The 144,179-nt window shown below is 36.2% G+C and overlaps 1 pseudogene; it reads right to left on the bottom strand.

Moving 5' to 3' along the window:
* Window positions 1–64,304: 64,304 nt before the first annotated feature.
* On the bottom strand, window positions 64,305–64,680 carry LOC114024352 (annotated as a pseudogene).
* Window positions 64,681–144,179: the final 79,499 nt, after the last annotated feature.

Below are 144,179 nucleotides of genomic sequence, written 5' to 3'. Positions count from 1 at the left end.
CTCAAGGTAACCAGGTGACTTATCAAGGCCACATCGGTAGTAACCATGAGATATGGGATTTGAACTTTGACTTTTGGCACCAAGACCGATATTCTTTCTCCTGTAGGAACCATTAGAACTTGAGTGCGTTTGACCAGTTTTTAACTCCAGTGTGGGAAAGGGAAAGGAAAGGAATAAGCATTTTTAAAGCACCTACTCTATGTCAGGTACTGTGCTAAGTACTTTACAAATATTATCTTATTTGAACTGTCATCAGAGAACTGATTACAAGACATACATCTGTCCCCTTGGTAAAGCCAAGGACCAGAGATGTGGAATGAGGTGCCTATTGTTGGATGTGTACAATTTTTCAGTTTATTTTGCTTTAATGTACTTTGCTATAAAACTAGTTGGAGTAGAGGGTGGAGGAGAAATTAGAAATGACAGCGATAGAAAAATTAATTAACTTTATAAAGAGATAAAATTTGAACTGACTTTTGTACTGTTAGGTGGATTAGCAGCCTTTAAGAAATCTGCATCTGATACCTCTTGATGAAAGGTTTTGTGTCAATGTAAGAGGTCTTCAGCGATGTGCCATTGAACTCTCTCTTTGCAAGTTACCAATGTCTTGACTGATAGTTAGAAGACATTTGAAGAATTCCTGATCAGATTTGTAGATGACATGAAATTTAGAGGGATCATTAATATGAGAGATTAGTAGATCAAAAGTTAAAACTACCCTGAAAGATAGGAACAGTAGAGCAAAAAGGCTAGGATTAGTAAATGTAGCTGTAATAAATGAAAAGTCTTCATTGGTTCAAAATATTTTTGGCACAGATACAGGATGGTAGAGACCTGGCTTGGCAGCAAGTCGTGGAAAAAGGAGCTGATGGTTTTCATGTGAAAAGGAGCCGAGGGTTTTAATTGACCACAATTTTAATATCAGACATCAGTGTGTTATGACTGCTAAAAATGACAATGTAGTTTTATAGTACATTAGTAGAAATTAAATGTCTAGATTTCTGAGACTAAAGGTATCTGTGCTCTGCACTAATCAGGCCACATCTGATGGACTAGGTTTTATTCCTTGTGACATATTTAAACCCAGACACTGATGAAATTAAGTATACCCAGAGCAGAGCAATCAGTATGGTGGAAACCATGTTATAGGAACAATAATTGAATGAAGTGGTCTGTTTAGCCTGTTTAAAAAAAAAAAAGGCCAAGGAAGAATCAAGATAGCTGTTTTCAGATTTCTGAAAGGCTGTCATACAGAAGAGGGAGTAGAGTTGCCCTGTGTTGTTCTAGGGGCAAAACCAGAACCAGTAAGTGGAATTGACAGTGTCAGATTTTTGCTTAATGTAAGAAATGACATGGGCACCTAGTGCTTTCTAACAATAGAATGAACTGCCTTGTAAGGTTTGTGAAGTAGTGGATTCTCTGTCCCTGGAGGTATGTGTGTATATATATATATATATATATATATATATATATATATATATTAATCAGAAGTTAAATAACCGTGTGTCAGGGAATGTGGTAAACCTCCCTGGAGGAATCCCCTTCTTTGGGGTGGGAGGTTACAGTTGATACCTTCTGTGATCCCGTCCAACTCTATGCATTTTTGAATAGGGGACTTGAAAGTTATGCTTATGTTATAGAGGAAGTGATATCACTGATCTCATTCTATTTTAAGTGACTCTTTGAAGAAAAGGCTTCAGAAATTCAAAACTGGGTGCTTATGTTGTGTAATTGTATGAGAGTGGTCCCAAGGTTCCACCTATCCTATTCCACCATTACAATCATAGTAGCATAGACTTAGTGCTGGAAGATAATTTAGGAGCCCTTTAAATAAGTTTAGTCTCTTCATTTTATAGTGGAGGAAACTGAGGAATGGAGAGGTTTATAGGAACTTGCCCATTGTCTTAAAACTACAGTTATCCTTCCCACGTTGTGACTTTCCCCATTGTGATTATGATATGTCGTGGGACAACATAAGAAATTAAATGGGTATTTTTCGGGAGTTTTGCAGAAGTCGCACATGACGTGAGATGACCAGCAGACAACACAGAAAAAGTTTAGAAACGCAGAAATGCATAAAATATATGTAGAATATTGTGTAATATAAACACTTTATCTTTTAATACCATAATAATTCAGACTTCTTCTCTGATACAAAGGGAGAGCCAAACAATTTTATGTGGATTTTCTAGATCACAGTGGTGCTGCTCCCCTAACGCCTGTGTTGTGGAAGGGGTAATTGTAGTAATTATCTGAGACTGGATTTCAATCCAGATCTTCCTGACTACAAATAAACTACTCTAAAATTCCTTTCAACATGTTTGGGTTAAACACGTGTATGTGTGTGTGTGTCTGTCTGTGTGTGTGTATGTGTGTGTGTGTGTGTGTATTTTCTCCTGTTTTTTCATCAAACACCTCTGTGAAGTAGATGCTGTCAGTCTCACCTTTTAGTTAGATGACTTGCCCAGGGCCACCTAGCTGGTAAGCATCCTCTTGATTTCTAGTCCATTGTCCTCTCCGCTACAGAGTGCTACCTAATTTGTCCATGTTTACATAGCCTTAGAACAAAAGACAAGTGATCTCAGCACTTCCTGACTCAGCCCTCTATGCACTCTACTGCACTCACTGCTTCTCATATTGTCATATAGATATATGTCTTTTATTATTAATTTGGCAGGAAGGTGATGGAGTGGATAGAACAATGAACTAGGAATTAGGACCACCAGAGTTCATGTCTCACCTCTGACCCCTACTGGCTATATGACCTTGGCCATAACTTTTCAGAGGCTCTGGTAACTTTCTAAGACTTTTACATTACAGAAAAGGTGCCAATCTGCATTGGTAGAGGTCCTTTCCTCATCATGGAGTTCTCTAAAGCAATGAAATCGTATGTCAAGAACAAAATGATAGATATATGTGGTTCTATTAATTTGCATATTTTCATCATTTGAAATAACACTGTTTCCTACATGCACTCTTATTTACTCTTTAGACTGAGAATTTACTTTTTTAAAAAAGTAATATTCTATTTGTGAGAATAAAGACATATTAAAATATTATTTCTTTCTTGGTGATTATAAAAACATGCTTCCTAAAGTTAGGTCAGCTAGGCGCTAAAAAGCCTTACATATGGGGTAATAAATAAGATTAATGAATAATTGAAATTTTGTATTATATAGGCACCAATAGATTAATTTTTATGAGGGAACTTATTTCCAGTAATGATCTTAGGAAGTGATCTCTCATTAGTAAACTGTCATGACACTAGAGAGAAAGTTAGCTTTTGCTATACAAAGTGCTACTAACAGTGTTAAGTTCTCACATATATTTTGTAAAGAATATTTAAGAGTTGTCATAAACACTCTAATAAGCCAACTTGATCCGAACATATAGATAAATTTCTGGCAACACATTAAACAAATGCTTTTTACTTTGCTATCACCTCTAGAATTTCTTAATTCAAGCAAAAGTTAATGAGTTTTAAGGTTATACTCAATTTGTAAAATAAAAAATAATGTATCTTTTCAATTCTATAAAAATGCAATTTGCAATATAACCATAACTATAAAAAAAGTGATCTTTAATGAATTTTGATTCAACAAGGCAGATATTTCCTATTCTAACAATGTTCTTTGCAAGAGTTGATTTTCTTTTTTTTTTTTTCCCTGCAAACAAAAGCTGGACTGGGAAATTATAGTCACATTTTTTCCTTTCAAGAGCTCCAGAATCCTTATTTCAACTGTCTTTCATATATTAGAAGATAGCCTTAGCTATTCTTTTCTTGTCCTACCACATATTCATATCTTTCCTGGATTCACCTCCCAATGACTTTCAGCATATTCCTTGCCTTTTGAAAAAAAAACTGTAATTAATAACTATTTGAATACCTTTTATTAAAATTGTCACTGTTTTCCTCTCTCAAAAAATGTTAAAATGCCATGTAATCAACTATTTTAAGTCTACTTTCTGCTCTGCAAATTAGATAATAATCGGGAAAAATGTGAATCATGAAGAGTGTACATGGCCTACATGATTATAATACTCTAACATTTTAAAACAACATGGGAGGATGTGGGGGATGTGCTGAAAGGCAGAAAGGAGGTTCCAGTGCAGGAGGAAGGATGTCAAAAGACAAACTTTAGCTTCTTAACAGTTCTGCCTAGGGCTGACCTGTAAGCAAATTGCTTGGGTAGGAAATAAATCAAGTTCCCAGTTGACACTGACTCCCTCCCTCCTGGGTAGCCCTTTATTGTCTGTCTTGCTTCCCTCTATTCCCCCAGACTCTGAGTCAATCAATTAATCACCAAGTATTTATTAAGCTCTTACTATGTGCCAGGCACTATAGGGATACCTTCAGCATATTTGGCCTTTGGAAATACTTTGCTTCCTGTTTATACTGAACAATGTTTAAAAACCCTTATTCTTTCCACTGGAATAAAACCGACAATCAGATTGTTTTTAACAGCATTTTAAAATAGAAACTGAAGTAAATAGAACATTATTTTTAAAAGATGACATGTGGGGTGGATGGAGGGAGAAAAAAGAAAGAACTTTGTTAAGTACAGGTTGGTTGGTTCATTTGCGTGCTAAACTGAAACACTCAAGCTTCCTTTCTGAGTTAGTTTAATGCAGATATCATGGTAAGATCCCAAAAGATCATAACCTCCTTATAAAACCAGCTTCCTAAATTTCTTACTGCCTGTGTAGCCCATTCTTTGACTCTGATGTCTGTGGACTTTCTCCCACCTTGTCTCCGCTTTTTCATTTCCCCGGCCTCTCTCAAGTTGCAGCTAAAATGTTACTTTCAGCAAGAAGCCCTCCCCGATCCTCCTTAATTCTAATGCCTTCTTTCTGTACTTATTTCTAATTTATCCTTCATAGATCTTGTGTGTACAGAGTTTTTTGAATATTGTCTTCCCTATCCTGGAGAGCAAAGACTGTTTTTGCTTTTCTGTGTATACCCAGTGCTTAGCACTGTGCCTGGCCCAAACTAGGCATTTAATAAATGCTGGATGACTATGTGTCTCTAACATGGTCTAGATGACGAAGAATTACAAGTGAATATTCCTCCCTTGGACTTCTGACCTCTTGCCCTGACATTGCACTGGTCTCCTTTATCCTGTCTGGAGATCTTTTTGAGTCTGGTTTCTTAGACTTTCTGATTTCCCTCTGTCCTATCCAGGTCAGTGGAAATATATTCAGTAGGCAGTAATTAAGTCTGTTTCTTCACATTGGTGAATTTAGGCTTCTTTACCTAGGGTAACATCTCAGTATTGTCTCTTGTGGCCCTGTAGTATTGAGGGCAGAGGTCATCTTTCTTCTAACATGTCTGCATTGTGTGAGTTCCTTCCAAAAGCCAGCCAGGTGTGGAGCATTGCAGCTTCCTGGTTCAAAGCTTATGCTCTCTCTTGGGTTACTCACTAAGTTCCTGTTTCCTATCTGAAAGATGCCTCTAGATCATTTCATTTACAGATCAGAGATATCCGACATAGCCTGAACCTAGACAAACCTTTTCCAACTCTAGTTGCCAGGTCTGCCCCCATCCCCAGGTTCTCTTTAATGATTTATCCCTCTGCTGCCTGCGGGGTGCTTGTTTTCCTCTCCTCACCCCTGTCATTATGTTTTTCAGTATTACAAATACTTAAAAGATACACTAAAAGTGACAGATATTATTCCTATCTGAGGAAGAATGGCGTTTTGTCACATGGCTATCATTCTGAGTTGGAGCCAGATCTGTTGAGGTATCGTGAAGCTTGAAACAGACAAAATCAGTTTCCTCCAGTGAGAATGTAGTAAATTGTTTAATTCTGTGCATTTCCTAAATTGTCTTGAGTCTTTGGGTTTTGTAACAAATTTATTCTTCAGGGACGCTGCATGACCTCAAAGGGGTTAATATTGCTCCCAAATTGGTCACTGATTGTATTCTTTTACAGAATTTTCAGGTGTACAGTTACTAAATTAAAATGTAGCTCTATGTAGAAGATACATGAACATGTGGTTGGATTTTTTTTTTTTTAAGTGGAAGTGTTGTCTAAAATTACTGCATCAATCTGCAGTAAGAAATATGCAATGTGGAAATAGCAGAGGACCCTGGTGAACTCTGTTCTGTATTACAGATTGCTTCATAAAAGTTTAATCAGCCCTTCATTGGCTTGATCACTCCAGATAGGCCAACTAGTTCTGACAAAGCAAGTCTTACCAGACACTTACCCTTTCTCCAAAGAAAATCAAACTTTTCAGAAAACAGACAGGATCATTGTTAAGAGACAATCCTTTCTATATTTATGACCTATCAATGTTAAACAAGCTTTAAATGCTTGTAAATTCCAGATTTGAGTTAAATGAAAGTTTAATACTAAATGGGTCTGAATATAGGTTGTCTCAAAATACAAACCACCCCCTTTAAGTAAAATTTCTTTGAAAATAAAAAAATAGAGTTATATGCTAAAAATGTACAAAATTGCTTCATACAGTACATTTATGGCAAACATTTTTAAAATTCATTTGAATTTAAATAAAAATGTATTTGTTATTTTTGCTCATTTTATTAAGACAGAATACTGTCTTCATAAATTTCATTATCTTCTGAATAGGAGAATTATTACAGAGTTCCCTTGTACAATAAATTTTTTTTGGTGGGGTGATTATAGTTTATATTTGGACTAACAATATTATCCATAGTTTGCAAAATGGCAGCACATTAAGAGGTTACAGCTTAATTGAAGACTACAGAAGCGATAATAGATTTATTAATAAAATCTAGAATTTCTGAATCCTACTCCAGGGATTAATTTTCAATATTCTGTTGTCATTAAGTGTTAAAACTTTGCCTTGTAGGCATCCGCAAATTTCCATTAAAAGAGTTCTTTCTTGAAATACTCAGTGGCTTATTAGCACAATGCTACTAATTTTGCTCAGTGTTAGAATGACATACGACTGAGACCAGGCGGACCTTCTTCAACAGAAATCACAGTAAAATTCCACTAATTCAAATTGATTAGTAATGAGGCCAATTCAATTTAATGAAAAAGTAATCATATGACATTTTAAGAGATTTTTAGTTTGACTACTTTTAAGTATGTACATGGCAAACTATAGTTATCAAAGCAAGGCTAGGTAACAATATATCCACATCTCCAAGCCCTTGGGATAGTACTATTAGGTTGGTGACTTTTACTCTTGCCAGACCTGAAAGTATGATTTAAGGAAATATTGGGGGATTGACTCTCAATCCCACTTCATCTTCCTTGGATTCCAAGAAGTCCAAGTCACAGGATAACACAGTGTTGTAAGCTGTAAAGGACACTAGAAGAAGGATGGGGGTGGCAGGAGGAATTATGTCTTTTTATGAGGTTACTGTGAGTCCTTATGTGATTTTCATGTTTTCTGAGGGGTGAAATAAAGACTCTCCTATTAATATACTTTGTTATCTTGTATTTTTACGTGGGAGCTGGGGAATGTTTTACTCAGATCTGTGGAGACTGAGATACAATAAATATTGGAGCCATATTCTGAGATTTTCCTAAGGGACCCATTGGTGGAGGCAAAATGAACCAAAGGTTAATGATTCAAAGGGTTGCCCCAAATGTTAGACTTCTAAGAGGTTCAGAGCCATGGGTTAGAGAGCATTTATAATTAGTGTATTTTACATGTGAAAGAAAGTTGATTGGAAATAGTTTGTCCATTCAGATGGTTTAAACATTTTTACTGAAATTTGTTTATGGAACATCATAGACTAGGATTTTAGAGTAGAAGAAGCCTATTATTTTGCTTAGAATCTCTTTTGTTATGGAAGCAGCAAGAGAGCAGTGAAGGGACAACCAGGAAAGCTTGGTTCTGCTCCAGGCCTTGCCACTAAGTAGCTCTTGCTAAACTGGTTGAAATCCATGCACTTACCATTCCTTTGAAATCAAGACACACGTCATTCCTTTATATCATTGTCTTACATCCCACACCCAGCTCTCTAAACTGTTAGATTAGTGCTCTAAACGACTTTTTAAAAACCATTTTCATGCCTAAGAAATATTTAAATAATTTGTTTTTTTTTTCAAAATTGAGTTTTTTTCTTTTCAAAATTGGGTTGATGAATTCGTGGAAAGAGTGAATGAGAATGAACTTACAATCAGAAAGAGTGATAAGCATATTTATTGCAAAACTTTAAAAAATCTAAATCACTAAAATTTGTTATAGATTTTATTCCATCCTACTGTTCTTGATATGTTTCTGTCCAATAAAAAACATTTTTCTAGGTACTGGGGAAATAATGACAAAAATGAAACAATCCCAGCCATCAGGGAATTTAAATTCTCTCAGAACAAAAAAAATATATACATAGAAAATTAAATAGATGACACATGCACATTTATATGCACACATACATGCATGTACATATTTATGTATACATATATAAAGATATATAGGTAGATGCATACATGCATTTGTGTGAAGAAATACCTGGGTGTGTATTTATATATAAGTTTTCATGAGAAAGACTCTTCTATCTTGGGGACTCAAGATAGCCTCTCTAAAGGAGGTGATATTTGAGCCATGCTTTGAAGAAAATGAGAGATTTTCAGATGAATAGTTGAGGAGGAAGGATATTCTGGGGTTTTTTTTGTTGTTGTTTTGGTTTTTTGGTTTTTTTGTTTTTTGGTGAGGCACTGGGGTTAAGTGACTTGCCCAGGGTCACACAACTAGTGAGTATCATGTGTCTGAGTCCAGATTTGAACTCAGGTCCTCCTGACTCCAGGGCCTGTGCTCAATCCACTGTGCCACCTAGCTGCCCCAAGGAAGGATATTCTGGAAGGGGGATATATAATCTGTGAAAAGGCAGGAGTTAGGAGAGAAAATATCATGCTATCTGTCTGTAACATATTGTGTGAGGAAATTAGGGTATTATAAACTCAGAAGTTAGACTAAAACCAGAATGTGACAAGCTTTAAAAGTCAAACAAAGCACTAAAGATGCATATATTTCTCAGCATCATATGGCACTTTTAAAAAATGCATAAAAAATAACAAAATGAAAGTAAAAAAACCATAATATATCCTTTACTTATCATAATACAATAAAATAGTAAACAAATCTGGAAGCATAATCAAAAAGGCAAGCAGTAGACTAGTGAATTATTAATGAAGTTCTAAATAATGGCTTTGTCAAAGAACAAATTATAGGAAAAAATTGATAAATACTTGTTAAAAAAAAGTGGTAATGGCAAGTTAACATATAAAAGTTTCTGGGGTACAGATAAGGTAGTTCTCAGAAGAAAAATTATATCCCTTAAACAAATTAACAAAATAAGATTAATAATAAGATTAATTAATAAATATGTATTTAAAATTAAAAAAAAAACAAGAACCAAATATACCTGAAATAAAAGTAGACATTTGGAAAATTGGAAGGGAAATAGAAAAATTGGCAACCAAAATGACCATAAAAATTACAAAGAAAACTAAAATCAATTTCTTTGAGAAAACTAACAAAATTGATCAACTTTTAGCCTGATTCAAAATAAGAAGTCAAAAGGTCAAATTAACAAAATAAAAAAATGGAAAATCACAATTGTCAAAAATTATGACAATCAGAACCCATTATATACAATTATGTGGCAACAAAACTAAGACTAAAATAGAAATAGAAGATTACCTTCAAAAATATAAAGTATCCAAGCTCACAGAACACCAAATAATAATATTAAGTAATTCAGTCATAGAAAAGGAAACAGAATCTATAAAAGAACTACTGAGGCCAGGGTGAAGAATTCTATCAAAATTTTATAGAGCAATAAATATCTATATCAGACAAATTCTTCTTAAAAATTGAAAATGAAGCACTCTGTAAAGTAAAAGAAAAGCTAGTTTATCACCTAGCAGCTAAATCACTCAATATCCCACTGGTTCTGGAAAGATAAGGAATGGAAATTTCTTTGGAAAGGATCTGGAGAAAGCTCTGATGTAGTGGAATAGATCTTCAGTAGAATCAGTGGGGTAAGACAATGTTAAGCTGAAGCTCATGGCAGGTGGTTAGTCTTCAGAAGATGCCTTCAACCTGAAGGGTATCACCAATACAGAAATAACCGATCTCTCTAGCATTTCGGAGCAAGAAGATATTCAAAAAATACTTGAAGAGCAAATCAATGCCGACTTACCATATGGAAATTTGAGGAACTAGTTTTGCCCTTAAAGAATAAGTCAGATGTGATTCAATACTTTCTTTTTCTTTTCTTTCTTTCTTTAACTGATTTGTTTCCAATCCCTTAAATGCTTAACCAAGTAAAGGAATGAGTTCAGTAGGGTAGCACCATAATGAATACCGTAATGGACTTATAATAACTCTGAAAAGCACAATTTAATTTTTCAGATAGTGTATTAATTTACAAGATTGGGAAAGAAAATCTTAGCTATATCTCCATTATTATACCTAGTGCAGATGTAATTTAACTTTATGAACACTTAGGTATTAGCTTTTATTTATCTTAGCAATATCACAGAGAACTACAAAAGTCATAAAGAAAAGTAATTGATTTATCTGCGTCTATGTACATGTGTGTAAATGCAGCCATATAAACTAAATTTGATGTTTTTAGAAAGTACCTGAGAAAGTTAAGTTAGTTTTACTTGAATGAAATGCCAATCTTTTACTTATGCATCTTTTAAAGTGATTTAATAAAATTATTAAAAATTATTTCCATGTATTTCTTCTATTATAATTTCTTTTTATTGCTATGACCTATACTTTAAAGGTATTCAGTAAACTTTTGTAGAAATTTTTAAAAAATAAATCAAAGTAGTCAAGATTTTGACACTTGTCTATTCTAACTCCAAAATATATAAATATATATGTGTAAATGTATATATATGTGTATATTTCAATGAATTATGATAGTAGAAGATAAGTTTTACAGTTTTTCACTTTCATTTTATTTTTTGTGCATTAATATGTGTTCCATTTTTTTATAAAAGTGCCATATGATGCTGATAAATATATATATATATATATATATTTTGCTCATTGGATATGAAGGGTGAGGAAAAAAAAAAGATTGGAGGATCTAAATTGTGTACCTGAGGGGCTAGAATGATGGAACTGCTTATGGTTTTGAGGAAAAGATAAATTTTTTTAGACATATTGAGCTTGAGATGCATGTGGGACCTTCAGTTGGAGATGCGCAATGGGAACTGATGATATAAAATTGTAGATTGTAGAGAGACTGAGGGAAAATAGATAAATGGATTTTCTACATAGAGTTGATAGTTGAACTCATGGGAGCAGATGAAATAATGGTTAGTATTTATATAGTGCTTTATTATTTGCAAAACATTTTATGTATTATTTCATCTGTTTTTCATAACAACCCTACTATGTAGTTTCTATTAATCCCATTTTACATATGAGGAGGTAACCAGACTCAACAACACTATAAGTTGTTCAGGATTACCCAGCTAGTAAAAATTTGAGATAAGATTTGAAATTATCTTCCTGACTCCTAATCCATCATTCTGTCCAGAGAGAATGGGGCCCAGAATAGTTCATGCAGCTCATTGGGGAAATAGAGTAAGTAAAAAGGTCAATAAACACATGATTGTTTGAGGGGAGGGAAGTGCTCATAATTTCTGGATCTAGAGATAAGAAAGACTTCCTAAGACTTCCTTGAGGAACTCATAAGCTTTGATGGAAGGAAGAATCCAAGAAAAAGGAAAAAAAAAGAGGAGAGATGCATTTTAAACATAAATTAAGGGCATTTGATTTTTAGGTAGGCAATTTATTTAAATTGAAAGAACAAAAACTAACAAATTGAATCTGAATATTCTGAAAATACAGTGACTGAAATTGGCCCCTAAGAAAAAGTATGAAAAAACATCTCCCAGCTTTCTTTGCAGAGTTAGGGGACCATGGGTATAGATTAGTGGTGTCACATTCAAGTAGAAATGGAGGCCACTAAACCATATGTAATGATCCATGTGGACTGTATATTAACTTAGAAAAATATATACTGACACTATCTATGTTCTATTATATTTTTATGTATTTTGTTAAATATTTCCCAATTACAATTTAATTTGTTTTGGTCCACACTAGCTAGTGTTGTGCCCATAGGCATGTTTTTGATACCTCTGATGTAGATCACTGATAATAACATGAGATTTGTTTAATATGTTGGTTTATTTTTCTGAATATTTCCTCCCATCTATTCACTCATTCATTTAGCTATTTATACATTCATTCATTCATTCATTTATACAGGATGTTTCTTTGCATTTGAGTGAGGGAAGGGATATAACGGGAAATATGTAATATAAAAACAAAGTTTATTGGGAAAAAATTAAAGAAGTAACGTGTTGACAAGATAATTCTACTGTCCTCTTTAAAGCCGAGTTAATATACAATAGAAAGGCACTCACTCCTCTGACCCAAATGAAATCCCCACTCCCCATGTTATTCCTGCCATGGATTACATCCATACTGTTTCCCTTACCCCTTTAATCTCATGTTCACACCTGCAGCAAATGAGTATCTGAACATGGTATGAGCTACCCAAGATGATCTCCACATCCTTCTATACCAGGGAAAAGCTACAAAGAGTGAAATGCCCCCAGATAATGCTAAGAAAGCCTCTAGAAGTAGAGGTTGCCTTATGAAATGGAGCCTTTGCATAGACCCAGTTTCAAAGAAAGATAAATGAGTATATTATTAGGATTTTATTTATTGTTAAAATACTCATCGCCATGTTCTTCAATTTTACATTGCCTTATACTTTGAAAGTACACTCAATCTTCCTTTTCTACCTTGTCAATCTAAATTGTGACCCACAATAATATTCTCCTTCCCCACTCCAATGTAGTATCAGTGGAAATTCTATGAATATTTTAGCTGCTTGAAAAGTAACTGTAGTATCTGATACATTAAAGAGATTATGACACCCCCTAAAAAAAAAAACATTGGGAGGCAATGTTCCAAAAGTTCATGCTACTGCATGCCGAGGTATCTCCCCATGGTACTTGATAAAGCCAAACTTTTTGGATGAGGCTTGGAAGGCAGGGCATAATGAAAATTATTAGATGAGTCCAGGGGTAGATGATAAATTATTTCATAATAATAGCTAATTTTGTGTATTTGCACAGTGCTTAGCAAGTATTATCTAATTTTTATCCACACAATAACATTGCAAGGCAGGTGATATTTTTATCGCCATTTTACAAGTGGGGAAACTGAAACAGAGAGTGAGATTACCCAGGGTTACCCAGGTAGCAAGACTTAGGTCTTCCCTAACTTGAGGTCCAGTACTCAATGTATGTGGCACTAGCTGCTTCCTGATATTTTATTTAATAAAAGAAAGATAGGCCTGCATCTCCACCCCCCACCCTCAATGGTCTTTAGCTTCTCAGACCTATTATCTGACACAATCCAGACATTCTCTCTCACGAGAGTTATGCTGACTCTCTCTCAGGAGACAGCAGTGTGTGGGAGCTGTTTAGAGTTAAGGGAAGAACCAAGTCTAGCCTTATACACACATAACTTTACAAGTGTGCAAAGATACACGGCTCACTGAACTAGATAAATTGTTTAAACTGATCGTGCTCAGTCCTTTGATCTACCTGATCGCTAGTTATTGTTAACCTTTGTGTTGTACTCTAAATCTTAATACTTTCAGTTGCTGACAATGCTCTCCCAGTCTCTAGACATACTTCTTGCCTCTGATCCTTTTCTTAGAGCTTCTGTATTCTCGCTCAGTAGCTAATTCTGCTGCTGATATGGACTGCCCCTTGCTTCTGCCCTGGCACTCAGTTTGTATCACAAATGATCTTTCTAGCACAGCCAGAAACATATCATATGTGAATTCACTCGGTGGCAAGCAAGACTCCTGACAGTACTATGTCACTGTTCCCTTGCCCAGTTGGAGTCAGGGGAACAGGACACCTATGGGAGAAATACAAACTCACTGAAGTCCTAAGAAAACCCTATAGTCGTAAGCTTTCCCATCCACTGAAGAAGTTTTTAGGATATGAGGATTTATACTTGTCTCTAGTTGCTAGGCTCTTTTAAAGGTGAGACTTTTAATATCCACAGAATTTCACCAAATGTGAAAAAATCATCCAGGTAGACTTGCAGCTCTACGAAGAAAATTTCTTCATAGCACTCCCCTCCCATCCCCACCCCACAAGAATTTATTTCCTAAGGGAGCTAATCCAGGCCTGTCTGCAATTAAAATTTGTCCTGCTCCTGTACACTTGAATGTTGTCTTTGATAAGACTTGCTATTTCTGCTTTCCTTGACTCTAACCCTTGGACGTACCATTACCTCCTAACAATTATTTCCCTTATTCTGTCACCACTCAAACTCATACCCAGTTCAGCCTCAATGATTCTCGGCCAGCCACACCTCTGCCCAGAATTAGCAGCCTTGTTCAGAGCTGTATCTTCAATATTATTAGGGAAATCATTTCCTGTATATTCACTTTCAGGCTATATAACATTACCCTTGCTAAGAGGAAATACAAATCTCAATTTTAACAGCAGTTATTTTAGTTGGTGGCAGTATCAATTCCTTCCACACTTGAGTGGAAAGTCATCTAACCAAGTTTCATGGCCAATAAAAACCAATTATATTGACAACTGATAGCCGTCATTTTATTGTTTCTTTCTAACAAATAACATATAGCAAATGTCTCCCTCTCTTCCGGAAAGTCTGTGCGTCCCACGGTCACCACAAAAGTGAACAGTCCCTTTGCTGAACTGAGCATTAAAAGTGATTAAAAGAAAGTAAGATGGAATAAGAGAACATAGGAAAAATGAAAGTACAAAATGTTTTAAGTTTTTTCTTTTTTTAAAGTGGACAAAACTGTCTTCATTTCCTGCCTTTTTGCCTGACTCTGCCCTATAGAGCAGCAGTATATTGCTAAAAAATGCTGAGTATTTATAAATGTTCATGGTGATAAATAATTTCTATGTAATATAAAGGTGGAACTAACACTGAGGTGATACCTACCCAGGAATAATGGACTTGTAAATATAAAGGGTTAGGCCTTATATAATAACTTTGAAAATCAGAGCTTTTTTCTACTTCTGTGGTAGGATTCTTGCTATGGTAACATTAAGGTAAATTATTCCATATGTTTTGAAAAGTCTTCATTATTCTTTGTTCACTAGTTAAATTCTAATGAAATGTCATCAGGTCTCCACTCTGTTATTTTCTCACATTGATAGAACCTTGTATAGTCATATTGCAGCCCTTTTCATTCACAACATATTGATCAGAAGTGTATTTTTTGTGAAGTAAAAAAAAAATGAAAACATTTTTATTTGATTTTATACTTTAAAATCCGGTTCTTCAAGCATAAGCAATTCAAACTTGATCTTGAAAGACCCAGTGTTATACAGATGATAGATCTAGAGTTTGAATACATGTCAAAGGTTAAGCCAATCCTCTCACTCTGCAGATGAGGAAACTGAGCCTCAGGAAGGTTGTGCCTTGCACAGAGTGTCATAGTCAGTATCAGAGGCTGGGTTTGAATCCAAGCGTTCTTGATTCCTTGTAAAGAATTTCATCAGCTCCCCCAGTCTGTGTATCTGTTTTCAACATCTTGGCTGAGTCACATCTCAGATAGCAAATATACACCTCTGGATGAACTCATATTATGTATTTTCCTGTGGAAACATTTAATTGCTACCTGATTTATTCTTTCTCTCCACTTTGTGCTTTTCTTCTGCTGCTTTCAGTTGGTTTACACCAAAACTCATTTTCATGGTAGCCTTAATAAACAGTTATCCAGATAACAAATCTCATAGGTATAGAAAAAGACATGAAATGGTTTTCAAGCCACTTGTTATCATATGAGGATTACCAGCACCTCTGTTTGACATCGCCAATAGATATTACAGATAACTGAAACTTGACTTGGCCACTGTGCTCTCAGATATCAAAGATAATAAGAATATTCCAAAGACACAAGTGAAAATAAGGAAGCTGGACAGAAAGAGGAAGATCTCCCTAAGGAGGGAACTACAGCTGACAAGCACCTTTCACTTTTCTGTAAGAATATGAACTTTTAAATTGTGTGCAGGTAGAAATAGATGGAATTATACCTCTCACCCACTTTATAATTCCGAAACAGATAAGTGATTTGTTCTTTCCGTTCCTATTTTGCCCTCTGGTTCTAAAATATCAGGGCAGTTTTCCTTGATAATTTCTTGAAAGATATGGTGTCTAGGCTCTTTTTTTTGATCATGGCTTTCAGATAGTCCAATAATTTTTAAGTTCTCTCTCCTGGATCTATTTTCCAGGCCAGTTGTTTTTCCAATGAGATATTTCATATCGTTTTCTAATTTTTCATTCTTTTGGATTTGTTTTGCAGTGTCTTGATTTCTCATAACGTCACTAGCTTCCAATTGCTCTATTCTGATTTTTAAGGAAGTATTTTCTTCAGTAAGCTTTTGGACTTCCTTTTCCATTTGGCCAATTTTGCTTTTTAGGGCATTCTTCTCCTCATTGGCTTTTTGGACCTCTTTTGCCGTTTGGGTTAGGCTATTTTTTAAGGTGTTATTTTCTTCAGTATTTTTTTGGGTCTCCTTTAGCAAACTGTTGACTTGTTTTTCACGATTTTCTTGCATCACTCTCAGTTTTTCCTCTACTTCTCTTACTTGCTTCTCAAAATCCCCTCTGAGCTCTTCCAAGGCCTGGGACTGATTCATATTTTTCTTGGAGGCTTTGGATGTAGGAGCTTTGGCTTTGTTGACTTCTTCTGGTTGTATGTTTTGATCTTCTTTGTCACCAAAGTAAGGTAATATGGTCTGACTCTTTTTGCGCTGCTTACTCATGATCCCGGCCAATTACTTGAGTTTTAAACTCTTTGTTAAGGTAAAAGTCTGCTTCCAATGTGAAGAGTGTACTGACCCAAGTTTCAGGGGTTTGTACAGCTGTTTTCAGAGGTACTTCTAGGGACCTGTAAATTTTCAGTTCTTCCAAGGTGGTATGATAAGGGGCGAGGTGTTTCCTCTCCACAGCCACAACAAGCTCCACCACACCAGCGTTCCTCTTCTCCCCAGGACCGCCCCTCAGAACTGTGATCCAGATTCTAGCACTGGTAAAGCAAGAGATTCCTGCCTCAGCCCTGGCAAAGAGATCCCTGCAATCCCCCTGTAATCAGCCACTGGATTCCCCCTCAGTCTGTGGGCTGGAAGCTCAGGAAAAAGCCACAACCCCGAGCCGTGCTCCAGACTTGTGGCTGAGACCTAGCTCCTCTCTTACCACAGTCACAGACTTTTCCCACTGACCTTCTAAGCTGTCTTTGGCATTCAGGGGTTGAGAAGTCTGGAAACCACCACAGCTGCCCGCGATTCAGTCCTCTGAGGCCTGCTCCTCGTTGCGGCCTATGTGCCCAAGCCGAACTGCACTCCTCTCCCCACCCGGCGCGATATACCTTTCTGATCAACCATCCAGGCTGTCTTTGACTGGAAATTTGTTTCACTCTGTCTTTTTGTGGGTTCTGCTGCTTTAGAATTTGTTTAGAGCCATTTTTTTAGGTATTTGGAGGGCTTTGGGAGAGAGCTGAAGACATTCACTGCTTTACCTCCACCATCTTGGCTCCGCCTCATGAATAGAGAAATGTGATGTATTGCATGGTGCCTTGATTGCTGATAGTTTTTGTTGGTACATTTGACGATACGGTTTCATAGGTAAACTTTGAGTGCATCAGTAATACACACTAGGTTTCAGACACATTAAATGATTTCAAAGCTAATAATCGATGAGCACTTTTGGAGGAAGTTATTATATGTTAAAGTGAAGAGAATTTTGTTTTTTTTTAATCCTCAGATCTTTGCCATGTGACCTGTTTATCCCATAGTTTGGCTAGTGAGCAAATATATAGAACATTAATATAGATATATCTTCTTTATAATAGTGCATCAGATTAATCAGGATTTTTTTTATTATAAACATTTGTACTAGCCAATGATTTTGCTGCCCTTCTGGATCTCTAGAAATTAAATAGGGCAAATGAGATCTAGTGAGTTGGATTCTGTCAAAAAGCAACTGAAAAGGAAAATAATATTTGATTTTAACTTATTAGAATGATGGAAATAATTTATTCAGAATATGTTAAGTTCTTTGAATTTATATTATAAATTTGAAAATAATGGCAATTATTGCAAAAGGCAAGATGATTAGAAATCTATAGTTGAAGAGACAAGGAGAAAGACCAGTATACAAAACTAGAATTTTGCAGTCAAATACTATGATTAAAATCTCAGAACCTCCCAATCTCTTTTGAACTATTCTGTGTTAGGAAACATAATTAATAGAAAGTGCACAATTCTTTATAGACTTATGGGACTTATAGGTCCATTATTAAGATATATATATCTATATATAGATATATAGATATATATATATACGTGAGGCAGTTGGGGTTAAGTGACTTGCTCAAGGTCACACAGCTAGTAAGTGTCAAGTGTCTGGTCTGAGACTGGATTTGAACTCAGGTCATCCTGATTCCAGGGCCAGTGCTCTGTCCACTGCACCACCTAGCTGCCTGTAGGCTAGATTTAAAAAAATACTGAGTACTTCATATGCTAACAAATGAAATTAAAGAAATATGAAGTTATTGAAAATTATAGTAAGTTCTTCATGAAAGGAAACAAGCTGACTTTAAAGGATTTTTTTTTATTTATTATGTTCTCATTTTGAATTCTATTTTTATATGTTATGAGTAGCTTCCATAGGAAGGAAACAAGCATTTATTAAGAGCCTCTTATGCATCAGGCTCAGTGCTAAGTGCTTTACAAACACCATCTTATTTTATCCTTTAAACTCTATTAGGTAAATGCTATTATTATCTGTATTTTACAGTTGAAGAAGCTGAGGCAGACAGAGGTTAAAGGACATGCCCAGGATCACATAGGTAGTCAATTTCATATTTGACCCCAAGTTTTCCAGGCTCCATGTCCACAGCTCCATCCCCTGCACCACCTAGCTGCCTTTCATAGTTATAGTAAGAGATTATTATTAATGTCATATTAAATTGTAAAGATTTTGAGGAAAAATGGACATGTCTGTTTAGGCTTCTGTGGCATTTTTCATGTTTTGTTAGACCTGAAATAGTGAAATTATAACATCTTAAGAGATATTGGAGATCATTTAACCCCAAATCCCTGTTGAACATATGTGTGAAACAAAGATACTAATGTCAAATTGAAAAAAAAATTCTAAAAGTCCCACACACACACACACAAAAAATCACAGAAATAAGATGTACAAAAACAAATCAGTCAGCAAGCTTTTATTAAGCACCAATTAATTACCAGGAGATGTGCTCAATACAAAAGTATACAAAGAAAAAGAACAAAAAAAAATCTTTCCTCTTAAGGGACTTTCTAATGGAAGAGACATGAACACATATAAGTATATGCAGACTAAATATAAAGAGAATAAAAACAAATAAATCAAGAGTAGCTAAATAAAATGTAGTTTTGGAGGGAAGGCAATAGCAATTATCAGGAAGTCTTCCTGTGGAAGTTGATCCTTGAGCTGTGCCTTAAAACAAGAGAGGGGTTCTTTGAGGTGGTAAAGAAAGTATGCGTTTCATCTTGTAGCACAACTGGTACAAAGATGAAGTGCCATTTGTGAAGAACAGTGGGAAAGCATAGAGTGCTGGATTAAAGAGTGTGTGAAGGGTACTAATGCAAAAGGAAACTAGAATGATAGGTTAGGGTCAGGTTGTGAAGGACCTTAAAAACTAAACAGAAAGGTTTGTATTTTATCTTAATGGAACTTAAAGAGCTGTGGAGTTCTTTGAGCAACATGGTTAGATAAGCATTTAAGGAAACTCACTTTGGCATCTGTCTGGAGGATGGACTAGGGAGGGAGAGTTAATAGAAAGCTATTACAATAATCTACATGATGAGACCTGAACTAAAATGATGATTATGTAGATAGACAGAAGGGGTCTGATGCATACAATGCTGTGGAGGTGGAAATGCCAAGATGTGGCAAGCAATCGAGTATAATGCTGAGATTATGAACCTGGGAGATTGACAGTATGGTGATAATATGGAAGTTTGGAAATGGGATGAGTTTGGAGAAAAGAATAATAAGTACAGCTTTAGACTTGTTGAGTTTGAGATATCCAACAAGGAGTTGGTGATGTAGGACTTACATTGCAGGGGAGAAATTGATGCTCTATTTATGGATCTGTGAGTCATCTTCATAGATATGGGGATGAAGTCTGGAAGCTGATGACTTTATAGAGAGGGAGGAAGAGAGAGACAGAGACATAGAGAATAGTACCTAAGAAATAATCTTGGGGAATACCTTCAGAGGTATAATGTGGATGACAAGTGATCAGAGGACATGAAGATGGAGCAGACACACAAGTAGGAGAAAAACCAGAAAAGAGTAGTGTCATGAAAACAAAGGAGAGAGAATCCAGAAGGAGATGGTGGCCTATAAGGTCAAATGCAGCAAATAGGTCAAGGGGGAGGAAAACAGAGAAAAAATCCGATTTGGCAATTAAAAGATCATTGATAAGTTTCGATAGAGCAGCTTCAGTTGAGTGATAAGGTTAGAAGACAGAATGCAAAGAGTTAAGAAGTGAGAAAAAAATGTGACATTATTATTACATAATTCCTTTTTCTATAGTAGTTCCAACATTTAACAAGTCATCTTTCTAGTCCTGATTTGAACATTATAAGATTTGATTATCTTGTACATGATAGGAACCTCCACAAGCCAACAAACAAGATTAATTTGCCTCTCAAGTAATTCCATGGGTAAAGACTACTTCAGTAAGATGTCACACTTTGAACATGATGAAAGGGTTGATAACTATGTGGAGGACAGCTATACAGTCAAATCTTTTATACTAGCTTTCTACCAAGTATTTTCTGATTCCATAAAGCTACTTGCATAGCCTTTCTGCTTCTATAATATTGATATTACCTTATCTAACTCTAATAATGATCTTATCATCTAGTTTAAACATGTTGGGGTAATATTTCACTCTTAAAACTCCCCACATTCAACTAATCAGTAAATCTTGTTGGTTAATCCTTCATTAGCATCCATTCTTTCTTTTCCATTCCCACTGCCATCATCCTCTGTCAATTTTCTATCAGTTAAGGTCTAGATTATTCTATTAACCTTCTAACCCTACCTACAGTCCCCAGTTTAATCTTCCTAAAGTACCATTTGATTATTTAACTTCCCTGCTCGAAGGCCTAAAATGTTTTCACATTGCTCCCTGAATAAAAATTGATTTAGTAGGTTAAAATAGTTTAGGCAAGAGTTGACAAAAGCCTGATATTAGGGTGATGATTGTGTGGTTGAACACAATACATTAGATGCCAGATATATTGGGACAGTGGAATTGACAGAATGTGTATAAAATCCAGATGGATTTTGTTATGGACCTAGTGCCTGACTGTTATTTAGTGATTAAGGCATCTTCTACCTAGAATTTAAATACTAAATGCCAAAGGTCATTCTGAGGGTAGGGCCAAGCTCTCTGTGATACTTGGAGAGCTAGTTACCTCTATCTCCAATCTCTTTTCCTTTTGTGGATAGCAGCATTCCTTTCATTAGAATAAGGGCGTATTAAAAGTGTGTGTTTGTGTTTGTGAATTTCACCAAGTAAACCCTGAGAATATTCCATCTTCTTTTTATTGCTACAAATAGGTAAAATATTTAGCCACTCTCAGTGTTCACTTCAGGTCTAGGAACTCTCACTCACTCTCAGTGCTGTTTCTCTTCCACTTTGCCTCAGCATCGGTCCCAACCATCTCTATGTGATCTCTCTCTTCCCATCCTGTCACACGTCACACACACCCAACCTTAAACTTCTCTGTTCTCCGTATAGCACCACACTCCTGAACCATACTTTCACCCATCTGTGTTGTTTCTACTCAAGGAGCCTCACTATTCTAGCACTGTCATGGGAAAGCAGGGATAAGGGTAAAAGAAAGTTTTTTCTATGCCAGTGGCCACTTTTTCTCCTCCATTTCTTTCTGTTCTTCAAAACCCTACATCAGCATATTTGGTGCACCTTCCCGCACCATCCCTCAAGCTAGTATTCTCCTCCTGCCTGAGGAATTCAAAGAAATGTAAAATAGACTTGTGTGAAGTGATGCAGTATAGAAAAAGAAAAAACCATCAAGAGAACATTGTGCCCAATGACTAATATAATATTAATGACAGTAACAAAAAGGTTATCCAACTATGATTACCTATAAAAAACATTCCAGATCCTAGAGAAATGATAACAAGGTAAATCTTCCTCCTTTCAATGCAGAGGTAGAATCACAACTATGGAATTTCTTACCCATACTCAAACTTGGGTTATTGTCAGGTGGTTTGAAATAACATTTCTTCCACTTTGTCATAAGTAAGTGTTCTATGGTGATAGTGTGAAGTGGGTGGCAGTGATTAAGTAGAAATAATGATCATACAAAAACAAAGGGCAACAATAATACTTTAAAAAGAAGAAAACGCAAAACTGCAGCTATTTTTCAAAGTAAAAGAAAATATGAAAAAATGTACAATGATTGATTAGTTTAAAAAACATTTTGCAGTCATTTTGAAGGGAAAATTTGGCCTACTTTTAGGCCAGAACAGACCATTTTGGAAAGGCAGAGCAATGCCAGTTACTCTTGTCTAGTCTTCCTGGGAAATTCTCCAACCCTGGACTGGGTTGGTAAATCACAACAAATACATCTTAGTTGTAGGATAAATTGAATGTTTATAATTATGACTTATTGTACATTTCCAAGTATTACCTAAGTCTCTATCTGGTGTTCAAATATATATGCATGGACATATGTACATTCATATTATCCCCTCTGATAAATGTATTTACCTATGTGCACATGTATGGAAGAGGAAGCTGGAATTATCTTTCAATGAACATGTAACTAAAATACATAACCACAGAAGTTTAGTGCAATATGTTCATTCTTCTCCTTCCTTAAACTGTTATTTTAGGGAAGGTAAGGAAAGGAAAGCCTAGATAGGAAAATTTATGGAATCAGAGTCCTCTTCTCTCCAAATCCACTGCCAAACAAATTTATAAGGGCTTTTAGTGACATAGCTTATTTTAGTCCATTATTATTTCATTTAATAAATATTTATTAACATGCAATCCTGCTTTCTTAATTTTGAAGGAGAAAATTCATGCCTTGCATTCCTTGCAAACCTAATATAAACCAAAAAGGTGATAAAATGCACGTAATGAATGAATTGAGCATTTGTTTTTGTAACTATAATTAATAAAAATCAAACTAAATTGATTATATGAAATTTAAATGGAAGAGATCCTCAGAAACAGAAAACTCTTCATAGCAAATTTATAGAACAATGTTTAATGTGAGTTGATGCTTAGCTCTTCCCAGTAACGTGTTTTGATCCTTTTTGATCACAGTAATAATACACTTTGAAACATTGCTCTGTGGGATGTAGTTAAAGCTTATTTGAGCTTTGGAAACTACTGGCACTTTCCTGGGGGAAAATATCAGAACATTTTTATTTTTATCTCACTCACTGCAGAAGACTTCATGTAGAATAGAATCCACCAGTGATGTAGGGCGACTGCTGTCACAAATATTACTTGAAAAGACATAGCCTAAATAGTCAACACACTGTAAAGGGACACGGTGAACAAGATGATGCAGTATTAAATGCTCAAGGCTTCCAGAAAGTTTATGCAAATTAGGCAGTTAATAGATCTTCTTGTCATTAACCTTCAGAGAAAATATAACAAAGTAACAGGTGAAGGAAAATATCCACATTGCCTTTTTTCCCATGAAATCGCCACATTATGCACATGTATGTATGTAGATGGATGCATAGAAAATTATTTCTTACTTTTTAAGGAATTCAAGTTTTTCTTTGATTACTTTTAGAAGTGAGTAAAAGGGATTTCAGAGGTCATCTAAAGTGAATAGTACATTACTACCATTTCTTTTTACGATATTGTCCAAAAATAGGTTACCTACCCTTTGTTCAAATGCTTCTAAAGATGCAAAATGTACCACCATCCAAGGCAGCCCATTCCAGTTTGGAAGAAATTATTCTTTATATAAAGCAAAAATTAGTCTTTCTGAAACTTCCATGTGCTGTCCTTATGTTGTTTGTTGTTGTTCAGTTGTATCTGACTCTTCGTGACCCTATCTGGGATTTTCTTGGCAAAGATACTGAAATGGTTTGCCATTTCCTTCTCCAGCTCATTTCACAGTTGTGGAAACTGAGGCAAACAGGGTGAAATGACTTGCCCAGGGTCACACAGGTAGTAAGTGTCTGAGGCCAGATTTGAACTCAGGTTTTCCTAACTCCAGGCCCAGTGCTCTCTCCATTGTGACACCTACTTCCCCACCCCCTGAAAAAGAAATTAAACCTTCAACACTAGGTATTTCCAGTGGTCTCCCATCCAAGTAATAACCAGCCCCAACCCTGCTTATCTTCTAAGATCAGATGAGATCTGCCTGCCTCCAAGCAAATAATATCTCGTCCAAATTCACCATGATAATACCTCAGATAATTAATGAAAACTATCATGTCCTCTTTTACCCTATCCCCATATCAAACACATGAGCAATAGTTGTATCTCAGCAAGTGTGACAGGCAGAAAAGATCAAGAAAATATTTTCATTAAATTTATCTTAAAGTGCTTAGGACATGAAACCTAGAGGCAAAACCTTGGCATGTGACACACTTGAAAAAGCTGCCGTTAATTCTTTCTTACATTCAGAATATCACATTTTAGTATTTAAAAACATGGAAAAAAAGCAAAGTAGAAAGTTTCCATGACATGCTATGTTGAACATGAAGGACCTAATGAGTACAAACTGGGAAAATATCCAGAACAACCTATTATTGCATCTGTAATGTCTCTTTTACAATTTTATGCCACTTTCTATGGTGAAAGACCTATCCTCCAACATGTGAAAATATACAATCAAATTAACATGTACTATTAAATGCAAGTATATTAACATTTACTATTAACAATTTAATAATACAGACAGAGAAACTTATACACACAGAAAAAGCCAATAGCTCAGATTAATGTTCACTTTTCTATATTTCCTTATAATATAAACATTCTAGAATGGTCCTGGCAGTGTACTGCATGTCTGTCACTCTAGGCCTAGCTTAACAAAGTTCAGTGAGGCTTACCACCACAAGTTTGGTTGGTTAAGTGATACAGGTCTATATTGTGAAACTCATGAACTCATGAAACCATTTAATAAACTTATGAACCCATTTACTAAATGGAACTCATGAAACCATTTACTAAAACATGGAGCAGTGTGAATTTCATCAGTGAAGGGAGTATCCCATTAGGGGAACCACTAATGCTAGAAATAAATAATGTACGTCTTCCAACATCCCTACCTAAACTGCCTGAGTATATAGTGCTAACGATTTCTGTGACATAAGACTATCAATAATTTTACGTATGTTTATGAAATAAAGGAGTTTTGGGGGAATGGGGGGAATCTGGACTGGTGATTCCATTGGTGTTATTAGTCTCCAGTATGGAATGCCACCGAGGTTCTTACAAGTATACTACAAAGACAAGATTGACTTAGAGGACCTCTAATCTCCTTTTAGCTCCAAATTCAATGAATATTTTTTTCCTAGCTTCTGTACTCATACTATTTTTGTTCTTTAGTATTCTAGAATTCTAGATATATCACAATGATTGAATAAATATATTCATATTTCATATATAAATAGTGTGGTATATTGGCATCTTACTCAGATTGTTTATTGGGTTTGATTTCATAGTAACTAGATTTTTAAAGTACTCTTAAAATGGAAAGCTTATATTACTATGTAGATATCAATTAATCATCACATTATTATTAAAAATTTTTAAATTTTTTTCACCATTAAAACATTTCTGCAAATATTTATTTTTCTACATTAAGATATAGCTCCCACCTACTATTTTTGGCTCTCTTGAATCCATGTACTTCAGCTATACTATCATGACAGAAACTAGAACTGTGATTTCTTTGGTGTAGAGAACACTCAGGTGAGGCAATTCCATCTTCCAACAGGTAAGAACTTTCCAATAAATTGCAGTCTTAGAGAGTTGCCTAGATCACTGATGTCAAATACATGGCCCACAACACTCCCAAATGCTGCTCAAATAAGCAAATAAAATATTATTGGAAAATACTTAACAAAAATAAAATACAATAAAACACAGTTATTACATTTTAAAATTAATATATGACTCGTAGGTATCCTTATGTGTGGTTTAATGGCCTCCATTTCTATTTGGATTTGACCCAGTTTGTCTAGAGTACAGACTTGCCCAAGGTCACACTGTCACAATATATCAAAAGGGCATCTTGAACCCAGATCTTCTTCGTTCTGAGGTCAGTTGTCTATCCACTACGCTTTGTTGTCATTGCACTATGTTATTTGCTCTCAGTAATTGTGTGTGTGTGTGTGTATGCGTGCGTGTGTGCACACGTGGAGAGAGAGAGAAACAAGTAACATTTAAGACTACACCTTATGTAAATATTTGGTATCCATGTGGCACATTAGATAGAGTTTTGGTCCTGAATTTAGAAGAACTCTTCATACTGAATTCAAATCTGGCCTCAGACACTTACTAGCTGTGTGACACTGGACAAGTCACTTAACCTTGTTTGCCTGTTATCTCATCTAGAAAAAAGGAAATGGTAATCTACTCCAGTATCTTTACCAAGAAAACCCCAAATGGGGTCTTCAAGTGTCAGACATAACTGAAACGACTTAATAGAGGCAACTTACATAAATATTTAGAATGAATTGATCTAGTCATTTAATTTTCAACTAGTTATAAATTTGAAAATCCAAGTTACTGTGAATTTTTCTTCTGAATTCAATGTAGCACATTTTGGCTGTTTATTTTTAAAGTATATAACTGATCTTTGTCATAAAATTTTGTACCGTTTTCATTTCCTCTTAGTTGAAATTTCCTATTATATGTTTAAGTGTAAAGGCCAGAATCTAAGATAATACAAATATACAATATTCTGATTAAGTATAAAATGGTAATCAAACTTTCCTTCCTCTACAAATAGAATCTTAAATATATAAATTACACCATGATGTTAGCTTACTCCTCATTCTTCCACATAACACTGAAGTTAAAATGGTTATTTAGTTTCCCAGGGCAAATAGAACCTTATTGGTAGGAAGGGCATTACATATTGTCTAATTCATATTAATTTACCATTGAAGAAACCGAGACTCACAGAGCTTAGCTTGACTTTACTAGAGACCAGTCAGTAAGAGAGGAAGGACTAAGAAGAAACCATTTGATAACCTGTCTGGAATTATGACCACCATACCAAATGAATTGTTATTAAAGATCATTGTTATCCTTTGGTATTCATCTGAACTTAAAAAAAAATGTTTTGCTGAATTGAAATGAATTTACTGAAAAGTTGATCGGTTCATTGGACAGACAAACTGCTCAGACTGAATTTACCTATCAATTTAATCCAATTAAACCATGGTCATAGAGTTAAAATTATGTAGACATAGATTTATGTTTAGAGATGATTTTATAGGAAAGAAAGTTGACTAAAATTTAAAAAAAACTGTTAAAACTGGAAATTTTCATGAAGATGCATTCCAAGTAATTTGCCAATATGGCACTGCTACTAGGCCTTTATATTTATATTTTTGCTATAAAGACTCAATGGTTGTAATTCTTTTTTGTAGTGTTCATCTATGACTGCAGGTTTAACTACAGCAGCAAAGACTTGTGCTAGAAATTGTCTTGGCATTCTGCAAGCAATTTAAAACTTTATTGATGGAACACCATGAAAAACTATGTACTGAACAGACTACCAAGCCCTTTAGGAAATCCTAACCCAATTAAAACTTGAAAAAGCAAATGTACTCACAGGATTCATAAAAGTATAGCCAGTAGTGTGGAGTGTAAAACCTTTCCAGGTATTATTGAACCTCTGAGAGGAATATGAGCTAGTGCTCATCTTTTCTAAATCTTTTCCTAGGTGAAATGAAGATATTTGGATTTGTTTTATGAGTAATGGTTTCCCAACAACTTGGAAAATGTGAGTCATTGGCATTTTTTTTTTTTTTTAGGAATTTGATTTTTGGGGCTTAAGTACTGTTGAGATAGTCAGCTATTGAAATAGTGTAGGAAGAAAATCCATACAGTAGATCAATTTCTCAAGTACTTTGTAAAAGCAGCAGACAAATGTGAATCTCACTTGACACAGAATGTAGGACCACTAAACCAAAGACATGTCAACACACTACATCTTGAAAGAAAAAAAAATACATATATATATATATATATATATATATATATATATATATATATATATGAAGATTTTAACTTAGAAAGGATGAAATGAGCACATTGCCCCTAAGCACTAAGCACTGATCACTCACAATTGAGTTCAGCAAAGGACCCTAACAAGAGGTTTCCAAAGTCTCCTACTGAATTGGGCCTGGATCATAACCGAAAGATTTAGCTACTGTCTTTCTGAAATCTGAACGTGGGATTCTGACACCATGAAAAAGTCAATGCGTAAAGTATTCGACACATCACCCAACTCTTTGAGAATAAATAAATTTAGATAGGTTCTCAAAAATTATGTTTGTCAACTCTTGAGCATAAGGTGACATTGGGTATCTGCCTGTTAAAATGGATCCTATTTTTAGTATTGGGGATTTGATATGCATCACTATTAATTATTGTAATGAATGATATATATGTATATATTATATACAATGTATATATGTGTGTATGTATGTCAAATATAATATATTCTATCTCTGCCTTGCTCTGTCTCTCCTTCCCTTTCTCTCTATTTCCCTCCCTTTGTCTCCAACCTCCCCTTCCTTCTCCCCCACTTTTCTCTCTGAAAAAGAAGGAATAACGATATGGTCTTTGATTCATGATGAAGAATAAAGATCTTAATATTTAAGACAAACATACAGTAAAATGCCAGAATTTGTCGTATTTAAGTAATAAGATATCTGAATTAATGAAATGTTAGGGTAGACTAAACAATCATATATGCCACACATGGATTACCAATTTTTAAAAGTTAAAATTTAATAAAATATACAAGGTATTAAAACTCTACTGAATATAATTTAATCTTGATAATTTAGAATCTTAAATTCCCTGAGGTCAACATCATGGACATTGACTCTTATTTAACTATGAGGTACAGAAGTTCTACTTAATAGAACTTCAGGAGCTAGAATGTTGGAACTATTAGCTTTTAGTTTATTTTTTTCTTCAAGAAGTATATGTAACATGAATTCTGAGGACTTGGTTTTCTTATAGTGTCTGACAAGAGAGCTCTAACAATATTTCACCATGAACCCATAATTAAATGCTTTCAAGACACTGGATATGAAATTTGAAGTGTGATATAAAGACATATACATATATGTTGAAATATAAACATGTATGTATATATTTAAACTAATTAAATATATGATATATGAAGATATACATATATGTTGAAACATATACATATATGTGCAAATATTTTTAATTCATTAAATTATCAGTTGATATTTTCCCCAAGTTGTTAATATCAACATATAAGCTTTCATATTTCCATTGAATGGTTTTTTTTTTAGGGTTCATCTAATTTCTAATCTCTCATCCTGGCTCCTAGACAGTCCTTACTTTGATTATACATTTTACATGCAAACTCTATTCTAGCATTGCTTCAAAGTTAGCTGACTTCTACAGCTCATGTCTATAGCATTCACATGATGTAACCAAACTCACTGGAGCTGACCATCTATTTACCTTCTGCTTCTGAAGAAACCAAGGAATTGCAGATTACGACAAACACATGCTTCTTCTTTGTCAAAGCAAGATGTGCTTTGAACTGACCAAAGAAAATGTTAACTTAGTGTCTTTTAGGTAACTGTGTTTAGAATTTGACAGTGAATTTATGACTATGTGTGAGTATTTAAACTAATTTTCAAGGATGTCTGTGAATCTTTCTGGGCTACTTTAATTTGAATCCACTTTGGATGTTGAATAAATTGAATTCTCGACTCCTCTCTCTTACTCTGCATTCCCATATCTAGTCAGATGCCAAATCTCATTATTTCTTCTTTTATAATATCTCTCCCATCCATCTTTTTCTCTCTTCTCACATAGTCATGACCCTACTTGAAGCCCTCACAACCTCTTGGCTGAACTGTTACAATAATCTTTTGGTTGGTCTCCCTACTTTAAACCTCTCCCCACTCCCATCTATCCATCACGCAGTTGCCAAAGGAATTTTCCTAAAGCTCATGTCTGGGCATATCATTCTCTTACTCAATAAACTGCAATGGCTACTTATTATCTATAGGACCAAATATACAATCTTCTCTTTGGCATTTAAAATGTTTTGTAACCTAGTTCCAACCTACCTTTCCAAACACATTAGCCATTATTCTTTTTCTTGCAAGCTGTAGTCCAGTCAAATGTTTCTTTATCACTGTTGTACATGCCTTTCCTTCTCTCTTCTCTGTAGCTTTGAATAAGATATTCCCCAAACCTGGAATATAACACTTTCTTCACTCTATCTCCTAAAAGCTCTAATTTCTTCAAAGCTCAAATAATGCATCACATTATATATGAAAGCTCTTCTGGTACCCCCAGTTGTTAATGCCTTGCCCCACTTCCAATTATTTTGTATCTACCTACCTATGGCTAGATTGTAAGCTCTTTGAGGGCAGGGATTGGTTTGCTTTTGTATTAGAATTCCTAGTGCTTAACCCAGTACCCAGCATATAGTAGGTGTTTAGTAAATGCTTATTTATTTATTGTATGTCACATAAAAATAAAATGCAGGGAAAAGCCTAACCTCATTCCTAAGACAGCTTCAGAGAAGCAGCAATGTGGTTGACTTCTTAGCTGGTCAGGAACCGTTTATATTTAAGTATATAATATTCATGTTGCTTTCTCTAGACTGAAAAGCGTAGAATGAAAATTTGCAGATAAACTTAGTCCCATCTCCTTCCTTCAATAATTTACAAAACAGTATCCTATTCTTAATGAAGGTATCCATTTACATAAGACATAAGTTCCCTGCTGAGCAAGTCATCAGCATTAGGCAGGTTCACCTTTAAAGTATTAATGAACACCACTTTTTTCTTTGTAATATCTCAGTGGGCAGCTTTGTGTCTCCCAGATCATACTACATTCTTTCATTGAAAGAGTCATCAGTGGTATCCATTAGTAAATAGCTCACTCCAGTACTTTTTTTTTTTCTTTTAGCTAAACACCTTATAGCCCCTGGTTATTACAAGATCTGAATTTATCAACTTAACCTATCAGTCTGTCCGATTTTTAAAAAGAAAATAAATCACTTGATATCAATGTCATTAATAGGTTTATTTGCAATTAGTTAAGAAGTGTGAACAACTAGTTCTGTCTTTGAATTATGTAAAATTAACTCACTTTTTCATGATGCCACCTCTTAGGCTGATGTGACTACCTAAAAATGCCCAAAACCTGAAGTAGAAAGTGGAATACTAAGGGTAGGAATGTGTGGAAATATATGATGTATATTTGAAGGGAAGAAGAGGCACTTTATCTAATATCACTAAGTTTTCAAATATAGTTGCTTCCATTTCATGGGTTCTAGAAAAAGGAATATACCTCAAGGTAGTTCATTTGTATAAAATTGTTTATAAAAATTTAGGTCATTGCATTGAAGTAGTTTAATTCAAATGCTGACATCTCCTCTCCTAAATTTGTCTTGATTCTCTCATATAAGACAAAAACTCTAACCTTAAAAGAACCTTAGAGGTTTTCCAATCCGACCTGTTCATTTTTATATGTAGATATTGAAGACCAGAAAAGTTATGTGACTTTGTCCAAGTTGCAAAGTCATTTGGGGTCAAAGTCAGGTTATCAATCTGGTCCTCAAAGCCAGCCATGATTCTTCACAATGAACCATATTTCCTGTCCATAATATCTCTGAAGTTAGCCTTTCATGAGTCTAGACTCTGAATTCATAAGCTAATAGCTTATATATCTGTTGTATACTTATTATACTTGTATTTTATGTATCTTATACATTATGATAGCATGTAAGCTCCTTAAAATCAGGGACTGTGTTTTTCTTTTTTCTTTTTCTTTTCTTTATTTCTTTCTTTTCTTTTATTTTTTGGTGAGGCAATCAGGGTTAAGTGACTTGCCTAGGGTCATACAGCTCACTCCATATAATACAGCTACTAAGTATCATATTTCTGAGGTCAGATTTGAACTCAGGTCCTCATGATTCCAGGGCCGATGGTCTATCCACTGCACCACCTAGATGCCACAGGGACTGCGTTTTTTTTAGCTTTGTCTCTTCCTAAATCTTAGCAGATTGTAGATACTTAATTTTTTGTTGTTGAATCTGTTGATTTAGCAGGGTGAAATGTGTCTATTCTTCACATTGCTTCTTTTGAAGACTAAATGATTAAGGAAATATCTCTGAAAGTTCTTGTGTGCTGCTATCTGGAATTCCTAGAGGTAGAAATTAATGTATTACTGCACCAAACAATGTTCTGAGTATGTTGTCTCAAAAAACGATTCTCAGGATTACTGGGAAGACAGTATGTCAGTACTCATAAGTAATAGAATTGGCCTGAGAATGAAGGTATCAGCCACATCAATAATTCATTCAATCCCTTGAGGTGAAATATATGCTTGGGTCCATCGCATCTCCCAAGGCTTGAATCCCACCATGGCTAGAGCTTGGATGATCCTTTACATTGAAAAAGGACTCTGTTTTGAATGTACAAATGGAAGAGGTCAATTTGTGTGAGACTCATAGTGTGCCAGCTTCCACATCAAGGGCACCTCTAGAGTGGGGCCAAAGTGGAGGTTAGAATAAATTTCTACTCTGTTCCAGGGTCAAGCAAGTCACTCTGGACTAAATTGTCTTGAAATTGGTGGAGCAGAGCACTTGGTCTTTCAGTGGTACCCAAGTTTCCTGATAGAAAGCTCTGGGTAAAGAAATAGAGAGCCTCTAAATTGAGCTACAAATGCAAAATCATCTCATTAGGATCATTAAAGCCTTCCTAAGAGGGATCCAGCAGATTGACCTTATACTCATCTAGGTACTAGACTAATAGTGATAGAAGTTTAAAAATCTAGGAGATAGGCAAAATTTGGAAGGACTTTGAGATTCTGCTGACTAGCAGAACCTTTTTACTTCTGATCTCCAAATAGCTGGATTTTTTAGGAGAGCAACATCTGATTTCAAATTCTGCCTCATACACTTACTAGCTCTGTGACATGGATCAGGTCACTTAGTCTTCTTCAGCCACAGTTTCCTCATCTCCAAAATGGAGATAATAATAGCACCTTCTTTTCAGGGTCATTGTGGGGATCAAATAAGATTATACACACATACACACACACATATATACACACACAGATATACACACACACAAACACACACATATATATATGATGATTTGTAAACCTTAAAATTCTATATGAGTATTAGTTATCTTCATCATCATAAAAAAGCTCAGTTTTTGAGGTCCTTGTCACAGTTGACTAGAAGGCTATTTTAAAACACATAATTGATGTCTCAGTAGATACCCACCTTTATCTCTACCTAGTCTGATTGGTGATTAGGAAGCCCACTTTTATATAAGCATTATGGAATTCCAGGAGATATGGTTCTGTGGAGGCTTAGAAACTCTTCCAAACATCCATCTAAGGGTAGTGGAGCATTGACTTTGGTAGGGGATCAAAATCTTCCTGGATAGGGGGATTGAGAGTGGGAACATAGGACAAGCAGCAGATGTGTTACCATTAATCAGAACAGTCACAAAGCTGGCCATCAACTATAGAGCATCTCCCTGGAGTGTATCACAATTGCTTCTTGCAATGGGCAAGCAGTACCTCTGAGTATCATTCCAGTTGTAAGCCTATGATCTTATGATCCCTTCTGAACCTTATTCTTTCTGGAAATGAGCCCTGAAGTACAAAGAGTGTATGCATACCATTCCAAGCCTTTCCATGACTCTCCTCTCCTCTGGTTCTCCTGCTATCTATCTGACCACTCTTCAGTCTCCTTTGCTGGATCTTCATGTATGTCACACTTAGGCTCTGTCCTTGGCCTTCTCTTTTCCCTCTATGTTATTTCACTTCATAATCTCAGGAGCTCACATGGGTTGCTGATGCTATAATACTGAAATCTTCCTAGATCTAGCCTGTCTCCTCAGTCCTAGTCCTTGATGAGTAACTTGCCCTTTTGACATTTCAAATTAGAAGTCGGGTAGGCATTTCAGACTTGCCATATCCAGAACAGAAATCATGATCTATCTTCCCAGGTCCTCAGTTCTTCCCAACTTTCCTATTACTGTGAAGAGTATCAACATGTTCCTGTCATCCAGGCTCACAACCTCAGTATCATCCTTAACAACTCACTCTCATATACTGAATACACATCCAATCCATTGTTAAATCTTGCCTTTCCTACCTTCACAAACTCTTGTATATATTCCTTTGTCTCTACTTACACAGCTGCCATGTGGGTATAGGATCTCATCATCTCTCAATTGGTCTGTGGCAATTGATTCTTAACTGGTATTGCTACCTCCTGTTTCTTCTTACCCTGATCCATCCTCCATTCAGCTGCCAAAGGAACTTTCCTAAAGTATAGGTATGACCATGTTACCTCCATTACTCAGTGAATTTTTATTACCTCTAGAATCAAATATAAATTCCTGGTTAGCATTTAAAGCTCTTCATAAATTGACAAAATCTTATTGTATAATCTCAACTGGACTATCATGATTATATTTCTAATCTATTTTTACTTACATAATTCTTATATAACTTTTATAAAATTTTTTTGTGTCTCTAGTGCAATTCCTTTCTAATCTCTGAGCCCATCCATTGTGCAAATGTTTGGGGTTTTTTTTTAATACTTCCAATTTTTCATTATGGATGAAAAATGGAAATGAAGATGTATATAAAATTAATTTTAATTTACTGTTTTGATTTTATTTTTGTATCCCTGACACTTTGTACCCCAAATAGCAATTAATATGTGATTAATACATTGAATTAGATTTGACCAGATATCAGAGAAAAGAATGTCTTCTAACTGGTGAAAGCCAGTACAGCCAAGGGGAGATAGGTGGTAGTAGCAGGGAGGGAATGCTACATCGAACAGGGACTTGAAATGGTGTATACAGATGCTTTGAGCCTATTGTGTGTGAGATAAAGGTATGAGGAGTAAAAGAAAAATGGGAGCAAGGGAAAGGAGAAGAGAATGAGGAAAAAAGAGAAAGAGAAGATGGATACAGCCAATACATTGACTATAATAAATATTTCCATGCTATTTACTTTTAGTGGCAGCTAGATGGCATAGTCCATAGAGTGCTAGGTATGGAGTCAGGAAGACTTATCAAAATACAGCCTCAGACAATTAGTAGCTATGTGACTCTGGGCAAGTCACTTAACCTCTATTTGCTTCAGTTTCCTAATATGTAAAATAGGGATAATAATAGCACCTACCTCTCGGAATTGTTGTACAGATCAAATGAAATAAACATTGTAAAGCACTTATCACAATGCCTGGCACATAGCAGGCTCTACATAAATGTTTTGTTATTGAGTCATTTTTCAGCTGTGATTGACTCTTTATGGCCCCACTTGGAATTTTCTTGGAAAAGATACTGCAGTGATTTGCCATTTCTTTCTCCAGCTCATTTTACAGATGAATAGATTGAAGCAAACAGGGTTGAGTGACTTGCCCAGGATCACACAGCTATTAAGTATCTGAGGCCAAATTTGAATCACAAAGAAGAGTCTTCCTGACCCTAGGCCCAGCACTCTATGTACCTGTATTATGTTGTAATTTTAGTCCAGTTTACTAAAATCCTCTGTCTTATTAGCCTACAAAGCTTCTTTTGCTGCATCATATGCATTTTTTGTCAAATTGTCCACATCACGGACATGGTAATCATTCCAAAGCATTAACATTCATACTTTTTGATGCTCATTTCTCACTATCTTTTTTTCGAAACTAGGATGGTTGGTGAATATTTGATTCACCTACCCACATAAGATAGTTCAAGACTCCTTTAGAAATAAGTATTTGAAATTCATTGCATTTTATGGTTATTTTATGGTTATTCTAGTCAGCTATCCTAGAGTATTTTCTTGTGGAGGTCTTATAAGAAAGCTGAACGTACAGAGAATCACTAGCTGAAAATTCCACTAAATTTTTTTAGTAGACATGTTCCTTCTTAAAAACTAGTTTACTTCTCAGATATTTGGTTTAGGGGTAGAGCTAAGACAGTGGAGTAAAAGCAGTGACTTACTTGATCTCTTCTCCAAACCCCTCCAAATACCTGTAAAAATGACTCTAAACAAATTCTAGAACAGTAGAACCCACAAAAAGATAGAGTGAAACAAATCTCCAGCCCCAGACAACCTAGATGGTTGATAGGAAAAGTCTATTGCACTGGACTGGGAGAGAAGCTCAGTTCCGCGTGGGCCACACAGACAAAGATGGAGCAGGTCTCAGGAGACTGAATCATGGGCAGCTGTGGCAGTTTCCACACTTCTCAACTCACAAATGCCAAAGACAACTTAGAAAGTCAGCAGGAAAGGTTTGTCAGACCTGGATGAGAGAGGAGAGCAGTCTAGTCCTTACTGTAGCACAGCCCCAGGGAGGCAGCCATACCTGCAGTGGGTGCTTTTGGAGCTCTCGGCCCACAGATGGTAGGGCAGTTGAGCTGCTGATCAGAAAGGGACTGCAGAGATCTCTTTCCTGGCACTGAGGCAGGATTCTTTTGCCTTGCCTGTGCTTGAATCTGGGTCACAGTCCTGGGTGGCAGTCCTGGGGTGAGGAGGAACACTGGCAAGGTGGAGCTTGTGGTGCTGTGGAGAGGGAATCCCACTCACAGTTCCAAGGCAGAAAAGAGTACTTGTGGTCACTCATAGACCACAGCCCAGGCCAGGAAAAGAGTAAACACCTCTCCTTTAATCATACCACCTTGGGAGAACTGAAAATTTACAAGTCCCTAGAAGTAGCTCTGAAAACAGCTGCACAAAGCCCTTGAAGCTTGGGACAATACACCCTCCACATTGGAAGCAGAGCTCTACCTTACCAAACAATTTTGAGGAGGGACAGGGTCAAAGGAGAGAGTAGAATAAATGGGGGGCAGGACAGGATGGAGGGAAATATAGTTAGTCTTTGACAACTTGACTATTATGGAGTGTTTCATACATGATTACACATATATAACCTATATGAAATTATTTGCCTTTTCAATGAGGGTAGGTGGTGAGGGAGGAAGGGAGAGAATTTGGAACTCAAAGTTTTAAAAACAAATGTTAAAAATTGTTTTTATGTGCAACTGAGAAATAAGATATACATGCAAAGGGGGTATAGAAATCTAACCTGCCCTACAAGAAAATAGAAGGGGAAGGAGATAAGGGAAGGGGGATGATAAAAGGGAGGGCAGATTAGGAGAGTGCATATTCAGAATGCATGCCATCTTGGGGTAGGAGAAGGGAGAGATGGGGAGAAAATTTGGAACTCAAAATCTTGTAGAAGTGAATGTTAAAAACTTAAAATAAATAAATTAATAAAAAAAGATTTGATTTAATAATACTGAAAAGTTTGGGTAAGTATTTTTAACTGACCTGTACTTTTAAAAGATTGGGTTCAATGTCTCATGATGATAGCCATAGAATCACAGAGTTTCGAAAGTCACCTTGTTAGTTACTTAATGCCTTCTTCACTTTTGAAGTACATTCTGTATGGGCTTGGGAAACAAATCTCATGAGAATGTTTTCTTTTAATAAACCTTCAGGTTTTCATTATGGATAAAAATTGATATTTTATTTCAAATACAAAATTTATCACATGAAAATAATAAAATGTATATATAGATTCTGCTTAAGAAAAAATACGTATATATAAATTCTCCTTTGGGTTTTCATTTGATAACGTTATGCCTCCTTAAGATCTTTTATATAATCCTTAAGATCTTTTATATAATTTATTTTAAAAATACATTCATAAATAGTAATATTAGTATTCCTAGCATTGTATATTCATTGCCAGATGAGGAATTTTAAAGTATTTATTCTAGTGAAAAAAGGAGCTTCTAGTGAAAAAAGGAATCAATGGTGACTATCATTAAAACATAATTGCATATTTAAGATTCTTATACACTATGACCATGGTATTTTGAGTTGTAGTTGATTAATAAAAAATATTTTAAGAACTTAAAGAAAAAGGGCTGGCATGGTAGCGTATGCCTGAGCTGCCAGGGAGTCTGAGGCTGGTGGGTCTATTGAGTTGAGATTTTTGTGTTTCAGTGGGCTAAACTGATCAGGTGTCTATATTAAGTCTGGCACCAATGTAGTGAGCCTGGGAGATGGAGTAGGATATCAGGTAGCCTAAGGAATGGTCAACCAACCCAAGTCAGAAACAGAGAAGGTTAAAGCTCCTATGCCAGTAAGAGTAGGATATAGCCCATGGACAGCTTCTAGATGAGATAAGGGAACCTAGGCTTGAGGGAAAAAAAAGGATAGGAGAGGGCAGGGAAGGGGAAGGGAGAGAAAATGAGGAACTGTATTTGGAGTCTTTATTACCTCTGCAATACTAAAGAAAAAAACAAACAAACAAAAAACCAAATAAGCCAGAGGTTTCCAAACTTATTTGGCCTACCACCCCCTTTTCAAAAAAATTAATAATTACTCAGCATCCCCCTGGAAATCTACTTTCTTTAACCCTTCACATTTTTTTAAGTTTGTTTCATTTCAAAAAATATGTAAAATGTATTTTTTAAAAAAAGACTCATCTTAAATTTAATAATTTATTGTAAATTTGTGATTTTTTTCCTTCATTGAAATTTTGATGATGCAATACTGAATCATGTAGTCATATAGTATCGTATTACAAACAAGTCATTACATGCATGTATTCCTGCTGCTGCATGCTGGATTTTCCAACAATGCAGGACAGGCTCACCTGCCAACACTTGCTTGTTAAGATCTGTTGGCAGATTTGACCACTGATAGGTTATAACTTGCATTCTGTGTGTTTATTTGGAAAATAACATAATCACTGTGATTTTAACTCTGTTACACAACAGATGAAACATGTACAGTTTTTTTTCAAAATTCTCTTCTCTTCTTTTTTTATTTTTCTCTTAATTTTATTCAATACCCCTCATTTGCACTGAGGCTACTACTGCCCCCCTGGATTGCTCCAGCACCTCCCAGAGGGTGGTATCGCCCACTTTGGAAACCTATGCTTAAGCAATCCATGTCCATAACACTTTTATTGCATTGCATCAAGGGACATGGCAAGGGACATATCTAGCTAAATGCAAAACATATTCAAAGTAGATACAAGGTAATTTTATTAAGGGGCTACTATCAGCTGGAGGGATCAAGGAAAAGTGGCCTCACATAGAAACTTACCTGAGCTTTGAAGGAAGCTGGGGACTTTAAAGGCCCTCATGAGGAGGGAATACATTGCAGGTATGGAGAGAGCCTTTCCAAAGGCACAAAGATGGGAGATGAAATGTGTGGCAAGCAGGTCAGTTTGACTGGAAGATAGAGTAAGCAAAGGAAAGGAATGTATGATAAGACTGGAAAGGGAGGTAGAAGAAAGATTGTGAAGGGCTTTAAATGACAAGCAAAGAGTTTATGTTTGATCCAAGATTCAATAGAGAGAGTTGCTGGATCTTTTTGAGCAGAAGAGTGTTATAGTCAGAACTGTTTATTAATAATGCCATTTTGGAAGCTTTGTGGAGGATGGATTAAAAAGAGAAGTAACTTGATCAACAAACCAATTAAGTAGCAATTGAAATAGTCCATCTGAGAAGTGACAAGGACCTAAATGGTTAGTGGCATCATGAGCAGAGGCAGGGGGATGAAAATGATGTTGTGGAAATTCTGAATTGATGGGATATGGATGGTGAGAGAGTGAAGAATTTAAGATGATCCCAAGTTTGCACACTTGGGCAATTAGGATAATGGTATTCTCAAATAAACAGGGAACTTAGGAGGAGAGGGTTGCATTGAGTGGTTGGTGGGGGTTAAAGGTTTTTTGTCGTTTTTTTTTTTGACATACTAAATTTGAAATGCCGATGGGACTTTGTTTAAAATGGCCAATAAGATATGTGAGACAGGGGATCTTGAGAGAAAGTAGGGTTGGGTATATAGATCTTGACATTATCTATATTGAGAGGAAAATTAAAACCTTGAGAGTTGGTGAAATCACCAAGATAGAATATAGAGAAAAGAGAAGACCTAAGACAGAACCTTGAATTAGACCTACAATGAGGGACCTGAACATGGATGATGTTCTAGCCAAGAGTATTGGAATGGCCAGACAGGTAGGACAAAGAAGAGAAAAAAAAATTTTTTAAAAAAACAGCAATGAAAAAGTATCCAGGAGGAGAAAATGGCCAACAGTGTAAACTATTAGAGGGAAGTCAAGAAGGACAAGGATAGAACTGAATAAAGACATGGATTTTTTTTTAAGCCAGAGACCAGTAACTTCAAAAAGAGTATTTGCTATTATGTGATGAGGTCAGAATCCAGATTGTGAAGAATTTAAATTAAGCCAGATTGTAAGAAGTGCAATAAGAATATTAAAATACAACTAACTTTCACTAATTCATACTAGTTGGAGGAAGAATCTGAATATACATCTAAGTTCAATATTTTAAATAAATTTACTTTTAAGTACAGTACAACCAGGTAGACCTCAGTTTCCTCATCTGTAAAATGAGGGAATTGGACTAAATAATCTTTAATTTCCATTCTATCAACAAAACTCTGAAGCTTTTTTGTTTTTTAGTTTTGCCTAGTAGAAAATTTACTGAATCAATAACTGTGATTTAATTATATCAAAGTGTCACTACATTCAGTTGTGGCATTTACTTACTGTATTATTTTTTTTTTTCTTTTTGGCGGGGCAGACTGTGTAAAAGGATATTCTACATAGTGAAGTCTCAGAACTGGAAGGTAACTCAGAGACCATCAAAGTCTCATATCTAAATGTAATCTCAGGCTCTAAAATATTCATGATAAATAGTCATCCAAATCTGTGAATGAAGGCAACTGTTGAGGAAGAATCTATTGCCAGCTTCCCTATGCCCCCATCACAGTCCAGTCCATTTGGTGATAACTTCAACTACTATAAAGGTTGTCTTTATTTGGAGCCTCATTCTTTCACCATTCAGTTTTCTACCCATTGTTCCTAGCTCTGCTATGGAGAGCCACTTAATTAGCCAAGGTTAACCCCTTTCCCAGGGGAGGTCTTCAAATTCTTGGAGAATCTTGGCTTTCCTTTGCTTGCAATACCCAGAAATCCCAGAGGAGAAGATTCAGCTGCAACAGCTTTTAACTATCAGATTCCTCTACAATGTTATGGAATTGTGCTTTCAATAAGAATCTTTAAACATAAATAAATGTACTTTCTTCCCATCAAGAATTAAGGATCCATGGTCTACATAGGGCTCTCTCTCACAGTGATCATGGGATCATGGAGTTAGAATTGGAAGGATACTTGTAATTCATCTGGTCTGTGAATTTACTTTTTAATGTTTTGACAACTGTATTTCAATATTAGTTTCATTTGTAATCTTATGTATTTTATTTTATACTTTTAAAAATATTATTCTGAGAAGGGATACTTAGGCTTTACCTGCCTGTCAAAGGGGTCCCTGACAGAAAAAAATGGTTTAAGAATTAATGATGTCATTCAAACCTGTCACTTTGCAAATGGTGAAACTGAGGTCCAAAGTGATTATTGATTGACCAGGTCAGGATTTGAATGCAGGCTTTTGATTCTACATATAGACCTCTTATTCTTTGATCCCTTTTCAAAATGCAAGTATGATAATAAGTTCAAAAAAACTTAGATTTGGAAGGGTGTCTTTAGAAGACCAGATAATTCAAAACTTTGCTTAGTACATGAATTCTTTCTATAGCATTCAAATTAAGCATTGCTCCAGTGTTAGGTACTTAGAAGTTGCTGGTCCTTTGAAGAAGAAGGCATTAAATCACTAACACCTTAGTATGACTGGGGTGGAGGCAAAGAGAAGGAAAGGAAAGTGTTGTAATTACAGTATAAAAATGGGCATCATTTAAAAATTTAAACAATTCCATTTCTTTTCCCCCTAAGTTTGTCTTTACTAGACTTTTGAAAAACCCATCTGCTTGCTTATCCAGGTAAGAAATGTCCCAGACTAAGGACAACCTCTCCAAGAATATTCGGGGTTCCTGCTTTGTAACTGACTCAAAGATACCTGTGCATTTGGAAACAGAGAGGAAATGTCTACTGACTTTGCCTATGCCTGTCATTTGTTATATACTGAACCTTAACAAGAATTCCAGTCCCTCTGGGGAAAATTCAGATGGGAGTGAGGGAAAGAGTTACCTAAGGTCGGACCTCTCACTTGGATAGTTGAGACACACTAAAGACAAATGCCACATAGTTACAGGTTGATAAACTGAGACGGCATGTGTGGTGTTTAAAAGGGATAGTGTTTAGAATGGAGAAGAAAATATAAGCTAAGTTTAATTATGTTAATAAGGAGGGTGAATAAAATGGAATTCCATAAATGATTGCAGCATGGATCAATGTAGGAAAGAATGAACTTTAAAGAAGTAGCAATTGTAATTTGTAATTGTAACCAAGTAATTGTAGTATGAGCAGGTTCTGAAGGTGGCAATATGGAATTCCTCTTCTTTAAAGGCAGCTAGATATATCAGTGAGTAGGGCTGAGTCTTGATATTTCCTTCTTTCTGGGACTGTGAGAAAAATATCAGCCAGTCTGGAATAAAAGAGCAGAGCGATAAGGTGTTTGCAGGAACAACTACGTTTAGGTGCGTGGCAGAGAATGAAAGGAATACAAAAGGAGAATACCTAGGATGAATGAGAGCATTTTTAATATAATTTGAGAAGTTTCCATATGTCACAGTAGAAATGGAGATCAGAGGAGTTAGGGATTAAGGAGATAGCTGAATTTACCTTGGGAAAGTAGAAGTTGACACTGTAATAATGCACTTTTTCCACTGAACCTGGATGTCCCAAATGGTACATATTTCCAGGTTGTGGTCCATTGGGGTTAGTTTACACAATGGAAAGGGAAGAAACTTGAGAAGAGAAAAGAGAGAGGAACTTGACAACTACAATACTAGGTTGAAAGGAAGGGCAATCTCGGCCTGGGTGAGGGAGAGATTGGTCAGTTGCTGTACAGGTGGGAGAGAGAAGCTTATATCCCCTGCATTTTCACACATGGACCAAAGCAATGGCTACCCTACACTAGTTCTGTCTCAGTTCTAGGAAAACATGATAAACAACAGAGTGACTAAACCACCATTACCCAGCCATTAACCTCTGACTTATCAATTCAATTCAATTCAATTCAGTTTAGTTAAACATTGATTAAATATTTACTACGGTACTCTCAGCACAATGCCTTGTAAAACATAGATGGCATAGATCTTGTTCTAAAGGAGTCCATAATCCAATGTAGTGGAAATTTGTGTACATAGATAACTATGGCTTAGGGGGAGATCGTAATGACTGCAAAGGAGAAATTCAGGCTAAGTACTATAATAGAATAAGAGATTATTTTGGGTTGATGGACAGAGTCGGCAAAATTTCTTGCTACAAGTGTTGAATGAGCTGGGCTTTGGATGAAGCACTGTAACTCAGAGGGAAATTGAGAAATCAGGAGAGGGGGACATGAAGGGGTGGGGGGAAAACATTATGTAACGGGGAGGGGAGAATGCCAGATATGAAATAATTTAATAATATAATTTATAATACAGATTATTGGAAGAACAGCCTGGGATCATGGTGAAATTTTAGGTCAAATCAGATTGAGAAGGATATGTAAAGTGTTTTGCAAATTTTAAGCCTCTATGTAAATGTAAGATAACTAGAAGGTGGGAAGACACTGAAAGCAGTACTTCAGTAAATTAGTGAAAGTTTGGTTGTAGGGACCATTACAAAAAAGGGGAAACATCAAAGTTTGGGTTAAACAACATAGAGTGAAGACAGGATTAGAATGAGAAGAGTAGGTTTATACTTGACTTGTAAGTTATCTTCAGGAATTAGAGAGGAAGTACTTGGAAAAATGGTCTCAGAAAAAAATATTGAAAGAACAAAGGGCTATTAAAAGAAAAGAAAGAAAGAAGCAAAGATCGAAAGAAACAAAGAAAGAAAGAAAAGCTATAGACAGCTCTTTAATGTCCACTCCCCTGACTATACCACATTTAGCTCTTTTTTGTAGGTTACTCTCCTTTTTACTGCCACCACTTCAAATTTAGTTTTGAATTAATTCCCAAAGTGAACAAAAGTGAACTTTTCCCAAAAGTAGGCATTTGTTAAAAAAAAAAAAAGGAAAGAATTTATCATGGTTTTTAGAAAATTCTTTTACCTTTTCTGCGTGGTTAGTCAATTGCAAAACACTCTGAAATAATTTAGGTTTTGTTAGGTGAGTAATTCTCAGTGAACAGACTCATATGGCAAACAGTGTAAGCTTGGGTTTGAAATAAAGTTGTTAACAGTCAAATGTATTCATTGTTCCTAGTTGTTCAGAGCTCAGGATGGCAGGCACCAGAATGTTTTTCAAGTAGTGGTGACTGTTTTTCTGTGCACTGGGCACTGGCCTGTCTTTCATATTCACAGCTATTATGCATGTTTTGCATTCAGAAGGAGAGAGGGGGGAGGGGAAGAAAGAAAAGAAAAGTCAACCCTTTTGACTGCTGTTCTCTGAACATATGCCATAGAGACCACTCTTCCTTAACCATTTTAGATTGAAATTCACAAGAAGGCTCCATGGTTTTTGATGCATTTCACAAAAAGAATCTTAGGGAAGTGTCAGTATGAATTACAGTGCTGATATGACTTTAAGAGGTAAAAATTAAAACACTCTCTTAGAGAGGTGGGAGGGAGCTCCTGCCCTGTCAGTTGTGAGAAAGGAACTGATCTGAAGGCACAGGGGTCATTCAGCTAGAGCTTACACAAGGACTCCCCCCTACTGGTGGCTAATGTCCTCGGAATTCTTGAAAGGGAAACTGCCACTCTCTTGGTGGGGTCACTGACCTTTTAATGGGGAAGATTTTCTTAATTTGCCTTTGGAGAAAGTTATGTGTCCTCAGCTATAGCTCATCGTTCTATAATTTGCTTTGTTTTCTAGGTGATTTTAAAACATTAATGACCATGAGATTTCTTCTGCAATAGTGGCACTTTCAGAATGTTCTATATAATATCAGGCTTGTATGTCCTTGGAGCAGATTAGACACATTCTTGTAGGATGAAGTTCCTTAACAGTAGTCTGAGAATGCACAATTTTGAGTTAGTCGTTCATTGCTTTCCATAGGAGCCCCAAAGATTTTGCTGTCCTAATGATTTTTGAAAACTATCCTAGATTTTGTTATGTGTGTACTATTTTCTGGGTTGTTTAATGCACCTTCATAGAGATTTCTTTGAGACAGGAATAAAATTCATTAGCTTGTCCTCACAGGCCATTATCTCTGAAATCCTCACACTATTTTCTCCTATCCTTGCCCTTTCAAGATACCTTAACAAGCTTATTTTGCCAGTATAGTTCTCTTCATTTATTCTGCACTCAATTCCAATCACATCAATCTCTGAAAAACTTGGAAATAAGGAATTTTTCCCCAGATTTTTTTTCTTCTTCTTTTTCACCTTAGTCTTTACACATTTCTCTCTCTAACAAACTACTACTTCTCCTACTGCCAGGGCTCCTGCTCCTGTTTAGATCTCAAAATCTACTTCTATACTGGGAGTTCAAAGGATGATAATCTGGAAGGAAATATTGTCATTCCAGGTCAGCTCAGTTCTGCAAAGGTCCCAGAGTGTATGAATTCTTGACAACCTCCCATTCAAGCCTAAAAAATGTGACCCGACAAATACCAAAAGATTCTGGACTGATGAGAATCAAATACTTTCCTATCAGGGTGAGAGGCACTAATAAGTAGGGCTTTTACTTGAGAAAATCCCATCTGGAGGCAGGGTGGGCTTGCTACTTGGATAAAAGCCTAAATAAAATAAGGGAGAAACATCTGTTGTGACTGCATTTGCTCCCACTGCTCTGTCCAAGGTTCTAAACACTATCTCTTTCCCCTCTGATTTTTTAAGGCTTGGTCATGCTAACAGTGTTGATGATTTGTATATTACAATTACCTTTCACTTTGCCACTCACTACATTGACTGCATTTCTTGCCTGCCTTTAGTCCTTCCAACTGATGTCACCTTACTGTATTCACAATACACAGTTTCTCCTAGTTAGCCTCTATTTACTCTAACACTTACTCACTATCACCCTTCTCAAGTGTTAGTAAACTACTTGAGCCATGCATGTCTACACAATAGACAAATGTTACCAAATGAAAGAAACTGGTGGGATTGCTAAAGATTCCAATGACATAGGATTGTAGCCTTCACCAAAACAACCAATTTCATGTTGTTTTCTTTTGTCTTGCTTCTCCATCTTCCTAATTTTGCATTATGTTATTCTTTAAATTGTTCCCTCTTTTTCATATGCACTTGATATCTCCAGCTCTTATTGTTGCTTTCCAAGAGTCAGAGAACCTAAGTTAAAATCCCATCTCTGTCACTTACTACTTTTGTGACTTTGGGCAGCCCACCTTGCCTCTATGGACCTCATTTTCCTCATATGGAAGTGGTTAAATGAGATGGTGCAAGATCTCTCCCACCTCTGGATCTATAATAATTTAGCTTATTTTTTATCTATCTATCTATCTATCTATCTATCTATCTATCTATTTATCTATATCTTATCCTCCCTACTGTATTGTAGGCTTCTTAAGCTTAAAGATTATTCCTTGTTTCACCTTTGTAATCGCTAATATTTAGAATAGGACATTTTATATAATTCAGTTGATAAGCATTGGTTGAAATTGTTGAATTTCATCAAATTAGAAGATTTCTGACATGTCTAGGGATCACAAAAGGTTTGTTTCTTATCACTATACCAGCTGAAGAATGGGTTGACTTGAGTCAAAGTCAACTTCTTTTAGCAAGCCATTTCTTCCTATATTGGGTAAACATGGAAATATAAGATTACAGAGAAGAATGTTTAAAGTATTTAGGTGTGATATTTTATAATATTTTAAGTTCTTTCCTAGATCATAAAATTAAAAGATATCTCAAGACATTATCTAGTCCTAGTCCCTCAAAGGACCTATTAAACAGAGAGTTCAGTATTATCTTAGCCACATTATATATTTTTATGTTCCTTATCTTTCAAAAGCAATTGAATAACATTTAAGTAGCTCACTCAAAGTCAGGTATCTAGTAATTGATCAAACATTCATTTCATCAAAATATAGTTGATATACTAATTAGAGATAATTCTTATCTATTCCTTAAAACAGGTGGCCAAAGAATTGACTGTCTTGTTCTTGCATTCTAATGGAATAAAATTACTTTTAAAAAAATACTGTGTAAGTCCTACTTTCACTAATTCAAACTAATCTTCCCCCCCCCCCAGCAGTCTAATTAGTGAGGTTTTACTATACCAACCACTGGGCCAAGTGTTTGGACACCTGCTGGGTTAATTCAGTGTGCATTTTGAGATCCTTATTATTTTCTTTTATAGAAAATGTTATTTTTTTAATCTGAATTTTTGAGGGGGAGGGGAATGGGTTTGGAAACCATTTTTTCACTCTTCTGAATTTTTTTCATTCTTTTCACAAGATAGAAATATGCGGTTAATGGGATTTTTTAAGATAATGCAAAAAGTCAAACAATGTCCTTGACCCTGAGATACTGAAGAATGCATATATATGCTTATGAGTGTTATTCCAAAGGTCTTAAAGGAACCATATGAAAAGAACCATAGATAATTGAACAGAAAAAAGTACTGTACTCAAAATTTCATCCAAATCCTCCTCCTCAAATGCAATGAAGTTTAAAATTTTTGCACTGAAAAAATTTACACTTCTTAGAAGGAGTGATATGATAAAAATTTCAATGAAAGTATCATGATTTTTGCTAAGTATAGAGAGAATCTGCAGTAGGCTTCAATGGATATGAGACAACGGAAAGCCCCCTCCCCTAAAAAAAGTGTATCTAACCTAACTACCACAGTACCTGCAAAGAGTGCCACTATTAAAGAATAGTCTAGGCTAAACATTACTTCTCTAATGGTGAATATTTTTCAGCAACAAATAGAATTATGTTTCATTTTCATTAGTTGGGAATGACAGCATAATGCATGAATTTAGGCAATCTTCTAATGAAAATATTGCTTCATTTGCCACCATGTGTTTCCCATATACAGAAGGTTCCAACGTAAAACAAACCAATTATAGGTTGCTTTTGGCATTGTTGCTAGCACTGTTAGGTTAGATTAATATGTTGACGATTTTAATTTTAAACTCGTATTGTACGAATATATACTTATACACTTATTTGCAGCTAAAGAGAAGGCCTCTTCTGTTTAAATTAAGGAAGTGATTTAAACATTTAGCAGTTTGAAATTTTCCCTTTCAGCCACCCAATTGTTTTCACAAATAAGCGTCTCAATTATATCTGAGATGCCTCAATGCCTCTGCAGTTTTTTTTTCCATGCTGGTAGGAAGAATGCACAGCATGGTAACTAAACATGTATATTTCATGTGTCTTTTAAAAAAATGTTGCATTAGAAACCACAGAGCACCTTGCAGTTGATTCACAGATGGACTAAATAAAAAAATTCATGATTATTTACAGACTCTTTAACAATGGGAGACTATATTAAGCATGCAGAGAAACAAATGCAGCCCATGAATTTAATTCTAGTTTTCATTATCTCTTATTTGTTGTTCTTGTTGGTATATCACACCCTAGAGCTGCTGACATTGTTTTTATATTCATCCATCAGGCAAAATGCTTGGGAAAGAAATCACAAAGACCAATAAGTAAATTCACTGAACAACTCTGACTTGTAGGTTAATTTAATGTGGTAAGAAAACTCTATTTTAAATGTGATGATATACTAAAAATGAAGCTATTTAGCATAGCATTTTCCCCTGCAGTCAGGCAGAAGGGCACTTGGTCCTCTTTGTTAAATTTTAAATTATTATTTAAACAGGATAAAAATAATGTAATATAGAGTAAATGGCATTAACATTAGGAATCGAAATAGCAAATGAACCTATTTCAATCAAATGCCTTAGATTCTCTTAATGAAATGTTCATTGTCAGCAGTACAGTATATTTGGCCTCTGTACAACCTCCCTCAAACCATTAACAGCCTTTATTTCACTTCTTTTATATATTCTGCTCCTTACATGTACTTTCCCCTCTCTCTTCACCCCCAATCATATACCCAAGAGATAGCTTGGCATAGATGCAGCATCTGGTTTTCAGTGAGATTCTGCTTTTTACCCAATTTTACAGCTGGGTTGACTGAAGCGACAAAAAGGTTGAGTGACTTGCCTCAGGTCACACTGAGTTATTGGCTCAGTGGGAATTAGAATTCAGGAGACTTTTGGCTCCTGGCCCTTAGCTCTAACCACTAAACTACGTGATATTTAAATATGTCTATCAAAAGACACTGAAATGGAACCACTTTCCTGATTTTTTAAAGGAAAAGTTAAAATTTAACTTCCCCCAATTCCAAAGTTAGAATTGGATATATTATCCTTGAAGGCTATAATAGATTATTGATGGATTTTTTCCCTTATTTAGATTTAGGGAGAAAGGGAATTTATTAATGTCTATTGCTTTTGTATTCAACTGCAACTTATCTAGATTTGATATATGAGTACATAGATGTGGACTATACCTTTCCCTATACTTATACCTATACCTATCTTTATCTTGGATTGTTCTTTTATTTGCTCACCTATTCCTCTAGCCATGATTAAGTATGTGTAGAAAATAGTACTAGCACAGGTACAGATACAAAAAATAATTGAGAAAAGCTGTGGGCCACCATGGAGTTTGCAATCTATGATAGGAGGCAACATGGGAGGGAATAAGACATAAAAACATGTAGTCTTTATAGTAAGACTAGAATACAAAATCATAAGAGATGTGCAAAGTAGTATCAAGGGACAGGGAAGGAAAGATTTTTGTTGATTCATATTTGAACTAATAAGTCATTTAATAGCATTTATTTAGCACCCAAAGGTTCCTTATTTCATAATAATCATCAGACAGTTCAAATAACCTCTCATATTCTATGTAATTAGCTTTGTCCTTCTTGCCCCTTTCTAGTATAGTGTGAGATGAGTTTAATTAAACAGGATAAGCAGTCACAGAAACTCTTACAGGCTCCACAGAATGAATGATCTGATAATAATCCCAATTAAAGGATGATGATTTTTGTGACTAAATAATCAGAAACTGCCAGAGGCATAGGTCCAGTTGGGAGACAATGAGAAGCATATTCACTTCTCACCCAAGAAGACCCTCCTCTTTCCAGCTGCCCCAATACCAAAAATGCTATCACTAGAAAAATTTCATTTGAATTAAAGTAACATTTCTCTAACCACTTGCTTTTAAATAGAAGCTGCCTCTTATAGGAGTAACACGTTGTTACCAATTTGAGAGATGAAAGTCCCTTTCATCACTCACCATTGAGATCAACCAATACACAAAGGAATACCCCCATGACATACCTGACAAGTGGTTGTTCAGCTTCTCCTTGAATATATCCAAGGAAGGGAACCCACCACCTTTTAAAGTAAGCCATTCCATTTTGGGACAGATCTAACTATTAGGGAGCTTTTTCCTGAAGTCAAACCTCAATTGGTTTCTTTGAAACTCTCATCCATTGTCCTCTGGGACTAGAGAACAGATCTAATATCTCTTTCATGTGGCCCTTCCAAAACTTGAACTACTATCATGTGTATTCACCAAGCTAAACTTGACCTAATCTTTCCACTGATCTTCATGTCATGAATTCAAGGTCCTTCATTCTGGTTACCCTCTTCTGGATATTCTTGAGTTAATTAGTGTCCTTTTCAAACCAGCCACCAGAACTAAATAAATATTCCTGATGAGTCCTGATTAGTACAGAGTACAATATGAGTATCATGTTCCTGTTTCTGGAAACTACACTTTCCTAAGAACAGCCTGAGTTTGCATTACCATTTTGACTGCCTCATCACACTGCTGACTCATATTGAACTTGTAGTCTACTAAAAACCTCAGATCCTTTTCCAAACAACCATTTGTTCATATTTCTTTCATCTTATATTTATGATTGATTTTTTTTGTGGTATCTATGTTTAAAACCTGACATTGAAACCTGTTGAATTTAATCTTATTGATTTAGTCCAATGATCTAGATCCCTAAGATCCTTTTGGATCAAAAATTTGATATCTTATAGAAGGAGCAGAAGAATCATAACTCTATTGACCTTCTGCATACCTGAAACCAAAAAGATATAAAGATATTGAAGCTACTGGAAAAGGTGGCTTACATGTTCTCCTCAGAGAGGCAAGGGGAGAAATTGACAAAGATGATTTTTTCCCCACCACAAAATGAGGGATAACTCAGAAATTCATTTTATGACATATTTGGTTAGAATAAGCAAAAGAACCACCATTAAGATAATTGCAGCTTATGTGCCACCATCTGCTGCAAGGGATGAAAAATAAAGAATTAAATAACTTGACCATATTTTCTGAATGAGGTGAATGTATATATGTTTTTATTCAGTCACTTTGAAATCATTTTGGTCATAAGCAGGGCTGGTTAAAAAATATATATGTGGTTTGGAATTTATGGAGTGAAAGAGACCAGAGGCTGCAGGGCTATTCCACCTACAAACCATGAATAATTTGTTGAAGAAGAGAGTCTGAATATATTGGCCCAGGCAAGCATCCAAAAAAAAAAAAGAAAGAAAAAGAAAAGGAAAAAAAAAAGAAGAAAAAACACAGACAGGAAATGACCAGTTGTTGACCTAAAAGCTGTTTCTGAATCAGCTATTGTTGTTGTTGTTGTTTGTCTTTCATATGAAGAGGACCATGACATCAGGGAGGTGATGCTATGACTTGCAAGTAAATTGGATTTAAGTGAGGGAGAACTGTGCAAAGTCTGCAGCCTCACTTTCTTCTCTGGAGCCATCTGGGTACTGTGGCAAGATACAGATCAGGATAATTAGAGAGATGGTGAAGGATGCAGTGGGAGACCTTGGCCTTTTTAAGCTAAGGTCTTTCCCAGGTCTCAGTTTGACTGAGGCAATGAGTGTTCAGTGATTAAGGCTATGTAAGAAATGAGACAAAGAATGGCCTCTTTTACCTAGTCAAAAAAAAAAATACATCTGGGAGGGGAAGATCCTCAGGATTTTTGGACAAAACAAACAATTGCTATTTACATTCACTCTGGCCTAAACAATGACCACTAAATGGGACTTAGGCTGGGACCTATTGTTGGCCAGTCAAAGCCAGAGTGAATTGGGTTTAAGGCATGACCCTTAAGAAAGAAGTCTAGTCCATAAAACCCAAGATATCTTTTGAGGCTTCAAAATTTATTTTTTGAGGCTATCAAAATTTACATTCCTTTGGGTAGAGCACATGCAGGTAAGTAAGGTTATGATGCCCTATGTGGACAGAGGGAGAGGAAGGAGAACAGATAAGAAAGGTGGAAGGAAGGAAGGAAAGAAGGAAGGAAGGGAGGAAGGGAGGGAGGGAAGAGGAAAGGAAGAAAGGAAGGAAAGGAGGGAGAGAGGGAGGAGCTTCATTGCCCAGCTATAACTGGCCTGTTGGGTCCCCAGAAGGGCAGCCCGTTCTACTCACAGACTATTGTTTTTCCTTTGTTCTCAAAGAAGACCATGGCATCAGGAAGGTGATGCCATTACTTGTAAGTGAATTAGATTTGAGTGGGGAAGGCTGTGCAAAATAACTAGCCTCACTTTCTCCTCTAGAGCCATCTGAGCCTGATGCAGTATGGGTCCATCATTCAATTTCAGAAGCCGAGACCTTTGCCCCTTTCACCAAAGGGAATTTGTCTCCCATTTGTCTACTGACCCCAGAAAACAACTTTTTTTACTCTGGTCTCTGGTTCCTTATTGACTCCCCTTGTCTCCCTTTGAAAGACCTAGCCCCACCTTTTGATCCTATGCAGATGCCTTTCAAACTTCTTCCTTCCAGTTCCCTTCATTATCTGAATTCTCTTCTAGCCCCTTTTCCCAGCCCCCTCCTCTGGCCCACCCAAAGTTACTTTAATGAATATAAGATCCCCCCTGACCCCCATGCAAAAGCTGAGAATCTCTCATGCCCAGAAGATGAGCTTTTCTGTCACCTGGCCTGTGTGGTTTATCTATAATAAACTTTTTCTCTGGCTGGAAGAAGATTTGAGTTGAATTCATTTAGGCAGGGCCCACATCACAATCTTGGGGTCCTAGCACCCCAATCCTCTAGACCTCTTCAGGTCCAGTGGCAAGATATAAATCAGGATGATTGGAGATAGCCCCAGCAACTATATGAGTGCAATCACACTACAGGCTGTCTTGAGTAAATGTTAAAAATAACACCAAATTACAAAAAGGGATGAAGATAAGAAGACACTGCACACAATTATCACAACCACAACTTAGTCTATTTAAACAAACTGGTAACAGTGAGAAATGGAAATGAGATAAAAGTACTGATTATCACCATTTCTTAGAGGAGTTTCATTGACGTAAATCAATTGCCAGAATGAAGATGTCAGAAGAGCCTAGACATTGCTTTTGCCAGTTTCTGAGACTGAGATATATCAAGATAATTACCTGAATAAATGGGGGTAGGGGATAAAGAGGATGGATGTGAGAAAAAAATCTTATCGGTAAATCAGCAAAGAAAAACTTCATCTGCTACAGAATTTTGACCATGACTAGTTCTGACACCATCGGTCAAAATCATCTCAGTAACTACATTTTGCATTTTATGCCTCAAGTTATCAACCTATTTGTAAAGGTAAGATCAGCAGAAGGTTTTTACACATGTGTACACATGCAGAGTTACACATATGTATGTATGTATTTATTAGGAGCCTAATGATAATAGTTGACATCTTATACAAGGTGTCCCAAAAGTCCTAGTACAAACAATTGCAGTGAGACTTTTGAGGTACCTTATATAGTGCTTTAAGACTTGCAAAGTGCTTCACATGTATTTGATGCCTCTGATCATATAGCTTTCTGACATAGGCACTACAATATTATGATTCCCTTTTTACAAATGAAGAAATCTAGTTGAGATTAAAATTTGTTAGTGTATGGCAAGATTTGAATCCAGGGCTTTCCTTACCTCCAAATCTAGTGTTCTTTCCACCATACCACACTATTTCTAGGAAAAAAAAGTAATTTAGATCCCTTGTCTAAACTGTAGTTGTAGAAGTGCTGTCAAAGATTTAAGACAAATGACATACAGGGATAAAGAGCAGTACTAGTTAATCTACAATATTGAGGCCAAGGGTGGTTGTTGAGGGGAGGAGGTAATGGAAAGTTAGCAGAAAAAGATGACTGCATGGCTGTAACCCAGGAGACCTGAATACTTTTGGGGAAAGACAATGAGTTTTGATTTATATATTTGAGTTATGCATATATATGGACTATCCACTAGACGATACCCTGTGGAGCATATGAAATATGGGATTGTAAAAAGGTTCAGAGGTCAGGGCTGGAGATGTAGATTAGGAAGTCATTTGCCTACAGGTGGTAATTGGACTATATCCTGTTGAAAAATTGTTTAGGTCTCTAGTTCTAGTAGTTATAAGTTGGAGTTAAAATTATCCTTCTTCTTTTATTCAGTATATTTCATTATTTAGACATCATATATTAGACATAAGGATGAAATTTTTGAGTGTAAGGGTGATTAAACCCTGGAACAGACTACCAAAAAGGATTGTCAAATAATCTCTGGAGAGATTTTAAAAAGAAGAGTGGTGGCCATCTGTCTGGAAAGATTTTGGTATTCATATATCTAGAGGCAGGAGACTAGCACAAATGATTTTTTTTTGAGACTGAGTCTTCCTATCTCATGGACCTGATCCCACTTCTGATTGACCAGGGAGCTTTGACCTGCTCCATTTCTGACCCAGGTCAGCCTAGTGGTCTTCTCTGCCCCAATGCTCACCACGTCTGTCTTAGTGTAAATACTCAATGGACTTAGCTAACAGTAATCTATCAGTTTCAGCATTCTGGCTTAAATGAACTCTTGAAATATCTTGGAGATATATAATCTTGTGATAATTCTGTTGTCTGATAGATGCACTGAGTTATTGTTATGAACTCTTCCTGATCATACTTTTCCATAATTTTTGAAACATTAGGATGGTTTAAGAATTTGATAGACTCAGTCAACTTCAAATCTCCCCTTATGTTTTTTTTCCCTTTAGTGGAATGTTACCATGGTTTTTGTAGGCATTTGTTTTTGGTAATGATTTGGGGTTTGTTTAGTCTATTTGTTCTTTTTTTTTTAATAAGCTGATCTTGTGAGAAAGACTTGATTGGTGTTATACAGAAATTTTCTTTACTTCTCTGACTTTTCTTGTCTTTTCTTTAATTGATCTATTCTGTATGTCTCTTGGCAATGCAGGTTCTTCCTTTATCAGCAGTTTCAGACCCCATTCTAAGGCCTTTCATATATCTCCACTTATCTTCTCTGATATGGCTTTTGTAAAGTTTCTTATAGTTCTCTTTTGTTTTTTTCCCCAATATTCAATTTATCTTATTCAGGATATTTCTCTATCAGTCTACATATAAATTATTGAACAAAGTCTAGTTGCTTTGTCTTATTTTCCATATTAATACTTCAAAAGGACCAAAAGTATACATGGTGTATGTGTGTGTGTGTGTGTGTGTGCGTGAAGAATATTACCTAAATAACTACTGCCTTTTATAAGTCATAGCATCATTGACTTAGAGCTAGAAGGAAAATTGAACACTATATAGTTCAAACTTCTCATTTTAACAGACTCAGTCTAGAGATTATTTTAAGTTGAAGTGCATAAAAATCATTCTGTCTGTCTATATACCTCCATATCTATTTAATGGAGGCAACATGGTATATAGTATAAAAGGTTGGGTGAGTTCAAGCCATATCTCTGACATATGACATATGTTGGCTATGTGGCCATGGGTAAATCATCTTGCCTCTCTGTGTCCCAAGCTATACCTGAAGACAATAAGTCACAGATGAATTTTTTATCAGAGTTACCCCATAATACATTCATACATACATACATGCATACATGTTGTTGTTCAGTCATTTTTCAGTCACGTCCAACTCTTTGTGACTTCTTTTGATTTTTGTTTTTGATTTTTTTTGTTTCGGGTTTTTTTTTTTTTTGCATTGTTACTGAAGTGGTTTGCCCCTTCCTCCTACTATTCATTTTACAGATAAGGAATCTGAGGCAAACAAGTTAATGACTTACCCAAGGTTACAAAGCTAGTAAGTGTCTGCATCCAGATTTGAACTCAGGAAAATGAGTCTTCCTCCCTCTAGGCTTGCCACTCTATCTGCCATACCACCTAGCTGCCACATACATACATACCACATACATATGTGTGTGACAGTTTTATCTTATTTATATCATGGGTCCCTTTGGCATTCTGGAAAAGCATATGAGCACTTTCTCAGAACAGTATTTTAAAAGCATAGAATATAATTGTCAATATATATTGATATATATGACATACGTGCCTATATATACATATATACTGTTTGTGTGTTTATATATTTTATATACACACACGTATTTTTTTCAATAATTTCACAGATTCCAGGTTAATAACCCTTGCTATAGATGGGAAGATTCTCCAAATGTTCCAGTTTGCAAATATTATGCTAATTGCTTCAAGTCTGATAGCAATGCAGAGCTGCTTTAATGGGTTCCATTTCTGACCTGGGTCATTTCCAACTCCCCCCCACTCCTGGGAGGTCGCCGCATTGGTGCCATACTTGATGTAGACAGCCAATTGGTTTAGCCCACTGCAGCTTAGAACTCTAAAGTTCGAGATCCACCAGCCTCAGCTCCCCCCATAACAAATAGCAGGGATTACTGGCATGTGCCAGCCATGCTTTTGTGGGGAAAGAAGGAGACGGAGAATAGTTTTCAGTAACATTTGAACAATTTTGATTTTTAAAAATAATTTGTATTTATTACTCAAGAAAACATAAGCATATTCTGGGTAAAGGAAATAGTTCAACATTACATTGAACTGTTCAACATTTCATTCCTGTATAGCTGACCCTACCTCTTCTTTTTTTATACCTTTTTATTTTACTCCTATCATAGTATCTGTTAACAAACCTGAAATAAATTCAAGAATGACAAAAAACATTTTCCATTTTAAAAACCATTGCTTTATCTGAGGCTATATTTTGTCCCATTTAAATATTCTTTAGCAGCTGTCAATAAAATATTTTAGTATGTCACACTCTGCCTAATTGATACACCACTGAGTCTCTCTAGAGAAAGAACATCGTAAAATCTCTTACAGTTGGCTCCCTCAATAATTCAGCATCCCTGTTGTGTTGAAACATACTGGGAAGAGCTAAAGCTGTAGTTTTGATTAGCACAGACAAAGGAGTCCAAAATGCTCCTTGGTCTTGAATTGTTCCATTAATCAATAATTCAGCTCCAAGGTTGCACATAGGAGATGTCTTGTGCTTTTCAGTGTCCAGAGAGTAAGTCATCTTGGAGGTCTCTGTTGTAATGAATATCACAAATAGACACTTGAGAATGAGGTCAGATCAGGCAAGAGTACTGTCTTTGAGAGTGTCCTGTTGGCTGTCCTCTGTCCTCTGGCTAACAGCTATTTATGTTCTCAGAAAGTAACTGGCAGAATTAAAACCCAATGGGTACTGTGGACTTCCATCGATGGGCTAACAGGCTTTTTCCTCTGTTGAGGTGGCAGGGAAGTTAAAGAGTCATCATTGTTCATTTTTTGAGATATATTTTATTTTTCCCCCAAATTACATGTTAAAATAATTTTTCAACTTTTTTTTTTTAACATTTTGAGTTCCAGATTCTATCCCTTCCTCCCTACTTCCCTCCCTTCTGCCCTCCCTGAGATGATAAGCAATCAGATATGGGTTATATTTGTGCAATCATGTAAAACATTTCCATATTGGTCATTTTGTATAAAAAAGTCAAATAAAAGAAAAAGAATGAAAGAAAGTGAAAAATAGCTTGCTTCAGTCTGTATTCAAACAATATCAGTTCTTTCTCTGCAGGCAGATAGCATGCTTCATCATTAGTCCTTTCGGATTGTCTTGGATCAGCGTGTTGCTGAGAATAGCTAAATCATTCACAATTCTTCATCACACGATATTATTGTTAGTGTGCACAATATTCTGGTTCTGCTCACTTAACTTTTCATCAGTTCATGTAAGTCTTCACGGTTCATTTTTAGAGACACTATACATTACTGTTAAATACAATTTAGAATATATTTTTCAAGTATAGACTGCAGTGGCATAGTAGATAGAAACCAGGCTCAAATGAGTCTCATTTCTGACACAGCCTGTATTATCCTGGCCAAGTCACTTAAACTCATATTGATCTAGGCAACTCTCTGAGATTATATTACAAACAAGGTGCCAGTCTACACTGGCAGAGAGAGTTTCATCACCTGAAAGTTCTCTGTAGCAGTAGTTCTTTTATTTTTAGTCCCAGGACAACTTTACACTCATAAAAATTATTCAACACTCACTTCCCAAGAGCTTTTGTTTGCATGTGTTATATCTATCAGTATTTACTACATTAGAAATTACAAATCTTAATGTTATTTTGAAAATAGTTTTGACTTCACAAACCTCCTAGAAGAGTCTTGGGAATTCTGCCCTCCCCTGCCCAGGGGTCCTTCATTCTCACTTTTAGAACTGCTGCTCTATACCAGTGAAATCGCAGGTACAATCCCTGTGTCCCTGTTTGTGTGACTTACAAGAATCAGTCAGAGGTTAGCATGAAAGATGTAAGCCTGATAATAATTCTGGTCCTATGTGGAAATAGCAAATTGCAAATACTGATTAAGTAGTACTTATTCCATGCTTAAAAGGCCAGTATTTAATACTTTGTGTTATATTCAGTGAAACAGGAAAAATAAAAGTAGAGGAAAATCTCAAGGCTATAATGCATAGAATAAGATAGAAGAGATTGCATCTCTGTATTAAGATAGTCATGAAATTCTGATCTGAATGAGAACAAACATGGAGAAAGTATTCATTTGGTTATTAATTCGAGAAACAATTTGCCTTTTCTGAAGTATGATGAAAGGAGATTATAGGGTTTGATTTTTAAGCATGTCGTTTTTTCAAATGTGTATATCGTAATCTCATTATACCTGTGGTGTAAATTTAGATGAAAAATAATCTTTCTAGCTCTGCTTTTTTTTTTATTCAGTGAAGTCCCCGCCCACCCTTAGGTTTTGTTTCCCCTGTCGGCAAATGTATTCTCCTGGAGATTTGTGTCCAGGCCTATTCTATTGCTAATAGTTAAGCCTGACAAACAAGGTGAGATCTTGTCTCACAATGCAGATCAATAGTGAGTAAGACATAGTTATGCTTAATTAGGTAGATAGGATATTTTCTCTAAGCATGTGGACAGAGTCCTTTCTCAAGCTGGGACAGAATGACGGACTTTGAATCTGCAGAGATGACATATGGAAGCATCTCATCATCCCTCGGCACACCAAGCACAGGAGTATGCCTGTTTCATGGAGTGTAAACATTATGTGCTGCTGGACTTGTAGTGAGGACCCCAGTGATTTATAGTACAGCTGTGAGTGCTTTACTCAACAATAGAGCAGGAAGCAGATGAAGACCCAGCAGCAGCAGCAAAGACTAGGGAAGGCAAGTAAAGAAACTTGCCAAGCACCACAAAGGAGCTCTAGCGGCTCCCCCATTTTTCAAGTGTTGGATTCCTTTTAGATGTTTTTAAAGGTATCTAACCATTCCTCCCAACACATACACATGATAGCTCTGAATGCATATATTCATTTCCGTGTCAAAAATATACATATGTATATGTATACATATATATGTATACATACATATATACACATATGTGCATATAGATAGATAGATATAGATGATGTAGATATAGACTAGACCTGGGGCCCTATTGATGTAGGAAACTCCCTCTGCCAATAATAGTCTATTTGTTTTCTACAATTTACAATTACAATCTTAGAGAATTGTCTAGTGTACTAACAGATGAAGTAACTTACCCAGTTAAATAGTGTATGTATTTATGTGTGTGTACACATACATACAATATTCATATAAATATACATACACATATATGTGCTTCTGTGTTTATATATATTTAGGCCAAACCTACGATTTTGCTGCTATAGGAAAATCCCAATCAGGAACTCCCTTTATAAGGCAGATTAGCATGTATTCTCTAATACAATCTTAGAGAGTTGTCTAGTTCACTAACAAATTAATTACCTAGTTAAACATCTGTGTGTGTGTGTGTGTGTGTGTGTATATGCAGTACATATACATATATACACACACATATGTGTGTGTATATATGTATATTCATACCAAACTTATGACTTTACTGGTATAGAGAAATTACTTTTACAAGGGAATAACTTCTACAAGGCAGATTGGTACATCATCTCCAATTGATGTTTTTAGAGAGTTTCCTGAGGAGTTAGAACTTTGAGTGAATATAAGCAAAGTCCCTTACCTACTATGTGTCAGACAGGGGACTTGAACCCAGGACTTCTTGATTCAAAGGCCAGCTCTTTCTCCATAATATCAGGCAGACTCATGTAATAGTATTAGTATTAGTATATTTTAAATAAAAAAAAATAGAGTATCATTGATCTATTGGCAAAGGGGGCATTAGAGGTTATCTAATCTAACCCCCCCATTTTTGAAATGAGTAAAATGAGTCTCTATGAGGTTGTGACAAAGAACACTGACTCTGGAATCAGAAGACCAGGATTCAAATATGGCCTCTGATTATTGTTATCTCTGTGAACTTTGGGAAAAATCACTTAAACTCCCCAGCCCTTAGGATTCTTGGTGAAGGGGGTAAGATGAGGGGGTTGAGCCCGATGGCTTCTGCTATTCCTTCCGGTTCTAGATCTTTGATACTATGACTGAGAGTAGCCTTGTCCATGGTTCTGCAAGAAGGAAAGAGTAGAGGTAGGATGTGAGCCCAGGCTTTTTGATGTCAAATACAGTACTCTTTCCAGTCTTCCACTGAATAGAGATACCTTGAAATAATCCTGTGGCCCTCAGGAGTTTGGGGTTTTTAGATGAGGAGTCATTTTTATATTACATGCAAGTCATGGAGGGCAGATGGAAAAATATGTATTCTTATACTTAGTGGCATATCTCAAAGTGAGCTTTTCCCTATAAAAATAGCTCAGAGTATTTACTTCTTAATCAATAAAATAATAGTGATATGAATCAATAAAATAATAGTGATATGAATCAACATCATGTACCTTGGGTACATGAGAATTCCATACTTAGCCAAGGGTTTTGAAGAGATGTTGCAAACAGTGACTTCTTCAAATAAACTTTACCAGATATTACTCATAAACTTAGAATACACAGGAGGAATCTTTCATTTAATAAAGTCATCACAACCAGAATTGTATTGATATATTGATATATTAACAACAGCATTGGGAAAGTAGACTCCAATTGAATATAAATTGCTTAAGGGCAGGTACTCATTTTTGTGGGATCCTCAATACCTACTACAAAGCATTTTAGGTAGGTAGTAGGTACCTCAAAATGCTTGTCAGAATGAATCAAAAGCAATAAAGTTCTCAGTGTCCTGCCATTGACATGCTACATGTGGGACCATTGACCCTCTCTGTGTAACTTCTCAGAGCCCTAGGCAATTATATGAAACCATAATCTGTAAACCAATGTGAATCTGCACTGGTAGAGGGAAATTTTTTCAGTAGGAGTTTGCTATGCCAGTAAAATCACAGGTCCAATCTAGAAACAAACATAAAACAACAACAAAAAAAATCCAAGATAGCCATTCAAAAAAAAAAAGATATCATTGATAGTATACTATCAGTTCATATGCATGTGGAACATTTCAGCAATGAACATAATCAGATCCTTTCAATGAAGGATACTTCATGAAGAAAGGTAATACTTCTTAAGAGTTGTTCCTTCTTTAAAATAATGCCTGTCCACCATTTTCTTTGTAATCAGATTGTTACTCATCCCAAAATTTCAAGATATTCTTAAAGCCTTTATTAACTACTTAATGACATTATATTTATCTTTCAAACAAAAGTTCCATGCCATCATGGTCCTGATGCCCTTATCCTAATGAATATGTATGAAGGAGAAAAATATATTTACTATCTGGGCCAAATCACTACATCTGGAGTAACTATTTACTATTTACTACTATTTACTATGGAAGATTCTAGCCTTTATACCGTATCCTATATGTGAACTACTGCTGATGAGACAGAGAATAGTCATCTAGATTTACAGGTTTGGCATACTTTTGCCCAGATGACAAACATCTGCTTATAATCACCAATAATATCTTTTGCTACTAAAGCAAATAACTAGAAAAGCTTTAGAATTCTAACCAGTGGAATCTCATTGATTACACCCTTCAACAGAATTTTTGAAGGACATTCATATAACTGCAAACAATATTTTATTAGTGATCCCACCAAGCCATATAGATGACTCCACATGAATCTCCAGGGAAATGAAAATAATTACCTAATAAATACAAGGAGATTTAACTACAAGAGGATTCCCCACAAGGAGATTTAGAATTATTATGATTACTGTTATTACTATTGTTGTTATAATCACAGCAGCATTCTATTGCTGTTTCTGCCCATGGCAGTAGAATCATTATAAAACCATTATGATATTTGTTTGTAACAATCCACAGTTCCTCCAAACGAGGTTGTGGTATCTGAAAGGAGGAAACTTTAATTATAGCTGCTCATGTGAGGAAGAAGTAGCCAACCTTTTGAAATACTAACTAAATCAAGATGAGAAAAGACTGACAGGGAACCTTGCTTTCCACCTCCTGGTAGAGAAGTGGTAGACTGTAGGCATGAAATGAGGCAAACATCATCAGATGTGACCAATGTGCTGATTCCTTTTGCCTAACTTTGTGTCTTTATGATAAGCAATGGTTCTGTTACAATGAGGGGTCGGGAGAGTAGTCCTTAGAAAATGACACCAATAAAAAAACACATTAGTTTTTATAAATACTGGCTACCAGGCACTTGATACAAGAATAAGTCAAGGACAAAATATGTGAGATTGAGGATTTTTCATACAACAAATTCAACTTTGTCGTTCACTTTGAAGTGCTTCATGACTTAGATGGAAGATTAGAAAGTAATAATAAAAAGCAGTAATAATAAAGCTAAAGAGATCAATGTATATGTAGACTCCCCCAAATCTTCTCCTAGGGTTTAATATTAGAGACTATTCCCACAACATTGCAATAACATTGAGGTTGATAGCATTCATTCATTCATTCATTCATTCATTCATTTATTCATTCAGTTTGCTCCAATGGAAAGTGCTTGGATTTAGAATCAGGAGTCCTGACTCTTCTATTTACTGTGTGTCCATAAACCAATCACTTCACCACTCTGAAACGTCTTTTCCTCATCTCTAAAATGAGGATAGTTTTTTTCCCCAGTAACTACCACATCAGATTATTAAGGGCAAAACTGTAAACCTTATTGGACCATATGAATATGTTTTAATTCATGTTCATTCAATAGATATTTGTTACATGTCTACTATATGTAAGGCTATGATCCAGATGCTGTAGGTCATATGAAGATAGTAAGGTTCAATCCTTAAACATACTGAATTCTTAGGTCTAGCACTGTATTATCATCATGGAAACCGAGGGAATCACATGAAGGTCATTTTTTTGATGTTCAGTGATCTGTGATATCATTAATGTGAATACTTCCTCTGGTGATGGAGTCCATGACCTATCCATACCTTCTTATTCTGTTTAACTCTTATCTACGCCCTTGCATACGTGTGTATGTATGCATACATACACAAAATATCATCCCTGCATAACGTCACATTTAGAGCTTGAATATACTTTAGAGTTCTCTTATTCTAATTAACTGATATTTTTAGAAGAACCTGAGCCCCAAATGATTTGTCCAAAATTACACAGGTAGTAAGACACAGATTATTTGAACTGAGGTCCTGTGACACTGACTTCATCATTCTTTCTTTTTTGGGGGGGCGGTGCCTGGAAGGTCAAAACAGTGTTTATTTATCCAGCTGGTACATGGTTATGGAGATAGAGCTGGGCTTTCAGTATAATTGTGACTATTTTGGCTCTGAAGCTTCACTCTCTGCCCACCACTTCTGTCGTGCCAGCAGACGCCATTCCTGCTCAAACTCTTTCATTCGGCCTACATAGTCCTCGTGCTCACAGAGGTCCCAGATGTGCTTCTCATGGCCACAGGCCAGGAAGTTGGGAAAGCCGTCCTGCTTACACTTGAGTAGGTGGATGAGATGATGTGCACAGTAATCCCGCTGTTGTAATAGCAGCTGTGCATCATTCATTTCCTGCTGTGTGGCCACCATCACTCGCTCCTTGTGTCCCTGGAAGCCATAATCCGGGGGGAAAGGTGGGCATATGCAACAGGTCGGGCTCCACCTCCGCGTCCCCCAAGGAGCGCTGAGTCAGGTGTGCACCCATTGTTGCTACCGCCTCTGAGGCCTCAGCCTCATCCTTGCCTCCTGGGGTCACCTCAGCCACCCCCATCACTCTTTCTAATACACTATTCTATTTCATATAGCAAAAGTCCCTTCTTTTGGATCTCTTGACATATAGATACCAATGGAACATATAAGTTGTCTATTGATGACAGGTGCAGAAAGTAGTATAAAAGATATAATCCATGGAATATATGATTATAAGAGGAGGTGGATGAATGGTATAACAAGAATGATCAGTAATAGATAGATAATACCAAAGCTGCACCGGTACCCCTATAATGTTAAAAGATCAAGATAAAAACTTTCAACATCTTGGATAGAGCCCCTATAGAGGAAATATGGGATTATCTGGATAAACATGAGGAGGGGTTGATTTCTGTTCAAATACACCCACTTTGATGAACTTATGAACCCACTGAAGAACTGAAAAATATAGTTTGCTCCATCATGTCAATTGCACCAAAAAAGAGGTACCACTGGCATTATACAATCACATAGATGTTGCTTCAACTGTCAAAGGGGATGATATTGTGATCAGAATAGTGGGATAATGAAGTGCCCAAACTAACAGCGAAAGGAGTATATTAATGCACCAGTTCTCAAACTTTTTGGTCTCAGGACCCCTTTGCAGTCTTAAAAATTATTGAGGACCCTCCCCCACAAAGGGCTTTGGTTTCTGTGGGCTATATCTATTGAAATTTATTTGAAATTAAAATATTTTAGTATTTTTATGAAAATTATTTTGACCTCACAGACCCTTGAAAGGGTCTTGGGTAACCCTAGGCTTCCCCAGAATACACCTTGAGAACTACTATATTAATAAAATCCTCACGAATTGAAAAAAATAACTGCTTGGAGTAAAAGCCTGCAAAAAGTTTTGTTTGTTTGTTTGTTTTTCTCCCCTGGTAGTGTAAGACCTGTATTCATGAAGGATTTGCATCTCAGTGACACATTTTGTAGACAAGGATTTCCTTTTCTAGAGGTAGAAATAATTGGAATTTGTGTATCTGTGTGTGTGTGTATTACCTGATGCTGTTTCATATATATAATATATGTATGTATATATGTCATCCCTCATGGAGCCCATCTTGGGAAGGCAGTATGGTCCAGTGGAACCCTGGCTCTCGAACCGAGATTCTTGGCCTTTCAATGTGTCATAAACCCCTTTGGCAGCAGTCTGGTGAAACTTATTGGTATTTTCTCAGAGTTATGTTTTTAAATGCATGAAATAAAATACATGGAATTCCAAAGGAAATTAATTACACTGAAATTAGGATATAATTTTTTCCTCATCCAAATTCATGGGCTCTCTGAAATCTGTCTGTGAACCATGGGTCCCAGATTAATAACTGCTGATCTAGAGTCCAAGGAGCCAGCTACAAATCCCAATTCTAATGCTTACTTTTTAGGACCTTGGGCAAGTCATTTAACCTCCTTAGGCCTCAGTTTCCCCATCTATAAAATGAGGAAGTTGTTTTAAATGGCCCTTCAGGTGTCTTCTAGCTCTATAATCCAATCCACCAAATATTTCTTATTCACCGAGTATATGTAATACTCTAAACTAGATGCTAGAGATGCAAAAACAAAATCCAAAATAATTCCTGACTTTGAGACATTTGTGAGGAGGATGAGGTTAGGAATGATATATAAACATATAAGCACACAAAAGACCTCCCTAACCATCTCTCACCCTCAAAATTTTCCTGTCCTAGGTCTTATTGCCCTGCCTACCTAACCTAACAAGCCAATTTATGCTTGGGAGTGATAATGTTTGAATATGTTAGTGGTAGTAGAGAAAAGAACACTAGCTATTGAGTGGGAGGACCTGAATTCAAATTGCATGTCGAATGCTTACTGTACAGGCATGACCTCTTCACTTAACTCTTCTGGTCCTCAGTTTCCTCATCTGTAATAAGAGAGGGTTAGATTTAATGGGGAGCAAGAGGAAGAGGAAAGGAACAAGTATTTTTTTAAGTGCCTACTACATGCCAGGCATTGTGTGAAGCACCGTACAAATGTCTCATTTGATCCTCACAACAACTCTCTGAGGTAGGTGCTATTATTATCACCATTCAACAGTGGAGAAAACTGAGGCAGAAAGTGGTTAAGTGGCTTGCTCAGGATCATAGAACTAGTAAATGTCTCAAGTTGGATTTGAAGTCAGGTCTTCTTGACTTCAGGCCCAGTGCTCTATTCACTGTTCCACATGGATATCTATCTATCTATCTATCTATCTATCTATCTATCTATCTATCTATCTATCTATCTATCTATCTGTCTATCTGTCTATCTGTCTATGTACCTATCTACACACATATATATTATATATGCACATATATATTACATACACATACATTATACATGCACATATAAATATATAAAGCTTATTATAAGCTAATGGTTATGGTGGAGCATTATTCTAGTATTATTCCAAACCAAAGTGAAGTCAGCCATATGACTGGTATCCAGTGAAAATAAACTGCTGTTTCTGCTCCATTCTAGGTCAGGGAAGTAAGTAATAGTAGTCTGCTCCCCAAGGAAACTAAGCAAATCCCCTTCTGATTTATCAGTGTGCCTTTGAACTCAGGTCTTCCTGACTTTAGGTCCAATGATTTTTCATTGTGCCACCTTACTGGCTTCTGAGATTCCCTTCACGTTAGAGTTCTATTTGGTCTTGATCAGGGAATTTCAGTGACATCTCAAAGGGATGATTCAGTTTAATTTATTTAAATGAGCATTTAGAGATATTTTAAGAATTGTGGCTAGGGAGAGCTAATGGGGTGGGGAGGAATACTCCAGGTACTCCTCAAATAATATCATATATAAATCTGTCAATTAAACAAATATAGGGACTAGTTACATCAGTGTAGTGTCAGGTAAAGAACATTATAACACCTGAGTTCCAGTGCAAGTTTCTTTCCTTCTTAACTATGTGACTTTGAGAAGTCACAGGCCCTCTGAGCCTCTGTTTTCCTATTTATAAAATGGGGACATTCATTTTAAATGATATAGTGTTAAAAAAAGTTTTCTAATAGTAGTAACCGCTGATAATTGATCCCATTAGAAACAGAGGAACTACCATGGCTACCATATAAGATTACTGTAAAGATTATATGAAAAAATGTAAGAAAAGGATCATGTTTAATAAACTTTAAATCTCTTTATACAAAGACAGTTTTTATTACTATGAAAATTTGTTCCTGCAGTGTTTTTTTGATGGGCAGGTAGGGAAAGGAAACAGGCCTAATGACTTTCTGATGCCTTGAGTTAGTAGGAGACAGGAATTTTCAATCTGTGATGTCTCAAGAGTTAATCTTTGGAAACTGACTTCTACTGCCTTAGAAGTTGGAGTTTCCTCAGATTTGAAGTTTATTGATCCCAGATGAGAGTGAGGCCATTTAGAGGAATTTATAAAGCACCGTTTAAAAGATGAATGAACACAACATTAAAGCAAACATACATAATTTGAAAATAATTTGGGGGAATTTACATTATTTGGACAAATTGAAATAGGCCCCTCTACATGAGATTTCCAGGAGCCAGATGGTGGTGTGGTTTATTGGAGGGGGTCCAGAATTGCTTTTGTGTTAATTGATATGGTGTGTTAAGAAAGGTCTCTGGAGAAGAGTATCCCCAGGTAGTTGATTGCTTTGGAATTCCAACAGAGAGGAAATGTGTCGGATGAGAAGGGAAACATAAGTTATTGAGTAGTAATGCTTCAGATTGGGCTGGTTAATTTTATCACTGGAAATTCAGGACAATGTTTCAAAAAAATCAAACAGATATTTCTGAGACAGGAATAGGAATTGGTAAAGGACTGAAGTAAATTAGCAGTGTGCAGGCCCAGTTTGACTTCCCTTTGGTGTGCAAAAAAGCCTTTAATGTCAGAGAGACAGTATGTAGAGCTGGGACAGGAGGTTCAAGGGCTTTGGGATTTTATTTTATTTATTTTTTTAATGTTAAAATTCTAACCCTAATCAGCTGAGAGAAATGAAGAAAGAGACGGGACATCAGTTTGATAATCTCAAAGCATTTAGCAATATATCAGAAAGCTGTACCATTTAATTTGAATATTCATACCTGCTAATAGGAGTTCTTTAAAGTGATGAAAGAGAGAGAAAGAGACACAGAGACAGAGAAATTCCTTCACTGGTCGAGTAACTCTTCAGAAACTGGTATTTTTTTTCTTAAGAAGAGGGAGTGAGGTGCTCAAGAGAACGAGTGATAGCTCTCCCCTTTATCTTGTTGTTATTTTGTTTTGTTTATGTCTTTATTTTTTTGTGGGCATATATATGTATTTATGTATGTATGTATATGTAAAAATGAGGAAGCCCCTCTGTGTGATCAAGGAGGCAAGAGGGTGGGGAAAGGAGGGAAGAAACTAGTCCAGAATTCAAGAGCTCCCATTTTGATTAACTTCCCCCTTTCACTGGTCTTTTAACTAGCTTTCCCCCCCAGGAGGTTAGATAAGAAATGCTTATTGCTGAAAAGAAAATAAGACACTTCTCTCCCTCTCCACACCCCCTTCCTCATATTTGTCACTCTGTAAGCTTTTTAATACGACTCCCTAATATGCTGTCTGGAAGACACTGCATTTCTTGCATTTCTCTTAGCTCTTCTCTGATAGTATTCTTACCATTAAAAGAACAGTTGTCTGACCTTTCTCTAGGAGGTTAATAAAGAATGCACAGCCTCATAAGCCTGATTCAATTTCCTTTATGTGAACATGCTGCATAAGTGACCATTATAGTATTTGTCTGGTTCTCGGTGCTACGTTTTGTAGTTACTAACCTTTTATGCGAATGGCCACATCTGTTGTGCATTTGGCCCCGTAAGGTGAGACAAAGCAAAATAGATTTTCCTGAGCATTAAATCAAATTTCCACACAATGGACTCTCTAATGTGGATTTGAAATGTATCAGGTCATATATTATTTAACTGTATTGTATTTTGTGTTTCAAAATTTTGTCCCACATATTCAGTTTTAATAAATGCATGAGTAGATGCAATATTTGAGCTTTATATCTTTGAAATTCAACACTTTCAACAGATTCTTCAGACTTCAAAGAATTTAATATTAGTATCATAAAAGGTCTTTTGAAGAATAATACTGAAACATAAGAAAAATGACTGCCTGAGTGTACCCTATCATTTTGAAAGTGTTTTATTGCTTTAATTTCCTGTCTTAGTAAAGTAACAAGCGGCATAATAGAAGATATATTGTTACGGAGTTTGCAATTTATTAGAAGGCTTGAACTGGTTGAAGACTTTATGTGATGTGAAAAAGAAAACCTCTATTTAGCTGAAAAATGGAGACGAGCTACAACATTAATGTTGCAACAGCTCTGAATGGAGTGCTATCTTTGACTGATAAGTTGTCTCTACAAACCCAGTATGTTTGCATGTCATCAATCTATGGGCATAGGTCTCATTCCATGCTGGCTGTATGTCATTAGATTCCTTGAAATCTAATGTTATTTCATTTGCAAAGTGTCTATAAGAAGACTTCCATAGCACCAAAGTGCCATTAAAGCCTAAATGACCCATAATGCACATTTTCATTCATTTATTACATTGTTTTGCATGCACACCTGAATTTTAATCCCAAACTTTGTCAACCTAGTGTAGTCCTGTTAAGCCTTTTAACCTAGTTTTATGTACCTCAGTGAGCTGTCTTTTATACAGTAGCATGAAAGCATTAAGAAAGAAGGCAGCTGTTTATTCCAACTGAGAATAACAATTTGAATCTGCAGCTGAGAGGGGAGCAATGAGTGCTGTGTCACTGACTAACCTATAAAAAGAGCTCACAAAATTCCCTCATAAATATGTGCAGTTACTTCCCTGGAAAAGGAAGAGTGTTCTGTAGCTCTCGACAGTATGGGGAGTCAGATAGGCAGACATCAATGGATATTCTCATAATGGAAGTTGCGTGTTTATCAGCGCAGAGCAAGAAGTATAAGAATCACGGGGGCTTCCTAATCCCACCACTGTTCTCCCACCAAAGGATTACAAAACATCTGCTTCTAACAGATTGTTTGGTCTTTCCATGAAACTAAACAAAACAAAAAAATGTAATACATGCACCATGTGGCCAGGCTACTTGAAAGAACAAAAAGCTCACTTGGTCTTAAGTTTGATTCACAACAATGGCCTTGGCTAGATTTATGAACTTTTGTGAGCTGGTGAATTACTTGTATGACTATTGGTTATAATTTGGATACTTTATAAACAACAGTTTTTAGTCACTTTAATTTCCCTAATTCTGGAACTGATGGAGTGAGAGTCTATCACAGGGGAAGGTTTTATGTGATCCAAATTAGTACGCCTGTAACAATCAGCCGTGGAGGAGCCCTTTTCTAAGCAGCAGGCTGGACTCCTGGAGGCTAAATGTGCGGTGTGAAAGCTGAAACATTACTGGTAGCTTCTGTTATCTATGTTCATCTTTGAAAGAATAATGATTTCCAAGCTTTATTGCTAACTGATGCACAAAACATTTCCTCTGGGCTTGCCACAGACAATCCTCAGGCACATTAGGCAAGTCAACTAGAGTTAGTTCAAAGTGAATTACTTCATTTTAATCATGGTGACGGTACCCTTTCAGTCAATATGCCATAATGGCATTGTCAAGCTTCCTTTGCCCTTCACTTTTCTAAATGGTTCACCCTGGTCACTTTACTTTAAGACATATTTCTCTTTGTGCTCAGATTTTATAGATTCAACAGTTCTTTGTGACAATGAGTCTTGCTTTACCACAATTGGAATTTTTATAGTTTAGCTCTTTTTTCTTCTTCTTCTTCATACCTTGCTGCAGTCCTTAGAAAAAACTTTTTTTTTAAACAACTGAATGAGTTCTTAGTGTGATGTATTACCAATTATATGGCTATAATGAGTACCAACTTTAAAAAGCAAATAAATAATATGTCGCTCCAAGGATTACTAAAGACTGCATGTTTTTCCCACCGTTCTTCTTCACAAAGAAGGAGCTGGGGTTCACGGAACAGTGAAATACCTACCTCTAATTGTCATGTAATTAACGAATTAAATGACAAATTTGAATACTCAGTCTCCCTTCAAAGTTATCATGTATTATCCTGGAACTCTCTCCAGGTGTTGAAGCATTTTGCAGTCCAACTCTCTCTCTTTGGATACACTTGGCTGTTTCTTAGGAGACCCAATTTCTCATTTTGGTAAACAATAATTAGTGATAAGGAAGTATGGCTCCTTTACCTCTCAGTTTTGTGGTTGTTGTTATTGTTTTATTCTGAAGCTGCTGGAGACTACATGTTTTTCTACTATTTTTTTTTCTTCTTTCCAGTGCAATGATTAGCCCCTGAACAACTAGCCTCTGAAATGCCATACTTTCATTCATGTTTTCTGACTATCTGAGAGCCCCCCTCCCCAATACACTAAAGTACTATAATTACCTCCAGGCCTTTGTTAACATAGGTTATAGAACTAATGCTAATAATAATCTTTCCCCATGGACTTCTATGTATTTATATGTCTCTGATCCAATAACCATTGGGATCATAGAGATGTATTTTTTTTTTTCATTTCAGTCCTCTTGATATTGTTTTAGCCCTAGGGAGAAATCAAATGAGATACAGAGCAGGGTAAACTCACACAACTCTGAGGTCATTAACACCTAATTAGAAACAGAATAGAGATCCAAATGATCCTTTGGTTAACACGTGAAAGAGAGATCTGAGAGTATTTAACTTCTTCCTCACCACTATAGAGTTTACAGTCAGTAGCCACAGCTCTATTGCATTTCTCAGACTTAGTCTAAAATAATGTTGTTAAGACATATGAATATGCTTGATTTCCCCATTGGTTTTGTTTGGTTGTTGCTGATGGATTTTCAGAGCTGGTAAGAAAAAAAGACAGTAAACCTAAATTCTTGAAATAATGTTTGTTTGTTTGTTTTTTCTTTAATAGAGGGAATATAATGTATCGGAAAGAATGCAAGATCTGGAGCCATGAAACCTGGGTTCTAGTCCCAGGAACTGGTAATGCTCATTATCTGAGTTCTTCATAGAGAACTCACTTAATTTCTTTGAGCCAGTTTTTGTATCTGCAAAATGGTCATACCCTTTTCACTTACTGTCTAGCAGAATTGTTGTGCTTTTTTATGTAAAAAAACTGGATTGATATGTGACTTAAATGAATGTTATTATTATAATTCTAATTGTATTAGCTCCTATGGCTATCTATCTATTATCCATTCAAAATTTCAGAGACTTTTTTTTTTTTTTTACTGTGATTTAATTGGTAGAGGGAACTCTCAGGTGAGGAAACCCTTCAACCAATGTAGATTGGTACTTTCTCTGCAATTTCTAATCTCAGAGTTGCCCAGGGCACTGAACTAGTATATGTCAGAGGCACGACTTAGGAACCATAGCTTCTTCATTTCAAAGCTCGCTCTCTATCCTCTCCACCAGGCTGTCTCTCATTACAGTATTTTACTGGAAACTGGTATTGAACCTGTGGACTACATGAATCCCTAAATCTTTATCAGGTGGATGGCTTTGTAGACACTTCACCCTTCCCCATTCTATATTTGGGAAAGGTGTTTATTTGTTTTCAACATGAAATTAGTACTCTTTATTATACTTTTTAAAGTTTTGTTTTGCTCTTTTTAGGGCACTGTTCTTGTTGAGATATTTTTGTATTTTACTTCTGTCAAATACTATGTACATACTACCTGCAAATTTTTATGCCTTCCTCAAAGAGAAATAGGGAGGGGGGCACACAGAACCCTGAGATGTTCCAATAAAGATTTCCCTACAAGATGACACTAAAATAGTAATAATCTTTGGGTTTGATCTCTTGAGTTCATGAACCCACATATTCATCTTTTCTCCAAAGATATCTGAAAATAATGTCCGCAACATTTCCCTTAATTATTGTCTAGCCACTCAGTCAAAAAGAAAGGAAGAAGGGAAAGAAGGAAGGAAGAAAAGAAGGAAGAAGCTTAGTTTTGCATGGCTTGTTCTTACTGAACCTATACTATCTCTTATAATCATTACTTCCTTTTCCAAGTGCTCACAAACTTTCCCTGAGGTAATACATGCTAGCATTTTATTTAGGCTCAAAGTGAAAATCAGTAACCTATAGTTTGGATTTTCTACTTTTTTCCCATTTTAACAATCAGACCATACACCTGCCTAAATTTCAGTCACAGCTCTCTCATCCACCTCTGTTTTTAAATATCATGGATACCAGGGTAGCAGTTATAAACCTATAGACCTGGGATGTTATTCAAACAAGACCAGGTAACTTGCATTCATTTCAGTTGGGTAAGAGTCTTTCTTTTAATCTCCTTATTTATTTTCAGGTCTTCACATTGACCCTCTTGAGTTCTTCCCTCCCAGTATGAGTATAATTCTCAGTAGAGGAAACTGAAGCAAAATGGAGATTGAATTGTTCTGACATCTGTATCATCTGGTATCATCTTCTAATTCACACAAATATAAGCTTTATTCCTCAATACCCCTCATTTCCAAGAGAGTTTTTAGAAAAAAAAAAACCCCCAGAAACTTCATCCCTTTTATTGTGCTCAACATTTAGTCTCACTTCTAACCTTTCTTAGAATATTCTTATAGGAGCTTGCCAGTATATTCTTCTTTATTTTCCTTTAAAATCTGAGTAGGTGGGTGAGTTCCCTATGTGGCAACGTTGGTCTGTTGAGATACTTTTTGTTTTTCTTCACAATTACAATCAACTAAGATCATATCAACAGTTTGTTTTTTTCCCTTGAAAGCCTCTTGACTCAACTCTCCCTTGATCTTAGACCAAAAATAAAAATTCTACTCATCTTATCTTTAAACTTTTGCTCTTTTAAAATATAGGATGTACATCTGACACACTGAGCCCATCTGCATTTACTACAGATTCAAAGAGGGTACTAGTACTGCCTCCCAAGATGATCACCATTCTGCATCCCTCAATCATTTCTTTCTGTCAGCCACAATAGGACTAGAATAAGTTTACCTACTATAACTTCCTTCATTTTCTGAGCAATGAAATTATCATGAAATGAAGTGGGTACCATATTACCTGCTCAACTTTTAGGAAGAATCTTCAACATTTATTCCAAGAGTTGAAATCATATATCACAACTGTGAAAATGGGAACAACAAAGGCACCAAAAATAAATCATTCACGTAGATGGATTCCCTGATCACTGCAGTCCAGCTCTCATCACTGTGACTTTGCACGTGCCATTCCCTGGACCTGAGATAGATTTCCTCCTATTGTCTGCCTTTTGGAATCTTCATCTTCTTTTAAAGTTCATGGGAGGGGGCAGCTAGGTGGCACAGCGGATAGATCACCGGCCCTGGAGTCAGGAGGACCTGAGTTCAAATCCAGCCTCGCACACTTGACACTTACGAGCTGTGTGACCCTGGACAAGTCACTTAACCCCATTGCCTAGCAAAAAAAAAAAAACCAAAAACACAAAGTTCATGGGAAGTACCTTTTTATGTGGCTTTTCCTGATCAGTGAACCAGTCACCTACCATTAAGTATCTACTAGGTAAGGTTCTAGATGTTAGAGATAAATGAAAAATTAATCAGTCCCTGCCCTCAAAGAATATCCATGTATTTATCTACATATGTATATATGTAGAGGAATATTCACATATATGCATATATATGACTGTGTATACATATATAGATATGTATTTAGATATATATATATGTGGGAGGAGTTATCTGTATAGAGACGATGGTTAAAATCAGGGGAATGTGTGTGTAGACGTGTTTTCTTGGTATTGATTGTCAGGCTAAAACTGGCACAGATTTGGCCTGACAGTCAATACCAAGAAAATGAAGTATTCTACCACACAGTGCTGCACCATCCATACATGGAACCACTGGTTATAGAAAATGGAGAACTTTTGAACGCTGTGGATAAGTTCCATTACCTTGGCAATATATTTTCCAGGGATGATAGTAGGGTAAGGTTATGAAGATGGAAGGTGTGTTGTCATTTATGAGGATCATCATGGATGATTTGACACGTGAAGCAGAAATATACATACCAAAATTGAAAAGGCAGGTTAGGATCAGGTTGTGTAGAGTTTTTAATGCCAGAGGATTTTACTTGAACCTAGAACAAATAAGGTACAAGTACAGTTTATTGAGAGCAGGATTTTTACGGTTGGCCTTTGCTCAAGCACAATTACTTTGGCAACTTAAGAAAAATCACTTGGGCAACTCTGTGAAGGACGGATTGGAATATGGAAAGATTTGAGGCAGGGAAACCAATTAGGAGACTTTGGCAATAGTCAGGGTCAGAGGTGATGAGGGTCCAAAATAAGGTTGTGGCATAGGAATAGCAAAGAAACAGATATGATAAATATTATGGAGGTTGACATGACAATTGTTTTGATATATAGGATGAGAAAGAGTAAGGAGTTGAGACTGAAAAGATTATGGTACCGTCAACAGAGAAAGGAAGTTTAGAATAGGGGGGAGTTTGAGGATCTTGTAATGGAGATTTGTCTTTGTCTTTGGGATGTCTATGGGAGATCCAGTTTGGAACGTCCAATAAGCAATTGGTGATACAGAACTGGAGCTCAGCAGAGAGAGTTGGCTAGGTACAGAAATCTGAGAGTCATCTGCGCAGAGATAGTAGTTCAACCCAGGGGAGTTTATGAAGCCACTAAATGATGAACTTCAGTTGAGTGATGAGGATGGAAACCAGATTGAGGATTGAGTGAGAGGAAATGGAAGAAGGGAGTGTTTACTGACTTTTCTCCTGCTTGAAATTTTATTACATTTCTGTATCTATGTAAGTGTAATACTTCTCCCCCCCCCCCACAGACGACAGCAATATGGCAGCTCCTTGACAGTGAGTTACATTTTGTTTTTGTTTCATTTGCTCTGCCTTTGTGTTGCTGATTCCAAAAATAAATGGTAGAGTGTCTTGTTCTAATTCCATTCATAATATATATTTGGAGAATTGCATTGGTACAAATGGTGCTTTGTCTTTATCAAAACACTTTCACATACATTAGTTCACTCAATCCTCACATCATCTCTGTGAAATAGAAAAAATCCTCCCATAGAATCTAAAGAAAAAAAGGAAAAATGTAAAAAAAATCATACTTTTTCCAAATTACTTATAGTACAATCCTTCATACATTCATTCAACAACCCTTTACAATGCATTGCTTTGTGTAATACAGTTGTGTAATACACATACAATTTCTATGCATAAGGCCAGCCCTCTAATTGTTTTTAATAATATTCTCTTTGTAGGTATGACTTTCTTAGAAGTAGTACCATCATTCTATTTAGAAAGCAAATGAATTATTTCTGAAGAAAATGTACATATAGCAAACTTAGCACATTAAGCAATTAACATGCCAACTATTCTTAGGGACTCAAAATACTTTTTAAGGGCTTTATGTGATACTTGTGATCCTATTAATGAGTTTTTAAAAGTTTTACTTAGTTTTTTAAATTAACTCTTTGGAGTCACTAGAATATCTTCTGAATGCAATTTGTTAGTGGGTTGCACTTTTGATGGAGATGGAGGAGACAGAAGGATACTGAGATGCGAGGCCTCACATGTTTTACTACAGGGAGAAGATATTTTCCTCAGAAACTATGTTCTAAGGTCTAAAAACATCACACTTTTAGAGGTACAAGTTCTTCTTGGGAACTACATTCCTCAGAAGACTGTGCAGAGCACAACAAAAATAAGATGCATCTGTGGGTCAGTTTCTTGGCTTCTTCTACCTCTCTCTCTCTCTCTCTCTCTCTCTCTCTCTCTCTCACTCTCTCTCTCTTTCTTTCTCTCTCTCTCTCTCTTTCTCTCTCTCTCTCTCTCTCTCTCTCTCCCTCTCCCCCTTTCTGTCTGTCTTACACACACACACACTCTTTGTCTCTCTAACTCTCTCATATTTCTTCCCCCACCCCAGGCAACCTGCCATTAAAAAAAAAAAATTCATGACCAGCCTCCCACCAGATAGATGTGCTGCATATATTCCTGTTCAACTGGGCTTGCACCATAACCTTCTGAACTTTCCATAAGCTTCTGAAGGATATAGTTCCCAAAGAGACTATGTCCCTCACACATCAAAATACTAATTCCTTACAGAAAAGGAAGAAATTTTTCTGTAAGAAATTCAAGGGATGATAATTTCCAGTGACTTGTATAAACTTGTGGCTTATTAACAAAAAAAAAATTGATTTCCTCTTTCCTGAGCAAGTGTTTTGCCTACTAGACTTTTTTGTCTTGTTAGTATTCTCTGTTTCATGAAATAAGAATGAAAACTAAGCATTTTTCTTTCATTTTAATTAAATATGAAGGCAATATATATGAACGTGAAATGTCCATGATAAAATTGTTAGTCCCTTAGCTGACTTAATTATTCATGTGATTTTCTATTATAGGGATAGGGACTGCACCTGTGATTTTGTTTATACAGCTCACTCCTAGATCAGGAATTCCCTCTGCCAGTGCAGTTGGACAACTGCTCTGCAGCTTAAAATCTTTGAGAGCTGCCTGTGGCATGGAAAGGTTATGACTTGTCCAGGGTCATAGTCAGCATGTGTCACTCAACCATTTCTTCATGTTCGCCACAATCAGACCAGAATAGAACTACCTGCTATAGTTTCCTCCATTTTCTGAGCAATGAAATTATCATGAAATGAAGTGGGTACTATATTAGCTACTCAACTTTTGTCGGATTTCAACTCTTGGCAGTTGAAACCAAGTCTTCCGTCTCTATACCCTATTCCATGCTTCCTCTGCATCATAAAATACTGAATCATACCAGACAAAAGGAAATAGAAACTTGTAGTCATTTGTACCCTAATCATCAAAGTCTCCTATGTGCTTCTATTTCTCCAATCTGTTTTCTTTTTCCTTTAGGACAGGGCCACTTCCTCAGTTCTTTTGCGTGTTTCCTAATTCTTCCTCACAAACCCCCACCTCCAAAATCACACCAATAAATGCCTACATATATGCACACACACACCATTTACCCTAGTCTGTATATTAGGATTGCATATATGTGGTTCAGGCTAACTGATGGTCAGATCAGTGAGTGTTCTAATGCAAGTCTAGCTATAGAGTTTCTCTATGACCCTTTAACCTCTCTACAATTCATCTTCTTGTTAGGTTTCTCTTAAACTTCTTTTCATTTTTCCAGCTCAGAAAGTCCCTGGGTGGTCCATGGAGGAAATGGAAATTTTGAAAAATATATTAGGAAATTTTCAACAATGTAGCCCATATAATTCCTGTTTTGTTAGTTAACAAGGGACCAGCTGCAGGAATTTATCTTTTGACTCATATTGTAGATTCACAAATTTTTGGAAATAGCAGTGGAAGAAAGCAATCAACAGCAATCAGAAGTGCCTAGTTCTTTGGCAATGGGAGGGTGGGCACAGCATAAGTTCAAGCAGACAGGCTGTGCTCGACTCAGAAAGGGGTGGCTGCAGCTGCAAACCTGGGGACAGTCTTCATGAGCTCTCAGTATGGCAGGAACTTTTAGTCATGCGTCAGTCATTTCAGCCTCCCTCCTTCCCATCCCCCCTTTCTGCCTACACAGTGATCACCATCAGTGGTGTCATTTCTTGAAAACTAAGTACAGCAATATAGAGCTTCAAGGCAGTGTCTTAGATATGGACATTCACCTACCCTGAATTTAACTGCCTCCTTCTCTCAGGAATCCAGGGTTCTGACGGGGAAGAGTATTTACATCCACCCACATGCAATGCAGAACCAGATAGTAGTCAACCCATTTATCCATATCTATGACTTAGGGATGGATGAAACATCTATCCCATTTTGTTTCCATCATTGTTACTTAGCAGGCAAGTACAGCTGGCTTATGAATAATTGTGCCCTTTCATTCATAGGTTCAGGTACACCTGCAAAACACTTTTTAAAAAGACTTAAAAAGTACCTTATCCCAGATCAGCAGCTGACAAGAAAATCTGGCTGCTGGACTGCTTCTAAAACAGAAAAATGGGGGAAGGGAAATTTCTGCCCATTAGCTGTTGAGCAGAAGGGTCAATTGGGTTTTGACTAGAAAGCTACCACATTTATCCTTCTCCAGACACAGGTTGGCTGATCAGCCAGCTGTCCTCATCTGAAGCTGTGGTGATAAGAAGCCATTTACTGGTCAGACGTTTGAGAGGCTGTACTTGTCCTTGAGGATTCAAAAATATTTTGGAAAGTGCCAGCATATTTGAAGTCAATATGGTTTCCCAACAGACTCCATTGGACAGCCAGTTTCACAAGTTAGGAAAGTCCTAAATTTCAGGGGAAATCCTTAGGATCCCTTTGCTTGGAAGAGCCATACTATCCTACACCAATAGCTAAGAGGTAGTCTGAGAATTTTCTAAAAAGTCTGTGGTGTCCTGGAGTATAAATGTTTGGATGCCTGACATAAAGAACTGATAGGGATATTGGAAAGATGTTTCTCCAGTATCCAGTAATCATCACTGTAGCTCTCTGCCTTTGCCTGCTAAGAAGGCAAATGAAGGTGAAGGGATGCCCAAATGTTGCTTTTTATAATTTATCATCCAGTTAATGGAAGCAGTGACGTGAACTCATCCAAGTGGACTAGATTATCTCAAAAGGCCCTTAGAGGTCTGAAAGGCAATGAGTTCAATCCAAAGCAAAAACAAAAGCTAAAATTAGTTGTAAGAATTTCACTTCTGAATGTTTTGTCTTTACAGACGCAGACCTGATAAATTCCTTTCTCTAAATAAGGTTTCTTGATAGAGTACTAATTGACCAAGAACCTTAGCTATAGTGTGTGTCTTGAGTATGTCTTGAGTGTGTGTGTGAGAATATTTGTTTCAAATATTTGTACATACTACTAGATTGTTTTTAATCTAGCCAGTTAATTTGTTATTTTATTTCTTAGAGAATAGGGAGGTACTGGTACATAGTATGTATAGAGATAGCCCTAGTCAGAAAGGTTATGGTTCAAGTCCTATCTCCAAAACATAGTGGATGTGTGACTTTTGGGCAAGTCATTTAACATATCAGCCCAAGGTATCTAAATGGAGGGCTTTGATTCCAAATCCAGTGTTGTTTCCAAGATGCCACAATGATTTTTTATGATCTCTTGTTGAAATCTTGTCTGAGAAGTATGTTCTAGTACCCATCTCCTAGTTGTTCTGGGTTCTGGTAACAACTTTTATTGTCATCTCTTAGTTGTTGTTGTTGTCTGTCCTTTGTGGTCAAAGAGGACCATGACATCAGACTTGCAAATGAATTGATTTAAATGATGGAGGGCTGTGCAAAGTCACCAGCCTCACTTTCTCCTCAGGAGTCATCTGGGCCCAGTGGCAGATTGGAGATAGTCCCCTGAGCTCTAAGTAGAGGAAAGAAGAACAAAAGGACATTTATCCTCAAGGAGTTTTAAGGGGCAGAGGAACAGGAGAGGAACTGACTTAATTAGACATAGTTATGGACTGGGATGCAGACAAGATTTGGGGTCAAATCGTTCCTATGACCATCTCCCTGAAACTTACTTTGCCTGAGTTATCTTATTGGTAAAATGAATATGATAATAAAACCTCCAATACCTATAGTACAAAGTTATTATGAGGATCAAAATAGACAGCATACACATAGTATTTTTGTGAACCTTAAATAAATCATGCTGTAGATTTTACCTCTTATTTAGCTGCTTGCAATCTGCAAGGCAGACCAGTCTAGAGGGAGGCAACATGGTAAACAGCAGCAAAAAAACAGTAGCTTTGAGTCAGAGGACCTCATTTCAAATCCTGGCTTTCATGTTGGTTCCCTACATGATCTTAGGAAAGTCATGTCACTTCTCTTTGCTTTAGTTACCTCATCTACAAAATGAAATGCTGGAATATAGGACCTCACATGTTCTTTCTAGCTTTAAAGCTCTTATGATCCCATGGTATACATAAGGATCCATGAGTTTCTCTTTCCTTATTTACCAAGTTCAATCCGTTATAAATGCTATTGATTTTAGAATGAGAGGACTTCATCACCTATGGGAAAATAACAAACTTATGCTGGTGTTCTTCAGCCCAAGGTGCTGTACTAATAGATGGTGCATACAAATGAGGTCTTGAGTTAATTGGTCCTGAGCATTCCAGGTGTAGAGGCTAAAGAACAAGTTCCATCATAAGGAACCTGAAATGTTAAACCAGTTGTAGGGTTTTAAGGGATTGCTCTCTCTTTCTTTGCCCTATGAAAGGTGCATAGGACACAAATAAGTGGTCAGTTGCTTGTGGAATAGCATAACCCTGAGTCATTTTCACTGGACAATTCTTTCTACTTGAGTGGAAGCAAAATGGAGACACCCCAGATAAATAAAAGGTAACATTATAGATACTTTTAAAGTATGATACCTGAACAGTGATTTGGGATGGAAATTATTAATCTTATTAACATTATTATCTCTAACATTAGCTCCAAATTATGTAGCATTTTACAGCTTATGAAACCCTTTCTTCACAGCAGCCCTGTGAAGCAGGTAGTAATATTACCAAAAGAGATAAAGATCTCTTTTTTTCTCCAGATACCAAGAAAAAGAAAATCCATTGTGTTCCATCCCAGCAACTTCTTTCTTAGATAGCATCCTCCTTTTAAAATATCCCCTATACCCTCCAATGTGCCTATCAATAAATTGATTGCTTTCATGTTATCTTACCACAGGGTCAGCATGCCATGCATTTAGCCCAAGGGCAAGGAAAATTCACCTTTTCCCACCTGCTGTCAAACTAGATCTCTGTCTCAGGTTGTTTTGTTATAGACAACAGTCACTTGGCAACTTAAAGCTCACATTTTGTTCAGCATTTTTTTATGCTACGATGCTGAGAACAATAACATATCAATTCACTTTAATTACTCTCTAGCTTTCATCTTCAAATATGTGCCATTGTAAGCACTGTTTTTTTTTGTTGTTGTTTTCTCTTTTTTGTTTTTGTTTTTTATGAATAGTCTCCTGACAGTAGAAACTTCTTCCGATCGGTAATTCATTTTTACAATTTCTGCCCAGAGTCTCACAAAAAATCATTTAATACATTCTATATTGGATCTCATTTTCTCCAATACTCTCAATAGTCACAATCTTATCACTTATAATGGATGTTACAGATAGATTTAGTGAGTCAAGAATAGGAAACATACAGAACAACAACCAAAATGAACTCCCACTTTCCAAGCCATGTATGCCTCCAATAGAAATTTTGCACTGTTCTGTCCAGGTGGAGATTTGGGAAGGTCAAAAACGTACCCTGGTTACGAGGTTTAAATGGCAGTAAACTATGGAAATAAGAAAAATACTTCCCTTAGAAGAACCAACATCAAAATCCTCCTCCAAATGTGGAATTATACATAAGTTAGATTTAGTTATTCCGTATCCCAAAGTATGTTTCTCTAAGATAACTACATATGATAAAAACCCCATATAATATAATCTGTGGTATAAGAACTTATCCATGTTTGCACTCATCCATTCATTGAACAAATATCTACTGTGCCAGCACTGTACTAGGTGTTACTGGAGATTGTCTTTAGTTGAGACAGATCATTATCCTTAAGAAGCTTGCAGTCTAGTGTTTGAGGGAAGATGGAGAGTGCCTCAGTCATAGGACAAGCTCAAGACAAAACGGTGGAGGAAGAGATTCCTCCTCTGACTCTCATTTTGTGATAATTTCCCCCCTTTTAGTACCATTTATACCCTTCCAGGTACATAGTACTCTAACCTGGGTCTTTCCTGTCAAGAAAGTAAACTGGTAAATTAATTCCCACTATAGTGTAAGACAAGAGGCAGCAGGAGATGGTGGAGGGAGAACTAATGCTGTATTCAGAAAGACCCTGACTAAGTCCTGCTTCTGGCACACACTAGCTATGTAAAAAGGGGCAAATCATTTCAACTTCCAGCATCCCTAGGTAACTCTCTCAGGCTGTAAGTTTCAGACTGGTTGCCAATATGTCCTACTGGAAAAAAAAAAAACAAAAAACTTTCATAGTGGGTGTTCCTTAAATGGATAAAATCAAGTATAGGCTTGGGCCAGCTCATATTGGTTCAGAAAAGTCAATTGTTAAAATTTTCCTGTGAGTGTTTATACTTCAGAAATCAGAATCAGGAAATGTTATGCTCTCTTAGGAGAATTTGAATATTTGAAGAGAGAATCTAAATCCAGAAGGGATCCAAAAGGGATCTCTAAAAATTAGCAATTTTGGTGAAGCACCTGGGACAGGAAAGATGAGGATGAGACTATCTGATAGCCCTCAGATCATGATGGGTATGTGACAGCCTTCTCCGTATTCATTGGGCCAGCCTTGCTCACTGTATTATTAACTGCATTTGCAAGGGACACTCAGAGTTCGATGTCATTATCCTGGAGCTAACACTGAATGAGACAGCATAGTATAGTAGGAAGTGTTGGGGTTGGAATCTGGGTTCTGATTCTGAACTCTGCTGATTACCACCTGAGTGACCCTGGGAAAAACACTTAAAAGTGTCCGGGCCTTAGTTTATTCATCTAGAAATGAATGGCAGTTGGTGTCAGTGATTTCTAAGCCTTCCTGCCATCCCCTGCCAGTTCTCAGTCTCATGATTGTTGTAACAGGAAGAATAATACCATTACTGACTCCTTATCTGCTTCAAAAAATTGTCCTTTCATCAGCCTGAATGGGCAGTGATTCAAGAAACCTTCTCTCTCTTTTAGGATACCTGATACTAAAAATCATCTTTGAAAATCTGTAAAAGGTCCCCTATAGGGTCACCAACCCTTTCCATTTAATGAGAGGCAATGAAAAGTATTCAATTCTGCAGGCATCCTTATACTTTTTAAACAGTTGTTTGTTGTATCCCTTGGAATTTGGAACGTGGAGTTAATGCAGAGCAAGAAGCTTTCATATAAAAACACAGTGATTTTGATGACTTCAGGCTACCAGGATCTTCATTCAGACTTTAAAGAACAAGTTTATAATTTGAAAGAGTAAATTAGCTTAAAAGTGAAGTGTTTGGCCCGGAGCTTTGTCTTACCCTCCCCCACCCTGTTATTTATACAATATTTCCTAGTACAGTATATCAGACAATATTTAATTTGGTGATGGTCTTTTGTTCTTATCTGCAAAGGTGTCCTTGTCACCTTTCCAACATAAGCCCCCCCAAAATAGACCCCCACACACACACACATAGAGTTGGTGTTTTAAAAAACCACTCACTAATGATACCAGCCACCAACCTGACCCTACATAGGATTTTAGCAGGTGAGCAAGGCAGTCACCCCTCTTTCTTTTCATTCTTTGTGCCTGACTCAGAGTCTGTCATCTTTGATTAGCTCAGAACTCTTGAGAACTATCTGGGGTCATTTTTTATGAGGAGAAAAAGGCAAATCAATTTAGATGGCTCTGTAAACATGAATCGTGCCACCTCATCGGTCCATGGCTGAAAGACATCCTGAATCAAACCAATGCCAAGTGACCCATCCTTCGTACCCATCAGCTGCACACCCAGAGATTTAACTCTCTCCTCCTTATGATCTCGTAAAATAGGAAAAGTCTGTAGTTGCTTGTCCAATTCATTTCCATTCGAAGGCATTATGATGTAATGTTTTTCAAGTCAGAAAACCTGAGTTCAGATGCCAGCTCTCTTTCTACATCTGGGCTCAAGTGCCTTCTTAGGAGGATCTATCTGAAGACTCAAAACACACCCAACTTGTCTGAAGCTAGATGGCATATTGTAACTACATTTGCAGATTTTGCCAAAAATTTTTAGTGCTTCTCCTTAAAGAAAGGGGCCATTTTAACAGCAGTATTCATTCAGTTAGTCACTAAGCATCTATTAAGCACCTACTATGTGCCAGGCAATTACATTAAGTTCTGGGGCTACAGAGAAATGTTAAAAAAGTCTCTGAGGAATTCACATCATAAAGGGAAGATTATAGGATCATAGATTTAGTACTGGAAAGAACCTCAGAGGTTATTCAGTCCAATCCTCTCATTCTACAGATGAGAAAACTGAGGTCCAGAGATTTTAAGTGATTTCATCAAGGCCAAACAGCTCATGAACTGCAGAGCTGAAATAAATCAGTGAATCAATCAATAACCATTTATTAAATGCCTCCTATGCACCAGGCACTGTGTTAAGCACTGGGCATACAAAAAGAGGCATAAGATGGTCCCTGACCTGAAGGAAAGATTTGAACTAGGTCCTCTGAATCCAGAACCAATGCTCTTTCTACAGCACTACACAACCTATCACCCTTTCTAGTGCTGGTATCTCTTTGTGAGTCATAAAACACTATAGTTTTCAAAGCTAAGGATCACCCAAAGGACATGATGGGTATGGGCTGACTGGAGTGTATTATGAGTAAGGAATTAATCATGAGGAAACAGTGCAAAGTAAATATATAATTGATTAAGAAGATGATTGGATTATGTAGCCAGAGTGAGGGCTGATAAAAGAGCTCACGTACATTGTATGCATCAGCCTCATGCTGAGGGAAGTTGAAGAGTCCTTCCAGTGCATTGGACAGACTTCCTGTGGAACTTATGATAAGACATGGGGAAAAGTCATACAGAATAGACAGGTATAGCTAGGTTTATATCTGTACTATTAGATAGAATGAAATAAATGATATACTTTAGAGTAAAAACATTGAAATTTACCATATTTTATATCATACCTATAGTTTTGGCGTTTTGTTTTTTTTTTACTTCTGTTATTTCAGTGGTTGAGAGAGTTCATCTTACTGGGGAAAAAAGTGACTTATAGTCCTAGAGAGTTGCCTGGAACCTGGGAAATAAAGGGACTTGTCCAGGGTCACCCAAACGGTCCATGTTAGAGGCAGAACTGGAATTCAAATCTCACTGATGCCAAGGCTTACTCTCAAACCACCATGGCATGGCATGCTTTCTGATTAAGTTGTATTGACATATTATGACATCAAATGGCTAACTATATGGTATTCATTCAGATCCTTTATGAGAAATGTTAACATACCAAGATGCAAGAGTGTTATTGCCAATACTACTTCAGGGATAGTGTTTGTGACTTATTTCACGGTATCTATATTGATACAGCAGTTTGGGATGTGGCTGAACAACATTGCCCAACTGAATCTTCATGGATTGTCACCTTTCTGGTGAATGATGGAAAGCTTGGAAGTGCCAATGCCCATTTTTCATGAGAAAGCCTTTCTAAGTCCCAATCTATTGAAATGACCAAATCCTTTTCTCTTACCTGATTCTGCCACATTTTTGGAAATCCAATCTTTATCTGTGACCCTCCCTTTACCTGTGGACACACTTGTTGATAGTAGGAATTGAATAATCCCTGGTGGACCCCAAAGGGAAGACCCTATCAGGCTTGCATGAGTGGGCGTAGAATGCTAAAATGCATATACTTTCTGAGGGCAAAGCCTTGACCTTAATTAATTCTGTAAGGTGCAAAACTTGAAACTCTTCATCAGGATCATACCAGCCCCTTTCCATTTTTGTGGAGAGGTGGAGGTATGAGGAGAGGGGAGATACAGTGTCTAAAATCATCAGAGCACAGACCACATAGAGCTTTATGGATTAAAGGAAATACCTTGATCATGAACCAAGCCAAATTGGCAGCCGGTATGCTGATTGTGGGGCACAAGTGTAATATGTTCCTGGAAATGGGCCGCTGCATTTTACCCTGCCCACATCTTCCAAATGGCCTTAACGGGTACTAAGCAAAATGTTTTTTCACTAATCCAATTTGGAGGTTAACAAAGATATGGGGAAATGGATGAGGTCTAAATCTGAAATGGAGAGCCAGAATCTTCGTATTAATTACAAATGGAAAGTACTATTTTTATCATTACTGGCCACCAAAGTAGCTAGCATTGTCCCATAGAACCAAGCATGCATAAGCTACTTTGTCTTTTTTTTGGGGGGGAGGGGGGTAATCTAACCTATTACAGCTTACTATTATACTATGTATTTTTATTTATGTCCCAGTTCTCAATTCAGCTACATTGTAGAGAATTTAAGTTGTCTTTCTAAGCCCTCCTGTCCACTTTTAAAGAGGTTGAGCTACAGCAGATGATTCTTTGATTTAAAAAAAAAACCAAAAAACCTTAAGGCCAAATCATTCTTTGAGTTCCAAAAAGGAAATGAAAATTAAATTTCAACAAGACAAACCTTTCTACTATGAGTCTCTGGCCATTGTACATTATGCCACACTTGTCACCTCAGGTACTGATCATCTCTACAGAAAAAGTTACAGATTAAACATACCATTTTTATGTATCAAAAGATGTAAGGTGAATTACAAAACATATACCTATATTATTTACATGTACAATGATACAGTGAGTACATGGACATCAAGACTTTAATCAAGTCACTAGCCCTGTCCTGGCCTGTTTCCTCATTTTTGTAATGAAAGTGTTTGGATTTGTTGATGGCTAAGGCCCTTTAGGATACTTAAGGACATTTTATGACGTGGAAAAGAACTCAAATGCTAAATAATAGTGACCTTTGAATAATATATAAAGGTCAATAAAGGACAGGCTTTTGGATATTCTCATATTTTCACCTGAAATATCTTACCTTCCAATCCATTGACAAGCATTTATAAAGAACCTACTATGTACCAGGCCCTGCCTTGTACTGTAGAATAGACATTGTTCCCAGATAGTAAATATAAACTAAATTTACCCATCCAGGTGTAATCCATTCTCATATTTGAAGTGTTCCTATTCAATGCCAGCTCTCAGTATCTCCTGCTATTCTGAACTCTGTATTTTCAGGGTCATTTATTTCCCAGTCCTTGTGACATCTCTCTTCTTGTTGTATTATTTAATCTCTTATTAAACTTTTCATATATCTTATTTCCTCAAATAGTGCACAAACTTCTTACAAGTAGGGCCCCTGTTGCTGCATTTCCTTTTATTTCCCATAATAAGAAACAGAGTACTATACATTTAGTAAGCCTTTGACAAATATGTATTATTTGAATGTTTGACATCAAGAAACTCACTGGCAAGCCAATGTTGCATTTTTTTTTTCAAAGTTCTCAATAACTTTCCTAAAGATATCTGCCCAGTGGACTCAGATGGCTCTGGAGGAGAAAGTGAGGCTGGTGACCTTGCACAGCCCTCCCTTGCTCAAATCAAAGTCAATTGCAAGTCATGCCGTCATATCCCTGATGTCACGGTCCTCTTCAAGAATGAAGGACAAATCCCAAAACACAAAAGATGCATAACCATGCATTGTTGTTATTCAATCATTTCAGTTGTGTCTTTAACTCTCCGTGATCTCATTTGTGGTTTTCTTGTCAAAGATACTGTAGTGGTTTGCCATTTCCTTCTCCAGCCCATTTTATAGAGGAGGAAATTGAGGCAAACAAGGTTAAGTAACTTGCATAGGAGTCACACAGCTAATAAGTATCTAAAGTCACATTTGAACTCACATCTTCCCGATTTCAAACCCAGCAGCTCTATCCACTGTGCCACCTAGCTGCCCAAAGATGCATTAGCAAATATTTAAAGCATGAAATGATAATCCATCAGACTCATTATACTATCGAATGTAGTTAAAACAATGTTATGGAACTGCTGTTTATACTTTCCAAGAAAGTCACCAAGTTGAGATATTCTAGTCAACCAGGCAGGCTCATTAGTCCCTTCAGGTTCAGAGAATCTGTGTAATTTCAGGAAATACTTATCACTGGATATCAGGCTCCAATTCAAGAACATAGGTACCTTCAATCACATGAGGTAATTGTCCAAACCAAGAAACATCAATTTTTCAGGATTACTTTTGATGACATTCTCAGGGAAAGAAACATAAGCCAAAGAAGCATCCAGGGATTTGGTGACCAGTCTCAGGTTTGCCAATGAGAACACATGTAAATCACCATAATTGATCCATGCTAAAGTTGTGGGCTGCCATGATCTTTATCCTAAGGGAAAGAATCAATAGAATTGTCCTAAATGAGATGTACTCAAAAGAGAATGAAATAATTTTTTAACTTGTTTTTCCTCTCCAGGGGTGGGGAACCTGCAGCCTTGAGGCCATGTGTGGCTTTCTAGGTCTTCAAATGTGGCCCTTTGCATGGATTTGGATGCAGTCAAATGGCCACACTTGAGGATCTAGAGGGCCATGTGTAGCTTTGAGGCTGCAGGTTCCCCGTGCCTGAAAGTCTACTCTATTGGGTCTAGAGGCTTCTCCTTAAGAATCTGTCCCCTAAGACACTGACTTACAAAACTTGTTGATATAACCCCCAACCAAAATTCAAAGAGGTAATAATCAGAAATTGATGCATCATCCCAAAGCCCTTAAATATTAATATCCTTCAATATTAAGGCAGAGAGCATGTCCAGTTCCACAGGAAATGCCTTTATTCACCAAATTGGAAAGGATTCCCCTGGCTATCCTTGTGATCATAGGAAGGTAAAAAAAAAATGGGGAAGAGATTGGAAGAGATATTTATTGTTCTGTCACATTTACCTTTAATCTAACTACAGGACTCTATAGGGGCATGGATCTTCATATTAGAAGTGAGTTAAAAAATCACACTTAATCATAACCTGGCAGTATTCTACATGGCATCTGGCCCTTGGTTCCTAACCACCACTGTGACTAAAGAGGTGCCAGCTTATCTTTGCCAGGGAATGGTTTCTAGTCACTGCACCCAATCAAACCGTAGCTCAGATGACTAGAAGTTGTTCTAAAGAAATGAGTCCCAGAGTTTGACACTGGAAACCACAATGCCATTGGTTCGCCATTAAGCAGTGCCCATAGGAGATGAGAAAGGAAAAATACCCAGGAGAAAGTGCTTACCATGTCCACATATCTGTGCAAGAGGAGTGAGGAGCAGACTTGGCATGAACACCTTGAGGCATCACCAAAAGATATTAGAGGTATTTAAAGCATGGGTTACCCCTTCATATATGTAACATGGCCACAGGTATCCCCTATGTGTGTACTCCTTCAAGCATGTTCCCTAGCCATGTCCATTAATGATATAGATATTTGTGGGAGATTGTACCTGAGATTATAAGCAAAGTATTCTGTTTATTCCTAAATACGCTATTGCATAAACATATTTAGTTTTAACTAGCTGGTCTCTATTGTTGAATTAAAATAAGCATAGGTGGAGCCTCATGAGCTATCATTTTTTTGAGTAGTCACAGATCTAGAAACTACTTTGAACCTGGGGTAGCTTTTCTTGGATCCTGAATGGGAGGTTTATTAATGGATTATATGGTTATCATACAGACCCAAAATGGAACACTTATTCATAAAAATAATAATAGTAATAACTTTTATACATTTATATAGTATATATAATATATAATATTATATATTATATAAATAACATTTATACAGCACTTAATTGTATGTCAGGCACTGAACTAAGTGCTTTATAATTATTTTCTCCTTTGTTCCTTACAACAACTCTGGGAGGTAGAGGCTATTATTATTACCATTTTACAGATGATGAAACTGAGGCAAACAAGAGTTAAATGACTTGCTCAGAGTCACACAGCTAGTAAGAGTCTGAGGCTGGATTTTAACTTAAGTATTCCTGAATCCAGGCCTAGCACACTATCTGGATAAAGAATTATGCATTTCATTCACTTCCATGCTTGTTTCCCACTTTTGTTTTGGTTCTGAGTAATAAAGCCACCCATGTAACTGATAATCAGTTAATTACCTCTGTCCCTATATATTCATTTGTACTGACCATAAAGGGTAGAGGGTAGCCTATCTTATTTTATTCTGAGTCAGTTAAAGGAACATGAGAAGTTTTTCCAAATGCACCCATCGAGAGTCAGCATAGCCCAGAAACCCTCAAATGTAGCCATCAGGAAGAGGCCATTTAAGGATAAAGAAAAGAGTTGCCAAACTTCTCCTGGTGTCAAGAGCTGAACTTTTGGAATCATCTGTCATTCAGGATGCTTATAACTACCTGCCCTGTCCATTGCCTCTTTTTAAAGGACTCTGGTGTGGTTAGACTACATCAGGATGGCAATGATCCATATTTTAGGAACAGTTGGAGAGCACAGGATGATAATGTCATGGTATACACAAAGTATGCAAAAAGGCTTATGATTTCTGTTTTTAAGCAGCATGCTAAAAGTGAAATCTGTGGTTCTGAAACACTCTGTCTACCTCTGGGTGGCACTGAAACATCAGGGTGAAGAGCTAATTAGTTTCCCTTGAGAAATCCTCCCAAAAGTATGGAAGGTTCTAGGATCCTTGATATAAGAGAGTACCCAGCCTAGACATGAATAGAACTCAGCAAAACACTTAAATCCCTAGAAACCCTCTTTATATGAGACCATCCTGAGACTTTTGAGCGTTTTTTTTAGGGGAGAAATACAGATTAAAATGATTTTCCTAAGTTCCCAGCTTAGTAGACTGATTCAGTGGGATGGATTTCAAATAGATAATTACTCTTGGGACAAACTTTGGAAAAGGAAATTCATCTGAGCCTGAAACAAATTTCTCTAATGATATAATGTAATCCTGTGACACCTAAATATTTGGAAGTTAAGGACAGACCACCTTCAGTTGCGGCATACCAGCTAAGACCCCAGGCAATGAACAACTCAATGAAGTAGACTTTTCAACTGACCTTCAGGACTGTAAACTAGAGTTTACCTCACATATAGTAGTGACCAAATTAATGCTTGGTCATTTTTTATGGTTCAGCATTTTTCTCTTATTTTCCAAGGTGGAAATTTAAAATTTTCTATCATTCATTTTGGAGAAAATTCATTTTGGAGAAAATTATAGCCTACCCATGTTTGAGGTTTCATCATGGCAGAAAAAAATGGCTTACAATAGTAATAGTTTCAGACAGAGAGATAGATTGTACTGTGTAGTAACATCACTCATTTTATCAGGTATCTGCCATGTCACAATCTAGACTGCCCAGTGCTTTTGAAGATCTATAAAACCTTATTTACATACCTACCTTTTGCCAACTGTAAATTTCCTTTTTCATAGTTGTTGGCCTTATGGGACTATAAACACTTGTCATTTGTACTTTGAGGGTTCACCAGTATAAGACATATTGTTGTGGCAAATGTTGCTTTATTCCCCTCCACATCCTCTGAAATGCACACCATGTTGCCCCTCAAAAGATTTAATCTCCAATTATCAGTCACCTTAAGTGAGTCTCTTTTTTTTCCAAGTTCAGGGTGTTTTTTTTAATACAAGAACCTTTATTTCCTTTAAAGTCATTTATAATCAAGTGGGAAGGTGTGAAATATCTTTTCACACAGCATACCTTGCAAATGCAAACCATATGTTATCTGTTTTCCTATGTATTTTGTATTGCCAGGGCCATATGCCTGAAGTGATTGATCTTTCTGTTTTGAGAAGGCTAAAGACACGTACATTTTAAGTTTCCCTCATAGGAAATAAGATATTCCTCTCTTTCCACACTAGATTAATGTGTTAAGAGTCTCTCTTCATCTCTAATGGATGACCCATAATTTACATCAAAATCTCAATCACTTTAAATTAATATAGCCATTTCCCTAATGAATCTTGTTACCAGAATATGCCCTGACTTTGACAACACAATTCAGTTGCAGCTCTTTAACATCTTTGCCTGCCATAAAAAATAGGTATTCAGAGTATTTTCATTAGTTCGGTTCTTAATGCTAATTAACCAATCAAATTCATTATGAAAAATTGGATATTTCTTTTCAGCAACTTTTCAGGGAAAACATTATTTTTACATACATTACCATTTGTTTTTCAGCTTTAGGTGAATGAATAAATAGAAGAAAAATACATAGTATTATTTATTTAGGAAAATGTATGTATTTTAGTAACAAGTTGGCATAAATATTTGGTAGCCATCTCTGATAGTTATCATATCTATATTTTGTTTTTGCATATGGCATTCACAAGAGTTGATCACCTTAATTCCAATGCAATTTTACAGTCTATTTACTCAGGTGAAATACTGATAAAATAAAAATATCCAGAGATAGGAAGGGGGAAAAGTCACTTAATCATTCCCCACAGCCTTATTTTTTGTGATAATTATTGAATATTAACATTATAGTACTTTGATAATAATTCATTACCAGCTCTTGTCTATTTCTGCTGTTTGTTTACGATGTAGTGAAAATAAATAAATTTATCAATCTCCCTTAAACACATGATTGAAACAGTTCCAAAAATCATTCTGAGGGTTCAAAACATTCAGTTTATACAATATTACCAAAGTGAGTTGAGATAATGTTGAAGTTCACATGACAGAGTGGAAATCATTCAAATTATTATTAGTTTGGCCTAAATTAAGATGGTGAGGGATCACTAACAAATTGGCTTTACATTATAATTCCCCAGGACCCTTGATTTGTGTACTTTAAGCAAATAGATTAGCCATCTCTTGGCACATTTCTAAGCAATATAATTTCAGATGTAGTCGAATGAAAGAATCAGGCAATATCACAGGACAGTCACTGTCAGAGATGGAAAATTCTTGGCAGGGATCTGCTCAAGCAGGCAAGGGGAAATGCTCTTTTGTGGTCCTTCTGTCATGCTAACATTTTTACAGAACAGAAATCTTTTTTTGAATGAGAAAAGGAATATTTGAAGAAAGAATGTCTCAGAAGAAGAGTACTGGCCTGGGAATGAGGAGACCTGGGTTAACTTGATTTATACACTTCTCTGTGTCTCTATTTTCTTATTTGTAATGAAAATTTATATTTCTAAAATGTAAAAGTTTCTAAAAAAAAGTTTTAATTATTTCTCTTCTACACTACAACACTCCAAGGCAGGTGAGATACATATATACTATAAAACCCCATTTTCAGATAAGAAAATTGAGGCTTAGGTAAAGTTACTTATCAACAATCACACAGCTATTTAAGTGGCAAAATCTGCCTTCCAGCCCAAGAGCTTTGATAACCAGGTTCAGAGTGTGTTCCATTGCAGCCCCTGCCTCTGAGACCATTTTCAGCTTTGACAATTGATGAATCTGTGAGGAAACGAAGAAATGTCACAAAGAGGAAATTTACAAATTGAGGGAAACATGGGAATAAAGGCAGTTTGTTGCCAAGACATATCATTGCTTCAGGATGTGATTGGTGGGTTTGTATATATATTCATGTCTCAGGACTTTTTCTTTATTATAAGTTGGATCACTTCATTCTCCATGAGTTAACGCCAGTCTCCCAAACTTACTCTCATAACATTATTATGGATAAGATGGAGGGAAATGTTTGTTCCATTTGTTGGAACAAATGTTCCAAATGTCAATTTCTTAGATTCAGAACTGATCAAACTAAAATTTTAGTGATTGTTGATGAAAATCTCTAGGGGATTGCCACACAGTTCTGTCATTGGATTGCTTCTTTGGAATGTTTTCACTACCTTCGATAAAGAAACAGCATGCTTATCAAATTAAAGGTAAAATGAAGCTGAGAGGAATAGGTAAGCAGAGATCATAGAATAAGGATACCAGAACATTCTAGTAGATTAGAATTATGGCTGGAATTGATTAATATAGAATTTAATACTTATCAATGCAAAATGTTACACTTGTGAATGAAAAGATCAACTACACAAATAGAGTAAGAGGAGACTGTCTATATAGGGAGATTGATAAATTTATTTATTTTCACTACATCATAAACAGCAGAAGTAGACAAGAGCTAGTAATGAATTATTATCAAAGTACTATGATGTTAATTTTTAATAATTATCACAAAAAATAAGGCCATGGGGAATTATTAAGTGACTTTTCCCCTTTCCTATCTCTGCATATATATATATATATGAGACTGTGCTAAACTCAGACTCTATATGAGACTGGGAAACTAAGTGGTACGTTAGATAGACTGCCTGGTCTGGACTCAGGAAGATTAATCTTCCTGAGTCCAAATCTGACCTCAGACACATACCAACTATATGACTTTGGACAAGTCACTTAACCCTATTTGCTTCAGTTGCCACATCTGTAAAATGAGCTGGAGAAGGAAATGACAAACAACTTCAGTATCTTTGCCAAGAAAACCCCAAATGGGGTCACAAAGAGTTGGATATGACTGAACAACAACAAAGCCATATGAGTCAGTGATGTACTTTTGCATCCAAAAGAGTTAATTTAATTTGATTCAATAAATATTTATCAAATATCTGTTATGGTAAGGTAAAATAAAGTGTCGTGTCATGCAGTAGTGAGCCAGACTTAGAATCAAGATAACACATGTTCAGTTTCCGATTTTGACACATATTGGCTTGTGATTCCGACTAACTCATTGACCCTCTCCATGCTCTAGGCAACTAAAATCATAAATTATAGAGTAGTTCCTGAGTTTCTTCATCTGAGATCTCTGCACATAAAAATTAAACATAATCATGGTCTCTGCAATGCAATGAATCCATGGCATCAAAATTGATTCTTGTGCTCAACAATTTGAGCTGTAAAAGGATGCTTAGTGTCCAGAGCAAGGAAAACCAGTCCAGCTGTTTTTTGCTTTGGCCAGACCACAGCCAGAGAATTATGGGTATGAAAACTGACAAGCTGAAACTTGCCAGGAAAAAGGCAACCAGTATGATGAGGGACCTGAAAAAACAATGTCATTGAAGGACCTGGGATATTTAGCCTAAAAAAGGAAAGGTTTAGTGGAAACACATTTTTTTAACCTCAAATCTTAGATTTGAGAGATTAGACTTGTTTTTCTTTACCCCAAATAGCAAAACTAGGACAAATGAGTAGAAGTTAACAGAGAAGCAAATTTTGGTTTGGAATAAGGAAAAATTTCCTAGTGAATTGAGTTGTCCAAAAGTGGTCTGGACCACTTTAGGTAATGAATTCCTTATCACTTGAGTTCTTCATGTAAAAGATGAATAGATACTTCTTAAGGATGTCATAGAAGGAAAGAATATTGCTTTGAGTGTAGATTGGATTATTCATTTCAATTCAATTCAGTTCAATTCAACAAGACTTAAATTAAATATCTATATTCTAGGAACTGTGTTTGATATGGATAATAAAAAGACAAAACAAACAAACTGGTCTCTACCTTTAAGGATACTGGACAGACATAATGTGCTGAGTTTTCTTCCAAATTGAAAATTTTTGATCCTTTGGACCTCAAAAAGGTCACTTTAGAGTGAGGTATAATTGCCCTGATTTCATAGAGTAATGAATTTTAGTTTTGGAAGAAGTAAACAATATCGATGCAATCTCTTTTATTTTATTTTAGCTATGGAAACTAAGGCATGGAACAGTCCAGTAACTTTTGCAATGTTACCTATCTCTTTAATAGAAGATTAAGGTCATGGAGACAAGTGTTTTGATTAAGAATCTAGCACTCTTTTCACTATATTGGACACAAAGGGTGATTCTATTAGTAGGTGCCATGGAAGAAATCCAAATGGTTCCTCATTCTCCACAAGCCCCTTTACCTTCTTGTGATCCTAGAGGTAACCCAGAGCCTCAAACTCCTTTAGCAAGTATTTAGCAGCATCTTAGTGACTGATATGGAATCCTTTTCCATATGCACATTTCTAGTCAAATCTCTCTTATCTTCTTATGCAATTGATTTTTTTGGACTGGACTTTGTACAATGATCTGTCAGTTCTTCTCACTTCATTTTGCTTCAGTTAATATAGATCTTTCCATGTTTTTCTGAACTTTATCTTAGAGCACAATAGTACTTAATCACAATCATACATCACACTTGTTCAGCCATTCTCCAGTTGCAGAGCGTTCTCTCCATTTCCAATGCTTTAACATCACAAAAAGAGCTGCTATAAATATTTTTGTACAAAGAGGTCTTTTCCCCTTTTCTTTGACCTCTTTGTCGTACAGATGTTAGTGGTAGTGTTATTGCTCAGACAAAAGTTATACACAGTTGGGCATAGTTCCAAATAGTTCTCCAGAATGGTTGGACCAGTTCACAACTTCACCAACAGTGCATTAGTGTACCTATTTGCCCTCATCCCTCTCTGTATTTGTCATTTTTGATAGGTTTAAGGTACTACCTCAGAGTTGTTTTAATTTATGTTTCTCTTATCAGTGATGATTTTGAGCTTTGTTGTTGTTGTTATTGTTATTGTTGTTGTTAACATGACTATAGGTACCTTTTAGAAAAATGTAGTTTTTCTGATTAACTATTTTAATTAGCTCTATTTTTGCTTTGTTTTTTTTCCCGAGATCTTGATTGCTATCCCTGCCTTTTTTTTTTATCAGCTGAAGTATAATAGATTCTGATCCATCCTTTATAACTCTGCCTTACGGTTTCAAGTGTGTCTCTACCCAACATATTGTTGGAATCTAATCCCTAATTCATTCTGCTATCTGCTTGTTTTATGGATGAACTTATCCCATTCACATTCACCTTTATGATTACTAACTGTATTTCCCTCCATCTCATTTTCTTCTATTTATTCTTCTCCCCCTCTGTTTTTATCCTGTCCCTCCTTAAGAATCTTTTTTTGCTTCAAACTACTGCCTTCCTTAATCTGCCTTCCCTTTAATCCCCCCTCCTTTTTACCTTCCCCTCCTGTTTCTTTATTGAGTAAGATAGATTTCTATATACAACTGAGTGTGTGTGTGTGTGTGTGTGTGTGTATGTATTCTTACCTCTTTGAATCAATACCAAAAGACTGGAGTTCAAGCATTGCCCTTCACTTTTCCATTTTCCCCTCCACTATTAAAACTTTCCCTCTTTTAGGTGAGAAAAATTTTCCCAATCTGCCTCTTCCTTCTCACTTCTCCCAGTGCATCCCTTCATTTCTCATCCCTTCATTTTTTTTTGAGATCATTCCAAGATAATTGACTCACACTCTTGCTTTTGTCTATGTAGACTCCTTCTAATAGTCCTAAAATGATAAAGTTCTTATGAGTTATATGTATCATTTTCCATGTAGGAATATAAACAGTTTAACTTTATTGAGTCCCTTATAATGACTTTTTCATGTTATCCTTCATATGCTTGTCTTCAGTTTTGTGTTTCAATATCACATTTTCTATTCAACTCTGGTCTTTTCATCAGGAATGCTTGAAAGTCTTCTATTTCATTAAATAACCATTTTTTTCCCTGAAGGTTTATACTCAGTTTTGCTTGGTAGGTTCTTTTTCATTATAATCCTAGCTCCTTTGCCTTCAGGAATATCTTATTCCAAGCCCTCCACTTCTTTAATGTGGAAGCCACTCAACTGTGTGTGATCCTGACTATGGCTCCATGATATTTGAATTGTTTTTTTCAGACTGCTTGCAATATTTTCTTATTGATCTAGGAGTTCTGGAATTTGGTTATAATATTCCTGGGAGTTTTTATTTTGGGATCTCTTTCAGTGGGTGATTGGTAGATTCTTTCAATTTCTATTTTAACCTTTGGATCTAAGATATCAGGGCAGTGTTCCTATATAATTTCTTGAAATATTCCTATATATTTCTTGAAATATTTCTTTTTTGATCATGATTTTTAGGTAGTCTAATAATTCTTCAATTATCTCCCCTGGATCTATTTTCCAGATCAGTTGTTGTTCCAATGAGATATTTCACACTTTCATTTTTTTTTCATTCTTTTGACTTTTTTTTTAAATCTTGAAGTCTCATGCAGTCATTAGCTTCCACTTTTTCTATTCTAATTTTTAAGGAATTATTTTTAGTGGGCTTTTGTACCTCATTTTTTTCCCCTTTGGCCAATTATGCTTTTTAAGGAGTTCTTTTATTTGGTGAAGTTTTGTGCCTTTTTAACTTTTGGCCAATTCTCAGTTTTTTGAGGTATTCTCTTCAGTATTTTAGTGCCTCTTTTATCAAGCTGTTCATTCTCTTTTCATAATTTTCTTGCATCACTATCATTTCTTTTTCAAATTTTTCTCTACCACTCTTATTTCTTTCTTTATCCCTTTCAGGAATTTTCACTGGGCTTGTGCTCACTTAGCATTTTTCCTTGAGGCTCTGCTTGTAGCTGTTTTCACTTTATTGTCTTCTTCTGAGTTTGTTTTGGTCTTCCCTGCCACCATGGTAGCTTTTCATGGTTAAGCTCCTTTTGTTGTTGTTGTTTGCCCATTTTCACAGCCTATTTCTTGACTTTATGTTAAAGTTGGCCTCCGCTTACCTGGAGGTGGGGAGGCACAGTCCCCAGCTTCAGGCTTTTTTGTGCAGCTGTTTTGAGTTAGTTCTGAGGGGTCCATAAGTTTTCATTGTTTCCAAGGTGTTGTGATCCAGGAACAGGTATGGTCATTGCTCTTGTGTTCTATGCCCCAGCCTTTACCCAAGAAGGGCATTCGCTCCCCTAAAGCCACAAGTCTAGTGTTCCTCTTTGACTTGGAACTGCCCTCTTGTGACTGAGTACAAGCACTCCTCTCTGCCCTGGAACTCTGACCCAGAACTGTGTATGGGCAATAGAGGTGCCAATAAGCTCCAGCTGCACCAGTGCCAGCAGAAGGTCCCCTATAATCTCTTTCTGATCAGTTGTCCAACCCCCTTACTGTCCCTTGGCTGAGAGCTTCAGAAGCTGTTCCCACCACTGTCTAGGCCAAGGCTGACTACTGGTACCACCACCACTTCAGTTCTGCACAGGACACTCGTGTCACAGACCTCTCCTGCTGACTTGCCGCATCCTTAGAGATGGCCTTGACAGTGGTGGGAGCAGCTTGTAGAGCTCTCAGCCATGTTCTTAGGCTGGAAAAATGTCTCACACTTATCTTTCATTGCCTCTGATGCTCCAAAATTTGATTTGAGGTGTTATGTTAAAGTTGTTTAGAGGAGAATGTTGAGAGAGTTCAGCTGGCTTGCTGCCTCTAATTAACCATCCTGACTCCACTTCCTAATGACACTTGTCCTTAAGTCCCCTCAATGAGGTATCACTATTATTTTTATATTAACCTCACTCCATAGATTAAGAGAATTTCTATGTTAATGTTGCCAATATGTACAAGCAATAGACAATGACTTTAGATCTTCTAGGATGCAAGACAGGTCATATATATTTCAGGGCTGCTTTTCCAATCCTAAGGCTTATCAACTCAAAAAAAAAGTCTCTACAGGGATATATTCATAAGCACCTTTCTCTTTTCTCAATAGTTTCTGTTTTTCATTTTTAAACTATACTTTCAAAGAAAAGGAGATACATTAATCTGTGCTTATAAATGCATTTCAGTCAGTCAGTAAACATTTATTAGGCACCTACTGTGTGCCAGATGTGATACTAAGCACTGGGGATATGAACAAAAGTAAAAACTCACCATCTAATGGGGGAGGCAATATATAAATAACTGTGCAAAAATAAGCTATATACAGGTTAGATTGGAAATAATCAGCAGAGGGGAAGGCACTAGAATTTATAGGGTTGGGAAAGACTTCCTGTGAAAGGTGGATTTTAGCTGAAAATTGAAGGAATCCAGGGAAGCCAGGCAGTAGAGATGAAAAGGAAGAACATTCCAAGCATGTAAAAATGTCCGGAGTTGGGAGCTAGAGTGTCTTATTTGCGGAACAACAAGGAGAATGTTATCACTGGATCAAAAAATGCATGGGTGTGGGTAAAGAGAAGAGGGGTAAGATGTAAGAACCATGGAAAGGTGGAGGAAGTAGGTTTTAACTGGCTTTGAATGCCAGAGAATTTTATTTTTGATCCTGGAAGTGATACGGAGCCACTGGAGTTTACTGATTAGGGGAGTGAAATGGTCATACCTCCACTTTAGGATGATTACCATGACAGGTGAGTGAAAGGTGGACTGGTCTGAGGGGAGACTTGTGACAGGCATGCCAACCAGCAATCTACTGCAGTACTTCAGGCCTGAGATGATAGGGGTCTGCACTAAGTTACTGGCAATGTCAGAGGAGAGAAACAGACATATGTGAGAAATGTTATGAAGGTATAATTGACAGACCTTGGAATCAGATTTTTTTTCTCATGTTTCCTTAACTAAAAATAACATTATATAAAAATGCAAAGATGTGTACTCCATCATCTACTGTCAAATATACACCTGTATAGTCTGGTCTCATGTAAGGAAAGAGAGCAATTAAACTACTGAATTAATACTTAGAGGTATATAATTGACATTGTGCAGTAGCCCAAAGGTCATATTGGAAAGTTGCAAATGTGGTCAAAAATTGTAACACAATCAATCACTCTTAGCTATATGAATTACTTAAAGATACATGGATGACATAATCCTCCCCCCAAAAAATCTACCCAGTGGTTTAAACAGCTATAGTTTCATCTAAATCTTTGGCATTCTGAAAATATTCTTAGTATCTTGCCATCACTGCTTTTATGTAGTACATTCAACTGATTATAATGGGGAAAAAATTCAGTCTCTCCTTTACCTGAAAATCCAAAACAAAGAAGCTGAGGACTAAAGGTGAAGTGAAAAGGTAAATCAAGATTAATAATAATAAAAAAAAAAATGAATTCCCCCTTCTGGAAAAATGCTTTCATTTATATTGTAATTAGTCATTGAGACTATTGAACTTTGTAAGAATAAATCAGGATCCCTAAATCCTGGTGAATTATGTAATTAATCTTTTTTGATACTAGACTTCAAAATACTTTACTTTATTTCAAGGAAGTCTACTATGCATAAATGTGAACTTGCAAAAAAAAGATTAACAAGGAGGTGATTATTTTAATCATTATTGGATTCTTTAATGTACTGTGTGTTTAATATGACTCAGCAATGTGGCACAGCAGCTAAAAAAGCCATCTTAGAGTTCCTGGGACCTTAGTCTATACTGATTATGGCACAGGAGACTAGCTTAAAGTCCCATTGTTCTATGCTTGGGTCAGAGAATATCTATGCTATTGCATCATGCAAAGAAGAGTCAATCCATAGGTCCTATCAGAATAGGCTGGGAAGACTAGGAGAATTTGCCAAATGAGGTTTAGTTTAGGGATCACGGATACTTTGCCTATAGAAGAAAATTCTATTTGCGTAGAGGGCAGACTAGATGGCCAAGGAGATGGAGTTAGCCATATGAGGGAAGAAAAGAAAATTAAAGAAGAGATTGGACAATTGAACTACTGCTTTTGAAGGATGGGAAGGTAGTAGCCAATAATGGAAGAAAGGGGGAGTTGTTTTGTTGCTATTCTCTCCAATACCAAGAATGACCTTTGGACCTAAAAGGTCCAAATTGTCTAAAAGACAGTTAACACCCAAGGTAAGTAAGAGATACTGATAGAATACCTGGCTCATTTTCATAAATTGTCATTTGTCAAAAAAAAAAAAAACCAAACTACATCTTGTGGTAGTTACAGAATTGTCATACATGATTATTAAGCTACTACCAGTGACCTTTGAATGAGTCAGTCAGTCAACAAGCACCTTCTACATGGCAGGAACTATGCTATATTCTGAAGACAAAAAAGAAGGCAAAACAAAACGGTCCTCAGTCTCAAGTATCTCCCAGTTTAATTGGGCATACAATTCTGTACAAATAATATATATAGGATAAGTTGAGAGCACAAGATATTTAGATTGAAGAAGAATGGAAAAGTCTTCTTGCAAAAGGTGGAACTTAAGCTGAGACATGAAGGAATCCAAGAGACAGAGATGGAAAGAGAGAGAGAGAGAAATACCCAGGCATAGAAGATAGAGAAAATGCCCAGAGTTGATGGAGGATGTTTATGTAATAGACTCAGAAAGGATGCCAGTGGTACTACATCACAGAGTATATGAAGAGGAGTAATATGTAAGAAGACTGGAACATTAAGAAAGGACCAGATTTTGAAGGCCTTTAAAAGTAAAACAGAAGATTTTAGATTTATTCTGGAGGTAATAGAGAGCCTTCAGCACTTATTGAATGTGGTGTAGTTTGCCATTGACCTGATAAGACCTACCTGTGCTTCAGGATTATTGCGTTGATAGTTAAGCTGAGGATGGACTGGAGTAGGGGCAAGACTTGAAGTAGGTAGACTAACCAGAAGTCTTTTATAATAGTCCAGGTGTGAGGTGATGAGGACCTAGAACAGGATGGTAGCAGCGTCAGAGGAAGAAAAGGACATAAATTAGTGATGTAAATAAGGAAGAAATGACAAGAATTTGCAAGTGATTGGATATGGAAGAGTGAGAGAATGAGGAGATGAGCATGACACCTAGATTACCAGCTTGAATAACTGGGAGGATGGGGTACTCCTGACAGGAAATAGAAAAGTTAGGAAGAGGGAAGGGTTTGGGGTGGGGAAAGATAATGATTTCAGCTTTCAATATGCTGAGTTTAAGATGTCTACAAGATAAAGTTTGAGATGTCCAGTATGAATTTGGAGATCCAGGAGAGATGGAGGTAGAGAGAGATGCTAGAACTAGAAAAGCTGATCTAAACATCATGTGCATAGAGATGGTAATTGAATCCATGGGAGATAATGAGATACTAAGTGAAATAGTATAAATGGGTTTCAACTTTTCTTTTGGTGAATTATGAGGCAAGGTTCTCAGTTGAAAGTGTGGCGGGTGGGAAACTAAAGGCTTGAGGAAAGATGAAATCATTTGGAAAAGCTGCCATGGTAAGTGAAATAGTAAATTGATTAGGGGTGTATGAAGCGATTGCCTTGTTGTAGTGAAGGCCCAGTTCAGATTATGAAACATAAATTTGTAGTGGACCCATTGGGCATGGTTTTCTGTTGGTTTTTTTTTCTAGCCTCTTTTAGTAACACATGAATTGGAGCAAACACAGTAGATGGTAGGAATAATCCAATGCTAAGGTTTGCAAGGGTAAAGTCTTCAATAGGATAAAGAAGCAAGGACTCTAGAGAAAAGCACAAATGTAAAGTCGAACTAGTTCAACAGGGGGTCAAAATGGGAAAGGGAAAAGGTGAGAGCCAGTTTAGAGGTGATAGTCTGAGAAAGAATTTAGGGGTGGAGGGATTGGATGTCACAGTGAGGCCAAAGAGCATGGTAGTCTATTGCAAGGCAGAGAGAGAGTTACAAGAGTAGATGATCAAATAAAGGAGTTTTAGACTTCATGAACATGGAAGTAGAACATTTATAGGGGATGGCGAGATCAAGGGATGGCACTTTCTATGTATGGCTGTGGTGGTGTGTAGGAGTAGTTCATGAGATGAAGAATAGACCAGGCACCACATTATTTTAGAAAGGCATTGTTGTCCCAATTTTTTTTAATATAGAAGTTAATGAAGTCTAATAACTATAGGCCATTGAGCTTTACTTTATTTCTCAGAAAAAGTATGAAATGAAATTTTAGGGGTATAATAAATGGACATCTGGAAAAGGAAGTAAGATGGTTACTAAGAGTTGATATGGCTTAATCAAGAATACATAATGTCATAACAACCTTATTTACTTTTTTGGGGGGGGGAAATATAGTTTAACTTGATTTTAGCAAAACATTTCCTAAAGTCTCTCAGATTATTATCATGCAAAAATGAAGAAATGTTTTTTAAACAATAATATGATTAGGTAAATTCAGCATAGTACCCAAACAGTAGTCACTAATTCTTTGATGTCAGTTTGGAAGGAAGTCTCCTATGGGTGAAACAAAGAATTATGCTTTGCATTGGGTGTTTAACATTTTTATCATTTTTATCAATGATTTGGATAAAGATTTAGATGGCATTTATCACTTTCAAATAAAAACTGAGGGGATTTGCTAATACACTGGACAATACTCAGTATTAAAATATATATTGGCAGGCTAGAAGATTGGGCTAAATCTTATGAGATGTGATTTAATAGGGAAGAATCAATGTAAAGTCAACAATATGTTATGACAGTCAAGCCAGCTAATGCAATCTCTTCTTTAAAAGAAGCATAGTGTCTAAGACTAGGGAGGTGATAACCCTGCTGTTACTTACTTGGGTCAGATCATCTGGCATATTTGATTCAGTTCTGTATGCCTTGTTTTTGCATGGATGTTAGTAAGTGGCAGAGTACTCAGAGAAGGGTAGCTAGTATGATGAAGAAAATTGAGTTCATGTCATACGAGCATCAGTCAACAAGCATATTTTAAAATTTTTACCAAGGTCTAGGCAATGTGCTAAACACTTTACATGCAAAGAAAGGAAAAATAAAATGGACTTTGTACTTATTGAGTGTACATTTTAATGGGGAAGACATGTAAATAACTAGGTAAATACAAGATGGATATAGAGTATATGGAAAATAATCTCAGAGTATAATGCACTAGCAGCAGGGTAGACTGAGAAAACTCTCCTATAGAGGATGAGTTTTTAGTTGGGTCTTGAAGGAAGCCATGGACACTTAAGTGATGGAGGTGAGGAGGAAGCACATTCTAGGCATTTGGCACAGATGTAGAGAAGTGAAATGGAGTGTCTTTTGTGAGAAACAGCAGGGTAGCTGGATCTCAGAGTACACAAAATTTATGAAGACTGGGAGATAGGAAGGGACCAATTTATGAAAAACTTTAAATCCCAGAGAAGTTTATATTTAACCCTAGAGCTAAGTGGAAGCCACTTGAGTTTAATGGGAAGGGGGTGACATGGTTAAACCTTTGCTTTACAAAAATTACTTTGGCAATTGAATGGAGAATGGATTGTAGTTAGGACAGAGTTGAGGCCGGCAGGGCAATTCGAAGGCGATTGCTTTAGTTCAAGTAAAAAGTGATAAGCATGGGAAACTAGAGTGGTAACTGTGAATAGGAAGAAAATGACATGCTCAAGAGTTGTCTTAAAGGTAGAAAGAGTATTTGACAATGAATTGGATATGTGGGGTAAGTGCAAGTAAGGAGTCATGAATGGCACCAAGATTCTAAGCATGGGTGACTGGGAGGGTGGTCATGTGCTCAACAATAATAAAGAAGTTTAGAAAAGGAGAGATTTGGTGGGGAAATAATGGTATATTTTAGAAATGTTGAGATTGAGATGCCTATAGGACATTCAGCTCAAAGTGAGATTCAGGAGAAACTACAGCTAGATACATTGATCTGGGAACCAATTACATACAGATGACAAATAATCTCTTGAGAACTGAAATGACCACGTAAGATAGCATGGAAGGAAAATGAAGATGGTGGGGTGGGAATGGGGTGGTGTGGGGTGGATTACATACCACTCCTAGGCATGACCAAGATGAAGAACCAGCAATGCTCAGGTATGGTCAAACAGGAAGGAAGAAAACCAAAGAAAGCAACCTATGTGTGTTTGTTCTTAAGAAGATAAAAGGGAGCAGCTAGGTGGTGCAGCGGATAGAGCACTGGCCATGAAGTCCGGAGGATCTGAGTTCAAATCCTGCCTCAGACCAAACACTTAACACTTACTAACTGTGTGACCCTGGGCAAGTCACTTAAGTCCAATTGTCTTTAAAAAAAAAAAGAAAAAGAAAAAAACTTAAGATGAATGTGGCATTAGTATCACATATTTAAATATGTAGTTCTTGGTAGTTCTTGGTCCCAGAGCATAGAACATCAATGGATAGAAATTGAAAAAAATAAATTTATGAATCATGTGAGAAAGGACTTCTTAATAAGTAGTACTAAGCAAAAGTAAAATGAATTGCCCGGGGAAATAGTGGTACCTTCTTCACAAGAGACCTTCTAGTGAAATCTGAATGACTATGTATTGGGTATGCAATGGAAAGGCGGTTTTTTTTTATTTGAATTAGAGTAGGTGTAAAATCCCTTGCAGCACCAAGATTCTAAAATTCTTCATTTTATAGAATCAAACTTAATTTATTGAACTTCTAGGACATGAAATATGATTTGACCCTACGCTCAAGGAGCTTACATTGTATAGACCAGTGTTCAGATCAGCAGAGGATTTGTATTAGAAATTAAATACCTGCATTGATTAATCTCCATAAAACTATTATTTAAGCCAGCAGCACAATTGGATCTGGCACATTCCCAGAATGGTGGGTACAGAGATAGTAGATTTAAGGAGTAAGTCATAGTTACTCCTTCCTGAATACAGAAGTGCAAAATGATGTAATAGCAAACAAAGACTGATTATCCTAAAGAAGTTTGACTCTTTACGTAAATTGCAAGTTGTTGAACTTTTCTTCAAATTTACAAAATAGTTTCTATTATTGTTTCCCCTTGTAGGCCCATTTAGTTACCTTTTTGTGTTTGGAGAGATATAATGAGGAAACTCCCTATAATCAGTGTGAATGCTGATTTATTAAATTAACACAAGATGTGACAATGTAAAAAAAATGGTAGGTTTGTGCTTAGAAAGATGAATGAAAAAAGTTACTAAGACTAATTTTACCTGTATTAGAAGCACTTAGGAATAAACATTTGAAGTTTCTGTGAGCCTCTTTTTCCTTATAAAATTTTTGTGGACATAGTGGGATTTAGAAGGGAGAGAGCAATAAATAACCCCCTGTCTTACATCCCTCCACATCCCAATTACTTTATCAACTCTATGAAAAATTTAAATCTATTAAAGAGAACTTGAGAGAAGAGAGGAATACAGAATTATTAGAGATAAGAGTAGACATAAGATATAGAATCATAGGCCTAGAGTTTGGAGGGACCTCAGAAGTCATCTGGTACAACCACTAATTTTAGAGACTAGATGAGATAGAAATATATGGTTTATAGCAAGGTTATGTCTAATGTCAGGAACAGAACTAAACCAAACAACATGACCTTTCCTTCCTTCCGTAGTATGTATGTATGTGTGTGTATATATGTATGTGATCTATTTTTCTATCTCTTCACCTATGTCTATATATTAATATGTTTCAGAAATAGCTTTAACAATTTGATAAAACTACATATTACATGATGTTAAAATTACTTTCAGCTTCAGAAGTAAAATATGGTAAAATCTTTTTTTAAATCTAATGTTAGATGGACTAAAGAATGTTCATTTTTTGAAAAAAGCAAAAATAAAACTTGCGTTTCTAGGTTTCCCTTTCTTCCTTGCTCTTAGACCATTAAATTAGTTAATAGGAAATGTCATAAAACACTATTTATTTTGTAAAATTACAGAGAGTAGTTGATCCCTTCCTCTTTCTTTATTTCTCTCTATTTCACTCCAACTCTCACTGTAATATTTTACTCCCAGTGGTTTTGTCTTGGAAAGATATCTTGATTTAGAGTCAGAAAACCTAGGTTTGAAGCCTGGTTCTAATACATACTCCCTCTTTGTGACCTTGAAACTTAATCCTTCTAGGTCTCAGTTTCTTGAACTCTATGGTGGAGACAGGTTTGACTAGACTATATGAAAATCCCTTCCATCTTTCAAGTTATGGTCCTATAATACCAGAACATTATGGTTAACAAAGTACCAAATAATAACTTTTTAAATTCTAAGCCATAATTTGAGATTCATGATTTCTTTTTACTGTTTTTTTACTAAACTATTCATTTTGCAAAATTTTATTTGCTAATAAAAAATTTTGAACTCAGAAGTCTCAACTTTTTCCTATTATTTAATTAACTTAAAACCTGAATTTTAAAGCCTATTTTTTTCCACATCTTAATTTGCAATCATTGAACCCTTTCCTCTTTGCTCATTTTATTACTTCTAGAAAAGAGGCTTCATCATGTTTGTCCAATTCCCTAATGGCCTTGGCACTGAATCTTCTGAGCCCTCTACACAATGTAAATTCTGAAGCCTGAGTTACCGCCACAATATGCTTCTTTTGCTTCTCCTTCCAGGTTTCATAGAATTGTTTTGGGAAAAGACATATTAGTTTACTTAGCCTGCTAGTCTCACCATTTAATGTCAAATGACTCCCCATTGCTACATGTCAATTCTCTTATTCATCTCAATGATTTCTCAGAGCTTTTAGTTAGTGGTTGTTCCAAATGTTTTCCAAATTTTTTTTTGCGTCTCAATTGTTCCTCTAACTCATCTTATTCTCACTAGAATATTTCATCTCTTGCTTTCTGGGTAATTTTGAGACCAACATGCAAAAAATCCCTTTGAAATTGCACTCACCATTCAAAGCTTAGCTCGAGGCTTAGATCGTTTTCCATATTAGTTCTTCTCTGATCTTCCCTCTGAGAAATATCTTTCTTTCCTATGATCCAAGTCCAAGGAGTGCCACTCTGTGAACTTGAATAAGTCATTTATCTTTTCTGAGTCTCAGTTTCCACATATGTAAAATAAAGAAATTGTACTAGTTAATTTCAGTCCTACCTTTCAGCAATAAATCTATGATCTTTATATTTATCATGCAGTAATTATCTAAACTTAAGTTGTAGTTCAAATAGTATTGTGATTAGCTAATGGAAAAATCAATCCCTAGTCAATATCTGTAAAGAAGATGCTATATCAGTCCCCAAAGTTTCATAAATAATGTGCAAAGCAATATGGGTAAGGCTTAAAACATAGTTTTTCTGCCGATGTTATAGGAGCTCTATTATGCTTATACATTTATTTCTTATTTATACCATTTTGTTACTGTCAAACTAGAGATTTTTTGTTAGGATATGAATTATCTACAAGTTCAACATTGTAAGATTTTCTTCATCCACGTGCAAGTCATTGATTAGCTTTTCAAGTAAAATAATTTTTGTAGAAAAAATATCTAATTGCTATCCCATCATGGGAACTCAGCTGGTGTTGTCATTTCTATCAGACATATTTACACCTTTGTCGACACTCTCCCACAGAGTGGCAGTCATACTTTAACAATAGCATTTATATAACCTGTTCACACTTAGGAAATGCCTTATAGCAATTATCTAATTTGCTTCTCAAAACAACCTTAGGAAGTAGGTATTTTTATCTTCCTGTAAACAAGTTCAGAGAGGCTAAGTGACTTGCCTAGAGTCATACATATAGTGTCAAAGAGTGACATTTGAATCCTGGTCTCCACTGATTCCAAATATAGCATGCTTCCTTACACAATAAATTATCTTTTTATTTTAGTTTTTAAAAATATTTATTGATATTCATTACTTTTACATCACTTTTATTTGCCAATACATCCCTCTCTCATTCATGGAAAAATCTCTTATTAAAAAAAAAAAACAAAGAGGGGGAAAAAGCTCAAGATATTAACCAACAAATCAATTAATTCCAACAGTATAGGCAGTATTCTATATCTCCCTCCATGCAAAGAACGTGGGGGTTGTAAATTCTCATATTTTTTTCTGTTCCAAAATTTATCATTATAATTATACATGATTCAGTTTTGATTCTTTTGTTCTTGTTTATTTTTTTGAATTTCTGTTGTTTTAGTCATTGCTTATATTGTTTTCGTGGTTCTGTTTATTTTTCTTTGTTTCATTTCATAGTTTTTTATATGCTTTTCTAGACACATAATATTCAGTTTGTTTTCTTAAAGTGGAGTAAAATTTCACTGAATTCATTTACCACTCTTTGTTTAGCCACTCCTCAATGGATAAGTAGCTCTTTTTTTCCCATTTCTTTGCCACTAAAAAAATGGGTGCATTAATGTTTTGGCATATGTTGAACTTTCTGTTTTTGTTTTTTGTTTTTGTTTTTGTTGTTTTTTTCAATCAGTGGATGCCTTGGGGTATCTATATCTTCCAATAGGATCTCTGCCTCAAAGGTTATGGACAGTTTAGTCACTTAATATAATGTGAGATTGCTTTCCAAAATAATTGAACCATTCAGAGATCCATCAATAGTGCATTATTATATCTACCTTTCTCTTTTTTAAAATTTTTATTTATTTTATTTTTAATTTATGGAATAAAACAAGCATTTACATAACATAGTATAACGAAGAAAAAGGATGATTGCTCATAAAACTGCAAATGTATTTTATACAACTTGCTATTCACCTTAAATATATATGAAAATTATCTTGTAAATTTCTTTTTTACCTTTTTTCTTCCCTTCCCCAAGCCCTAGAGATAGCTACCATTAGACAAAAATATTGTACCTATCATTGCACAGCCCCTTCAACATCAACTATTTCCATGTTGGGTCATCCTTCCAATTTGCTATGAGTGAGGTGAAACCACAGAGTTTGGATTTTCATTTCTTTTGTTACTTATGATTTGGAGCAATCTTTCATATGTCTATTAATATTTTGAATTATTTTTGAGAACTCTTTTTTATGTCTTTTGACAGCCTATCCATTGAAGAATGACTTGAATCACTTTCAGAATAATTGTAACCTAAAAATGACCAAATGAAAACATGCTCTAAATATCTATTTTTTAGAAAAAAGTATTTATGAACGTCTTATGTATCTAAAATCATCATAATTGTCCTGTGTTCCCTCCCCCTCCCCGAGAACCATTCCATATAACATGTAGTATTTTAAAAGTTATTTAATATTTTATTTTCCCCCAATTACATGTAAGAAAAATTTTAACATTTGTTTCTTAAGACTTTGAGTTCCAAATTCCCTCTCTCCTCCCCCCTCATTGAGGAATCAAGCAATTTGACATACTTTATACATGTATAGTAATGCAAAACATTTCCATAATGTTGTGAAAGAAAACATAGACCAAAAAAGAAGAAGAAAAGAAAAAGAAATATGCTTTAATCTGCATTCAGACTCCATCAATTCTTTTTCTGGAGATGGACAGAATTTTTCATCATAAGTCCCTAGGAATTGTCTTGGATCAATTTATTTCTGAGAATAGATAGGTCATTCACAGTTGATTGTCATAAAATATTATTGTTATTGAGTACAGTGTTTTCCTGGTTCTGCTCACTTCACTTTGCATCAGTTCATGTAATTCTTTCCAGGTTTTTCTGAGAACATCTTGCTTATCATGTATTATAGCACAATGATATTCCATCACAATCATATGCCACAACATGTTCAGTCATTCCCCAAATGATAGGCATCCTCTCAATTTCTAATTCTTTGCCACCACAAAAAAAGAACTTCTATAAATATATTTGTACATAGAGATCCTTTTCCTTTTTTAATCTCTTTAGGATACAGATCTAGTAGTGATATTGCTGGGTTAGGGGAGATACAAAGTGTGCCAGTGCTCCTCTTCATCCTGGAACTGTGATCCAGGACTGCAGGCCAGATCCAAGTATGGGCAATGGAACAGAGTCCTGTACCCAATGCTAGCAAAGGGACCCCTCTAATATCCTTCTGACCAATTGTCAGACCTCCTTACCATCTCTGGGCTGAGAGCCCCAGAAGCAGATGTTGTCTGCCACTGATTTCAGTTGCCTTCAAGGTCTGCTGCTGGTTTCTTGTGATACTGCCTATACTAGCACAGCCAGCCCTGGATTGTGTTCCACTCTCACCTGGTGTGACAGACCTTTCCTGCCAACATTATTAGTTGTCTTGGTCTGGAAAATTATTTCATCCCATCGTTTTGTGGGTTCTGCCACTTCTGAGTTTGTTTTGAAGTGTAAATTAAAGTTGTTTGGAGGGGAGCTTGGGGGAGGTCAGGTGAGTCCTTGTCTTTTTTCTGCCATCTTGGCTCCACCCTTACAAGTAGTGTTTTTTCAAAGAGGAAAAAATATCAGCACAGCTTATTGGTATATTGGAAAAGTTCTAAGACGTTTAAAACATGTGATACCTATGGACCTCCCACCTCCACAAAGAAGTAGGTTGGTGGTGTCCTCATATCTATTTTTTGGAGTCATGTTTGATGCTTATGATTCTGTTACAATCATTTAAGTTGTTTTTTTTTTTTTTTGGTGTATGGTTGTTACTTCCACTTAGATTGTTGTAGTTATTGTGCATGTTACTTTCTTGACTCTGCTTGCTTCACTTTGCATGAGTTCATGTGTATCTTTTCATGCTTTTCTATAGTCATCACATATATAATTTGTTACAAAATATATTCCATTACATTCATGTACCACAATTTATTTAGTTATTCCCATTCTTTGCTATCACAAAAAGTATTATTATAAATATTTTGGTCTATGAGGGGGACTTTCTTTTTAGGTTATAAGCCCAGCAATGGAGTCCCTAGTTTAAAGAGCATAGACATTTTGATCACTTTTATTATATGTTTTTGCTTTCCAAAACAGTTGTGCTATCTCACAGTTCTATAGACAACATATTTGTATACCTGCCAATCCATAGCCCCTCCAACATTTGCTATTGTCATTTTTGTCATCTTTGCAATTTGTGGGGTATGAAATGAAACCTTAGGTTGTTTTGATTTGCGTTTAACTTATTGTAAGTGACTTAGAACATTATTACATTATTTTGTGTGTTTAGGAGTACTTTGCAATTCTTCTTTTGAGAAGGTTTCCCTCTCCCCCCCATATCCTTAGGCCACTTATCAGGGAGTAGCCAGTAGTATGTGTGTATGTGGGTGTATACACATATACATGTATACAAACATACATACACATTTGTTTATACACATATAACTTTATTCAGTTTATGTTTATAAATGTGCACACATGTACATATATATACATATATATGGTTGTGAATTGTTATGCACATATATATCTATTGTATTTAATCTAATAAACATTTATTAACCAACTATTATATGCCAAGCACTGTACTAAACACAGATGATACAATTGATAAAGAGACAAGTCCTTGCCCTCAAGGAGCAAAAGAGGGGAGTGGGAATACCAGGGGCTATTCATCATGGAGGCATCTTGTTCCATGGAGTTGTTGTTTGTCCAATGAAATCACTAGGTAATATCTTGACTTGTGCATTAATTGGACTTTACTGAGGCCAATTTGCACAAAGGCATCAGTCTCACTTTCTCTTCAAAGGTCAATAAAGTCCAGAGTTAAGACAAAAGTCAGGATGATTGTCAGTGGAGTTAGAACCAAGCAGAGCAGAAGATGCAAAATGGCATGGGATTGAATCAGTTTCTGCCCTCTGTAAAGGAAGGAAGTGGGAGGGGTTTGGTTCTCCATGCTCCAGCCCTCCAATCAGAGGGAAAATGGTTCGGAGGGAGATGGTATCAATCAGGGCTTGAGTTAGAAGCATAGTAATGAGATTAGAAGTGATGAATTTATCCTAGGAGGGGCATCTTGTTGAAAAAGTCAGAATAATAAATGCAAAGTAGTTATATTTATATTGTTTATGTATCTTGGATATCAAACTTTTATTAAGTAAATTTCATGCAAAACATTTTTCCTATTCCACCAATTCTCTTCTTATTCTAGATGCATTAATGTTGTCAGTGCAGAAGTTTTTCAGTTTCTTGTAACTGAAGTTATCTATTTTTTTTTCTTTTGTATTAATCACTGTCTCTTGCTTGGTTAAGAATATATCTCCTTCCTATTGCTATGAGAGGTAGAAGATCTGTATGCCATACACAGTAATTGTATACATAGTTGTGTGGTATAACAAAATATCTCTTTTTGCTATTCATTACTTCAATAAAATGAGATCTACTCTAATGAATAAGCTCAAGAGCAATCTATACCCATCTTCACACTATCTACCTCTGACCCTCTTGAAGATCCAAAATTTGAAAAAACAGAAATAGCATTCTTTTCCACCATTAAGCTTCCTTCACATAGTTACTTGCATGAATAAATTATGCACACACAATAATGATGTATGTCTTGACTAGGCATTTGCATTGTTAATCATTTATATAAAGTAGATGACCCACAATTTCTACAAATTGTTATGTGTGATGCACCCTCAATCTAGTGGAGTGCAGGATTCCTGTAACCTTCAGTCCTTAGTCACAGAGCACCTACAAAGGTAGACACAATGAAATAAATGGTTCAGCTTGAAAAAGAGAGATTTAATGAGGATCATCAGCACAGAGAATACAAAGGAAATATCAATTCAGTAATGAATATACAAATCTATTATAAGTTGAACTTGTAAGCATATGAACTGTTATTGGAATTATTAGCTCATTAGCAGACATATGATTCTATTAGACTATTCCTATTTAATGGAAGGAGAATTGTCAGCAATAATCCTAAACATATGATGCATATAATTGTTTCTTTAGAGAGGATTATAGCAGATTGCAGTTGATACCCATTCTAAGCCCAATTGGGCATAGCTGGATTTAAAGCCACATGGATTCCCCAACACCTAACAGAAAAAAAAGAGAATGAGAGAAAAGTGAAGTAATTTTCCCTTCCTTTAATAGAAGAGTTCTCTCTATCCCTGTCCACAGATAAATTGGAAAATAGGAACTCGTAAGAACCCCAACTATACTCCATCCACTAGCAGTGTAGAAACCAAAGAAAGAGATATGGTTAAGACTGCTATTTTCTTATGGTCTGCTAAAATGGAAGAGAAGAGCAGAAGAGAAAACATTTGTTCTTGTTGTAAACCAAAATGGAAAAAGAAGAGAGGAGTGTTAAAAAGAGGCTATACTCCTGTCCTTAACTGGAAGAAAGGAGAGAGAAAGAAAGAAAACATTTCTAGAAGACTTTTGTTCTGAATCCCTCCCTACTACTTTTGGTTTAACCAGGTCTCATATTTTCAGGTCATATGTCCTCCTACTAGGACCCAAAGCTGTATCTTGGCTGTACTCCCAAAAGTGAAGCAACCTCCCATCAGAAACCCTGCTGCTCATTAAGAAGTTAGTTTGGAATAAGAGAAATATGATTTCATTATATAAAAAGAAAATCAAACTAGAATTCACTTAATATCAATTAAGTACTGATCCATTTTAAAATAGAAATTTTCCTTCTCAATTCCCTGCACAATTGAAGGAGAATTTCTAGACTGACAGTAACTGGGTGAGAGAAGGAAAAGCCCTTTTATTCCTTTATTCACATACCTGAGAGGATCTCATTTTATAACCATGGCATTTCCAAGTATATCACAGAATTGAAATTGTCTTGTAACATAGATTTGGTTTACTTTTGAAGCACACCAGCACTATCACTTCAGTACTTAAGGCCAACCTGAAGCTCAGTGTTAATAGATACTTAATAAGTTTCCAATGGCTTTGTGATGAAATCAAAGTTACAGAAGTAGGATTAGAAAATGAATTAATATGAGCACCTAATACCATTCTCACTAGGCCACAACTAGCCACAGATATCTAAGATTCAAGGATACTCATACAGATGTACACTATACCTAAATATATGATGGGTCATGAGATCCCTCCTCCTCCCCCAAAAAGGAGAAAAAGAACAAAAAGAGTATTTTATTTTTTTAATTTTTCCCCACTCAATAGTATTTTTTTCTAATTATATGCAAAGATAGTTTTCAACATTCACTTTTCCAAGATTTTGAATTCCAGTTTTTTTCTCCTTCTCTCCCCTCTACCATTCGCCAAGACAGCATGTAATCTGATATAGGCTCTACATGTACAATCATTTTTAACATATTTCCACATTAGTCGTGTTGTGAAAGAAGAATCAGAACAAAAGGGAAAAACCACAGGAAAGAAAAAAAATAAAGAGAAAACAGGATGCTTCAATTTGCATTCAGACTCCATGGTTCTTTCTCTGTATGTGGGCAGCATTTTCCATCTTGAGTTCTTTGGAATTGTCTTAGATCATAGCATTGCTGAGAAGAGCTAAGTCTATCAAAGTTGGTCATTGTACAATGTTGCTGATACTGTATAAAATGTTCTCCTGGTTCTGTTCACTTCACTCAGCATCAGTTCATGTAGGTTTTTCCAGGTTTTTCTAAAATCTGCCTGCTCATCATTTCTTGCAGAGCAGTAGTATTCCATTACATTCATATAACACAAATTCTTCAGCCATTCCCCAATTGATGGGCCTCCCCTCAATTTCCAATTCTTTGCCATCACAAAAAAGCTGCTATAAATATGTTTATACATCTGGGTCCTTTTCTCATTTTTATGATCTCTCAAAAAGAATATTTTCTACAAAATGAAGATTGTCTTACGTTATCATAAGCATATGTGGTCCATATCTTGTGTGGTTGAGTATTTTAGTTAGCATGAAATAAGTCTTAAAGTTCAAAGTCCTTTATTTAGACTGGTTTGTAGTCATCCCCCTTATCTCCTTTCTTGATTTGATATTCCGATCTCTAATAATTGGGTATTATGTTAATTTCCTCCATGCCCCACTTGTAGGACTTGGTCGAATTTTGCATAATGAGTCCCTTATTTAAAAGTAAAAGAATTTCCTGGAATCAAAGATGCAAGAAACAAACAAATAAATAAATAAATTGCTGACTTTTGAAGAACCGTTCTAAGTCTCTGCCCTCTTCCTCATTCTTAGCCTTAAATTTAGTCATTATTTTGAGTCACAGTTTTCCAGGAACCATAGAAAAGAGCAATATGATTTACTTAATGCAGAAGCAGGTTGAAATATGCATGTGGTATAGATGAGGCAGTGTAAGTGAATGCCCTTATGCTCTATTGCCTACTCATTCATGTGTTCAGTGGTGAGCAGACATTTGGTCTTAGCCCATCCCACCTCTTTACCAGGGCAAAAATCTCATTTGCTGTTTAGTTTTAATGTTGCTGCAGAGGGCTCTATATATTTGAGGGTTACCCTTTACTGTTGTTGAAGGTGAAATACTGTTAGAGATATCAAAAGGAAAAAAAAAGAAATGATGGAACAGTTCAAGAAATTACATTGTAATAAATCATCAGTAAGATGGAATTCATCCAAGTGATATGAAGGACCTACAGAATGAAATCGCTGTGCTACTAACAAAAATATGTAATTTATCATTTAAAACAGCCACTATACTGGGATACTGGAAGATTGCCAAGGTGATACCCATCTTTTTAATAGGAGTAAAGGTGATTTCAGGAATTATGCATTTGTGAGCTTCACAATGATGTTTAAGAAAATATCTTTAGAATTAAAATTATCCTCCAAGTAGCAAAGAACAAAGTTTATTAAAAAAAATTTAAAAACAGTTGGGCTGTAAAATTGTCTCAGGATCTATGAAAGTTACATCAAGACCACCCACATTACCACCAAAACAATGCCTAGACTGTGTTACTCTCACATTGATATGCATAGGTACACAGCTCCAGGTATTATTGGCACAGACAGCCAAATGTGCAATCATGTAAACACACATGTGCACACACACAAATACATATATCATGGTGTTCACCCCCCCATTTTTATTTAATAAAGATCGTTTGGATTATATCCCGTAAAAGTTTGGGAGGTTCCATATTCCATAGTAGAAGGAGGAAAAGAAGGTGAAATGAAAGTCAGGGGTATGAGAAGATGGAACTAGACACTCAAGAATGATTTCTAGTACCATGAAGTGTTTGTAAAACTTTTTGCCAGTTCTGTGTAGTAAATCAGTCATTCTGCAAGGCTTTAATAATACTCTTTGCCAGGTTCTGTGCTAGGACCTGGAGACACAAGTGCAAAATGGAGATAGCTCCCAAATTTTTGAAGTCCCCAGTAACCAGTAAATTTCACATCTGCTTTACAAGTAAAATGATAAAATCTATCTGCCAAGTTATGTCTTTTCAATGTGTCATAATTCTCTGAAAATGTTGTCATCCACAGTTAAATAGAACTCACTGAATATAATATATTTAGACCCTTAAAACACTTTTGATAAATATTTCTCACTAGAAGTTGGTGAGTTGAAAGTTGTTAGTAATGGGGGAAAGGAGGAAAGGCCTGACACTTATTATAATATAGTTTAGAGTCAGGAAGAAAGATACCATTTTTGGATGGCAAAATTTTAGCAGAATAAGAGATAAATAGTGTGTGACCCCAGGAGCAGGATTGGGTATGGTAGATTTACTATCTTTATTGATGAATCAGAAGAGAATGTGAATGTTGAGTTACAATATTTGCTGACAACTCACAAAAACTGTTCTATTCCATCCTGAGTAGAGAATACTAAGAAAGAATCCACAGAACTTAACATATTAAGACCAAGAGTTGGAGACAGAGTGGCAGAGCCAAGATGTCAGAGAAACAGAAAGAAGTGAACTTCTCTTAAGGGTGAATTCCCTCCTAAAACTCCTCCAAATAGATCTATTCCAGATGGAATCCTGATAGAGCAATCCAAAATAAAGTCAGAATCATTTTTCCAACCCAGTGTAGTCTAGGGAGGCAGAGATCAGGGCACACTGGAGACAGAGTCTGGTCAGGAGCCTGTATCTTAGATTATTCTGGTACAAGGAAAGACTGTACGTTAGGGCCACAGATCCTGGGCAGACTGAGGAGGAGACCTGTGCCTAGGAGTGACTTTCTGGGAGAAGGACCTGTTGTAGACCCTGTGCTGTGTACCATAAGAGGAGCATGCAGACCCCAGCAGCTGAGTGGGATCTCAAGTTCAACACCAGGAAAGAAATTCCAGACCAAAAAAAAAAAAAAAAAACCCTCCCAATTCTGTCACCATGAATGAGCAGATCTTCTCAGCCAGATATTAGGGGTTGAGTCCATCATCATTCTACTGTTGCTCAGACCCAAATTCAGATCAGAAACTTGAAGAACTTAGAATGAGGTGAGGCAGGGCAGGAGGAGCACCATAATTAAAATTTGTCCAAATTTTGCACTTGGAGATTAATGAAAGCTTGCAGGTGCTCAGCCTGGAGCTCTCACTACAAGTCTGGATTAGGTTGTGTGGTTTGTCCTGTGTTCTCAAAGAGGACTGTGACATCAGGGAGATGATGACATGACTTGCACTTGACTTTGATTTAAGTGAGGGAGGGCTGTGCAAAGTCACCAGCCTCACTTTCTCCTCCAGAGCCATCTGGGTCCAGTGGCCAGATAATGATCAGGACAATTTGAGATGGCCTAGGATGCAGGGGGAGACCTTCGCCCTTTTAAGCTAAGGTCTTTTCAAGTTCTCACTCTGACTGAGACAATGCCCATTCACTGAATAGGCCTCTACTCCACACTCCAATATAGCAATGCTAGAACCAGCCCAGATCTGGCACTACAGCAGTGTTGCAAAATCCAGTCCTTACATCAAGTCTGAAGTTAAGAAGTAGCCTAGAAGAACGGGCAAACAAACCAAAAAAAGAATCTCACAATAATGAGCTATTAAGGTAGAAGAAATGCTCAAGACATAAAAGCAAAAGAGAATGATTCCAAAACATCTGCAAGTAAAGCCTCAAAAAAAAATGCAACTTGGGTACAAACTCAACTTAAAATTCCTAAAAAAAAGATGAAGCAAATAAATAAGAGTTTAAAATATTTTATTTATGAATGGAACAAGAGTACTTAAGGAAATAATACAAATGGGAGCTATGGAATAGCAATACAATTGCAATATTGGATAGGAAATTAACAGCTTGGTAAAAGGGGTACAAAACTTTGTCCAAGTAGCAGAATTCCTGAAGATTAGGACCAAATAGAAGTTAACATCTGTGTGCTGTAATAAGAAACATTAAAACATAGTCAAAGGACTGCAAAAATAGAAGAAAATATATCTTATAGCAAAAACAATTAACTTGGAAAACAAAATGAGGGTCAAATAGAGGAAGCCAAGATAGCAAGGTAAAATCAGTAATTTTGCCTAACCCTCTAAACCTACCCCTCTAAACAACTTTAAAAGATGTTTTACTCCTAATTCTGAGGAGGATAACACAAAAAAAAAGTCTCACACAGTGAGTCATTTCTCCAGCACAGGGCACCTTGGGAGAACAGAAAGAGAAGCCTATGGATACTGGAGTGGGACCAGGTTTGGAACATGTGTGGCAAAAGTGTCACTAGCTATGGGCCTTGAAAATAGTGCTGGCAGCAGCAGCAGTGGGCATCTGCTCAAGATTGGTATGGAGATTCTAGTTGACTGCTATGCTTAGCACCAGGAACAGGATTGGGTGCCATCTGTCAGGGCCATCATGTAGTAACCAGTCCCAGGGCAAAGCAGAGTAGTTTCAGTCACAAGGGACTGGGTGTTGTACTTGGATAAGGACCAGAGCACAGACCAGAAGGACAAGGAACAGACTGCAGTCAGGATCATACCACTCAGCAAACACTGAAAACTTATAGGCTCCCAGAGTTAGCTATGACAACAGTAGGACATAAAAGCCTAAGGCTCAAGCCAATAACTGCCCATCTCCCCAACCTCAACAGGGGAGCAGAGCACAACTCTGGCATAAAGTCCACATTCAAGAAATAGGCTGGAAAAACAAATAAACAACACAGAAAAACTGACTATAAAAAGCCACTATAGTGACAGGAAAACTCAAGACACAAACTCAGAAGAAGATAGTGACTTAAAAACATATACAGATAAAAAAATTTGTATTGGACACAAGCCCAAAAAGAATTCATAGAAGAGTAAATAAAGAACTTTTTTAAAAGAGCAAGAAAAAGATTTAAAAAATCAAGTAAGAGTGGTAGAGGTAAAATCGGGAAAAGTTATGAGGGCAATGCAAAAAAAATTATGAAAAGAGAATTTTTAGCAAAAGAAGCATAAATAATACTGGGGAAAAAAGTAACTCCTCAAAAAGTGGAAAACAAATTGAAGGCCTGATAGCAATGACCAAAAAAAATCGTTAATTATTATATTTCAAGAAATCTTAAAAGAAAACTGCCCAAATCTCTTAGAACCAGAAGTAAATTGAAATAGAAAAAAATCCACCAATCACTTCCCAAAAGAAACCCCCAAATGAAAACTCCAAGATACATCATAGCCAAAATCAAGATCATTCAGGTCAAAGAAAACATAGTGCAAGCAACCAGAAAGAAAGAATTTTCAAATACCATGGAGCCACAGTCAAGATCATACATGATTTACACCACCACTGTGAAGGAGAGTACTCGGAATACCATAATGCAAAAACAAAGGATCCAGACTTGAAGTCAAAAATAATTTACTCAGCAAAACTGAGTAAACAAAACAAAACAAAAGTAAAACAAAACTGAGTAAACAAAAACAGAACTAAAATATGGATCTTTGATGAAATAGACAACTTCCAAGCATTCATGAAGAGAAAGATCAGAGCTATATAGAAACTTTGAAATCCAAACGCAGAAAAAGCAAACATTAGCAAACAACCATAATGGACTTAATGAAGATAAACTGGTTATATTCTAATATAGGGAGATGATACATGTATCTGTCCCTTTTGAACACTGTCATCATCAGAAGTCATACAGGGAGACTAATTAGACAGAGGGCCTAGAAATGTCTCTGTTATATCTTGATGGTCTTAAGAAAAGAGAAATTGAAGGGAAGAGGAATACCCTGAATGGGGGGGGGGGAAGGGAAAAGGAAAGGAAGTTTAGGAAAAAATTTTCTCACTATTGAAATGTGCAAGGAGAAGTCTATAAAAACAAGGAGGAAGGAGGGGAAGCAGCTGATAGTGAGCCTCAGTCTCATCTTAACTAGTCAAAGGAGAGAAGAATACATACATAAGGAGAGAGAGACAGAGAGAAAGAGACAGAGAGAGACAAAGAGACTTGAATACAGAAATTTCACTCAACAGAGAAGTAGGAGGGAAAGGAGGGAGAGAAGGTAGAAGGGATGTTGGAGGGAGAGTAGATTAAGAGAGATATTAGTTTTAAGCAAAATAAATTCTAATGAAGGATATACAAAATATTTATAGGTCTTTTTGAGGTGGTGAAAAACAGGAAATATAAGGAGATTAAACATATATGGAGGAATGGCTATACAAATTATGTTATATAAATGTCATGGGAAGATAGATGTACATATAAGTGTGTGTACATGCGCATACATATGCATATTGGGCTAGGGGATTAGAATTGGATCTGTGATTTCATTGATCCTAGGAAATCCCTGGAAAAAAAAAAATTGTTCTGCACCAATGTAGATCAAAGAAACCTGGGAAGAATATATGAACTGAAGCAGAGTGAAGAGAATAAACCTTTTTAATAAAATTTTTATTTTTCTTTCATTCAAAATGGCAGCAGGTGAGAAAGGGAGAAGGTGGATTTGTTGTTGATTGAATAAAATAAAATTTCACTTAAAGCAAATAAAAAGAGATGAAGATGACTCTGAAATTACCAACCTAGGTGCCTGAAAGGATGGCATTGCACAAAACCAAAATAGCAAAGTTAGGAATGTGAGAGAGCTTTAAAGGACAAGTTGAGTTTCAAATGGCTATAGAACATTCATTTGGAGACGCCCAATAATCAACTGATAATGAAAGATTGGAATTGAGGTGTAGACATATACATCTAGGTGGATAGATAGATCATCATTTCTGTGGGTTTGTGGAATATAAAATATAAATGTGTATGTATATAAGTGTGTATATACCCATATGCACATATACATTTATACACACATATGTAGTCATACATATGCATGTATATATGTATATATACTCACATACTTATACACTACACACGTGTTTTTATTGAACTCCTCATTTGGCTGCTCTGCTACTTAGGTCTTTTTCTCCAGAGGTTGCGCCTAATACAGAATCAATGAACACTAGACGCTAGAGATAAAAATACCAGAATAAATTAGTCCTTAGTCTCCTGGGCTATAGATCAACAGATGTCTGTTACATTGTTCTATGAAGCAATATCTGCATACATATAAATATATACACATATAGATATGAATATATACACATATTATGCTAGGGAATTAGAACTGGACATGTCACTGTATTGATCTTGGGAAAACCCAGGTGAGGAAACTCCCTGCTCCATTGTCGATCAGCACCTTCTTTCCAATTCAAATTCTTAGTGCTTGCAGCATTGAAAAGTTAAGTGACTTTCCCAAGGTAACACAACTGTTATATATTTGAGGTGGGACTTGAACACAGTTCTTCTGGGTTTTATGGCCAGCTCTCTATCCAGTATGGATGCTGCCTCTCCTACAGAAATATTTTCATATACATACATACATACATACATACATACATACATTATATATATATAGAGAGAGAGAGAGAGAGAGAGAGAAATGAGATAGTCCCAAATGTCATACCATAGACCTTCTATCTATTCTATCTATATTTTATATTTACTTATGTGTTTCCATGTTGTTTGCTCCATTAAATTATAAGCTCCTTGAGGCCAGGGACTTTTTTTTACTTTCTTTATATCCCTAGAATTTAACACAGTTCCTGGCACACAGTAAGCACTTAATAAATGCTTGTTGACTGCTTGGCTTCATGGCTATCTCACATTTGTATTTCTATCTTCAGCACCAAAGAAATTTTTTTCTGAGTTAGTTGTTATCTCCCAAGAAAAAGATCTAGGCATCAGAGCAGGGGGTTTAATAAAGACATCTGCAGAGTGGGCAACAGCAGTCAGAAAGTAAAAAAGGATGTTAGGCACTAAGAGGATAGAGTATGTCATTAGTACACAGCATCTGAATCACTTGTCCACCCTCACTTTGACTACTGCTTTTCTCTTTATCACCCCCATCTTACAAATGACAAAGCAGAAGATAAGAGCTGGCCCAGAAATGTGGGCGGCAGGGGGTGGTGGTGGTGAGGGATGTGCTAGACCTGAGCAAAAGGTGGGAAGGGAAAGAACATTTCTTTAGGAAGAGAAATAGGGTGGCCTAATTTAGAAAGGGACCAAATGAAAGGACAGACTGTAGGATGTGTTTTGTGAAATAATGAATGGTGTTGAGAAAACATGCTGGTGCTCTTTTTTCCTCTTCTCTGCCATGTAGAAAAAACAAGAAAAACTCAGGGAAACCAATGTCAACTGATGTAAAGTAAAAGAATGAAACCAAATTGAAGGCTATTAGAATTTTACTGGGGATCTGATTCAGTGTAACAATACAGTAATGGGTTGTATTTTTTTGGGGGGTGTTATTTTTTAAAGATTAACCATTCTGTATGATAAGAATAACATTGGCAGCTTACTGTTGAAGATAAAATTACAAGGCCACTCAATTCTTCTGCTTCAGGGCATAAGCTGATGATCACCAGCTGGGGACAGGAAGAAATGTCTCCCTGTAGGACAGTGTTGCACAATTAGGTGCATTATGGGGAATTTTACATCTTCTTCTGAAGCATTCAGCATTGGCCACTGTTGGAGTCAGGATACCAGACTAGATGCTCCATTGGTCTGTTCTGGTATGGTAATTATTATGTTCTCATGCTGCTCTTTTATGTTTTACAAGTTCCTAATTCACAGGAGTGCTACTAAACATGGGAATGGAGTCAGGGCTCGAATCCACTAGTAACTTGTAACAAATTAAAAGGAGAATTCAGGAAGACTGAGTTTCCCTGGCTCAGGGAGAAGATTTCCCATGTTCTTTCAGCTTGCCCCAACCTCGAGACTACTAAACTAAGTGAACTTAACATCCAGGGTGCTTCCCCCTTAGCTGCTATTTTCCCTAATGAAGTCATTTGACTGACATAATGAAGCCACAGGAACAGTCCAAAAGATTAACTCTGTTGTCCTCTTTACAGTTTAAATTCACTAGTGAAAGCTCTCGAGTGGTTTGCTTAAGTTTTTCTGTTAAAAAACAAATCACATCAAGGATTTGTTTTTCTTTTTGTTTGTTTGTTTGTCCACTGTGGACAAATTCCTTTCTCATTCTATAGGGATCAACTTTCTTTCAATAAGACATTTCTCTCTTAACTGGAAGAGTGAGCTGGGAGTCTGGAAAACTGATCTTTTATACTTTCCCAAGGTTAAGGGAACTCTGAGGTAGAGTCCAGAACTTGGTCAATTGGGTCAGCCCACTCTGACCAGAAAGTATGGTAGCTGCTCCTGGTCTCTAGAGTCACTATGTCCTGTGTGGGAGACCAAAGGGAGATTTCATTTGCATTCTCTTTCTCTGACTATGGCATGATGCAGGACAGTCTAATTCTGAGCCCTCTATAGAAGACTGATCATTCTTGTCTTTTCTCCTTTTAATTGTCAATAAAAGAGAACATTTTATGCTAATGGCCTGCTTCCATTCCTTCTGTGCACATAATGATGGAGGTACTCAAGATGAGTATCTCTGAGGTACCTATCAAAGATCTTGACTCCCAAGTTTATAAGAATCTCTGAGGTCCTGTACATATAAGGCTAAAAATCCTGTATGTACAGAAGTCTGTCTTGCTTATAAATAATCATGAAACAGTAGGAATACTCCTAAACTTTTGACTTTTGCTATCTTTCTCTCTTCTTTCAGACTTTTATTTATGTTTCTGCTAGAGATTTGGTTTCTTTTATGAATTCATCTATCATCCTAATTCATGCCACACTCCCTATCTCTATTCCCAAGAGTAAAAGAATTTTCCACCATGAAAATAAAACTGCATTACCCAATATCAGAAGGAAGAAGGAAGAACAGAGGAGAAATAGTTTTCATTGGCTCACTTTCCTCAGAACTGAACCTCTTTTCTGTCAATTATTGAAGCTGGTGATTACAGTGACTAATGGTGAGCCCCCAGCCATTCCACCACCATGTGTCCATCAATACTGGTGTCAGGCATACAAATGGGATCAGGTGGGAAAAGGTAATACGTTATATTTGATGGAGGACTTTTTCCCCCCTTCTGCAAGTTGTCTTCTAAATGACAGTTTGTGTCTTGGACCAGACTGGCAGTATTACATGCTGCAGGCCCTTGTGGGTTTGTAAATTTGAATCAGTATTCATTTTCCTTGGTCCCTTGGCTAAAGCAAGTTAAACAAGTCTCTGGGGAGCCTAGGAAAGAGAGAGTTAGGTGCCCTTTTCTGTAGCAGTATGGGAGGAATGAATATGTTTCTATTGGCAAGGAGGAAAGGAAAAAAGATCTAAGAAAAGCAAAAGGTGTGTGTGTGTGTGTGTGTGTGTGGTCTATGTAGACATACTAGCAAAAGCATAACTGTACATGAAAAATGTATTTCAATACCACATGGCAAATTTCATTCATTTTATGTCACCTAGGGATAAATAATATTTGGCAGTGCAGAAACTGGGTAATTATTTTATAATAGTAGCATAGTACACAGCCACTGTAAATAGGACTGTTGTAGTACAAGGGGATTTTGTCATCTCAATGAATTGGTGTATATGCTGGTTGAGACCCATGAATGAGAAATCCAGGGAAGATACAGTTGCTTACATAAAAGGGAGTTGTGGCAGGATGATTATCATTAAGTGAGAAATTTTGACAGCAGGGAAGAACTTTTGGCTTGGAAAGTGAGTCATTAGATATGCCAGCAAGACTTTCTCTGATGAGGAGTGGTTTTGATTATTAAAAAATGTGAGAGGCCAGCTGGGAAGGAATGCCTGACACTCAAGGGCTGCCTCCCATAGCCTAAAATTGGCAGCTTGACTTTGTCTGTTCCCAGAATCCTAGGACATTACTTTTCCTATTCTGATTTCCCTGAAGGTTGACCTATGAATCCCTGTTGTGCCAACAATGTCCCCTGGGAAATTTCATTGATTGCAATATCTTGGATCTGTGCTCAGGAAAGAAAACTCAGCATTTAAGATGCACAGAACCAATTTCATAACCCCAAACTATTTTTAAAGCAAATGGGATAATATTCATTTTTCTTATTATTAATCATTAAAAAGGATGTGTCTCTGGATTAGAACAATATTTTTTTATTAGCTATACCTCAATTTCTCCATAATTCTAAAAATATTTCTCTTTAGTGGAAAGGTGATAGTACTTGCATGTTACTGGTAGGTCATAGAGTATCTATTTTTTTTCCTTGTGGTAATTTATTGCCTTCTTAGGCCAAGCTTCTACTTTCATTTGTTTCATTGTGACCAAAATTACATATTTGTGAGAATGCTTTCTCAAGGTTGGGGTATTGAAAGTCTGTGTAGCCATGTTTACAGAATGTAGTTCTGTGGACATATAGTTTTAAGTTTTCAATAATAGTCTCCTTAGCTAAAATAAATGGTTTTATTTTCCCCTCTTCATGGCTGGGGTTGGGGTGAGGAGGAAATATACATTAACTGAGCTGACTTTCAGCAGCAAAGATTTAAAGATGCCAACTTGTAGAGAATCAAAGAATGCATCTGATCTTTATTCTCAAAGTTGAATGATTTATGAAAACTTGTCCATTCCATCATGGAAATCATGTCTGTATTCATGTCAGTGAGTCAATAAGTCGAGAAGTATACATTAAGTCTTAAGGGAAAGACTTTAGTAGCTGGGGTGGACTGGAGTCAGGTGAGGTTGGGAAGGGGAAAGTCCTCCAGAAGAAGGTAGGATCCGAGCTGAGTCCTGAAGGAAGTCACAGAAACTAAGAGGTTAAAGGTGAGGGGATAGAGCATTCCAGGCAAAGGCATGTGGGATATTTCAGTGCTGTGTTCAAGGAAGTGTGCTGGACCATGATGTACTTGTGTAGGAGTAAGGTGAAATAAAGCTGGAAAGGTAGGAGAAGAATGGCTCAATTCACAATTTCATCATATCAATGAGATTTCTTAATAAATGCTTGTTAATTGATTGCTTCTTGACCCAGTTTTCATGGTTTTCTGCCATTTTGCTGCTCTCAGACCTTCACAGAATGTCAGTGTTCCTTTTTTCTGTGGCTTAGTGAAGTGTAATAATGATTCAGTAGAGTTGGTAATATCTGTATGTCAGAAGAGGTAATTAATGCTATTATTAAAATAAATAGAAAGCAGGAGCTTGCTACTGGGGAGAAAAGTGGTGATGAGAGGAATTCTGGGACAAGTGATAACATTTGAAACTCTACTCAAGAGTCAGATGAATACAAGCTAAATTCTTATATCTTCAACCAGAATGCTATTATAGATTACAGGGTTTGAAAGGGGTGTTTCAGTGATATGCTATTACTTTAATCCAGTTCTCTTTGGCATTCCTTCAAATATTTGAGTGTCCAAAAAGTTCAATTTGCCTTTTCTGTAAACTCTTCTCTAAGATTAAATGTCTCTAGACCTTTCAGGGACACACTTTCGTTTCCATATGCAAATAACTTAGCTTTTTCTCTATTTTTAACATGAGAATGATGCGTAGAATGGGAGCTCATGCTCCCTGCTGCTAGGGAGGCCAAGGCTGGTGCAAAACTAACGCTTAGGAATTCTGAGCTATGGTAGGGCTGAAATACTCAGGCCAGCACCAATACAGTAAGCCAGCACAGGAGTGGAGGCCCACTGGTCTGCCTGAGAAAACACAAATAGATCCAGCTGCGAAAAAAACAATGTCAATCTTCAAGGCACATCAGTATTGGTATTGAGAAGCTGTACTTCCATCCTGGAGAGTTAGGAGGAGAGACAGAGACAGAGAGAGAAGGAATAATATCTGGTTCTCACTATCCTAAAATGTGAGATTTGTGATTGAGGTTTTAGAAATAATTAAGCAAATTAGAGGCAACCAAAGGCTTACCTACAGATGAAATTATAGTATGTGAATTTATAGTTGCTTGTATTTATTTTAGCTTAAAAGGTCACAAAGTCAGCAAAGATACCAGAATTGAAATAATATATAAAACAATAAATGTTGCTTCTAAAATGGATTAAATTCTCCATTTGGAGTTAAATTGGATGAAATTTATTAAAAATTAAGTGAGAAGAAAATTACTTAAAGCAGAATAATATAATGCAAAGAACAGTTAGATAAAGTAAGGCAGTCTTCAGTCTGTCAGACAATGAAGATTCTAGTTGGCATGGTGAGTAGATGCTAAGAAATGAAAGGACACAATCCCCATCTTGAAGGTATTAACAGTGAAGTGAATGAATGAATTAATAGGTACTATGTCTCTTATGTTCTCTAAGCTATCTGGTTGTGGTACTTTCTCAAAAAAGACTTTCAATTCATACCCATCAGCATGATCATTATGGCTCTGTGATTGGCCAAGGTTGTGGCTGTATTGAGAAGCCTCTACTAAGGTTGAAGAAAAATTACAGTTTCAATATTTCTTAGAAATATTGAGTCTTAGAATTTAGCCACAGTTATGGTATCTTTGGACAAACCGTTTCACTTTTCAATTCCACATCTGTACAGTGAGTATAATATTACTTGTCCATTGAGATATTCTGTTGTGGATCCATGGATATAAAGGAACACAGCATGACTTCAGAAACTTTATAACTCAGTCATTTGAATACATACTTATCTCCTATGTCAGTCATCATTTCTACTGCTTCTGCACCCCAAACTCTATGGAAGAAATTTGGATTGTTAGTAACCTTCCTTTAGCCCCAACTGAAGAGTGGGAATAATATATTCCAAAAATTCACTCAAATGAGAGAGATTCTTTCTCTTGAATTTTAAATCTATTCATTCCTTGCCTTCTGCTTATAGGCATGATCAAGTCTTACAAGTCTTGAAAAAATCCTTCCCTTGACTCTTCACCCCTTCAAACTACTTTCCTTTCTTCTTCCTTTCATTGCTAAAAATCCAGTTGCTATCTAGACTTACACACTACCTGCTAGTTTCTAACTTCTTGCTATTTGATTTCTAACTCATTCCACCATACATAAATTATTCTCTCAAAGGTAAAATGTCCCAATTAGCAAATTCAATGACTTTATCAGTCTTCATCCTCTTTTTTATTTCTTTCAACTGCCTTCCATGACACTGGACTACCTTAGCTCTCATTGTGTTTTCTGGCCTCTCCTTTAATGTTTCATTTGACATTTCTTTTTCCCTTTCACTATCCTAAATGAAGCATATAGCTCTATCTTTAGCATCTTTCAGTTTCTACTCCTTCATTAACTCTCTCTCTCTCTCTGAGTTTCTACTGATACTTTACTATGTAGGACTACCAAATATATGCCTCCTTTCCCAGTAACTCTCCTAAGCTTTGCTCCTGCATTTCAAACTTTATTTTGTCCATTTTCAATTGAAGATATGTAGTTACTTCAAACTCAATACATCCAACTAGATTTACCTTCTTCCAAACCAACCACTTCTTCTGACTTCCCCATTTTGGTAAAGGAACATTCTCTCAATTTATTTTTCTCTCTCATACTTGACTCTTCTCTTGCAGACCCACATCTAGTTAGCAGTTAAGTGTTAATTATTCTTCTTACATAATACCTTTTGAATCATTCCTCTCCTTTACCTTCCCACTATTACCACCTTATTTGAGGACTTCATAGCCTGCTCAATCTATTACAAATAGCATCTAATCAGCACCACTCTATCTCACCTTTTACCCACCATCCTACACATGACTACCAAAAAAATCCTCCTAAAGCCCAGTTATATCATGTTACTCTCCCTACTCAAAATAAGGGATCATTTTCTTTTGTCTGACAAATGAAGTCCAGACTTCTGGTAGTCAAGGCCTTCTGTGATGTACCTGTAAAACAATATTATTTACTCTTATGACATTATAGTTCTCCTCTCTATGCAATCTATGCTCTCATTAAAATGGACTACCTAGAGAACATTGGATTTCCTTTTTTTATGCTTTTGATATTTGCTATGGTAGCAAAACATGAAACACCACTGCCTTTAAAAAATTAATGATAGGTGTCATACACAGGGCAATGGAAAGGCACATGGTGGATGTGAACAGATAGCAACATATAACCAAAGAGCAACCACAAAAAAAAAAGGGAGTAAAGAATGTCATCCAAGTATTGAGTGACAAGAAAAGAAGATGGACTGTCCCCATGGCAAGAATGAGGGATTGCAGATAGGCAACAGAAGTCCTCCACTGATGTGATACTGGGAGAAAGTGAGGAAGGCCTCCATCATGTTGGATGAACATTTGGGAGACCATAAATGATGGTCTCGTAGACCAGGCAGGCATAGATGGATTTTCATGTTGATTGTTGGGGGAAATAACTGCAATTATAGATCTGCATGGGATCATATTTTTGTTCACACTATTCTCTCTCTTGCATTAATTACCCTTATACTCATACCCATTGGTCAAAATTTTAACCATATTTCAACATTCAACTTAAATGTCATCACCTCCACGAACCCTTCATTAAACTTTCCCACTGAAAGTAATCTTTGTCTCCTATGAATTCCTATGGCATCCTGCATATACTTCCTTTATGGCACAAACTCTGTTGTGCCTTTCATTAGGATTGCATCCATCCTTATAGTCTACCAGACTTACACTCCTTCAGTGTAAGATTCATTTGTTTTCTATTTAGTAGCACAGAATCAGTAGGACTGAAGTACTGTTGGCCCATCAATTTTAGCTCTTTCTTGTCACAGATGATGAAACTTTAGCCCAGGGGAATAAAGTGACTTGTTTGCATTCTAGGGGAGAGGTGAACCCAGATCTTCTCAACGAGCATTCTCTCTCTCCACTGTGTCACACCATTAAAAGCTCCTCATACTTTCTACTCTACAAAGACCATTGCGGAGATGCACTTGGGGTAAAAAGATGCATGCCTAAAACTTATACAATGACCCAGGTCATCTGGGTCATTCTCACATTCCCTACAATACCCACCACAAATCCAAAAGCGTAGTAGGCACTCAAGAAGTGTTTGCTGAAAAGAATGCAGCAGTGTAACCTGGTTTCAGGTATTCTGGGTCCAGGTTATTTAAGTATGTTTCTATAAAAGTAAAATCAAAAAATGTTCCCGCTGACTAAACAGCAATCACTCTAAGTGCAAGGGAACCATCCCGGCAGCAGTTTGATGCTGCTTTCCGAGAAAGCTTTTACTTGTAAAAAGTCTCACCGTTTAGCAATCTGCCGAGGTACACATAAACAAATAGTTGTTATTCAGCTCTTCTTAAACATCACTTTGCAGTTTCACCTTAGTCTCAGATATTAAGGGAGTCATAACCAAACATTGGTGTGTTGATAGGATAAACATCACATTTTGCTTTTATCACTTTTTTTTCCCCCAAGTAGTAATGCATTGCATAAAGCAATCTCTATGCTTCCTCTAGGAAAATACACTTTGAAAAAGTGGGCCTTTGTAGTAATATTGACAAGAAAAGGAGGTGTTGTCACCTTCCATTAACATTCATTTAATTGGGAATTCTCTGCGAGAGATATCTAATACCACTTTGTAGTGAACCTTACTGGGGAAAGCAAACAGGAGCAAATGCCTTCACCTGAGCATATAGCTGGAGACAAAGTTATTTTGAGAATATTAAATGCAGATGGTATATGTGTTTGTTTTCCTTTATCAGTAATGAAAAGTTCTTAATCCATTCTGCACCATGAAGACCATTGTGGGGGTACAGAAAATTGGTCTTAAGTGACAATTAATATCTGTCAGAAGACCATATAACACACACAGGTTTAGAAAACAATCAGTCCCTTTGCCCCTTCTTTCTTTGTTGTTCTATTTATTGTGCCCAGATAATATGCTCTTTTGCCATAATGATCTCCAGCTAAATGGTAATTGCTCTATTGACAGCATTACTGTACATTTTTGACACATCATTATTCATACTTAACCACTTGACCTGGAATAAATGTTAAAGCAATTACCACTGAGAGCTTTTCTATGAGAAAATTGAGGCAAAGTTGAGAGATAATCAAAATGCAAAGCTGATCACGATAGCAATTGGAAAAATGGCAAATCCTATTAAACAGATTTTTATTAGCCAAGTCGATGCCAGTAGATATTATCTGGTAATTTAGTCTTATTAAAAAGAAAATAAAGCAGCTAATTGTTTACTATTCTGGAACTTATTCCAGCTTGCAATTTGCAACTGAAATTAGGCTTTATGTGGCTCATCTATTTTGTCATGTTGAAATATGAAATCGTTCGGTACAAAGCACATCTGCTCAGTGTTTCCCATATTGCTGGAAAAATTCCTTATTCAGTATGTTTTATACCTGTTAAGGTATTATCGGTTGATTCATTTATAGGCCCCTAATATAAGACTCAATATCTACCACCTTTTCTAATATTCCATTTAAAGAAAGCCATAATTTGAATAATTAATTTTATTACTCTTTCCCTAAAATGTGTTTCTACACATACATTTTTCTTTACTAAACCAGGCAGCAATATTCTCGTCTGATAATGAAGCACATTTCTTCTAGCTTTTAGAGATGAGAAGCTGTCATGTGTTTTAGAACCCAAACTTAAGGCATATAAAAGGAAGTTGCAACATTACCATTTTACAGCATGATTGAATGGATATGCTTTAAGATCACCTGGAAAAAAAAGTTTTAAGTTAAACTATTGCTTAGGATAATCAAGTATAGGAAGTGACTAATGATATAAACTCAATTTTTTTTATCTTCATGAACTTCCTTATGTGTTTGGGCATGTAATAAATAGAATTTAAAGCTAGAGGATCTCATTGTCTAAATTCATGATGCCAAAGCAAGCATCAGCAGTGAAAATTTGTAGCAATTTGTAGCTTCATGTCATTACGTAAAACTTGAAAGACAGAATAGCTTACTGGGCAGATCGCCAGCCTCAGAATCAGAAGGACTTGGATTAGTATCTTGCCTTCCACACACACACTGACCTTGTGACCATGGTTGGGTAAATCACTTAACCTCTCCGGTCCTCCAAAGCAATTATCCAAGACTAAAAGTTACAGATAAATGGGTGTCTCCGTTGGTAGAGTGGATTTCTGTATCAGGAGATGCCCCATACTAATGAAATATGACCTAAATGAGATCTGACCCAATTTTTAAAAAATTAAAACTTGAAGCAGCATTTTCAAATATGCAAAGGTCCACTCATTTCTTTAACAATTTCCCAGTTAATTTTTTGAACCTCGTATTCAATGGTGGTGAAAAACAGAAATAATGAAGTATCTTTAGTATGATATCAAAGAATAAAGCTCTAATCAAAATTGTGCACCAAAAGACACTGAAAATCTTAAGCAGATAATATAAATTTTTACTGCCCCCAACTGAATCATGAGCCTTGTTTGAAAGCGATCATTAAAATTTAGAATACGGATTACTGATATGCTAATATTGTTACCCAGGGAGGAGCAGTTATAGGGGCCTGCTCCAGTTGGTTGCTATATATTCTATATAAAATGAATTTTTTTTTGCAGTTAATAAAAGTACACAGTTTTGCTTTTTAAAAAAAAAATAAATGCATAGGACATTAGATTTCCCTCTCCCCCTTTTCTCTGCTGTTCCCTTCCTTCTCCCTGCCCCCTACCTCCTAAAGAGCACAATTTGAAAGTCCAAGAGGTACACATTTGGCTCCCAGATAAGGACTGGCAGTTTGTAAAACACTCAGCTTAGAAATTCAGTGCTTGGACTAAGTCTTATCAAACTGATAGCAGTTTGTGATAACAGAATTTAATTGCTTCTATCTAAGCCTTTCATATTGTATTATCACTTCTTATTAGCTGAGAAACACTTCTTAGAGACTTCTGAACTTTAATGGCAGGAACAGGGCAAGGAAATCTCAGAGTAGGACCACTTCTACAACAATATTTACCAGTTTAAAGTCACTCTGTAATATACTTAATGTGTCCAAGTCTCTTTTCACACTGGGAAATCATGAATTCTCTGTTCTCTAGAAATGGGAACAGTATTGTTATTGCAGTTTTCAATCTGTGCAGTAATCACTGTAAATCTGGTAAAATTGATGAGTGGATCAAGTTTTTGGTTTTTTTTTTTTTTTTCATTTCAGATTTATACATAACTTGAGTTTCCATGACAGTAATAATTGGCTAATTTGTCCATCTTGATCATCTGGAAACACTAGGGTATCTGTGCCTTTAGCATAAAGTAAACACGTAAATGTGAATGAACTCATTACTGTCATTAACAAATATGTATTTTGTATTGATTGTGGTCATTCATTGCTTATACGTACAACATTTCACCAAGCATTAATTCATTTTCTTTTCCTCCCTGTGGGATATTGTCAGCCTAGGAATCTGAGTGTGGGACTTTTCTTCTTGACCTCAGCCTGAGCCTGGGCCATACACCAAAGATCCAATTCTCTCACTAGGGCAGTGTGTTAAGATTTTAATGCATGCTTTGTACTAAATAATTTTAGTGTTAATGAAAATGAAGAACAAATGAACCATGTATGTCTCATGTCGGTTACATAATAAAAGGGGAAGTGGTAGAATAATAAACAATTAGGTTCTTTATGTTCATTTCCATTAAGGGTTTTACATATTCATTCTACTCAATTCATTGGGAGTTGCTTTTTTTAATGGTATTCTTCTTCCTTTTTCTCCTGTTTTGTATTAACACATAAAGGGCCTAGCACAGTGCCTTTCACATAATAACTGCTTAAAAAATATTCTTGAATGAATGAGCAATGAAAAGGATTCTAATACCCCACAACTACCAAGACACTATTGACATTGAATTGGTCAAAAAATCATGAACATTTAGACGGGTCCTTGAAGTTTAACTACTACATTGTTTGGGAGGGAAAGAGGGTAAAAGAGAGGAAGAAGAAGAAGAGAAAGGTTGAAGAAAGAGAGGAGACAGATAAAAATTAGTTCAGACCTATAATTCCATCATTGTGTGAAATTCCTGGTGCAGAACCCCCTACAACAGTCCAGATTAGTAGTTTATCAGTAATTTGGAGATGTCTACAACTTAAGAGTCTTTGAGAATTAAGAGTCTGGGGCACTGATAGATAAACCAAATCTCCCGTGGTAGTACAATTAGGAGGAAGTACTTGTTTTCCACGTTTTCCTGACTCCAACAGTGTTCCTGTATTCATTATGACAATCAGCCTCTCATGGTTTTTTTTTTAGTTGAATTTACAGTTTTCTTAGACAAGTATATTTGATTACTTTTTAATTTATAGGAATGACTATTGGATTTTTTGCTTACTAAGTTTGAAAAATTTGTGACTGGCTAAACTAACCAGCTTCTGCTGGTGTAACTCTATTCAAGAATATGACAGATATACTGAGTGTAGAAACTAACCTCCAAATTCCAGGTCCTTGACTAGGTATAAGCATTAGTTTCACTTCAAACTTCCATGAAGGAGATCAGAATCTTTCAGTATATTCATGGCGTAGACTGGATTAGTCCAGTGCCAGAAATTAACCTATGCTTGGCTTTTATGATGTCCTATTATACACATCACAATTGAACTTTTCCCTTCTGATTTTATTTTGGTTCTTTTCTTTTAGTGTCACATTTGCTACATCTCTCTCCCCCATAGTTTAATTGCCTTCAATCTATAATCAAATTTAAGTCACTCCTATCTTCACTTTACCTTTCTACTCTCCCATCACTTTTTTGATCAATGTTCTTAAATACAAGATGCATATCCATTCATTTACTATTCACCCATTCCCTCTTTAACCCTCTGTAATCTGCTTTTTACATTCACTGCTATCCTCAAACTAGCGTCTTAAAGATCACCAATGAACTTCTCATCAATTTCACTGGCCTACTGACAGGCATCATCTTCCTCAACTGGCACATCCTCTCCTCTCCTGTGACATAGTAATTTCCTTATTCTACTACCTCCATGTCTGCCCTTTAGTCTCCTTTGCTTTCTTTTGATTACTATCTTGCCTTTGGGTTTCTCAAAGGCTCTTTCCTTGGAGATTTGCTCTTCTAAATCTAAACCCATCCAATCAAGTGTTTTTTCATCACTTATGCCATATTGGTCGGTGAAGCAGCAACATGACATAGTTGAGAGGTAACTGGAACTGAAGTCAGGAAGACTTGGGTTCAAATTCTAACTGAGACACTAGTTCTGTGATGCTAAGCAAGTCACTTAAACTCACAGTGCCTCATTTTTCTCATTTATAAAATGAAAAGGTTGAATGGTGTGTCTTCTAAGTCCCTTTCTACTTATAAATCTATGATCCTCTAAAATTTGCATCTAGGAACTTGACATCTCATCATTTTTTTCAGTAAATCTAAATATTTACAGATACACTATAATCAAATAAATATATGCAAAAATGGACTCTTCTTCCTTTCTCCAATTTTCCTACTTTCCAACTACTTAATTTCTATTAGCAATTTATCATTCTAATTCCTGATATGAGAAAATATGCAATTATTTTTGACTCTATCCTCTCTCATCTCTAATATATTGTTTGAGGCAGTATAGGGAGCCTCTTGTCGGTCTTTTCAAAATGTCCCTCAGATTTTATCCTTTTTCCATGAGGCTACCACCATTTTTGTTCAGCCCCTCTTGACTTCACCTTTGTCTTTTACTAACAACTTTCTTGCTGCTTCTAATTTCTCCTCACTTCAAATTCAACCCTCATTAGACTAGTTATCCTAAAACGTTTCTGGTCTCTTCTTATATCTTTGTTCAGTAACTCCTCTTTTCCATATGGTTTCCAAAATCTTTTGTAAACCTATATAATTCTTATTTTTTTTCTTTACTCAGTACTCTTAAATGAATTTTATATTTCAATTAGTTCAGCTGTCCAGACTCCATATCCTTTTTGTAATGATGTCTCTCTGGTCTCACAATGCCCTCTCTTCTTTTATTTATCCGAAGCATGACTTTCAATATCCAGTTCAAGTCCATCTTCTTCAATATGTTTTTATTATTGATGTAGCTCACACTGATCTGGATTAATGTCATCTCAGTTTATTACAAGGTTCTGTGTGTAGGTTTTGTCTCCCTTTTGGTATTTCAAGTTCTGTGAGGGTATTATTTATATCCTTCTAGTGCCAAGGAGAATATTGAGCACAGAAAGTATTAAGGTGATATTTGCTAATTGGTCCCTAATATCATATCATAAACAAGGATTTATTCACTCTTTTTTAAAGATGAATAACCCTGTTTAAATAGAGTTCTGCTCTCTGAACTTCATTCTCCCCAGACTGACTTTGTGGAATTTCAAAGTGCCTTAGGTGCTACCAAAAACACAATTTAATCTTGTAATAGAGGAAAGTAACTAGCATTTCTTCCTCTAAGAATTTTAAGAGGCTAAGCTGTTCTCACCCAAAGCTTGAAAAACTTACGTTGTGGGGCTATTGGATGCCTTACTGATTTTGGGATTAGTAGAGAGCAGTTCCTTGAGAAAGGGAAGTTCAGCCCTGTTATAGAGTCAATGTTATTTTCTCCCAAAGGAGTTGGACTCCAAAGAAAAAGCAGATAAGTTATTCTGGGAGGAGAAATAATGAATCTATATACTCTTAGGACTGTCAAAGAGTCAGAGAATGGTAGTTGAAGGAATCTTATAGATCATATTTGGCAGATGGCAAAACTGAGACCCAGAGAAAGAAAATGACCTGCCCATGATCCCATAGTGAGGTAAGAGTCAGTGTGAGGCACTAAAAGAGATATCCTCATTAGAAAAATTGGAAGGGAATCTACTCAGTCTTACTATTACTCACTTCCCTGACCCAGAGTAATATAGAAATGGCAGTTAATCCCACTGAACACCAAATTTCTTTTGGTTTAGGGTAATACAAAATCATAAACACTTACATGCAATATGTTCAATAAATTTAGCCCTGTTTGAGAAGATTAAAGCTTTATTGAAATGCTTAAATATCTACCATTCGGTAAAACTAGATATAATGGATGGATTATTCTTATAAATGGCAGCAACCAGTTGAAATAAGTAAATTTAAACTTCACATCAGAAAAAAAAAATTCTGAGTGTTGTCCCAAAGGGAAACTGGCACCTTAAGAGGTAGTGGATTTCTGCTCATTGGTGGTTTTCAAGCAGATCTTGCATGACTACTTGCCATAGAATAGTGATTATTCTTGGATATGAGCTGAACTAGATGGCCCACCAAGATACCTTCCAGTTCTCAAAGTTTATGATTTAAGAAAGCAGTCTCTGAGATTCATGCTTCCATAAAAATAATCTAGCTGGTTAATTTGATAGAAAGTTTTGACTGGAACAATTAAATTATGTTTTAATATGTGATATCAAATAATCAATAAAGGTCTGGGTCAATTTAGGATTTTTACGTTTGGCTATGATATCCCCCCCCCCCAAATGCAACGTGTACATTTTCCATTCAAACCTATCATTTCCTTGCTGTAAAGAACTTCCCAGTGTGGAAACTCTCTTCTCCAATGCAGATTGATTATAATTTATAATCTTCTAGAGTTGCCTGCAGCATGGCAAAATTAGATAATTTGCCCATGGTCAATTATCTGATCAGTGTCAGAGAAAGACCTTAAACACTGATTTCAAACTCCTCCATTTTCTCTGCCACATTGTCTCTACATTTAACCAAGAAAATGTTGCCCACATGAAAAGCAGTTTTGTAATAATACTTCTAGAAGTCCATCTCTTTTCTAGGTCCAGACCAAATTGATTGCAAGTATTGATCAATATTTTTAAGTGAATACCATTTCATAATTTTTAATTAACCACTAGGTGATATTTAATGGCAATAATGGAACATATATGAATTTGAAAAATGGAAAGGGAAAAAATGGTTTAGCCCTTTAGTTCTATTGTGGTAAAAAAAAAATCACCAGGAGTAACCAGGTTGTTCCTAAGGTTTCTTCTTTGATAATTCTAGGTTATTAATATCCTAAGTACATAGTAATTTGAGTATATTAATTCTCTTGATTTTGGATCTATAATGTAATTCAAGGACCCCATAATTTATCTCCATTTTAAATTGATTATTTTTTACCACAATGAAAAGAACAAAATTGTAAAGAATGTAATGTTATTAGAGAGAAACTCATCACAATATATTTTCTTGAGCAAATACAGCCAATTGAATATATTCAGTTTAGCTCCAGTTACTGAGCAATAGTACAAAAGAAGGGGGAAAAAAGATCATGGTTGGTTTTAGAGACTTAAGTACTGTGGATACTGCTTTAGCTCACAGCACTAAGGTGGAAATGGAAACTGTCAAGTTCTAGGGAGTCTCAACACAGAGAAGTATTAGCAGCACTGTCTGTAGTAGAAGAAGAGCACAGAATTTAAATGAAGCATTTATGCCTCAGCTGCCCTAGGGCAAGTACAAGGTGCATTAATAATGCAGTGTTTATTTGAAATATTTTATTAGAACATACATTTATTACTAAAAAAAATCTTAACAGCAGAAAAAAGGCAGTATTGTACATGTTCAGCATTCTGGACAAGTTATTTTCGAAATAGGATTCTTGGCAGCCCAGATCATTTCTTTCAGTACTTCACCTGTGACACTATAAATAATACATATTTATTTAAGTAGTGGTATTATACACTACTATCCATGTTGTACATAATTTATAGAAAATGATCTTCTAACATGTGTGGGTAATGTTCTTTATGAAAGTAAATGTTGAAAATTAGAAAGTGATGAAAGGATAGAACACTTACTTAATGGGAGTCCAACTAAATGAAGCTTTCTTAATGATCACTTCTCTCATATTATGTAAAGATGGTCATCAACATATCTTCTGCTGTAAATAGGAAGATATTTCCTACAAAATGATTTGTTATAAATTGGCAATTATGTCAGATACCAGTGATTTAGTGATTCAATGATATTCCTCATAGTTATTCTTTTTGCTATTATTGTAAATTGACAGGACTCTCTGACATATGTTCTTTATGGAAATTGGCAATAATTAGGGGTACAGTCTGGTTAACCTGTTGAGATCAGTATCATTCTCTCTCATAAAATATCTGTCTCTACCATTTGTCAGGAAAGAATGTAAGTGACTAAAATGACCTGATTCAGAACCTTTTGTGCATCTATAAATAATAAATCTACTGAACTGGTTGACTGTATGTGAATTCACACTACTTAAAGTAAAAATGGTATAAGATATAGCAACTGGTCCCAGTCTAAAGGAAATATATAGCGTGAACTCAAATAATGTGTCCACTTCAGAAAATTTATTATTCATACCAATCAGGACCTATTTGTATTCAAATGAGAAAATAGGCTTACATTTAATGGTTTTTTTTTCCTTTAAGTGATAAATTTAGTTCCAGAGGTTATATAATGTCGTCCTTTCATATATGTTTATTTCTCTTTTGTGGGTCAATAACAGTATCTTCAGATGCTGGAGGGATATTGTTAGATTTTTAGCATTTTTAGTGCTTCCAAAGAAGGAATAAAATTTAAGGCTTGAAAAAAATCTTAAGAGATCATCTACTTTTATCACCCATACACCAAATGAACCAAACCAGAAAGGGGAAATCATTTGATTTAGGATTATAAGACTAATTAGTAGCAGAGTTTCATCTCCAAGCTCTGCTCTTCTCTATGCTTTACATCAGCCCTCTTCCTCTATGGCAATATTGTCTTCATCATACTCTGAATACTGTAACAGGTCAATGGCCCTATGTTCTATCAGCCTAGAAATATGTTGGAAGGAATTGTAGCAATTCAGATCATACATCATCCATGCCTGTCCTTCTTGTGTACTTCCTATCTATATCTTCCCATGAGGTTGCCAAAAGGGCCCAATCTAACATGCTCATGTCCTTCTGAGATAATTGCTGCTTTTACTATTACTACACAAATTAAAAATAAAAATCTCTTATCAAGGATACCCTGAAATATCTTTGGGATGATATAGAATGTTTAATTTTTGTCAAAAAGCTTGTGTTTTATATATGTAATTTGAGTTGTCCAGGTCTCAGATATTAATATATAGGATGTTATTTTGCCCTAATTAATTCTATATTTTACAATCTTACTGCCCACAAAAGCTATTTGAATCCTCTACCCTCCCACCTGCTGTTCTCTTCCTCTCCCCATCCCAACCTTAACTGAGGACCTTTCTTCTTACTTGATGAAAAAATTGAGGCCATTCAACATGAACTCTCTTGACTCTACTGTTTTCTTCATCTAAAATCCTCCAAAACATGACCCCTCACTCTCCTCTTTTCCTCCAGTATCCTTGCCTAACTTTTCGATGCATGAACTTAATCTCATTCCTTCACTTTTCATGAACAGATTGTACCTTCAATGATTTCTCTTCTCTGAAATTCAACCCATTCCTATCAACTTGTTCTTTCTCTACTATTTCCCCTGTTTCTGTCCATAGCCAAACCATTTTCTAGTGTCTCAGGTTTGTAATCTGGGCTTTATCCTTGACTCCCCACTCTTCCTTATCTCAACTATCCGTTCTGTTGCCAAATTGTTGTTTCTTCTTTTATTAATATCTTCATTTTACTTTTCTCACACAGTTACCACCTTCGAGTTCTAGCCTTAATCATCTCTTTGCCAAGAATAGTACTATAGTCCCCTAACTGGTCTTCCAGCCCAAGTTTTTCTCTACTTCAGTCCATTCTCCACATTACTGCCAGAGTCATCTCTTTTAAAATTGTATTGATCTGTTTTGTTTTTACATTATTAACACATACAGAATGTCCCTACTTCCTGAGAGCAAGTCTGACTGGGCATGGAGGCTGTGAATATATGAAGTAGTGATAGTCATTTTTTTACTATTTTACATAATAGTTTTATATAATATTTTATATTATATGTATGTATCATATAATACATAATTTTATGTTATAGTTATTTTAACTATTTTACAAAGTAAAATAGTTGAATAAGGCTAATAATCCATGAGGTATAATCTCAATTGTTGCAATTCCTTCCAACATATTTCCAGATTGATAGAACATAGGACCATTGACCTATTACAGTTTTCAGGGTATGATGTAGACAAGACTGCTATAGAGGAAGAGAGATGATGTGGAGTACAGAGAAGAGCAGAGCTTGGAGATGAAACTATGCTACTAATTAGTTTTATAATCATAAGTCAAAGGATTTCCTCTTTCTGGTTTGGTTCCTTTGGTGTATGGGCAATAAGAGTAGATGATCTCTTAGTTTTTTTTTTAGGCCTAAAATTTTATTCCTTCTTTGAATAATAATAATAATAATAATTAATAATAATAATAAAATTGCTTTCAACAGTTCATATCTATAGTACCCCATTCCCACTCCATTTTTAAGTTAAAAAAATCTATTGTCTCTCCCTCACACTCCTTGCCCCATTGGGGAAAAAACTGAAATAAAAAGAAATTTCTTGGGGGCAGCTAGGTGGTGCAGTGGATAGAGCACTGGCCCTGGATTCAGGAGGACCTGAGTTCAAATCTGGCCTCAGATACATAACACTTACTAGCTGTGTGACTATAGACAAATTACTTAACCCCCATTCCACCCCCCCCGAAAAAAGAAATTTCTTGTAACAAACATGCATAGTGAAGCAAA

This window comes from Vombatus ursinus, unplaced genomic scaffold (assembly GCF_900497805.2).
Source record: "Vombatus ursinus unplaced genomic scaffold, bare-nosed wombat genome assembly UNPS02014821.1, whole genome shotgun sequence".
NCBI lineage: Eukaryota > Metazoa > Chordata > Mammalia > Diprotodontia > Vombatidae > Vombatus > Vombatus ursinus.
The sequence above is the reverse complement of the archived record's forward strand: the minus strand, read 5'-3'. Positions and strand labels throughout refer to the sequence as shown.